This window comes from Helianthus annuus, chromosome 6 (assembly GCF_002127325.2).
Source record: "Helianthus annuus cultivar XRQ/B chromosome 6, HanXRQr2.0-SUNRISE, whole genome shotgun sequence".
Classification (NCBI taxonomy): domain Eukaryota; kingdom Viridiplantae; phylum Streptophyta; class Magnoliopsida; order Asterales; family Asteraceae; genus Helianthus; species Helianthus annuus.
The window spans coordinates 111,558,951-111,703,129 of NC_035438.2; positions in this window are offsets into that span (position 1 = coordinate 111,558,951).

Genomic DNA, 144,179 nt, shown 5'->3' on the forward strand with positions numbered 1-144,179 from the left:
CAGGTTTTTCACCAATTCCTGCCAATTCATAATTTAATGAAATCAGTATCGAAAACTCGGGAAAACCATAAACAAACCACTCAAAGTATAGGGAATTTAATACGTAAAATCTGTATAATTCTAAACACATCAGAGTCCTATGATGTGCTAAACAAAGCCATGAACATGTACAATGACACAAGTGAAGAGCAGGCAACAGCAATGAAGACACTTCAGGGAGCTTTCATGACAAAACAAAAAGTTGTGAACAACTATATTGAGAAGTGTGCTGCTCTTAAACAGAAACTGGAACTACAAAGAATTGAAACCGAAAGAGTTAATCGTTTGTTGAAAAGTTACTCATGTACTTCTTATGTTATTGACAGAATTTATCCAACTGTTGAAGGCGTGAAGGCATTTGAAGAGGATGAAGTAACTGAAGAAAAGAATGCTGGAAAAGTTTCTGAAGAAAAGACTCCTGAAAAGAAAAAGAATGACACTAAGAAAAAGGCTGACAAAAAGAATTCTGGTAAGAAACAAGGTGTCAGTTATAACAAGTGTCCACCTCCGCTGGAAAATGGATATTTGCCCAGAAATCCAAATTCTGAAAGAGTCCAAAAGGCTACAAACTTACAGTGGGAGTCTGAGTCTACATTCAATTTGCCAGAAAGTATTGATGTCATGTTTACATCGTCTGACACTGATCAACAATCTCAATTGATGAAGAAAGTGGTGGATCACGTGTTAGATAACGATGAAACAGAGGAGTCAAAGTCGGAGTCTAGTTCAAAGTCAAAGTCTGAGTCCAGCACTTCGGGTCAAAATGAAAAACAGGGCAAAAGAGTTTATGATAAAGAATTTATGTTATCAACATCTAATTTGGATGACGAATCGTTTAAAGTTGCATATACTTTGAATGATTCGGACAAATTATATTCAGATGAGGAATTTCTAATAAGAGGTGTTAAAACTGAAATGATCAAAAAGGTTTTCAAACTAGCAGAAATCAATATTTCTGAAATAAAAAATATAAATTTTACTGATAAACCTAAAAAATACACCTCAAGAGTTCAATAAAGATTAAACAAGAAAAAGGGTTTCAGTTATGGTTCTGGTTTTCAGAAGAAACCAAACCATAACGGTAATTTAAAAAAGAAAGGATTAGGTTTTACTCCAACAGAAAAACAGAAAAATGAAAAATATGTTCGAGATTTTAAATCAAAGATGACATTTGTTTCAGGTACATCAGCAGATGAAGAAGAAAAGAAAGAATTTTGGAGGCAGTCAAACAGAGAGTTCCTTGCAATGAAGCAAGAAGAAATGAAGACTGTTTATCAGAAGAAGGAAACTCGAACCTGTTTTAAGTGTGGAAAAAATGGTCATATTGCCATGAAGTGTTCACCGGAAATTCAAACCAAACAGGGAGTTTCTAAACTGAAAGAAAAAGTGATTGAGTTTGAACCACCAATTGATAGAACCAAACTATTCAAAAATTCAAAATTTGAAATTGGTGAATGTTCAAACAGGTTTTACAAGAAAAGAGCTAAATCTGACAACCAGAAATGGGTTGTTAAGAAGTCTGTTGATAGTTCTAGCGATGATTCTAATAGGTCAAAATCAGAGGAGCTATCTTCTGGCGATGAATCTGATTCCACAAAATCAGAGGAGCCACAGGTTGAGGAAAATGGTGAAAAATCAGTTCCGACTGTGGATGATGAAAAGTTTCCACCACTTCGGGCTGAAAATTTTAAGAAGAAAATTGGTAAAATTGAGATTTCATATCAATTTTATTCTGACAAAAAGGTTTTTGATGTTGAAAAGGCATTTAACCCTAAAGTTAAACACATTTTTGGTAAAATGATTGACCGAAAAGTCAAAGGGGTAAAAGAGTTCTATGAGAAGAAGATGGGAGGTAAGAAACCGAGTGTTGGTAGCTCGGTAACACCCAAGGCTGGTCAGGCTTGGGTGGATATATTCTTTGAATAGAAAAACCTGACTTGCCGGAGATCCCAAGTTTGTAATTGCGGATCAGGAATCGGCATCTTTCTTGATAAAAAAATTGAGTTTGTGAATGAATTTTAATGTTGACAAATTTTACAGGATGAGGACTTGCCGGAGATCCCAAGTTTGTAATTGCGGATCAGGAATCGGCATCTTTCTTGATAAAAAAAATTGAGTTTGTGAATGAATTTTAATGTTGACAAATTTTACAGGATGAGGACTTGCCGGAGTTCCCAGGTTGGTAAGAGTGGAACATGAATCGGTATCATTCTTAGTATTTGATTGTTTCTACGTACAAGTGGTACAGAGGTTGGTTCTTTTAACGCGATTAATCAAGGTCATTAATTTGAACTTGATGTAATCTTCATACAAGTGGTTGAAAAACAAGATGATGAACCCCAAACCTACAAGTGGTTTTAACAAAACTTATTTTCCGGAAAAACCATTTTGATTAAAACAAACTTAAGTGTTTTGAAATCTAAATGGGAAAATAGTTGTTGAAAGGGGGAGTTCGGATTGTTTATGCCGAGTGAATGGCGATTTGAAGCGATTCAATATCAGTTGTCAACTTTCTGTATAGTTTGTTTTCAATTTTTTTAAATGTGTTTGCATTTTAGGGGGAGTAGAAAATTTGAAAATCCAAAAACATTAGAAAATTTGAAAATCCAAAAACATTAGAAAATTTGAAAAAGCCAAAAACATGATAAAATCAAAAATGAGTTTTGTTGTGAAAAAGAGGAAATGATAGTACATCAGTGGACTATCACAACATGCTAAAGAAATGGAAAGTTAAAAATGTGATAAACAATCTCACTGCGGATATGCCAGTAGATTTTTGCACATTTAGTAGATTGTGACGAGATATTAACCTAAAAATTCAAACTTCCTTATATCGTGGGGAACAATTTCTTGGATATATGGGTAACCCCCGAAATCTTGTTTGAAAGGTCCCTCTTTCTGAGATACTAGGTCTTTATACTCAGTGATATCTGGGGTATTATCCCGGGACTTCTGCTGATTGGAAATTCTGACCTAGTCCCTGTATAATACTTTCTAAATTGCTTGAAATATAGCGTCGCCCCCAGCATAAAAAATGATGAAACATTGAAAAATGCTAATCATGTGCTGTTGAAGAAAAGATCCTCTAAAGGGGACACACTAAAAGTCGAACCGTCATCTCTCTGCTGAACGGAAGTTCTGACCTGAGCTCTCACGGTTTCGCACCTAACCCCTTACAGATATCATCTGTGGTATACTCACCTGTAAGACTGAATATTGGGATCAGGATACGGGAGTATATTCAAGTGGTGGGACACGCGAATAAGTTTAAGTGCTTAAAACATTAATCTCGTATCTCGAAACAGTTGAACTTTATGTGAAAATTTAAAGTGGACCAGTATACTGACAATCTAGGTGAATTGTTTAGAACTTAAAATGAAATGAAGCTTAACGGTGTTGGTGATTTGTCTCAGAAACACTGATATGGTTCTCTTACTAAAACTCACAAAAAGATTGTCTGTAAATATTTCTTTACTGCATTTCTTTATATTAAAAAATTCCAAAAAGATTTTAGTGTGTTTTAACATAAATTTTGAAAAATTCAAAAAGATTTTTGACAACTGGTGTTGGAGAGCTGATTTTCAAAATTCTAAGTGCTAAACATGATGACATTTTGTGAAAGAGTGTTTGAGTAAAAAGAGTTTAAGATCTTTATTACAAGTGGTCATCAGAAGTTTTAAAAATGATATTCATTCAAGAGTTTCATCAGATAGTAATCTGAAAATAGTGGCTTAGAGTTCAAATCTTTATATCATAAAACTTATGTTTGTGGTAGAGAATATGCAGGTTTGCCAGGTTAATCGATTCTGAGAAGCTTGTGATTAAAGAAAGCCAGGTTTCGATTCTAAGCAAATTTTGAGCCAGGAAATTATCTTGAACCTGTGAAAGCCAATCTGCGATCCTAGCTTGCTGAAAGGGGGAGTCTGTAAGAGCTAGGTTATGTTTTTGGAAACCTGTGATTCACGCAAGCTGCTGTTGAACTTAAGGAATCAAGAGATCTGATCAAGAGAAAAGAGAGTCAGGTTCTGATCATGAAATTGCTGATGCTGATGAATTTAGAGACTCAACATTCGAGGAGGAGAGTTATTATTCGAAGGGAGTTTTGTTGGTGATGATATAGAAGAGAGATTTGAGGATACTTACAGTGTCAAATACTTCAAAGAGAAGCCCAAAAGACTGATAAAGATTGAAGAAGTGAAGACTCGACACTGAAGGGTGAGTTTGTTGGTGCATCCGTCTGTCAACTTCGTCTTGTATCGAGTCTTGTATAGAGCTAGTTAGATCAGGGCACGTAAAACGAGAAAGAGGGAATTAGTAGTGATTCCGCTTGAAATGACAACAGGTCATGTTCAAGCGAAATCAGATAGTTTATAATTCAGCTCGAATGTAACATGTTAATTCCGCTTGAGTTTAATGTCCTGATTCCGCTTGAAATGAACATGCACATGTTCAAGCAGAATCTCCTACCTATATATAGGGCAGTTCAAGCGAAATCACAGTATCAGCTTTTCGGTTTTGCAACGAAGTGCTGCCGAAGTGTCGTCAGGCTGTAAAAGTCATTATTATCAAAAGAATGACAGTTTTAAGTGATATTCTTGCTGAATTGACCTTAGTTTGTCTGTTTCCGCCATTCAAACTGAGCAAAACTCTTCTGATCGACTCGTTCGGGTCTGAAAACGATCCTGCATACATTAGGCTTATCGTACGATACCTACGTGATCATCTCAGCCGTTCAATCTGGTGCGGATCTGATGCGAATTCAATCTTCGCATGTTATAAAAAGGCAAATGAAATCGCATGTGAAAAAATTGTCAGCATGGGGTAATGTGAAAAATGGCATGGGGTGTGTAGATGGACAAAATCGCATGTGGAAGATTGAATATCGCATGTGAAAAAATGGCTAGCATGGGGTAATGTGAAAAATGGCATGAGGTGTGTAGAATCGTATGTGGAAGATTGAACATCGCATGTGGAAAAATGGCTTACATGGGGTAATGTGAAAAATTGCATGGGGTGTGTAGAATCGCATGGGGAAGATTGAATATCGCATGTGAAAAAATGGTTAGCATGGGGTAATGTGAAAAATGGCATGGGGTGTGTAGAGGGACAAAATCACATGTGGAAGATTGAATTCGCACAGTTCGTAGAGTTCGCATGGAGGTATGAAATCGCATGGGAGATGAAGATCTGATGGATGGGTTATCGCATACATAATGTACGATAAGCCCTATTGTACATTAATTGGCCTCTATATATATATCTGTGTGTGTGTGTGTGTGAAAGATCCACTAAAAATGGGTTTTATCTAAGTATGCTAAGAAAGATTGTGATGATGACTTGTGACACTCCTTATAAGTAGAAAGGAAGATCATTTTGTTACTAAAACATTTTGGTCCTTATAAGTAGCAGTGTGAAGATGACATGTGGCACCTATTTTGTTTTCTCAAAAATACAACAAAAACAAAAAGAATATGGTACAAAAAATACTTGCACGAAAAATCCAGTAAAAAAAATATAGCACATAAAAATCTAGTACAAAACATATAGCATAAAAATGCAGAAAAGAAAACTAATACAAAAAATTCAGTAAAAAAATTATCACAAAAATGTAGTACAAAAATCTAGCACAAAAAATGTTATAAAAAATAGAAATATAACACATTTTTTGGGGTTTTTTCATGCTCATATTTTATATGGCAATAGGGTACTCAAATTAAAGATAAAAAGACGCTCAATTTAATGATGAATTTTTTTTTATAAAAAATAACGTCGTATAAAAAAACATCTAAAAAATGGGGGTCGATTATGCATGTGGGTGGAGAAAAAAAGTCAATAAATAAGATTTTCAAAACATACCCATACACACCTCTTTTTCCTACATTTTGTTATTAACCATTGATTTGAAAAATGAAAGATTAAGATTCTTTCTCATCCTAATTAGGCAAAATAAACTTTTTATATATAATTGTATAGGTTTGAATATTTTTTAACCGCAAATGTGAATCACCGACGGACCACTAGGTTCTCCTCGTGCCGCCAACGAAACCATCCAAATATCCATCTCCGGTAAACAATAGAAAAAGTAAAAATGAGGAATCACGCAAACACGTTACGACATTTTAACTCGAAAAAGTTAGACCGAAAAAGTAAAAAAAAAAATAGAAAAGGGAAACTAAGTCCGCTTTGAACTCGCGAGTTTTGACGGAGCCGTTAAACCGTAAAAAAAATAGTCGTAAAACGTTGAGCCACATGCGCACGTTGCAGCGTGTTAACTCGCAAAATTTAGAATGAATAATAAATTGAGAAATTTGTAAAATATGTAAAGTAAGGGATCAATGTTGAAAGTGAAAAAATGTTAAGATTAAAAAAAGAAAATGTTTATGATAAATATGTAAGTGATGAAAACTATGAGGTGAAAAGGGTAAATGATGAAAACTATTGTGATTAAAAAAAATAAAGAGTTAAAAGTAAAAGACAAAAATTTATGAATAAAAAAGAAAAGAAAAGTCAAACAGTCAAACAAAAATAAATAGTATTTATGAAAGGAGAGAACATGTTGCAAATTAATATACAATTAATATGAATTTCTACATTAAATCGAGATATCTTATGTTTTCAAGAACCCAAAATGATTATTTCCAGTGATAATTTTAATTTCTTTTATTAAATCTATAGATAGTTAATGCGTGTTTTAATTTCTTTAATTAAAGCTATAGATAGCTAATGAGTGTTTCCACAACATGAGACAAATAGACCAAACTAAAATTCCAATTAATGCTAGTATTAAATATATATACTTTTATAATTATATTAAGACTAGAACATTCAACCATTGAGACCATTTGGCGTGGAGGGGCATCAAAAGCGGGCGTTAAGCGTCACATGACAGCCACGTAAGCAAAAGGATGTAGTAAAAAAAAAAGCACGGGTTGGTGTTGGGCGTGAAAAGCGCATTACCTAGTGTTTAACAAAAACTAACTAATCACAAACCTTCTACCACAAACCACCAATCAACTCGAGCCACATCACCAACCAAATTGCCCCCTTACGCCGGCAAAGAATCCCCCCATAAACAACGCCGTGGAAAACACCAATCACCAAGGGATTACGTCATAAATTATATAAAAATGTATATAAAATATTGAGATCACTTAGCCCTTTGATGCTCCTTAAAATTTTTTATAAACTTGTAAGTAGAAGTTTCAATGTTGAATTTCATGAAAAATCATGAGTATTATTTTATATCTTTAAATTAGTAGGCAAAATAGAAAAGAAAAGTTAAATTACATATGTTCAAAAGTAACAGGTGGTAATTAGTTTTCATTGGGGAACATGATATATATCTGAACTTAATTGTAGTTTTTTCATAATTTTCCCAATGTAATGCATAATGGTTGTATTAATTTAATAACAAACACTTCATCTTCTTCAAATAAGTTGTCGCTGCAACTTTTAGTTCACCGTACTTTTCGTTTTCCGACACCGGAAAATATCGTTTTCTCTGACCGCTGTGAACCGCCTGCCCGACCGCCCGGCTACCGGCCCAACAACCGGCCCTTTGTTGAAACAACCCAAAACAGAGAACCGACCCGCTGCAGTCTTCGGTTCCCGGCCGGACCGGTCCGACAGGCTGGATAGTTTTAAAAATGTTGGTTTAAAGTAATTTTCCGTTTAAAGTAATTTTCAGCTAGTCAAATTTTACCCATAAAATTGTTGTGAGATGCATAAAAGTTGATTTTTATATCGCTAGAATGGAGAAGTGACAAACATATCATTACAAGAACAACCATACCCAGTAAATCCCACAAATAGCAAAGCTACTCATAGGGTCTAGGGAGGGTGGGATGTAGACAGACCTTACCTCTATCCCTAGGGATAGAGAGGCTGCTTCCACAAGAAACCATCGGCTCCAAAACGAACAACAAACCAACACATCAAGTCAAAGAATATAGAAAAATGAAGTCACCTATACCAAGAAAGAGATCCGAGTGACACAGTATAATATAAATCATGTATAATAGCATACAACATCATTTATATAACTTTATTAAAATGTGCTTTTTTGATAAATGACATGAACAAATCTCTTACTCCCAATTTCCTCTAAACATCCATGTTGGATCATTAATATCTGATTTAAATTCTCTAGACAAGTAATACCCGTCTTCTTTTAGAAGCCAATAAACATCTGCATGTCCACCAATTAAGCAATGGATAATCTCTCCTATACTTCGATCAAAAACATGAAAATGCGCGGATCGAGAATTGTCGATAAAATCTCCTACAAAAAGAGTATTATCGAAGATACTTTCACAAAAGCTGAATTTATACCCAAGATCAATGGTAATGTTATGATGTCCGAGATCATCGTCACCTGATCTCACATGAACATCGATTTGTGAATTAGGTATTCCGTTGTACATATAGACTGACCAGTGTCTAGACAAAAAACATTGGCTATGAGAAGGGGTTACGAGAAAGCAACTGAAATAGGTCAATGCAATGAAAAGCGAACACGATTTCATTATATAAAAAATACTCATTTTTTTGAAGCTCCAAACAAACGATGAGTAATTGTGTGTGTTCCTCTTGTATGAGTATACATATTTATACTATGTATTCTAACAATTAATTCGCTATGCATTTATAACAAGTTTTGAGCAAATATAAGCAATTTTACAATTTTTACATATATAATTGTCCTATAAGATTATGTAATCTACTATGCAATGAATAGAACAAATAGGATATGCTATATTTCATGAGTTATGTTTGGTTTTAGTAAAGCAAAATGGTTATTTCATGTGATAATATTATGTAATCTACTATGCAATAAATAGAACGAATATGATATGTTATATCTCATGAGTTATGTTCGGTTTTAGTAAAGCAAAATGGTATTTCATGTGATGATTTAACGTTACATTTAAGTTATATATAGTTGAGCATGTGTGTATATATAGGGGCATGTTTTTGTACAAGCTAATTCCGTGTGAAGTGGTTGGTAGACCACAAAAATCTCCACGTGTAATTTTAAGCCTGTGGTATAACCATCCATGTAATTACGTAGCCGGAGTACATATATCACGTAGTGTTACGTAATTACGTAAAGTTACATAGTCACGTAGTGTTATTGAATTACGCAATCATGCATTAATACATAATCAAGTAACGTTTTACATAATAGGTAGCGTTAAATTTGTTTTTGAATGTAATGCATATTATGTACTGGTACATATTCACGTAACGTTATACATGTTTATGAATATAGTGTATATTACGTAATGTTATGTAATCATGTATTCACATATTGGTAAGTATTCACGTATTATTACGTAATCACGTAGCTTGTATTTTTATTTTTTTTATTAAATAAAAAATTGTAGCAATAAGCTACTCAAATTAAGGAGAATACAATGCTCGATTTTATGGTGTATTATATGTATGTGTATATATATATATATATATACATATAGAGGACCGCTAAAATGAAAACCATCTCTAGTTGTAAGAACCATGAGAACTACTCAAAATTTACGGTACCCGTAAAAACAAACTTGTGGTGCTCAAAACTACACTCACGCCATTTTTTTTTGAATTTTTTTTACATATGTGTTTATAATACACACATCTACGTTTATGAAAAAAATTTGGTCCAACTCGTCCCGTACGGTGTAGTTCTCATGGTTCTTATAACTGAAGGTGGTTTTCATTTTAGCGGTCCCCTATATATATATATATATATATATATATATATATATATATATGTATGTATGTATGTATGTATGTATACTAACGTATGAAGAAGGTTGTGTGGTTTTGAAATTACATTAGGCATAAACAAATTACATAGCCGTAAACAAAATTATATGAGAAGGATCCACTAAAACGTGGATTTTGCCTAAGTAGTTTAAGAAGGATTGTGATAATGACATGTGGCACTCCTAATAAGTAGTAATAAAGGGCATTTTGGTCCCTATAAATAGGAGTGAAAATAACATGTGGCACCCCTTTTGTTTTTCTAAAAATACAACAAAAAATCTAGTACAAAAAAATTTAGCACAAAAAATCTAGCACTAAAAATCTAGTACAAAAAAATAGCACAAAAAAATCTAGTACAAAAAATATAGCACGAAAAAACTAAGCAAAAAATGTAGTATAAAAAAATCCAGCACAAAAAAACTGAGAAAAAAAAAATTTAAGACAAAAAAATTTAGCACAAAAATATAGTTCAAAAAATCCAGCACAAAAAATGTTATACAACATAAAAATACAACACATTTTAGTGGGTTTTTTTAGTATTCATATTTTATATAGCAATATGGTACTCAAATTAAAGATAAAAAGACGCTTGATTTTATGGTGAAATTTTTACGAAAAAATAATGTCGTATAAAAAAGTTATGAACGTCTAAAAAATGAGGGTGAAATATGCATGTGCCTTGCGTGTGGAGAGAGAATGTCCATAAATAGAATTTTCCCAAGATACCCTTGCACTCAGCCTTTCTTCTACACTTTCATCTTAACCATTGATTTGAAAAATGAATGGTTAAGATTACTTCTCATCCTACTTAGGCAAAATAAACTTTTTATTTAATCTTACCCCTATATATATATATGTGTGTGTGTGTGTGTATAGGGGACCGCTAAAATGAAAACCACCTCATGTTGTAAGAACCATGAGAATTTTTTGATCCGGGGCGAGTTGGACCAAATTTTTTTCATAAACGTAGATGCGTGTATTATAAACACATTTGTAAAAAAAAATTCAAAAAAAAAATGTTGTGAGTGTAGTTTTTAGCACCACAAGTTTGTTTTTACGGGTACGGTAAATTTTAAAATTTACGGTACCTGTAAACACAAACTTGTGGTGCTCAAAACTACACACACGACATTTTTTTTGATTTTTTTACAAATGTGTTTATAATACACGCATCTACGTTTATGAAAAATAATTTTGGTCCAACTCGCCCCGTACGGTTAATCATATTGAAACAATTTAGTACTAGTAGTTGTGAGCAATTTGTAACGTGACTCCCCGATATTTCCGCCGCGTGTTGTTCTATTATGCGATTAGGGTGTTACATGAGGTTTGCTTAAATACTAATCAAAATGGACCGAAGTCCCTATGGCCCAAACCGAATACCTACTAGACCCATAAATACTATATCGACCCGAATAGACATTAAACAAAACGTTACAAATCAACCCCTATACTATTGTAACCCTCTATGAATAAACCTTCAGGTTCCAACAATCTCCCCCTAGGTTTATGCATAGAGGTTCTTTCAACTTCAATTTCCTTCACCTGCTCCACTGCGCTCCAACTTGTCTTTGTACCCTTGGAATCCCTTTTTACTGATCTATAGAACACCGGCAACAGCCGACGACCAATCTTTAGCAATAGCTTCAAACTTCTCAGTAGCTCTAATTTGACTCCGAGCAAGTATCTCCAAATTCTCTTTGTCCAAATTCAGTAAATCAATTGGATCAGTCAAACGATAGGATTCTTCACCATCACAAACAATAACTGCTTGTCCTAACCGTTCATTATATGCCCAAAAATGCATAGTCTTCAGGGCACCATTGGGAATTTTCTTGACCAAAGGAATTGTTTTCTCTTTGTCAGTTGGTGGCCATGACACGATCTTCATTCGCTTGTTTGTGCGTGGATCTCGAACACCTTTAGCAGAAGAAACTATGGATTCAGCAGTATGCATCGAAGGAAATCCACGTGCAACTTCTCTCTGCAGTGTTTCAAAGAACAAATATCCACGCCCGCCAGGTTGATCATCCACATAAGGAGATCTTGAATGTAATTGTTCTTTTTAGAAGTCTAAGGCCCGTATGCAGTCCTATGCGTTGCATGCTTGAATAGTCGAAAACCTGAAACATATGCGAAAATAGTCAGCATAAAAATGCCGGCGAATACATAGGTTTTATTAGCCAAATAAATGGCAAAACATTTGGTATTAATCTTAATTGTGAAAATTCATGACAAAATAGATTTGTATATGGCAATATGATATTTACTAAGTCATTTTATGCGTTATATTGAAATCTCGATTTAACCATTGTAAAAAAAAACCTTGTTAATGTGTTATTAGGAATCCAATCGAGGATTAATAATAATTGTTTTGAAATAAATCAAAACTTATATAAGTATTATATAAATCAAATCAATGAGTTATGATAACACTTTAGATATCTTCCTAGGAATCTAACATATAAAAATATGGGAGATTCTACAAAGATTATGATAATCAAACATTGAAACAATTGTACACAAAATCCTAAAGTGATCCAGATAACGCTACAAGAATAATAAAATAAGAACACTTATATATAGGAAGTACCAGCGGCGTATCCACCATGTTCTTATTTTATTATACCCGTTTCGTTATTTAAGTCACAACTATCACATAACACATAAACCGACCAACTTGTACCGACTTGTGAACACGCATTAAAGCACACAAGGAATCCAATCAAGGACTCCAGTATCAGTACTTTAAACATCCTACAAGAATCAATCTATGAAGATAGATAGATGTGTTGGGATTGAACCCTACCAAAGGAACAGATAATTAAAGCCAAAACTGGATCAGCGCAGTGGATCCAGAATAAGCAGATGTTATGCATACAAGTCTCTCCCCTTGAAAGTGGTTTAAACATCTGCTGACCTCCTATCTACTGAACATACAAACTGCTGACTTACAACTGCTGATTAAGTCAAAGACTGATGAAGAACTAAAGCCCTGCTGCCCAATCTACTGCTTTGAGTCAAGCACTGCTGATCATGACAAGTACTGTTGGGTTCACAGCAGTGGAAGGATGCAGCAGTAGTTTTGTTTACTTTATGTAATGAATTGTAATATCAGTAGTTAGCATAGCAGAGGTTGTATAGATCAGAGGTTAGAGTTTGTTAGGAGGTTAGATGTCACTTTCATGGTGACGTCAGCTTAGATGCTTCAGTGGTTTGCTCGTGCCTATAAATAGAACAGTGCTCTGTACTGTTCTATTAGCTCTTTCACTATCTTCTTCCTGCACGAACAAATACTGTGAGCTCAGGCTGAGGGGGAGTTTGTTGCATACTTGCAAATTGTAATCGTTGTTTGAAAATAAATTCAATCATTCGGTTCAATGTTAAACTTGTATGTTAAAAGCATTTCTCCTATTTGATTGTGAAAAGTTTGCTTCCATCTAAATTCCGCTGCACAACTCATTCATCTTCATCTTTATTCAAACGTAAAACACAATCAAAACCAAACTCAGATCCTAACAATTGGTATCAGAGCTTGGACAGTCAAATTTGATTTAACAATCATTTTGATATAAATAGTTCAGCTCGCAATCGTTGATACTAATAGTTTGTTCGTTTCATTGAAAAACAGAGCAAGGTTTAATCACCATTAAAGTTGATTAATCAGTGCCTGTAAAACAACCATGATGACGTCACAATCACAAGATGATAAAAATAACATTGGCTCTCTTTTCAAACCACCCATGCTTAAATGTAATGAATACAACATCTGGGAAAGAAGGATGGGTCACATCCTTGCTCAACAGAATACTGGATGTTGGAGGTCTGTTGTTTTTGGTCCTCATGTTCCTATGGTGCCAAGTGCTAAGGATGCAAAGAAGTTCGTACCTAAACCAACTGAAAACTATACTGAAACTGACTTTCAAAAGTTCGAACTCGATGCCAAAGCATTTAGCATCATAGCATCTGCATTACCAAATGAAATCTATGCTGGGCTGTTACATTGTAACAGTGCCAAAGAATTATGGGATGCATTGAAGGAACAATTTGGGGGAACGAAAGAGGTTATTGAAAACAACAGGGAAATTCTGAATTAGCAGTATGAAACATTTTGTCACATCAAGGGTGAATCACTAACCCAACAATTTGAACGTTTTAGCTGTCTCATTAGTGAACTAAGGCTTGTTAAAGTTACATTTCCGAATGCAACTCAAAATAGCAGGTTTCTTAGATCACTACCTGAGAAATGGGGCACAATTGCTTTTGTCACTAGAAATTCAGCTGAGTTCAAAGATCTGACCCTGACCCAACTCCATGGTAGATTCCTGACCTATGAAAGGGAGTTAAACTAGAAAAGGAAGTTGCAAGAGTCTGGTAAAGTTGCTGATGACTATTCATTTGGCAGCACATCTCTTTTTGGTCAGGAAGAATCTGGTAGCAGAAGTAAGGATCAAAGTTATGATCATTTTATTGACATAACTGCTGGTAGAAATTTTAATAACTCTGATTCTCACTCAATGATTTGCAACACTTTGATCCCACTTATTTAGAAGAGATGAACATCTTGCATCAATTGGCTTTGCTTAGTGTTAGAACAAGCAAACTCTACAAAAGAACAAGGAGAAAATTCCCAGGACTTCATGGGAATTTGAGGGTGGGGTTGGATAAATCAAAACTGAAATGTTACAAGTGCAATAGGCTAGGTCATTTTGCTAGGGAATGCAGGAGTCAAACCACTGGTTCAATAATAACTCATCCCAGCTCAAACCCTAGACCACAACATCAAAGCACTGTGCAATATACCCAATATACCCCTGCAGCACATGTTAACACTACTCACTATGCTGCAACCCAAGTGCCTGTGCATTATGTTCAAACCACTGTTCCACAAATTCAGTATGTTCAAGCCCCTGTCCCTCAGGCACAGGTGCAACTTGCTGCACCCCAACAAGCTGCTCCAACAATTGTAGAAGCAGATTAACAAAGTTTCTTTACCCAAGGCTTTGTTGACTGGAGCAGCATGCCTGATAAGCTTGGTTATGAAAATTTTGCACTCTATGCTTCAAATGATAATTTTAATGATGAATTTTGTTTGATGGCATTAGAGTCAATACTAGAAGGGGTTGAAACTGAAGGTGAACAGCTAAGTGCTGAAACAATGGATGAAGTTGCTGAAGCAGTGGTTACTGCAGTTGCTGGTGAACTACTGCTGGGAGAAAATTCAGAAACCCTGATTGAACCACTGTCTGACCCCTGGTCCAAAGAAGACACAGAGAAAGAGGAAAAGAAGAAAGCTGGTGAGGAAGAAGTTAGAGCTGATGGAGAAGGTGATCATCAATGTGATTGTGCCATGATGGCTGCTGCCAAGGTATCACCTCAATTTCTTGAAAAACTGTGTTCAGACAAATGTATTATTGCATTTTCTAACATAAAGAGGTAAATGAAAACCTTAGGGATAAAGTCTTGTCTGATGAAGTCAAATTTGAAAAGTCATTAAAAGAACTTAGAAACAAATTGGCTGAAAAAGTTAAAGAGATAAGCAGTCTCAAAGTAGAGCAGAGCATAACCAAAACTCAACTCCAAACTATGGTAGAAAAATACCAAGTTTGCAAAAAGGAGTTGGAGTCCACCCATATCACCTGTGAAAGATGGGTGGAATCTTGTAAAGGGTATGAGGGTATGCTTGCAAAACAGCTTGAAAGCAATGTCAAGTTTGGTATAGGACATAGAAAATATGATGATCTTGTAAACACTGCTGAAAAAACAAGCTGGTTCAACTGAAATAATACCAACCAACAAGAATGGCCAAGAGGTTAAAATAACTGACAAACTTGGTAACAAAATAACTCTGGAAAGATCTGTGGGATCCTCAACTTTTGAGGAGATTGGGAAATATCAATTTAAACCCACATGGTCTGATGAGTGTGACATCCTGGAAAACTTCAAACCAATGGATTTCACAACCACTGATGGTGTAAAAGCTCCAAAAGCAAAGGTCATTCCTATCAAAGATATCTCAACAGAGGTTCAAAACTCTGTTGCTAAGGAATCTGAGAAAAGGAAGAAAAGAGAAAAGATTAAAAACCTGTTTTGTGATTTTTGTGAAAAGAGGAATCATCTAAAAAAAGACTGTTTTCATCTAAAAGCATATGATCTAAACAAAAAAAGTATCATTGTACCTGCTGAAAGCTGCACCATCTGTGGTAAAGATAACCACAAAACTCAAAAATGTGTGTATCTCAAGAACTTTGATATAAAAAAGAATGAGTACACTGCAAAAACATCTTGGAGTCCATCAACATCATCTGTCAAATTAACAAAGAAGCAACCACTGTTTGTGCCAGTCCAAACAGTTGTCACAAAACAACTGAACCAAACATCTGTTCAAAGAGATGTTCAAGTGACTGATTGTAGCAACTCTCACTAAAAGTCCTATTTATTATTTTAATTAGTCTAATTGGAAACCCAAATTGAGAAACCCAAGTGATTCTGCACAAACCCTGAAAGTTTTAGAGCAATCAGAATCAGGATCAGGGCCCCTAAAACTCAAGGGGGTATTTTCTATTGACGATTATCTACTTAATTCGTTGTCGAAATTGAATTTTAAGAAACTGTCGACTCAGCTAGGCTAGTGGGAAACGTGGCTACCCTATGAAAAATAGGTGTCCCTTACGGACCGTAAGGGATAAGGCTTACGGTCCGTAAGCCAGGGTAAAAATCGGGTATAAATAGAGGACATTGGCACTTGATTCTGGACACAAAAACGACGAAGGAATTCTTTATACACACTGAATTCTGTTCTGTTTACAACAATTAACACACACAATCACTAAGTGCTGCTACGATTCAGGGTATTAATTCGATCGCTATTATGATTCAACGTCCGATCGATTGAAACTATCCAACGATTGTTTAAGTGCTAATCAAATTGAGTTTATACTTTGTTATTCGTCGTGATTTCGACTTGAATATTTGAGTATTATCCAATTTCGGACTATGCTCTGTTATTCGTTATGAATCCACAGAATTATTAAGTATTGCACTTTGTTAATCGTTGTGAGGGTTTAATCTCGTGAATTGTCGTAAATGCTGTATTGGTTACTTACCTAAATTCGTGTGCGTTAGATTATTAGGCTTATCAGTAGGCTAATTCCTATACCCTTACAATCAATGAAGATAAGCAAACCGAGCAAAGCAAAAGCAAAGGTGAGTTCACAAGCTTTCTACAAGGCACGGCCATCCTCCAGAGGTAGGATGCCACTCCACTAATCTTCGCACACATGCCTGTAGGGCCGCGACACGATGCGATACGATACGATATGATATGATACGAATACTAACCTTCGCACACATGTCTGGGAGACCGCGATACGGGCTAGTAAGCCAGTGAACCAACCCTGAATTCACTCAACTTTGTTGTTGACTCGTTGTTACATGCCTTGCAGGTTGTTAGGTCCCTAGCTTAAGGAGCTTGCACCGGGAGGCGTGGTCGTTGTGGGAAAAACTTATATTAAACTTATGTTTTGCTTCCGCTGTAAACTCAAACTATGTTTTGACACCAATTGTATTGTGGTTGGATTTTATAAATAAGCTACATGCTTGTTCAATATGATTGGTGGCTATGATCCTGGGCATGTCACACCTCCAAGGCGGGGTGGGGTCTTGGAGGGGTGTGACAGAGTGGTATCAGAGCCATTGGTTATAGTGAACTTGGTTTTAAAAATGGGAAAAAGCTTTTTGATAAAACCGGACTATAACCTGTACAGTAATCCGCAACGATGCTTCGCTCCAAAGTGCAAGACTCAATACTTTACTGTGTTATTTATTTTAAGTGTTACGGCTAAGGTTAAGTCTTCCCTAAGTATTTCATGTATCCAACTTTAAGAAATATCTATCTGACGAATAGTTGGTAGTACCTCTTCAAGACATATAAGTGAATGAAAAATTTAAAGATTAGTTGAGAAACCACTTTATATAGAAGACAGAAAGATTAAGTTCTCGAGCATAAAAGATTAGTATTGGTCAAAGTCAAATAGGTTTGGAAGAAAGGACCGGAATATACTTAGGAACTCGAAGCAGAAATAAAGCGAAAGTATCCTAACTTATTCCAATAAATCTCGAGGACGAGATTTCTATAAGGAGGGGAGAATGTAGCAACTCTCACTAAAAGTCCTATTTATTATTTTAATTAGTCTAATTGGAAACCCAAATTGAGAAACCCAAGTGATTCTGCACAAACCCTGAAAGTTTTAGAGCAATGGGAATCAGGATAAGGGCCCCTAAAACTCAAGGGGGGTATTTTCTATTGACGATTATCTACTTAATTCGTTGTCGAAATTGAATTTTAAGAAACTGTCGACTCAGCTAGGCTAGTGGGAAACGTGGCTACCCTATGAAAAATAGGTGTCCCTTACGGACCGTAAGGGATAAGGCTTACGGTCCGTAAGCCAGGGTAAAAATCGGGTATAAATAGAGGACATTGGCACTTGATTCTGGACACAAAAACGACGAAGGAATTCTTTATACACACTGAATTCTGTTCTGTTTACTACAATTAACACACACAATCACTAAGTGTTGCTACGATTCAGGGTATTAATTCGATCGCTATTATGATTCAACGCCCGATCGATTGAAACTATCCAACGATTGTTTAAGTGCTGCTGAAATTGAGTTTATACTTTGTTATTCGTCGTGATTTCGACTTGAATATTTGAGTATTATCCAATTTCGGACTATGCTCTGTTATTCGTTATGAATCCGCTGAATTGTTAAGTATTGCACTTTGTTAATCGTTGTGAGGGTTTAATCTCGTGAGTTGTCGTAAATGTTGTATTGGTTACTTACCTAAATTCGTGTGCGTTAGATTATTAGGCTTATCAGTAGGCTAATTCACATACCCTTACAATCAATGAAGATAAGCAAACCGAGCAAAGCAAAAGCAAAGGTGAGTTCACAAGCTTTCTACAAGGCACGGCCATCCTCCAGAGGTAGGATGCCACTCCACTAATCTTCGCACACATGCCTGTTGGGCCGCGACACGATGCGATACGATACGATACGATATGATACGAATACTAACCTTCGCACACATGTCTGGGAGACCGCGATACGGGCTAGTAAGCCAGTGAACCAACCGTGAATTCACTCAACTTTGTTGTTGACTCGTTGTTACATGCCTTGCAGGTTGTTAGGTCCCTAGCTTAAGGAGCTTGCACTGGGAGGCGTGGTCGTTGTGGGAAAAACTTATATTAAACTTATGTTTTGCTTCCGCTGTAAACTCAAACTATGTTTTGACACCAATTGTATTGTGGTTGGATTTTATAAATAAACTACATGCTTGTTCAATATGATTGGTGGCTATGATCCTGGGCATGTCACGCCTCCAAGGCGGGGTGGGGTCTTGGAGGGGTGTGACACTGATGCAGCCCCTGCCAATCAATTTAAGAGAGGTAAGGGACAACCACTATACCAAAGGATCCCACATGTTTATGAGGCTTACAAAAGGCCCTCTAAACCAAGAGTGAACAGCCATCCTTTTGGTTATCAACAGGTGATTGGCTAAGACCCACAACAGTGGTTAGAGAAAAACATTCCCAAAAATGTTCAAACCCTTGAGCTAACCACTGTCCATGCATCTGCCACCATCCCAGACACTGTTGAGACCCCATCCAAAGCCTTATTGTCTTTGGAGACCTTAATGAAGTAATCCTCTTACTTCATGTGCAGGGAGCTTCTGCATGCTTAGATAGTCTTTGGTATGTAGATAGTGGAGGCTCCAGGCACATGACAGGATGTAAAGCCCTTCTTCAAGACTTCAAAATTCATGGAGGGGTGATATATCTTTCGGTAATAATAGTTAAGGGAAAGTTCTGGGGCCTGGTACAGTGAAATCTGGTAATGAAAAATTTGAAAATGTCAATCTTATAGACAATCTAAAATTCAACCTCCCGAGTGTTTCCCAAATGAGTGATGAGGGGTATGGATCATTCTTCACAAAGGCGTGTTGTAGGATTGTTGGACCAGAAATGGTTGAAAAGATTGAAGCAATAATCAAAAATGGTAAAACTAAACTTGTTGCTCACAGAAGTGGCAATGTTTATGTTGTTGATATGTCAAAAGAGTGTCCCAGAACTGATGCCTGCCTGTTCTCAGCTGCATTAAACAAAGAGACAGAACTATGGCACAGAAGATTGGGGCACACAAATCTTAAGACAATCACTGCCATTTCAGGTTGAAAAGCAGTTTGACCTTCCAGTGAAAATCTTCAGAAGTGATAATGGCACAGAGTTCAGGAACAAGGAGTTGGATGATTTATGTGTGTCAAAAGGAATTGTGAGGCAGTACAGCATTCCAAGGACACCAGAACAAAATGGGGTTGTTGAAAGAAAGAACAGAACTTTGATTGAGGCTGCCAGAACCATGCTTGCAGATTCAGGATTGCCATTAACTTTTTGGGCAGAGGCAGTAAACACTACTTGCTATGTTCAAAACAGAGTTTTAATCATCCCTAGGCATCAAAAGACTGCTTATGAACTGCTGTATAAAATAAAGCCATTAATCTCATATTTCAAAGTTTTTGGTTGCCCATGCTTCATTTTAAACTTAAAAGATTCTATCTCAAAGTTTGCATCCAAAATTGATTATGGATATCACCTGGGATACTCAACCACTGCTAAGGCCTACAAAGTGTTTAACACACGGACCAAAGCAGTGGAAGAGACTTTGAATGTAAAGTTCAATGAACTTTCATCAATGAAAATCCCAGCAAACCTTGCAGAATTGTTTGATCTTGAAAAGTTCACTTTTGAAAATACTACTGTCAAGACTAACAGTGCAGGTCCATCAGAGAATTCATCACCAGACTATGGGCATGAGATCATCACTCCTCAACAAAAGTTTGAAATAATGGGAAGAGCAGGAGATGTTCAAAACAGCTGTCAAAGCTCAACCACTGCTACCACAACAGTTGTTGACGAAAGTAGCCCCTTAACCACTGCTTCCACATCAACAAGCACTGTTGATAAAAGTCCTCAAACAGTGGATCAAAGTCAGCATGTGTCCACACCTTTACCCCCTATGCCACCACCTTTTGAAGCCACTACTAGGTCATCAAAGTCACCAACAGTGGTTGGCTCAGATGATACACATCTGCAGCCCTCACCACTCAATGCCATTGTTCCATACCAAGGAGAGCTCATCTTCTTGAAATCTCATCCACCAGATCAAATTATTGGCAACATCAATGAAGGGGTGCTTATAAGAAGTCAATCCCAAAACATTTATCTTTTTGCTGGTTTTCTATCACTCCATCAGCCAGTCAAGTACCAAGAGACACTCAAAGACAACAGCTGGGTAGAAGCCATGCAAGAGGAGCTCCAACAGTTTAGAAGACAATAAGTATGGGAGCTTGTTCCATTGCCAGAGGGTGTAAGTCCTATTGGCACAAAATGGGTCTTTAGAAATAAAACTGATGAAAGGGGTATTGTTGTCAAGAACAAAGCCAGACTTGTGGTTTAAGGTTTCAGACAAGAAGAGGGCATTGACTGTGATGAAAGTTTTGCCCCTGTTGCAAGACTTGAAGCAATCAGACTATTTCTGGCCTTTGCTGTCAACCACAACATCAAGGTGTACCAAATGGATATTAAATGTGCATTCCTGTATGGTAAGATTCAAGAAGATGTATATGTTTGTCAACCTCCAGGTTTTGAGGATCCATTTATCCAGATCATGTCTACAAGCTAAATAAAGCTTTGTATGGCCTGAAACAAGCACCAAGAGCCTGGTATGAAACTTTGTCCACCTTTCTACTCTCTATTGGGTTCACAAGAGGAAGAATAGATAAAACATTGTTTTTAAAAATGGAGATGAAAGGATTTGATGATTGTCCAAATTTATGTGGATGACATCATTTTTGGAAGCACATGTAATTAAATGTGTGAAGAGTTCAGGCAACTCATGACAGCTAAGTTTGAAATGAGTGCAATGGGTGAACTCCAGTGCTTTCTTGGTCTCTAAGTAAGGCAGCTGCAAAATGGCACTTTCATCCATCAAGGCAAATATGCCAAAGAACTTTTAAAGAAATTTGACATGGATGATTGTAAGCCATGCAGTACACCCATTGCAACCAATAAACTAGTCATGTCTGATGAAAAGGATGATTTGGTTTATCAGACCTTATATAGAAGCATGATTGGGTCTTTATTGTACCTAACTACATCTAGGCCAGATATCATGTTTGCAACATGTGTCTGTGCAAGATCCCAATCAGCCCCTAGAAAGTCAAACCTTATTGTTGTAAAAAGGATATTCAGATACCTAAAAGGTGCTCCCATACTTGGTATCTGGTATCCAGCTGATGGTAAAATTGAGCTTTCAGGTTTCTCAGATAGTGACTTTGCTGGATGTGACAAGACTAGGAAGTCCACTTCAGGAGGGTGCCAATTCCTAGGCAATTGCTTAGTGTATTGGCAAAGCAAAAAGCAAGCAGCTGTTTCCACATCCACTGCTGAGGCAGAATATATAGCTGCTGCAAGCTGTATAGCCCAATTGCTCTGGCTTCAAAATCAGTTGCTGGACGTTGGACAGCCAGGCAGCAGAAAATATCATCAAAAATCCAGTTTCTCATTCAACCACAAAACACATCGATATCAGACATCACTTTGTGAGGGATTGCTATGAAAAAGGTTTGATTTCTCTGCATCATGTTCCAACTAAGGATCAGCTGGCAGATGTGCTGACCAAAGCATTAGACACATCCACCTTTGAAAGCTTGATCTCTAGGATTGGCATGCTAAACATGGAATAACAGGCAAAATCCTGTTTTTCTATGAATAAAAGCATTAAAATGTTTTCAGAAAATAAAAAATCCATCCTTAAAAATAGCTAAAAATGAATTTTTCATTAAATCCTTAAATGTTTGCCATAACCACTGATGAGTTCAAAAGTCTGTTCTACTTCAAAAGTCTATCCAATGCTGAAAGTCATCCCCTGTTCCCATATTCCTTTGATAAGCACTGTTGTTCAAAATCAGTGTTGTATCCACTGATATGCTATCCACTGATAGTAAAATCATCCATTGTCTTCATTACCGTTGCAACCGATGTCTTCATCAGTAGTTTTCACAAAAGTACTATCCTTCGCTTCACCAAGGGATGGCACGTGGACAGTACATAGTGGTCAGACCTTTTGTAACCGCTGCCATGTCAGCATTCACTTTTTCTCCATAAAACCCCCTTTCAAAACCCCTAGCAGGGTTTTACTGTCGAATTGAATTCTTAAAAATTCTCTTCTCAAAGCAGTTTTCTTCACATTTCATCAAATTCCTTCACAAATTTCTTCGATCGTCTTCTCCAAAAGTGACTAAATCGAAGTCTTCTGCAAAATCCACCACAAAATCATCTTCCAAAGAGGCCTCTCAAAAGGACAAAACCACAGAAATTCCACACAAACCTTCTCATAATCTTCTGGGTCTTCTCACAAAACCCGGCACCACTGATGCTTTCGACTCCATCCTCAATATGATGACTGCTTCAAAGTACAAAACTTTGTTGACAGCAGATGCACCGATTTATTTGACGACCCAAAGAGAGTTTTGGAAAAATGCAACCCTTGACAAACAAGGTGAGACCGCCACTGCCATTAACTCTTCTTTAAAGGGAAGCTGTCAAAATTACACCACAATCCATCTCGGAAGTCTTTCAACTCAATGATCAGGAAGGTAAAAATTCTTTTCCCAAAAATGAGTTAAAAATTGACTTCATCTAAAGAGGGTATGCAGATACAATGATGAAAAGGGATACCTTGCAAAAAGGTTACTTCCCTCCTGCAACAAGGTTTTTATTCCATACCCTGCTAATGTGTGTTTCAAATAAAGCAACTTCTTTTAATGAAATACCATTAAAAATTCAAAATATGGGATATGCTATTCTTCAAGATGAAGACTTCAATTATTCTCAGGAAATTTTTAATGATTTAGTTAAAAATGTTGAAAATAAATCATTCTTACTGTTTCCAAGATTTCTCAGTTATTATTTTGAAAAGAAATTTAGAAAGGATGATATTTCTGAAATAAACCATGGTGAGTTTTTTCAAATGCACAGCTTAACTACAGAAACTTTTACCAGAATGTCAACACCTTGCAAAACACAAGCAGAGGTGCCTGAGCAGAATTTAGCAGCAAACACTGTTCCTCAGGTATCTGCTGCTGAGCCCAGTGCTCAAGGTAATCAAAGCAGCAGAACAACTATTTTGAAACCCACACCTACAATTCCCAAAAAGCCAAAACAAAAGAAAATTCAAAAACCACCCAAACCTACCAAAAAGGCAACTCTGGAGGATGAGATACCAGAGCAACTGCCAGTGACAGCACAAAAGTCACAAGAAACCGCTACTGCTACTTCCTCACAGCAGTTGGTAGAAATATCTCAACCCATGGCTGAAACTCCTCCTGCTTCTTCTCAAAAAGAACAGGTTGTATAAATAGGGACACCACATTATGATGCTCTGGAATCACTTGCTTCCATCATCCACAGCCCAATGCCCGGGGTAAATTCTCTTTCTACACCCAACCTCACATCCACAATTCCACCAAATACAAAGATTTTGTTGGATGCAATTGATTTGAATCAGGCATAAACCAGTCCTTCTCAATCACCTGTCCATGAGAATATGCCTCAAAAAACGACTGGGCCTAATGTATCAATCTTTGCTAACCCACCAACACAACCTGAGGAGGTTACACCCCTTGAGTTACAAGTAACTCTTGGTGGTAATCCAAGTGAAGCAGCCACTACAAGTGTTGAACCCACTGGTTTACACTTGGACACTGGTTACATCAATAAGACTTCCTTGGAGGCAATTCCTTCAATAGCACCTCTGACATCCACCAGTGAATTTGTTTTGACCACTGGCAACATCAAAAGGTTGTCAAGTGTTGAAGGAAGAAGACCCCAGTACCAAGAAAAAGGGGCATCAGTGGTTAATGTTTGGAGTATACTCCCTACCTCAACCACTGATAAAACCACTGTTAGTGGGAAATCAGATGATCCCACTAAATTGGGTGATGGTTTAAAGTACCAGGAATTGACGGCCAGAGTCGAAAAACTAGATGCTTCTGTTGCAGAAATCAAAGAAATGCTGCATCAGTTGTTGACAGTACAAAAGGTGCAATCCACTGTTGTTCCACCTCAAGCACCTGCTCCACCACAAGCACCTGCTACAAATGAGCTATGGAACCTCTTTCAACCTTTTCTCCAACAACAAAAACAAATGGCTGATCAACAACATGAGATACATGTACAAAAGCTGAGAAACACCATGGAGTCTAGGTTCAAGAACACACAAGCAGATATTAAGGCACTCAAGGCCCATATATTGAAAACCACTGGCACTGCTCCTCCAACTATCCTATTTATTAATCAACTGCCCCCAGATAATGCCAAAAAGGGGGAGAAAATTCAGGAGTGGAAAAAGAAGGGTATAGATGATGAGTTGTATGTTTAACCAGAAAAGGATGCTATGACCAGAAACATTCCCTTGCCAGATGGTAGTAAAAAGGTTGATGTTACCCAAAATGCATTTGATGAAGCTATAGCAAGTGTAAAAAAGGGACAGAGCGGCAAAGGATATGTCAAGGTGGAATGAGGAGAAAAGAGCTTACATGGAGCTGAATGCGCAGGGTTGTTCTGGGCTAAAGGATATTCAAAATCCTATGCCAAAAAGAAATCCTACTAGATAAGTAAGGGAACCCAAGTCCACACCATCCAGACTCTCAAAGCATACTCCAAAACCACCGTCCAAAAGCCCCGAACATCAAACCTCCACCCAAACAGTTGTTGTAACTCCTGCTGTATTAACATCTGCTGGTACTCCAGTTGTTTCAACATCTGCTATCACTTCAACACACACCACTTCAACACACACCACTAACACTGCCTTACCACCACCACCATCACCACCAAAAACAACATCACCACCATCTCCTCCTGCCAAAAAGCAGAAGACATCAGATGTTACAACATCTGTTGTAATGACAACAGTGGTTGAAACACCAGTTGTTTCAACAACTGTTAGTCAATCACAAACCACTGCCACTCAAATCATCACCAATGATCCACCCAAAACATCATCAGTCTCTCCTCAACCAAAAAGGGAAGGTTAATCTTGAAAGATGATGACATCTTACCACCACCAACATCCTCAAAACCTCTATCACTTGTCACGATTCCAAAACCCATTCTTCTCTCTTCAGCTCAAATCCAAAAGCCATTACCTCCTGCAGGTATTCAATTACCTTTGGAACTCATAGCAGTTAGAGAAGAAATCAAATCTTTCTATTATGAGGATGACCCTGCTAAAAGGAGTTTGCCATCAGTTGAAGGATATCCCAGGCCTAACAATATTGATGAATATTTGGAAATCAAGGCTAAGCAAGCAGAGGATATCTCAAAAAGAAATACACAAGGGAAATCTGATAGAGAAATTCAGCAGAACTATCAATACTTGCTTACACAAGTCAGATCCCTAGAGCAATTTGCAAAAAAATGTGTGTCAACAAATCTTAGAGAGAGCAGATGAAACTCTAAGAAAAGACTACATTGAAAGCATCTTGGCTACCAAGAAGTACAAGGGAGAGAAATGTGTACAAAGAATGGACCATTCCGGAGCTTGAAAGTGAGGCAGCCAGGATTCAAGAAATGATCAAGAATAAGTGTAGGACCGGTTTTGACTCCGAAATGATTGCGAAACGAACGTATAACATGCGGAATCCGTACACGAACGCGATCTAAACACACATGACGTAATATAATCGTGATTCTAATATAAAATCTGATATTGTACAGCACCTTGAATCACAATGACAACACTTTCTCTCTCTAGATTCTCTCTCTAACCTCTAAGCTTCAAAGTTCCAAATGGCAAAAGTTTTTTAAACTAAACATAACCTCCCTATTTATAGGCCTTGACTTTTAATGAGATTTATCATTATTACAATTATGCCACCTTGCCTATTTGTCTAGCTATTACTAATATAACGACTCATTTTTCTGTTTCTTGCTACGGCTCGGATTGACGAAGGCTATAGACATAAATGCACTAACAGACTCCCCCTTGGATATTGTCGCAGTCAATCTCGTAGCGTCTTCTCTTTCTCTCTCTCTTTGAGTCTTCTTGAAGCTTTAACACACGTTTTTTTATCAACGTAGACTCTCTTTTGTTTGAACAGAATCCCCGTGGATCTGTCTTCAGCTTCCGTTTCTCCTTTCTGTATAAACTCTTTTCTTCATCAGGCTCCCCCTTTCGTCAAGCTTCCGTGCTTTGGGATCGACACCTTGCTTTTCATATACAAGCTCTTCTGGGATAGTTACATGGCTTCTTAAATCCACGCTTCCTTTTGCGTTGAGCTCGTCTTCAGACTCCCCCTTAGACTCGGCTTTCAGGATCGTAGTCTGGTATAACATCTGCAACACTCAAGCATTTATAAGTAACAACACTTTGAACATTCAATTTTCTAGAAATCGTAATCTGGCACTATTCAACTCTCTAAATCACTCCCCCTATCAACAATCTTTACAGATTTGGCAGTGTTAAAGAATCCAACTCCCTTACAGTTAATCTTCCAAGTCCAAACTAATGACCTTGGAGATATCACAAACTGTTTTTGAAATTTTTGATTTTAATTCAAGAATCAAATTAATGAACTTGTTTTATTTTCAGAAACACAATCAGCTTACTTAGATTTTGAAACTCAGCATTTCAGACATCGGTTTTATCGAAAATAAAGTAGAAATCAAAATCTTTTTGTATTTTCTGAAAATATAAAGCAGTAAAGAAATATATACAAATATATTTACAGACAATATTTTTGTTTGAGTATGCGTCAGAAGATCATATCAGTTTTTGACAATTCACAAGTACCGTTGAGCTTAATTACACATTAAGAATTAAACAATTCACTTGGATTGTCGATATACTGATCCACTTAAATTTTCATACAAATTTCAACTGATTCAGGATACGAATTAGATGTTTTAAGAACTTAAACTCATTTATATGTCCCACCTCTTGAATATACTCCCGTATCCAGATCCCAATATTCAGTCTTACAGGTGAGTATACCACAGATGATATCTGTAAGCGGTTAGATGCGAGGGCCGTGAGAGCTCAGGTCGATACTTCCGTATACGCAGAGAGATGACGGCTTCGACTTTTCGGTGTATCCCCTTTAGAGGATCTTTTTTTACAACAGCACACGATTAGCATTTTGCAATGTTTCATCGTTTTTTATGCTGAGGGCGATGCTATGTTTCAAGCAATGCGGAAAGTATTATTCGGGGACTAGGTCAGTACTTCCATACAACAGAAGTCCCGGAATAATATCCCAGATATCACTGAGTATAAAGACCTAGTATCTCAGAATATGGGACCTTTCAAACAAGATTTCAGGGGTTACCTATATATCCAAGTAGTGTTCCCCACGAAATAAGCAAGTGTTTGAATTTAGGTTTATATCCCGAAAAAATTTACTAAAAGTATAAAAACCTATCGACATATCATCAGTGAGATTGTTTAACACTATATAATCATTATATTTCTTTAGCATACTGTAACTGTCTACTGATGTACTATCATTTCCTCTTTTTACACAAAACTCAAATTTTTGAATTTTATCATGTTTTTGGCTTTTTCAAATTTTCTAATGTTTTTGTATTTTCTGACAATTTTTCTCCCCCTAAAATGCAAAACCATTAAAGGAAATTTGACAACACGATGCTGATAGCCTTGTCTCGCCATCCATTTTCAGCTAACTATGCACTGAAATTTATTAAAAGCAGTAATTACCCCCATGATTTACAACACATTGATTTTTGACAGTTTGAAAACCGTTTTTCAATCTGATGAATGTAAGCATGTTTGTTCAGCCGTGAGGGTTTCGGCGTATTCAATCAACACATATTCTTGAAATTTTCTGTTTTTGACAAAAATTAAAAACAAACATATTTTTTGTTTTTAATTTTTCAAATTTTTAGGGTTTTGAAAATATTGTTTAGTTATGTACAGAAAAACAAACAAACTCACTGTTTCAACCAACACAGTGTGATAACTCGAGTCTTCATGGTCTTTACCCGACGCTTTACTTATTACTATTCTGTTTATACAATCTGCTTGTGTTATCTGTTGGTGTTGCAATATGTGAAGTATTGGTTAAGAGATGTGACAACTGGTAATTTCCAGCCTTCTCTATGTACGAAACTCCTTTTTCACTTTACATGTCATATGGTAACTTATGAATGCGCTACACGTTTGATTAAATATTGTATGTGTGTGCTCGTAAACTCTATGGGAACCGTTAACTGCTTTATGTGTTATTTAGTAGTATAGAAACTTGTAATAACTTAGCTGGGCCACGAACCTACTTGTCATACACACTTCTTGGCATGGTGGTCTATCTCGGCCCACACATGATCATTATGGGCCCGAATCAAATCTCCACCCCCAACCCGTGATCTATACGCATACATATGAGTTTATTGTGTTACGTATTATGTGGAAAACAACTCACAAACCCTAATATACTCTCCTCCCTCCCCTTGGATCGGCGCCATTCATTCTCTTCACAGTTATCTTCTCTCTCGAAACTAGTTTCCCTCGTGGTCTGCAACAATCATCTTTCGGTTAGTGCACTTATATTGTTGTTAATCTTGGTTGATTACTTCCGGCTATGTGCTAAGTATGGTTGTTTATGCATGATTATGTTAGGGGCTGATTTGCGTGTTAAAGGGGTGCGTTAATTGTTATATCTCTTGCTTAGTATAATGGAGCTAAAACTCGGTTAAAAAGGATAACTAGACTAACGTGATTGTTATGACTTGTAAAACCTGGTAGACTTGATAGTCATATGTTACTTAGAGGATTCATTGGGTTGTTGAACATGAAACTGATGTGGGTTTGGATTCGATCAGGCAGTAGTTGTATGAGAGCATATGTGAGGATTGCAATATATGAATTGTTGTTGGTGGTCGTTTTAACCTAACGAAACTAGGGCTGTATTGGTGTGTTATTTATATAAATTCATGTTGGATAAACATTAAAGGATTGAGTGGGAGGAGTGTGGGTTATTATTAAATATTGGACCGAGAATGCCCTCACACACAATTAATTTACACACTTTGACAAACCTAGATTAGTGTGTTGCCATAAATTGATAAGTGTTGCACATGATGATAATAATTAGTATATTAGTGTGTTGCCATAAATCTTGTGCACATGATGATAATAATTGAGGTCTGCTATCAATGTTTTTGATAATTACGATGTGTAGAAATTCGTGAATGACGATTAGTGTGATGTGATGATATGAACCTGAAAACATTTAGGATATTAAATGATGAAATTGGGTTGTCTTCGAGTGGAATGGGCCTGATAGGTCAGCCATGTTGGTTGGGTTCATAGTGGGTTGGGTTGTAAGTTCATTAGGCTACTACAAGTTTAAATAATAAGTTAGGAATGACATTGGGTTATGTTATAAGTTGAATATGGGCCGCACATTTATATGGAACATACAATGTTTGTAGACTGTTATGTTATATGATTGACTGTAAAGACTCGTGTGGATATCGATACGTGAATTTCTTATAAGTTACTTGTTTAATGTGTGTATTAAATACATGATTATGTGATAATATGTGTTTGGTTGTTATTGCTTGAGAAATACGTGTAACTAGATACGTGAATTGTGAATTCATGAAACTGACTGTCTCTGGTAACCACAATAGGGTTTGATTGATCCACTATTAAACAAGCATTTAGCCTAACCGAGCAAACCGAAGGTGAGTTCACACAGCCAAGGCATGGATTCCCAGGGTGGGAATGGGTTGGATTATTTATTTGTGTTTACCTAGCACATGGAACTTAGTTATATGGTCCTCGGGTGAGGAAGAGTAATGATAAGATACGGCTAGACTAGTATACCCATTTGAACTGATCTTCGCATACACGCCAGGGGTTGGCCGTGATATTATGACAAATCATTCGCACACATGCCTTGGGAAGGCCGCGAACTATACATACTAAAACTTCGCACACATGCCAGGGTGGCCAGCGATACAAATATACCTAGTCTAGAATACTCGGGAAACTTTTCCCTAGTCATCGCACACATGCCTAGAGGGCCGCGATATGAACTAATACGATACATGACTTAACGAACGAACAAAAGGCTTACTTTCCTATTACTATTACTGAACTGTTTACTGTGAACTCGCTCAACTAGTTGTTGACTCTCTGCTGCATGCCTTGCAGGACCTTAGGTACTTATGGAGCTTGCACAGGGAGGAGCAGGTCGTTGTGGGCAAAGATTCGTGAATGCCGTGTTGAACGTTTAAACACTTGAACATTACTTTGGGTTTTCATATTATGCTTCTGCTACTTAATTTACGTTTTGTTGAACATCAATCATGTCGTGATGAATTACATTAACTACTTTTAATATTAAATGCTATGTTCGATATGATTGGTGGCTTGATCCTGGTCAGTCACGCCTCCAAGCGGTGATACTCCGCATGTGGATTTTGGGGGTGTGACACACAGAGTCCAGCAGCCTCTGCTTCCTCTTCATGTGCCAGGCTGCTCCAACTTTCAATCTCACAATCTTCAGTATTCTTGAGCACCTACACATTCAACTAATTGAATTACTTGAACAATTTAGCCCAGGTCTGTTGGACCTTAGGCATTTCAACACAATAATTTTCATTCAATGCTGGAAATTCATTGTCATTTTTCACAAAAACTTTCTCAATTTTAACTTCAAGTTTCTCATCTTTTACCAAATCAACATGTTTCTTAACACTCCATGTATGACCTTTCGATGTACCACGTTTGTAAAAATGTGAATCTTTTTGAACACTATGGTTTTGAACAACAACTTTTGGTTTCCAAAACTCTTGGGGTTTTGTCATATCAACTGATGTTTTCCATCTTTGTGTTGTTCTGAATCTGGGTGTGTGAGAATTCAAGGTCTGTCTTGAATCAAACATGTTCGGGTTTGATTTCCAATTTTGATTCAAAGCAAACTTGTTTGTGTTGTACCTCCAAGTTTGTTTTGAATCAAATCTGGTTGACCGTTGTCTCACATTCTCAGATTTTTGTTTCTCAGAATCAATCTTCTTGTTGTCAACATCCACAGGTTTTAGATTTGGACACTTTCGTGCAAGATGTCCTTTTTGATCACATTTGAAACATGTTCTCATGGACACATCTTTGACCTGTGGTTCTTGCTTTTTCTTTTTAGCAACGAACTCATCATTAGACTGTCTCATTTTGAGTTCTTTTTCTTCAGCTAAACTGTTTCCTTGAACAAAACTCATTTTAGCCTGATAATTTGGCGTCTCATTTTTGTTTCGATTCTGTTTCTTCTTATAACCCAACCCAGCCTTCATGTTTTTCTTTTTGAAACCAGGTTTGTTATATGAACCTTTACGACTCTTACCAACAAACTTTGAAATCTCAGATTTCTCAATCTCAACCATTTTGAAAACTTTGTCAACCTTTTCTGAAATCACATTTTGAATCAGGAATACAACATCTAAGAATAATTTGTCCGATCCAATCATGGTATCAACCAATCCCTTTGAATCATCATTCAAATTTTTCTCGGATTTTATGTTTTTCAGATATGCATCATGAAGATTTCCTTCATCTTCATCCTGTGATTCAGATTTACCTGTAACAATCGACTCTTCTTTCAACACACTTTCAACGACTTTACCTACCACCTCTGAATCATGAGAATCATCAGATTTGGAATAGGTTATGTCAATGTTGTCTAGCAATTGGTCTACCATGTTGAAAGCTTTTTCGACCTTTTCCTCATCATAAAATGCAAACTTTTCCGGTGGTGGAACTTGATGAAACTCTGAGCCAATGCCTTTCTTGTTTTGCTCAGACTCACCATCTCCCGGTTTTATATTGAAAATTCGTTCAAGCACATATGACGACACGTGGTAACTTTTTAACTTGTTGTTATCCTGTTCTAAATCAGCAATCTGTCGCTTTAACTTAGCAACATCCTCAATATAGGAATTAACAACATCTTGTTTTATAGCATACATTCATTTAAGCTCTTTAGTTGTTTCAGAAAGATAATTCATTCTTGATTGAGCATATTTCATTTCCTCTTTCACTTTCTCATATGACTCTTTTGTAATATGATATGCTAATTTCATAGAGTCATATTTCTTTTTCATCTCTTGACAAGCAATTTCTTTTTGAGAACACTCTTCTGTCATATTAGAAACATTTTCTTTCAAAACTTCATTTTCTTTCTCTAATTTGTTACATTTTTCTAAAAGTTTTTCATCATTTTCTTTAAAAACCTTTTCTTTTTCTAACATCTCTTTGCATTTTTCTTTGAAAATGTTTTCAATTTTTGTGAATTCAAGATTTCTTATTCTGAATTGCTCATCTTTTTCAGTACAAGCTCTGCACGGTTCCATGCATTTCTTGCACTGTTCAATTGATTTTAAGACTTCAGACTCAGAATTTACCTCAGTGATTAGCACTTTGGTGTTTTCAGCTTTTGCTTGCATTTAATCAGCATCATCTTTCTTTTCTACAATACTGACTTCCTCACCAGCATTACCAACAACCAAATTCTCATTCTTTTCTTCTTTTTCTTCTTTCTTCACCTCTATTTCAGTCTGCTGTTCTTCAGTCACAGCTTCTTTCACAACTTCGACATTAACAACTTCTGTTTCAACCTCTTCAGTAACCTTCTTCAGATTGTTCACCATCTCTTCAACACTTTTCTTCATTCTCTCTTCATCCCTTTTTCTTAGACACGATAACATAGCATATCATATCTGATCTCTCTTTTTCAAGCCTCTTAGCATATGTTTCATCTTTCATCACATGTCTATAGTATTCGGCTCTCAACGGGACAACGAGAAGAACATCATCAAAGATTATGTCTTTCATTGGAACAACCGGTTGACCTTCTCTGTTGTAGTAACATTCTCTCTTCTTATCCCATCTTCTATTGCTAAGAACACTTTCATACTCTTCCTGCATGTCATCCAATCTGTTGTAGACCACATTTCTTTCTCTGTAAGTCTTCTCACTCAAGATCTCTTCTCGAGTTCTCTCTTTAATTTCAGCCATGATGTTTTCTTGAATCACCTTGAATCAAGAAACAAACAAACACTTATCAGTTTAAACACTTATCAAACAACTAACTCAAAATAATACTCGAACTGGTGAATATTCTTGTGCGGACAGAAGGTTGACAGATTGTGCAGACTGAATGTTGACAAATTGTACGGACTGCTATGACCCGGATCAAAATCAAACGACCTTTTTCCAATGACCTGGCTAAACACACGATCTTGAACGAGTTTGAATTCAAACGGACTGAATCACCTCTTGTGAACTGTTATGCTTTGAACTTGATTTAAAAAAACTTTGAACTTGGGCTGAGAATGTATCAAATGGGCTGTTGATAATTGAGTCTATTACCTTTTACACATGATGTATTAAATGGGCCGAAAATGTGCTTTTATGAATATGATTTTCTTGGATCACAAAGTCCACTCAACTGACAAATACCACTTCTAATTGATATATCATGCACATGTAATTGTCAGAAGAAAATTGAAGTGATTTAACCCTGCAATTATCACTTGAAATAGCCTTTTTCAAACAAAATTAATGGCCGACAAATGGTTGTTATGAAAATGTGATTGGGCCGCAAACTTTAACGATTACATCTAGCATGCAGCCGACAATTTTATCAATTTTATCCTTAGTGGGTCGGTGCCTATGTATGATTGGGCCGTAACTGTGACTAAGTCTGATTGGGCCGAAAATACCACTAAACCAACCCTTTAATTCTCATTGGACCTCAGGTGTTTTATTTGACCTTTACTTAATTCTGATGATTTAAATCTCTTCACTTGACAAACACAACTTTAATGAGTTGATGGCCGACAATTTTATTAATTCTGATGATTTAATTGGACCTCATACATCAACACGCAGGTAATTTCAATTCAAATGTCCGATAACAATCAATTAATATGTATCACATGCAGCTATTAAATGAGTTTACAATATCGATGTGGGTGACCAACAATCAACACAATATTATTGGACCGAAGAACCGAAACCACAGTGATGACAAAAAAACGAAACTCTATTGGTCCATACGAGCGGAACCACTGAACTGACTAATAAGCGGACCTAATGAGTGGAACTACGAATTGTCACAATGAGCGGACCTCTTAATGTCCCTATGAGCGGACCTCAACTTTGGCACAATGAGCGGACCTTTAGAGCGAACCTCAAAGTTTAGAATGTCCAAATAAGCGAACCTATATTGTTCGTAAAAGCGAACCTGCAATTTTGACAGCGAAATCGAAATGAAAATCTTAGATTTCTCCTAAACGGTTAGGAATTTGGATCTGAAACTTGGTAGGGTTATGGATCAGGTGTTTACGCACAACATATCAAAAAATCAGACGATTTGGATCGTAAAAACCCGTTCAATTTGACAAAAATCAGTTAAAAACGTGAAAAATATGAAAAAGATGAAGAAATAGATGAAATCCGGATCTGAAATCGATGAAATCACGAGCGTAAATGTGTGTTGGATTAGTGCAATCGAGCTCCTGCTCTGATACCACTTGTAGGACCGATTTTGACTCCGAAACGACTGCGAAACGAACGTATAACGTGCGGAATCCGTACACGAACGCGATCTAAACACACATGACGTAATATAATCGTGATTCTAATATAAAATCTGATATTGTAAAGCACCTTGAATCACAATGACAACAGTTTTTCTCTCTAGATTCTCTCTCTAACCTCTAAGCTTCAAAGTTCCAAATGGCAAAACTTTTTTAAACTAAACATAACCTCCGTATTTATAGGCCTTGACTTTTAATGAGATTTCTCATTATTACAATTATGCCATCTTGCCTATTTGTCTAGCTATTACTAATATAACGACTCATTTTTCTGTTTCTTGCTACGGCTCGGATTGACGAAGGCTATAGACATAAATGCACTAACAATAAGGTCAAGCATACTCCTCCTGAAAAATTCAAAAAGAATATTGCTGACAAAGCTTTAGAGTTGAAGAGAATGAAAAAGGAGCTGGCATCAGCCGACTATGTGACAACCCGGATTTTTCAGGTCTTTCCTTGACGCGTTGCTTGTTGCACAACCATTTGTTGAATGTGTTATTAAATTGTGTTATTATTTTTTGTTGATGCGATTATTGAGTTAATTGTACGTACTAAGTTGGTGTGGGCCCATGTGAGATGATGATTCCCTCCTATCCTATTGCCGCCCCATAAAAGTCCACCTTCCCAAGAAGTTGCTAGCCCAGTTCGATTATTGATAGCAATGTCGGCGCACTATGTTTGGTTATTTCCCAAGTCTACATAATGTATCATCATGCCTTATATTGTTGACTTGTGAGCACGTGCCCCCAACTCCTTGCCTGCATGTTGATGATAATTGATGATGTCATCAAACCTCAAAGTTCACGTGACCTTTGATGAGGTTGTGATGATGATTATCATGTGAATTGAAAGCCTTTGTATTTGTCGGCTGCAAACCTCGTAAACAAACCCAACCGGCCAAAGCCCAATCCTCATGCTATGCGCATACATGAGGGTAGGTGCTAGTATTTTGTGATTTTTGGGAAACCCTAAACACCCCTTTTTCCTCCTTAGATCGTGCGGCAGGAGACCCCCCCCCCCCCCCAGCAAAGCCCTTCTCTTCTCGACTATAAACAAATCCGTTTACATCTAACTTCTGGTAAGAACATTACCACTAATCGATCCTGTACATGGCAACACTCATATTTGTTTGATGATTTTCATGAATGTTATTTTTATTATAATGAATCGGTAATAGTTAGAAAGCATGTTAGACACTATTTAATTTAGATCGTGAAAGTGACAATCTGATTGATATTTGTTAGTGCGGGACTAATTGTAATTCAACATGATTTTGGTGGTTGATAGAATGATGATCTGTTGTTCATGCTCGATGTGAAGTAGATGAAATATATGTATACTTGTTCCATGATCTGTACACGAATCTTAGTAATACATGTATACTATTATTGTTTTTTAGTTTGCATGTAATATATGTGAAAAGCCTTGAGAGTGCAGCCAAAGTGATAAGGATCACTTCATAAATTGTCGGCCATATTGTTCATATGTGATATCAAAGGAGAATTGAATCTGATTGGGCTATTGAAAAAAATCATTCTTTCATTAATTGTATAGCATGTGATCTACAGACAATTGAAGTATCATGTGAATCTTTTTAATATTGAAAGAATGGAAAATGTTTTTGAATGTTTTCTATTGGACCTATCATAATAGAATAATGCATGATTGGTGTTGGCCACTTGTTGATTGTCTTGATCATGTATATGTTTGTGTATGTCCGAAGCATGACTAATGTACATAACAATTGGCAAGCTGATGAATTCTATTAGTATGTGTGATGTTAAGTGATGATTAGATTTGGTATGATTTAGGAAACACATCTGATGATTTGATCTAGTGGGACATGGGGCGGTGGTTGGTAAAACTGATGTGCTTATTATACGGCAATGGTTAACGAATCGCACACATTTAGTTGGGCCTTACACGCTAACCGGGCTGCCTGAATAATTAGATGTATGTTGATATGATCGGGCCGCATGATCTGTTTTATTCGGACTGTATGTTTGACTAGTGGACCGTTTGTTTTGGGCCGCCCACTATTATGTGTGCCGTAGTGGATTGCCAAGTTGTTGTTTTGTATGCATTTCATAAGAAATAGCTGGTGACCCAAATGAATATTTTATATTATTATATTGTGAGATGATATCATGATTTACAATCTATGGAATATGTGGAGTGTTTGGTTGATATATTAACTAGTAATGTTAGTTGCACCGGTTGGTTTGAGTGTTAGGGAGTGGGTCACTGGTTAGTCATAATTGGTATGAATATGTGAACAATAAGTGAATATATGTAATACGTTGGGCTGTGAACTTGTATGTAGTATGGTTAGATGATATCGAGTATCATAAGGTTTCACATCGTTATGACTTTGGGCCAAGGGTATGATTTTGGACTATTAAGTGTTTATTTGAACAACTGATTCTTGATGTGTTATTGATTATGGTCTGATTAGGTGTCATGTGTATGTGATGACGAGTTATGTGATGATGTATGTAGTGTACATTACGTGCTATGTGAAATGGGGTGTACGTAAAACTAATTGATTATGGTAATCATACTAGGCTACGATTGAGTGATTAATTACGAACAAGAAACTTATCAAACCGAGCAAACCAAGGTAAGTTCACACTTTCCACAAGGCATGGGATTCCCAAGGGTTGGGAATGGGTAAAGGATTTAAACTGAAACTGCGTGATCTCCTGGTTTGGGACACGTACACACCCTCTTAATTTAAGGGTGACAACACGTGATAAGAATACAATCGGAACCTGCGTAATCTCCTGGTTTGGGGATTACGTACACACCCTCTTCATTGAAGGGTGACAACACAGATACTAGACCAAAACTCTCTATCATGAAGTCCCTTCTTTTTATATCGACTTAATCGCCGGGCCAATGGTGAGCGGGTCATTAGTTAGATAGTGTTATTTAGGTTTGACAAGCCTCACACTGTGCCGCAGAGGATGGGCGTGAACTAATGGATCTAGGCACTAGTCAATGATGATAGACATTGACGTCAGGGCACCAACTTATTTTAGTCAGCGATATGGTAACGGTCTAGTGGTTCACATGGGGAAGCCCCCACTGATTATGGATAGGGACGAAATTCCAAACCAACGGGGGGATAATGTGACACCCCAGGAAAAACAGGAAACCATGCAACCTAACTAGCTTCCTCAGTAACTAGGTGCTAAATTTCGGGACGAAATTTCTTTCAAGTTGGGGATGATGTGACAACCCGGATTTTTCAGGTCTTTCCTTGACGCGTTGCTTGTTGCACAACCATTTGTTGAATGTGTTATTAAATTGTGTTATTATTGTTTGTTGATGCGATTATTGAGTAAATTGCACGTACTAAGTTGGTGTGGGCCCATGTGAGATGATGATTCCCTGCTATCCTATTGCCGCCCCACAAAAGTCCACCTTCCCAAGAAGTGGCTAGCCCAGTCCGATTATTGATAGCAATGTAGTATGGTTAGATGATATCGAGTATCATAAGGTTTCACATCGTTATGACTTTGGGCCAAGGGTATGATTTTGGACTATTAAGTGTTTATTTGAACAACTGATTCGTGATGTGTTATTGATTATGGTCTGATTAGGTGTCATGTGTATGTGATGACGAGTTATGTGATGATGTATGTAGTGTACATTGCGTGCTATGTGAAATGGGGTGTACGTAAAACTAATTGATTATGGTAAACATACTAGGCTACGATTGACTGATTAATTGCGAACAAGAAACTTCTCAAACCGAGCAAACCAAGGTGAGTTCACACTTTCTGTGACACCCCGTTGAAACACTCTCACACATACTAGCTTGTCAGTGGCTGCCTTAACTTTCGGGACGAAAGTTCTTAAAACTTGGGGATAATGTGACACTCTAGGTTTTCCCGAGCGACCTTCTTGTCTTAGCATTTGGTGTACTTATATTATGAAATGAAAGTTCGTGAATTATCTTGACGAGTTATGTGATCCTTGTATTAAGTATGTGAACTATATATATATATATATGTATGTGTATAATAGTGAACCGAGACCACGAACCCTTCTCGAGACCACTCTCGGTCTCGAGTAAACAGTAAACGGTTGGGCCGGTTGGGCCGCAACCTCCCTTAGCCCACTCGAAACCCACTTAGGGTGCACCACCTTATACATATACCCAAAAACCCTCACACTCTCCTCTACACTCTCTCTCACTTCATCCTCACTCCCTCTCACTCTAGAAAACCTTACACCCTAACAATCAAGCATCACCTCTCCTCTCCTTTCTCTCGGATTCAACCGGCAACAACAAGGAATCTCGGTCAAGCTCATCATCACCCGGATACTTCATTTTCTCACCATCTTCCTTTACTCGGTTCCTTTTCATCAACCGGTTAGTGTTAATGTGTGTTAAGAGTTTTGGTGTGTTAATGAATAAGAAACATGTCTAGTCTAGAGGTCTTTTGTATGATGTTTGTTTGATTGGTGAGTTTGATATGGTGTGTGAACTATTCTATGATGATGTTTGCTAAGGTGTTCAAAATGACAAAAGAATGATAGTTTAAAGAGTGTTTATGACCATCCGGATTATGTTCAATGTTATAAAACAAATGTTTCTTTTGTTTCTTGCAAGATGATCTTGATATCTAAGTGATTTTGTTCATAGAATGCATGGTTATGTAGGAGGAACATGTTTGTTAAAAGAGAAACCCTAAAAATGAACTAGATGAACATGTGAAGAATATGTGTTGAATGTGTTTGAATGTTGTTACAAATATTTGAAAAACTTGTTGTTTGATCCATTTTGGTTAAGTGTTAGACAAGGGAACATAGTTGTGAAACCTTATTAGATAGTACTTAATGGCATGAAATCAGAATTCTGTTGCATAGTACAATTCGGGCAGATGCATCAGAATCAACAGGTAAACGACTCGAGACCAACGGTTGCGACTCGAGACCATGGAGCTACAACTCGAGACCGCAACGGTTGCGACTCGAGACCTGGGCCAAGCAACTTCAAAACGGACTTCAGGGACTCGAGACCATCAAGGTCCCGACTCGAGACCACATCGTGACAACTCGAGACGGGACTCGAGACCTCCGAAGTTGCGAGTCATGCCTGCACCACTCGAGACCAACCATTACAAGTCGAGACCTCCTGGTTGCGACTCGAGACCGCATGTTCTCGAGTCGAGACCACCTTGTCTCGACTGGGCTGCTCACTTTAGTTATTGGGCCACAACGTGATTTTTTTGGGTTGCCTGTTTAACTGAACTATGTGTTAGTTGTTACTGTTGACTGATCCAATAGTAGAGCAGGCCCAATAACTCAACATGTAATTGTGTGTATGCATGTTATGTGTTAGATTCTGTGTAAAATATACGTGACATTCTCTGTACCCAAACCTGACCTATACCGGTAACCATGTTAGGACGTGGTGACCTGCGTGTTTGACAAGTAACCTAATCTGCCGAGCAACCCAAGGTGAGTTCACACACTAAAAGCATGCGTCTCAGGGTGGGACATGGACAACTGCCAACTTTGGGAAAAATACTTTTGAACTATTATTCCCGGGGGAAATCCGAATGGGTATTTACTATCTCCGGGGGAGATACGTTTGGATATTATTTATAAATCACAACTAGCCAAGCTAAACGAAACTCTATCACCTTAAGTCCCTGCTTACAGTACCGATTAATCGCCGGGGGCGAACGGGTTATTAGTTGATAGCGCTATTAGGTTTGACAACCTCACACCGTGACCGGGGGAGATCGGGCGTGAACTAGTAGACCTTGCATCTTGGTCAATGACGATAGACATTGACTCGGGGCACAACAACTTTCCGTCAACAGTTTCGGTATCTACAGTTTAGTGAGCTTACAGATGGGGTAGCTCCCCTCAACGTGATTATAAATGCTTTATCTAAACAACTTACGTTTTCGGAAACTAAAACTTGACACCACGTGGACTCGCCAACATTATGTTGATACCCTACTGCATGCTTTGCAGGTACCCAGTGATTCAGGAGCTTGCAGCTTGCGGGTGTGTAGTGGTCGTCTAACCCGTGTATTGGGTTTTAACAAACTTGAACTAAGAACTTTGTTTTAATCCATTTTGTCTATGCTTCCGCTACTTATCTGAACTATTATTTAAACTTAAAACTTTTGAACTTTGACTGTGATATTCGCTAACCTTGTGGTTGGTGAGTATTACTTATGTTATTTATTATATTACTCAGTATAATTGGTGGCTGGATCCTGGTCAGTCACGCCTCCAAGCGGTGGTGTTCCGCATGTGGATTTTGGGGGTGTGACAGATTGGTATCAGAGCCATTGATTATTGTCACACCCCCAAAATCCACCTGCGGAGTATCACCGCTTGGGAGCGTGACTGACCAGGATCAAGCCACCAATCATATTGAACATGTAATTAATACCAAAAATAATAAATGTAAACCAATCATTCAATACGATAGGTGTTCAAACATAATCATAGTTTCAAAGTATAGCGGAAGCATAAGTACGAAAACCCAAATGTGTAACATAAGTTCAATAAGTTTCAAAACATAATCCATGCTCCACAACGACCCGCTCCTCCCTGTGCAAGCTCCATAAGTATCTAACGACCTGCAAGGCATGTAACAGAGGATCAACAACTAGTTGAGCGAGTTCACAGTTAACAGTTCAGTAATAGTACAGTGTGAGTAGTAGTATGTTCGTTCGTTAAGACATGTATCATATTTCCATCGCGGCCTCCCAGGCAGGTGTGCGAAGATATTAGGGGATGTTCCTCCCAAGTGTTCTAGACTAGGTTTATTTGTATCGCGGCCTACCAGGCAGGTGTGCGAAGGTTAGTAAGTTCAGTTCGCGGCCTTCCAAAGGCAGGTGTGCGAAGTCAGTCATAATATCGCGGCCAACCCTTGGCAGGTGTGCGAAGATCAGTTCAGAAGGTGTTACTAGTCTAGTTGGTTCGTAATCGTTAGGTTCTACCATCTGAGTATACACAATAATCCATCAAATCCCATTCCCACCCGGGAACCCATGCCTTGGCTGTGTGAACTCACCTTGGGTTTGCTCGGTATGGTAAGTAAGTGCTCACAGTTAATCAATCACGTCCTAAAAACGCACGTATGCACAATCAGTTTACATCCAAATTGTTCACGTATAGGTATAATCACCGAAGTACTAGCATGTATTCACTATCATAAAAATCATGCACATCACTTAAAATAACAGCAGTTATATGTCTCAGTTAATATTTAACAGGTTTAAACTGAGTTACTGGGCAGGTTATACATTTGGCGAAACACACTTTTTGGCGAAACATACTTTTTGGCGAAACATACTTTTTGGCGAAACACAATCTGTTTCGCCAACTACCCTTGGCGAAATAAAAATCCAGTTTCGACAACCGGTGATTCGTCGGTGTACATTTTGTCTCGTCAAAATCATCACAACAACAATATTACTTCTAAACATAATAATTCGGTTAGCACTTTATAGTGGGCCGCTAAAGTCATCCAATGACCACCCTTGGGCCGCCCAACCCCACCATGACTTCATGCACTACCGAAATTTGACTTGTAACCTAGGGACTTTATTAGCCGCCCTTTTCATGTGCACTGTTCCATAACATTCACATGTGTTGACTTTTGATGTGAACAATTATATAAGATGCCACTATTCTTTGATTGGACCATCATTCAACCTAGCCGCTAATTCATCCAATATTCCATAAGATCACATGCAATATTCCATATAATCATGTGCAATTCAAACCATGTTAGCCGACAAGTGTAAATCACCTCAAGAGATTATTGGACCATTTTGTTTAGTGGGTTTGAAAATTATACAACATAAACATATTATTAAACTTGCCTATGCACATGCTTTGAAACCAAAAATAGCCGCCCAACAACACGATTGGACCGATTCTAAACATGTCAGCCGACAACTCCATTATTTAACCCTCATCCATTTGTTTTATAATTCACAAAATCTTTTATGATGATGACAACTAGTGTTATATGAAATAATGTGATTGGAGCTTATAAGGTTTGCAATGAACTCATTGGACCAACACTATGCACTAGTTCACCACCATATCAGGTCTTATTCCCCCACATAGCATACAATTCATACAAAAATCATATTATTTATAAATTACGGCCGACATAAGTGGGTTGATCCCACGCTGCTATAATCAAATCAACTATTTACATACACACATGCAATGATTTGCTAAAGTATCGAATAGAAAATAAACAACAACGCAAACTAACCACGATGGAAGGATCACCAGGTGGATCAGAAGAAAACTTTGGTTATTGCAATTGCCGTCGCGCAGAGGTAATAGGGTTCTAGGGTTTTAAAGTTTGGTAACCGTTCCCTAATCACATATATATTTTTACGCATACAAGTTTGGGCCGTATTGGGCTTTGGCGAATTTGGGCTCTCGGCGAAACACTTATGTTTCGTCGAGTGGGTTGGATGGCAAATAACAATTCTGTTTCGTCTAGTTTGTTTGATAATATATTACATCTCGATTCGTGATTTAAGTGTTCTATAATAATTCTAATATTATATTTTACAAAGCAAGTAATCACATATATGCACAACCGACAATACATTTCATTACCACACCACGCGTACAATTACAAGTCAACCAAGTCAAACGACTAATCAGTCAAAGTAAACGGTCAAAGTCAACGTGCATTTAAAGCCGAAAGGTCGAGTTGTCACATTATCCCCAACTTAAAAGAAATTTCGTCCCGAAATTTGGTACGTACTTACTGAGGAAGATAGATAGGTTGCATCGTTAACTGGTTTTCCTGGGGTGTCACATCCTCCCCCCGTTGATCTGGAATTTCGTCCCGAAATTCCGTGGTAGTAGCTTCAGCCTCAGCAGTGGTTGTATTGGTTCCGAATAACTGGGGGTACTTTTCTTTCATTTGGTCTTCGCGTTCCCAGGTGTACTCTGGGCCACGTCGGGAGTTCCAACGAACTCGAACAAGAGGGATTCTCTTGTGTTTGAGGACCTTAACATCCCGGTCCGTGATTTCAACTGGTTCCTCGACGAACTGCAACCGCTCGTTGATAGTGAGTTCCTTAAAAGGAATGATAAGGGTCTCATCTGATAGGCACTTCTTCAGATTCGACACGTGGAATACGTTGTGAACTGCACCGAGTTCAGCTGGTAGGTTCAGTCTGTAGGCTACTGGGCCTATTCTTTTAGTGATTTCGAACGGTCCAACATACCGTGGATTGAGTTTGCCTCGTTTACCAAATCGAACCACACCCTTCCAGGGTGAGACTTTAAGTAAAACCCGGTCCCCGACCTGAAATTCCAACGGTTTCTTACGCTTATCCGCGTATGTTTTCTGACGGTCGCGTGCTGCCGCCATGCGTTGTCGTATTTGTGCAATCTTTTCTGTGGCGTCCACTACAATATCTGGACCCGTAATCTGACTATCCCCCACCTCTGCCCAACAGAGAGGTGACCGGCATTTACGTCCGTACAATGCCTCGAATGGAGCGGCTTGTATGCTGGTGTGATAACTGTTATTATACGAAAACTCCACCAAAGGGAGATGTTTTCCCAGCCATTGCCGAAATCGATAACACATGCCGGAAGCATGTCTTCAAGAGTCTGGATCGTTCGCTCAGACTGCCCATCCGTCTGAGGATGGTACGCTGTGCTCATGTCTAAACGTGAGCCAAAAGATTCGTGCATCGCTTGCCATAGCTCTGACGTGAATCGTGCATCCCGATCCGAAATGATGGAAATGGGCACCCCGTGCCTCGAAACAACTTCTTTAAGATAGATGTCTGCGAGAGTGGAGAATTTATTCGTTTCCTTTATAGCCAGGAAGTGTGCAGACTTGGTGAGTCGATCCACGATCACCCATATCGTATCGTTCCCACGCTGAGATCTAGGTAAGCCCGTAACGAAATCCATGGAAATTTCTTCCCATTTCCACTGTGGTATCCTGGGTTGCTGAAGTAGACCCGCTGGTTTCTGATATTCAACCTTGACTCTGGCACAGGTCAAGCACTTACCAACATAAGTGGCGATGTGGGCCTTCATGCTAGGCCACCAATAAGTAGTTCTGATGTCGTGGTACATTTTGTCCGACCCTGGATGTACCGAGTAGCGAGACTTGTGTGCTTCGTCCATCACAAGCTCTCGTAAACCGCCATAAAGTGGGACCCAAATACGCCCCGATATCTTCCTTTTGTTCCATTCGTTGCCTTGAACCGCGTAAGGCTTCAGCCATGACGTTTTCGGGTTTCAATGCTTCTATCTGAGCAGCTCGTATCTGTGCAGGAAGACTGGACTGAATAGTAAGCTGTAGCGCTCGCACGCGCTTTGGTAGAGTGTCTTTCCGACTGAGGGCGTCAGCCACAACATTGGCCTTGCCTGGATGATACTTGATGGCGCATTCGTAGTCGTTCAGTAGTTCAACCCATCTCCGTTGACGCATGTTCAAATCCTTTTGCTTAAGAATATGCTCGAGACTCCTGTGATCGGTGTAAATCGTGCATCTGGTACCGTACAGGTAGTGTCGCCATATCTTAAGCGCGAAAACAACAGCTCCCAGCTCTAAATCGTGCGTCGTGTAGTTCCGTTCATGAATCTTGAGTTGCCGCGAAGCGTAGGCAATAAATTTATCCCGTTGCATCAATACACAACCAAGCCCCTGTATCGATGCGTCACAATAAACTACGAAGTCATCTGTGCCCTCCGGCAATGAGAGAATAGGTGCACTGCAAAGCCTATCCTTTAGGTATTGAAAAGCGGTCTCTTGTGAATCTCCCCAACGGTAGGTGACACCTTTCTGTGTCAGCATAGTAAGCGGCTGAGCAATCTTTGGAAAGTCTTTAATAAACCGTCTGTAGTAACCCGCCAAACCCAAGAATTGGCGTATTCCCGTTGGTGTATGCGGTGCAGGCCAGTTCCTGATCGAATCTACCTTGGATGGATTGACATGAATCCCCTCCCTGTTCACCACATGGCCTAGGAAGTGGACTTCACGAAGCCAGAAGTCACATTTTGAAAACTTTGCGTACAGTTGCTCCTTTCGAAGAAGTTCCAAGATAAGACGTAAGTGCTGCTCGTGCTCCTCCTGACTCTTGGAGTAGATCAGGATGTCGTCGATAAAGACAATTACAAACTTGTCTAGATAGGGTTTGCACACCCTGTTCATAAGGTCCATAAATACGGCAGGTGCGTTCAATAATATCAAACCATCCATCATATCAACATAAAGTATAGTAGTTAAAATAATTCATAAAACCCAATACGATTGATGTTCAAACCAAACTTTGTTTGAATAGCGAAAACATAATAATGAAAACCCCAAAATAAGTTATAAGTTCAAATATCGTTCATTGCGTCTCCTCGTCCTAGCACGAAAGCTCGACCTCTCGCCTCGTTGCCATTGTTGTTGTTTCCCCCGTTGTTGTTGTTGTTCCCGTTGCCCTGGTTATTGTTGTGGTTCTGATTCTGGTTCAACTGAGGGCAATCGCGTTTGTAATGACCTTCTGCCCCACACTGGAAACATCCCCGGTTTCCACGCTGTGGTTGCTGCTGCTGGTTCTGTGGAGCTGGCGGTGGGAGTTGCTGGTTCTGATTTGCTGGCCGAGAGCTTCTACAATCCTTAGCCTCATGACCCATCTTGAGGCATCTTTGACAACGTTCCCTGCGACATCTTCCGCTGTGGTGTCTGTTGCACTTATTACACAGTGGGTGAATTCCCCGATATCCACCCTGCCCCTGACTGCCAGATGATTGCTGACTCGAACTCTGGTAATCATTTGTCTTGCGCTGCTGAGACTGAACAGAAACCGATCCCTTGCTGGAATCCCCCTCCCATTTCCTCTTGTTGTCACTGGGAGTAGCAGAAGTGGTGACAGCAGCAGTGGTAGCCTTGACACGTTTTGGCAGCCTGTTCTGATCCACTGCCTGATCTGTAATACGATGAGCAAGGCGCTGAATAGCCTGGATATTATCAAGGTTAGCCGATGTAACATGGCTCTGGATCTCTGGCGCCAAACCCTTGAGATACAACTCAATACATTTCACTGGAGGGTCCACCATAGTTGGACACAGAATGGCCAGTTCATTTGACCGCTTTGTATAGGCTTCAATCTCTGACCCAACCATTTTCAAGTGATACAGTTCATCTTCCGGCTTGTGAATGTCTTCACGAGTGCAGTATTCCCTTTTGATCAATTCTTTGAAGTCATTCCAAGGGGTGGCGTTAGCAGCTGCCAACCCTAGGATCTGTACTTGCGCGTTCCACCAAGTCAACGCGATTCCTTCCAAAGTGCCAGTGGCGTACTTGACCCTGCGAGCCTCAGGGCATTCACACATTTCGAACACAGATTCTAGCTTCTCAAACCAATGGAGGAGTCCCACTGCCCCCTCGGTGCCACTGAATGAGCTTGGACGACAGTCCATGAAGTTCTTGAAAGTGCAGACAGGCTGCTGCGCGTGTTGACCTATTGTGTACGAATAGGACAAAGTTAAATACGAGAGTTAATCTAGGATCTAAAGATCCTAGTGTGTGTCTATACTGCAGGGTATACTACCTGCTTGAGCAGCTGCAAGTGCCGCAGCAACTTGAGCTTGAACGAGAGCCTCTAGCTGGGCTTGAGTCATGTTAATTCGTCCGGCCATTGATCTTCACATCAAAGGCAACATAAGTGAGAAAGGTTCGCGAATAGTGCGATGACAGAAGAGTGTAAGCATGTAAGTGTTCTCAAGCAATAACAAGTAGTGAGCAAAGTAATGTAAGCATACTACGAGCAAAGTTCTATGCAGTTCTAGCAAGCAGGTAATAAACATAAACCTTATTACCTAGGATGTCGAGTCTTGCACGTGGAGCGAAGCGTCGTTGTGGATCGTTGAGAGCACTGTTCTGGTTATAGTCTGGTTTTAATAAAAACGTTTTCCCATATTAAAACCAAGTTCTCTATAACCAATGGCTCTGATACCAATCTGTCACACCCCCAAAATCCACCTGCGGAGTATCACCGCTTGGGAGCGTGACTGACCAGGATCAAGCCACCAATCATATTGAACATGTAATTAATACCAAAAATAATAAATGTAAACCAATCATTCAATACGATAGGTGTTCAAACATAATCATAGTTTCAAAGTATAGCGGAAGCATAAGTACGAAAACCCAAATGTGTAACATAAGTTCAATAAGTTTCAAAACATAATCCATGCTCCATAACGACCCGCTCCTCCCTGTGCAAGCTCCATAAGTATCTAACGACCTGCAAGGCATGTAACAGAGGATCAACAACTAGTTGAGCGAGTTCACAGTTAACAGTTCAGTAATAGTACAGTGTGAGTAGTAGTATGTTCGTTCGTTAAGACATGTATCATATTTCCATCGCGGCCTCCCAGGCAGGTGTGCGAAGATATTAGGGGATGTTCCTCCCAAGTGTTCTAGACTAGGTTTATTTGTATCGCGGCCTACCAGGCAGGTGTGCGAAGGTTAGTAAGTTCAGTTCGCGGCCTTCCAAAGGCAGGTGTGCGAAGTCAGTCATAATATCGCGGCCAACCCTTGGCAGGTGTGCGAAGATCAGTTCAGAAGGTGTTACTAGTCTAGTTGGTTCGTAATCGTTAGGTTCTACCATCTGAGTATACACAATAATCCATCAAATCCCATTCCCACCCGGGAACCCATGCCTTGGCTGTGTGAACTCACCTTGGGTTTGCTCGGTATGGTAAGTAAGTGCTCACAGTTAATCAATCACGTCCTAAAAACGCACGTATGCACAATCAGTTTACATCCAAATTGTTCACGTATAGGTATAATCACCGAAGTACTAGCATGTATTCACTATCATAAAAATCATGCACATCACTTAACATAACAGCAGTTATATGTCTCAGTTAATATTTAACAGGTTTAAACTGAGTTACTGGGCAGGTTATACATTTGGCGAAACACACTTTTTGGCGAAACATACTTTTTGGCGAAACATACTTTTTGGCGAAACACAATCTGTTTCGCCAACTACCCTTGGCGAAATAAAAATCCAGTTTCGACAACCGGTGATTCGTCGGTGTACATTTTGTCTCGTCAAAATCATCACAACAACAATATTACTTCTAAACATAATAATTCGGTTAGCACTTTATAGTGGGCCGCTAAAGTCATCCAATGACCACCCTTGGGCCGCCCAACCCCACCATGACTTCATGCACTACCGAAATTTGACCTTGTAACCTAGGGACTTTATTAGCCGCCCTTTTCATGTGCACTGTTCCATAACATTCACATGTGTTGACTTTTGATGTGAACAATTATATAAGATGCCACTATTCTTTGATTGGACCATCATTCAACCTAGCCGCTAATTCATCCAATATTCCATAAGATCACATGCAATATTCCATATAATCATGTGCAATTCAAACCATGTTAGCCGACAAGTGTAAATCACCTCAAGAGATTATTGGACCATTTTGTTTAGTGGGTTTGAAAATTATACAACATAAACATATTATTAAACTTGCCTATGCACATGCTTTGAAACCAAAAATAGCCGCCCAACAACACGATTGGACCGATTCTAAACATGTCAGCCGACAACTCCATTATTTAACCCTCATCCATTTGTTTTATAATTCACAAAATCTTTTATGATGATGACAACTAGTGTTATATGAAATAATGTGATTGGAGCTTATAAGGTTTGCAATGAACTCATTGGACCAACACTATGCACTAGTTCACCACCATATCAGGTCTTATTCCCCCACATAGCATACAATTCATACAAAAATCATATTATTTATAAATTACGGCCGACATAAGTGGGTTGATCCCACGCTGCTATAATCAAATCAACTATTTACATACACACATGCAATGATTTGCTAAAGTATCGAATAGAAAATAAACAACAACGCAAACTAACCACGATGGAAGGATCACCAGGTGGATCAGAAGAAAACTTTGGTTATTGCAATTGCCGTCGCGCAGAGGTAATAGGGTTCTAGGGTTTTAAAGTTTGGTAACCGTTCCCTAATCACATATATATTTTTACGCATACAAGTTTGGGCCGTATTGGGCTTTGGCGAATTTGGGCTCTCGACGAAACACTTATGTTTCGTCGAGTGGGTTGGATGGCAAATAACAATTCTGTTTCGTCTAGTTTGTTTGATAATATATTACATCTCGATTCGTGATTTAAGTGTTCTATAATAATTCTAATATTATATTTTACAAAGCAAGTAATCACATATATGCACAACCGACAATACGTTTCATTACCACACCACGCGTACAATTACAAGTCAACCAAGTCAAACGACTAATCAGTCAAAGTAAACGGTCAAAGTCAACGTGCATTTAAAGCCGAAAGGTCGAGTTGTCACAATTATAGTGAACTTGGTTTTAAAAAGGAGAAATCTTTTGAGAAAACCAGACTATAACCCGTGACTCGTGACAACACTACACTCCAAGTGCAAGACTCAACACATTAGACCTCATAGCTCGGACTAGTGTTTACTTGCTTGCTTGCTTTATGTTTTCTGTTTTGCTATACGTACTAGTGTGCCTAGTTAGATAGATACACCTTCCTCTTCTATCTCATTCTCGCTACATTACGACATCACACTCATGCTATGTTTTCTGATTATGAAGACAATGAGTGGACGTGGAAGAGGAAACATTAACATGACTCAGGCTCAATTCACAAACCTGCTTAACACGGTGGCTGCAGCTTTCGCAGCTCACCCTGGAGGTAAACACGTTATCTTAGGATGCTTAGATCCTACCACCGCATCGTCTTTCACCCCTAAACCTATTTGCTTCGCTTCTCATGACAGGTCAGCATGCACCTGCGCAATCACACGTGTGTACTTTCAAAACCTTCATGGATTGCAAGCCTCTCCCTTTCAATGGCACTGAAAGTGCCATAGGTCTCCTACACTGGATTGAGAAAGTCGAAGCCGTCTTTGCTGTCTGTGAGTGTCCCCCTGCGAATTGGGTGAAGTTTGCTACTAGTACGCTTGAAGGAAACGCGCTTTCCTGGTGGAAGGCGCAAATTCAGACGTTTGGTTGGGAAACTGCTAATGCTACTGCGTGTGAGGATTTCAAGGACATGATTAAGGAAGAATATTGTCACAGGGATGACATCCACAAGCTCGAAAACGAGTACTTTGAGCTCAAGATGGTTGGATCAGAGATCGAGGCATACAGCAAACAGTCCAACGACTATGCTGCTCTTTGCCCAAACATGTCTCGACCCATGTACCGAAGAATCGAATTGTACATCAAGGGTTTGGCCCCAGAAATTCGAAGCCATGTGACTGCAGCCAACCTCAATACCATTCAGCCGGTCGTTCGTCTTGCTCACAAACTCACTGATCAGGCTGTGGAACAGGGCAAGCTGCCCAAAAGGATCAGTGCTACTGCTGGAACCCCTAGTGACAACAAGCGTAAGTGGGAAGGAAATCAAAGCAAGGATGCTAGCCCCACTCAGGCCCCAACCCAGCAAAGGAAAACTGACAACAACAAGGGCCCTCAACAAAAGGGTGGCTATCGCGGGAACCACCCCAAGTGCAACAAGTGCAATCGACATCACAGTGGGCCTTGTGGGAAAAGTCAGTGTCAGCGATGTAACAAGATGGGGCATGAGGCCAAGGACTGTAGGAGTCCACGTCCCGCGGGGCAGAACCAGCAGCAGCAGCATCATAGGAACGTCAAGGGTTGTTTCCAGTGTGGAGCTGAGGGGCACTTTAAGAAGAATTGCCCTGAACTGAACCAGAACCGCAACAACAATCAGGGAGCTGGAAACAACAATCAAAACAACAATGCTGGGAATGGTGCAACGGGAAGGGCTTTTGTGATTGGAGCTGGAGAAGCGAGGAATAACCCCAACGTCGTGGCGGGTAAGTTCCTACTCGATGATCAATATGTTTCTGTATTATTTGATTCTAGAGCCGATGCTAGTTATGTGTCCCTACGTATTAGTAAGAAGCTTAAGCACCCGCCTTCGTTATTAAGTTCTAAACATATCGTCGAGCTAGCTAATGGTAGAAACATCGAGGCCCCACATATTATCAACGACTGTAAACTAGTACTGTCTGGTCAGACCTATAGCATCGATCTTTTCCTTATTGCTCTTGGAAGTTTCGACGTCGTTATCGGCATGGATTGGTTATCCAAACATCGCGCGGAAATCCTCTGTCAAGAGAAAATGGTTCGCATTCCCCGCTGTTCTAGCAAACCCCTCATCGTGCAAGGTGACAAAGGCGGAGAAGTCACAGGCATCATCTCGTTCTTGAAAGCCCAGAAATGTTTACGAAAGGGGCACACCGCTATCTTGGCACTTGTCGCCAACACACAGGAAAAGGAAAAGAGGATTGAAGATTTTCCAGTAGTACGCGACTACCCCGAGGTGTTCCCTGAAGAACTACCTGGACTCCCTCCCCACCGTCAGGTCGAATTCCAAATCGAGCTAGCTCCCGGAGCAGCGCCTATAGCTCGTGCGCCTTATCGACTAGCCCCCGCGGAACTAAAGGAACTCTCTACGCAACTGCAGGAACTATTGGATAAAGGATTTATCCGTCCTAGTTCGTCGCCCTGGGGAGCACAGTGCTCTTTGTTAAGAAGAAGGATGGCACATTCCGAATGTGCATCGACTATCGTGAGCTGAACAAAGTTACCATCAAGAATCGCTACCCTCTCCCGCGTATCGACGATCTATTCGATCAGTTGCAGGGATCGAGCTACTACTCTAAGATCGACCTACGATCGGGCTATCATCAGCTAAGAGTCCGTAATGAAGACATCTCCAAAACTGCATTCAGAACTCGTTATGGTCATTACGAATTCCTTGTCATGCCCTTTGGAATGACTAACGCGCCTGCGGTTTTTATGGATCTCATGAACCTAGTGTGCAAGCCTTACCTCGACAAATTCGTGATTGTGTTTATCGAAGACATCCTGATCTACTCGAAAAGTCAAGAAGAGCATGAACAGCACCTACGCCTTATCCTCGGACTCCTTCGCAAGGAGCAACTGTACGCCAAGTTCTCGAAATGCGACTTCTGGCTTCGAGAAGTCCATTTCCTTGGGCACGTGGTCAATAAGGACGGGATTCACGTCGACCCAGCTAAGATCGACTCTATAAAGAATTGGCCTACGCCCAAAACTCCGACCGAAGTTCGCCAATTCTTGGGATTGGCAGGATACTATCGTAGATTTATCAAAGGATTCTCGAAGATTGCCCAGCCTCTCACGGCTCTCACTCAGAAGGGTATTGCTTACAGATGGAATAAAGCTCAGGAATCTGCGTTTCAGGAGCTAAAGGATAACCTCTGTAGTGCTCCTATTCTCTCGTTACCTGAAGGTACCGACGACTTTGTGGTTTACTGCGATGCGTCTATTCACGGGCTCGGTTGCGTGTTAATGCAACGTGAGAAAGTTATTGCCTACGCCTCTCGACAGCTTAAGACTCACGAAAGGAACTACACTACGCACGACTTGGAACTGGGAGCAGTGGTTTTTGCTCTTAAGATATGGAGACATTACCTGTACGGTACCAAGTGCACTATTTACACCGATCACATGAGTCTCGAGCATATCTTCAAGCAAAAGGAATTAAACATGCGACAACGTCGATGGGTCGAACTCCTAAATGATTATGAATGCGCAATCAAGTACCATCCGGGCAAGGCCAATGTCGTGGCAGACGCCCTCAGACGAAAAGACACTACGCCCAAGCGCATGCGAGCACTACAACTTACCATCCAGTCTAACCTCCCTGCTCAGATTCGAAATGCTCAGGTTGAAGCACTGAAACCAGAAAACATCAGGGCTGAGTCCCTGCGAGGATCGAGGCAATGATTAGAACAAAAAGAAGATGGCGCCTACTACGTGACAGGGCGCATTTGGGTTCCACTCTACGGAGATCTACATGAACTTGTAATGAACGAAGCCCATATGTCCCGTTACTCGGTACATCCTGGTTCGGATAAGATGTACCACGACTTAAGAACCACCTATTGGTGGCCTGGCATGAAAGCCCACATAGCAACATATGTCAGCAAATGTTTGACCTGCGCGAGAGTCAAGACTGAGTATCAGAAACCAGCGAGCCTACTCCAACAACCAGAAATCCCGAAATGGAAATGGGAACAAATTTCCATGGATTCGTCACTGGCCTACCTAGATCCCAACGCGGTAATGATACTATTTGGGTAATAGTAGATCGATTGACCAAGTCCGCACACTTTTTGGCCATTAAGGAAACAGACAAGTTTTCTACCTTGGCGGAGGTTGACTTAAAGGAAGTGGTTTCGAGGCACTGGGTGCCAACTTCCATTATTTCCGACTGAGACGCTCGTTTTACTTCGGAGTTGTAGCAAGCTATGCACAAATCCTTTGGCTCACGTTTGGACATGAGCACCGCTTATCACCCACAAACGGATGGGCAGTCTGAACGCACCATCCAAACCCTGGAAGACATGCTTAGAGCATGTGTGATCGATTTTGGCAAGAATTGGGAGAAGCATCTACCGCTAGTGGAGTTCTCCTATAATAACAGCTACCACACCAGCATTCAGGCAGCACCCTTCGAGGCATTGTACGGTCGTAAATGCCGATCACCTCTTTGCTGGGCGGAAGTTGGTGACAGCCAGGTCACAGGCCCAGAACTGGTGGTAGACACGACAGAGAAGATTGCCCAGATCAGACAACGCATGGCGGCAGCTCGTGACCGTCAGAAAAGCTACGCTGATAAGCGTAGAAAACCGCTAGAATTCCAGGTCGGGGACCGGGTTCTACTTAAAGTCTCACCCTGGAAGGGTGTGGTTCGTTTTGGTAAACGGGGCAAGCTAAATCCGCGATATGTTGGACCATTCGAAATTACCAAGAAAATCGGTAAGGTTGCGTATAGATTGAATCTGCCTGAAGAGCTGAATGCGGTGCACAATGTTTTTCACGTGTCTAATCTGAAGAAGTGTTTATCAGATGAAACACTCATAATCCCCTTCAAGGAACTCACTATTGACGAACAGCTACACTTTACCGAGGAACCGATTGAGATCACGGATCGCGAGATCAAAACCCTCAAACGTAGCCAGATACCTCTCGTGCGAGTTCGTTGGAACTCGCGACGTGGCCCAGAGTTTACCTGGGAGCGGGAAGACCAGATGAAGTGCAAGTATCCCCAGTTGTTCCCAAACGAAACCCCCAGCACTGAAGCTACAACCGAATTTCGGGAGGAAATTCCAAACTAACGGGGGGATGATGTGACACCCCGTTGAAACACTCTCACACGTACTAGCTTGTCAGTGGCTGCCTTAACTTTCGGGACGAAAGTTCTTAAAACTTGGGGATAATGTGACACTCTAGGTTTTCCCGAGCAACCTTCTTGTATTAGCCTTTGGTGTACTTATATTATTAAATGAAAGTTCGTGAATTATCTTGACGAGTTATGTGATGCTTGTATTAAGTATGTGAACTATATATATATATATGTATGTGTGTAATAGTGAACCGAGACCACGAACCCGACTTGAGACCACTCTCGGTCTCGAGTAAACAGTAAACGGTTGGGCCGGTTGGGCCGCAACCTCCCTTAGCCCACTCGAAACCCATTTAGGGTGCACCACCTTATACATATACCCGAAAACCCTCACACTCTCCTCTACACTCTCTCTCACTTCATCCTCACTCCCTCTCTCTCTAGAAAACCTTAAACCCTAACAATCAAGCATCACCTCTCCTCTCCTTTCTCTCGGATTCAACCGGAAACAACAAGGAATCTCGGTCAAGCTCATCATCATCACCCGGATACTTCATTTTCTCACCATCTTCCTTTACTCGGTGCCTTTTCATCAACCGGTTAGTGTTAATGTGTGTTAAGAGTTTTGGTGTGTTAATGAATAAGAAACATGTCTAGTCTAGAGGTCTTTTGTATGATGTTTGTTTGATTGGTGAGTTTGATATGGTGTGTGAACTATTCTATGATGATGTTTGCTAAGATGTTCAAAATGACAAAAGAATGATAGTTTAAAGAGTGTTTATGACCATCCGGATTATGTTCAATGTTATAAAACAAACGTTTCTTTTGTTTCTTGCAAGATGATCTTGATATCTAAGTGATTTTGTTCATAGAATGCATGGTTATGTATGAGGAACATGTTTGTTAATAGAGAAACCCTAAAAATGAACTAGATGAACATGTGAAGAATATGTGTTGAATGTGTTTGAATGTTGTTACAAATATTTGAAAAACTTGTTGTTTGATCCATTTTGGTTAAGTGTTAGACAAGGGAACATGTTTGTGAAACCTTATTGGACAGTACTTAATGGCATGAAATCAGAATTCTGTTGCATAGTACAATTCGGGCAGATGCATCAGAATTAGCAGGTAAACGACTCGAGACCAACGGTTGCGACTCGAGACCATGGAGCTACAACTCGAGACCGCAACGGTTGCGACTCGAGACCTGGGCCAAGCAACTTCAAAACGGACTTCACGTTTGGATATTATTTATAAATCACAACTAGCCAAGCTAAACGAAACTCTATCACCTTAAGTCCCTGCTTACAGTACCGATTAATCGCCGGGGCGAACGGGTTATTAGTTGATAGCGCTATTAGGTTTGACAACCTCACACCGTGACCGGGGGAGATCGGGCGTGAACTAGTAGACCTTGCATCTTGGTCAATGACGATAGACATTGACTCGGGGCACAACAACTTTCCGTCAACAGTTTCGGTATCTACAGTTTAGTAAGCTTACAGATGGGGTAGCTCCCCTCAACGTGATTATAAATGCTTTATCTAAACAACTTACGTTTTCGAAAACTAAAACTTGACACCACGTGGACTCGCCAACATTATGTTGATACCCTACTGCATGCTTTGCAGGTACCCAGTGATTCAGGAGCTTGCAGCTTGCGGGTGTGTAGTGGTCGTCTAACCCGTGTATTGGGTTTTAACAAACTTGAACTAAGAACTTTGTTTTAATCCATTTTGTCTATGCTTCCGCTACTTATCTGAACTATTATTTAAACTTAGAACTTTTGAACTTTGACTATGATATGCGCTAACCTTGTGGTTGGTGAGTATTACTTATGTTATTTATTATATTACTCAGTATAATTGGTGGTTGGATCCTGGTCAGTCACGCCTCCAAGCGGTAGTGTTCCGCATGTGGATTTTGGGGGTGTGACACTTTCCACGAGGCATGGGATTCCCAAGGGTTGGGAATGGGTAAAGGATTTAAACTGAAACTGCGTGATCTCCTGGTTTGGGACATGTACACACCCTCTTAATTGAAGGGTGACAACACGTGATAAGAATACAATCGGAACCTGCGTAATCTCCTGGTTTGGGGATTACGTACACACCCTCTTTATTGAAGGGTGACAACACAGATACTAGACCAAAACTCTCTATCATGAAGTCCCTCCTTTTTATATCGACTTAATCGCCGGGCCAATGGCGAGCGGGTCATTAGTTAGATAGCGCTATTTAGGTTTGACAAGCCTCACACCATGCCGCAGAGGACGGGGGTGAACTAATGGATCTGGGCACTAGTCAACGATGATAGACATTGACGTCAGGGCACCAACTTATTTTAGTCAGTGGTCGATATGATAACGGTCTAGTGGTTCACATGGGGAAGCCCCCACTGATTATGGATATGGATTGGGAAACAAAGATACCGGTTAACTCGTGATTTCCGAAACAACTTATGGTTTTCAAAACAAACTAGTAAAACTAAACAAGCCACTTGTGAACTCGCTCAACTTTGTTGTTGACTCGTTGTTACATGCCTTGCAGGCTCTTAGGTGCATATTGTGGGAACTTGCTGTCTGGGAAGCTGGAGTGGTCATGGGTCAAGATACATGGAATCGCAACACAAGATTAAGGGTTTTTACATGTGGTTTATAAACACTTAACGAACGAATTACACTTCCGCTATATACTGTGAATTATTTGTAACGTTGTAACATTTAATGTTAATAAATGAAAGTTTTATTTAAATATATCTATGAGTTCAATATGATTGGTGGCTAGATCCTGGTACGTCACATGCCTCGCGGGGGTTTCCGCATGTGGTATTTTGGGGGTGTGACAGATTGGTATCAGAGCCATTGGTTATAGTGAACTTGGTTTTATAAAGGGGAAAAACGTTTTTATAAAACCAGACTATAACCGAACAGTTCTGAAAACGTAAGTATAACCATGACACTCAGCTCCAGATTGCAAGGTTCGTCTTTATTACTTATTGCATACATTGTTGGTGCACTAAGTGTGTGGCCATAGATAGAAATCTAACTGTACATGTAAAGTCTAGTGTCTTGAGTCTATAAAATACCGGACAGAGGTTTCGCTAAGTTTCACTAGGTGTCATTAGGAAATGTCAGGTCAGTTACGGTACGGCACGATACGAAGGGAGCGGATCTGAACAAGAATGATGTCATTATTCTTAATGATGACATCATTCATATGACATCATCAAACAAGAAATGCAATATCATATGGATTTTACGTAACAACATGTGTGCATGGGACTGATTTCGCTTCAAATTGGAAAGTGACATTCAAACGAAATCAGTCAATGGTTATTCCGCTTGAAACAGAATTAAGCTGACTTTAAATAGAGGAGAAAACTCATTACAAGCGGAATCAGATAAGAGGATAGCAATCAGAGAACACACATCAGCCTTCATGTTCATCAGATCTTCATCAAGAACACTCCGATTACGTCACGTTGATCAAATTTTGAGTGTGTAGTGTGTAGATCGAGTCGAAACTCTGTTCGGTTTTCGTCGTTACGTAATAAAACGTTGTTTAATTACCTCTTCGCGCACGATTACGGTTCGATTTAACGGATTCCGCACGTTAAATCGAATCCACCGCAGATCTAGTGATCGTTTACGATCCGATCCTGTCAGAGCTACGGATGCTCTGTATGTAATCGTTGATCGAATCGGACGAGTTTCGGTGCATTTTGGTGTGTCGTTAGAATATTTTGAACTGTTTCGGATCTATTCGTTAATTCATAGTTGTATTTTGAACTGATTTGATGTGTATGGATTGATAGTTGATTTGTTTCGATGAATTCTGGTTGAAGTGTTAAACATTTCGAACTGATTCAGTGTGTTAAAATCAAAATTCAAAGTTTTTCGGAAAGTTTATACAAACTGTTCTTATTCAGTTTGAAACGAGTTTATACGAACTGTTGTTATTCCGTAGCAACACACTGTTTTGGCAATTTTCGTTTGAAAATGCAATAAAGTTCGAACTGTTTACATTGATTCGATTATGTTTCGATGAAATCGAATTGATTTTGATTGATATTCGGTTTGTTTTTGAATCAAATTTGAACTGTTTTCAGTGAAATCGAATGAGTTTCCATTGATTTTTTAACATGTTTAGGACTGATTTGAATGAGCTTCGGTGATTTTCGATCAATCTCGGTTAATTTTCGTTGAATTTCGGTCACCTCAGGTGTGTTTTGATTGACTGTTGATGTGTTTATTTCAGATCTGAATCTGATTTCGACCAGATTTGAGTTGAAATTGCAGGTTGTTTTGTTTTAAAATCACTTTAGATCTGAGTTTGAATCATTAGGATGAATATGAGATTTTTAGATCTGAAATGTAGAAGTAATCAGTAGTGGTGTTGTTGCGATTGCTGGTTATTGTTCTGATTCGGTTGAAATTGATTGAAATCTGCATTGTTGTTATTCGAACAATAATCAAACTTTGAAGGTACGTATTGTTGTTTGTCAAGAAGAAAGGATTAAAGTGTGCATGTGAATACATCACGTGATTACATATAATTAGTGATATTAAATCTGCTTGGCACATTCAAGAGATTAAAATGAATTGAAAGATCACGTGAATTCGTTTTTTGGTCCAATTAGAAATGGTGTGATATCATTCTGAATTGGCCTCATCATATTTTGATTGATATACATCTCGGTCCATTTGATTGGTTTAAAGAGACGGCCCAATGAGAATTTAGGAGGAATAAAATTGCCGGCCCAAAATTACATGTGATCTAATCAAAAGTCATCGGCCCAATCATATATTTTTGATATTTGAAATTGTCGTCAACATTTTAGGTGATATATCGAGATATCGAGAAGCTCTTGGCCCAATCAAATTGTTTCGGTTCATGTGACTTTATAAATAATCGGTCCAATTGAATTGTGATTTAGTGCATGTAAAGTTGAAATTAATACATGTTGCCGGCCACTTAATACGTTTGTTGTTATCAAGAATTTGCTACATGTGATCATTAAATGATTGTCGGCTAGTGGATGGTGTCAATTTATTGGACATTTAGAAATTAATTGATTCAGTTGTTGATTGAAGGTGATCAAGTCATTTTTGTCGTGTAGTATTATTAATCAACTGGTGGGTTCTATTCATTGAAAGTTGACCTCCTTGACTCACCCGATCGGGTCACAATCGAGTTATAGAATCTTGTTTTGTTCAAGTTTAAAGTGCAACAAATCGAGTGGCAATTCGAACAAGTTGCCATCCGATTCTAATCAGTTCTATTTGTCTGTGTTTCAGGTGTTTGTCAAGCATCGGATACTCGCCCAAGTTTTGTAAATTTCTAAAACGAAACATGGATTTTGAAGATGTTTTTGCGTATTGTTATTACGAATCTCTGCAATCCTATCCTCAAGAAACAAAAGAAAAACCAGTTTTAAAAGAAAAGGATTCAAAAGTTGTTTCAGAAAAAGCTCCGGTTTTTTATCACTCGTCTAATGAAGAGAGTGACAACGATGAAGAGGAAATCCGGAGACTTGAATATTTTAAACAACAACTTTCACCTGAAAATCATAATGGGAAGTTATTTTTTGCAGGTAAAATTGAAAAGATAAAAGAAAAACAAGCTGCAAAAAGGAAGAATCAAAATGCAGTAACTGTTAAAGAAGAGGTCAAAGCTGAGAAAGATAAAAAAACAGCAACAGCTGTAGGACAAATCAAACTTGGTGTGAAAAAGCAAGTTGAACAAATTCCAGCTGTCAAGATTGAGAAAGAAGAAGTTGCTGTAAAGATGTCTGGGATGTGCTCAGAATGTGAAAATCTGAAGCAGACAATGTCAAACTCTTAAAAGAGATGGAGAGTTTGACATTGGAAAACAAAACTTTGAAAGAAAAAGAAAAAGATTTTCAAGATAAAATAACATTTTTGTAAAATGAAAAATTGAAGATTGAAAAAGATTTTGAAAAGATTAAAATTGAAAATAAAGATGTTTCTTGGATAAAATTGGAGAATAAAGTTTTAAAAGAAAAAGAAACTGAATTCCAAGAGCAAATAAAGATTTTAGAAAATGAAAAATCTGTTTTTGATAAAAATAAAATTGAAAATGAAAGTGCAATTACTTCTCAGCTTGAAAAAATCTATTAGCTTGAAAATGAAGCTAAGAGTGCAAGAAATAAAATTGCTGAGTTTGAGAAGAAATTGAAAGGTTTTGTGACCTCTTCAGCAATGATTGATCAACTCTGTCCAAAACCGATCAATGCTATTCCAATAAGTGACAACGTCACAAATTTTGACAAAGTCAAAATTGAAGATTGTGATGAGAAAACTGATGATGAAAATGAGAAAAATGAGAAAAAGAAAATATTTTTGAAATTAAAAGAAAAATTTCAAGAAACTGTTCTGCAATCAACTGAAAAGGGTGAATGCTCTACGCAAAAACCTTTGAAGAAGAAAGTAGAACAAAAACAAAATGTTAAAAATTCGAAAAATTTTCAAAACAACAATAAAAGGTCATCAGTTCAGTCATCCAATCATTATAAAAAACCACAAAAATTTGAAAATCAAAACTCTCAAAAAGTTGGTAATAAGTGGTGCAGGTTTGACCACAGTGCTCAAACGTCAAATCAAGCTTATAGGAGAAGTCATGAGTACTACAAATCAAATCAGTGTTATGATTTGAGTGTTTGGATTGATGGTGAAGATTGGTACGATAACAGGGTGTGTTACAACTGTGGTTTTCAAGGACACGTTGCTGTTAACTGCCAAAGACATAGATTTGAGACAAGAAGATGCTATGAATGCCAAATCAAAGGTCACATTGCCAAAAATTGCCCAATGAGATCAAAGGGAAGATCGAGAGCTGAATTTCATGGAACGGTGAAAAAATCAGTCAAGGTCGAAGAAAAGCCCAAAAAACAGAAGGTGAAAGAACAGAAAGTGAAGCTTTCACAAGGGCAGAAAGACCGACTGAGAAAGAAAAGGAAGAAAGCATGAGAGTATCTCGAAAGGATTTTGTCCTCAGATACAACAAGAAAATCAGAGAAGAGTTCTGATAAATCGTCTTGCTCTCCAAAGAATGACAAATCAAGAAAAACGAATTCATCAGATGCAAATCTGAGGACAGAATGGAGTGTGAAGAAAGGAAAAGTTCCTGGCAATGATCTTGACTCATCAAAGTCAAAGGAGCCATGTTCTGGCGATGATTCTGATTCGTCAAAATCAGAGGAGCCAGAAGTTAAGATCAAAAGTAAAAATTCAGTTCTGCCAATGGATGACACAAACTTTCCACCATTGTGAACTGAAAATTTTAAACAAAAAGTTGGTAAAGTGAAAATTTCGAATCAATTCTATTCTGAAAAGAAAGAATTCGATGTCGAAAAGGCTTTTAATAACAAAGTGAAAAATATTTTTGGAAAAATGGTTGAGGGTAAGGTAAAAGGGGTTAAAGAATTTTATGAATCAAAAAGAAATGATCAAACCCCAAGTGAAATTGAAAAGGTCACACCCAAGGCTAGTCAAGCTTGGGTGCCTGCATTCTTTGCTTAAAATCCTAACTTGCCGGAACTCCCAAGTTGGTAATTGGGGAGTAGGAATCGGCATCTTTCTTGAGAAATTCACAGGTTGGTAACAGTGATATTTCGACTTACAAGTGGTTAATCAAGGACATTAAGTTGTACTTGATTTAACTATCTTACAAGTGGTATGATTATTGGAAATTGTTTTTGTGATAAACCTACAAATGGTTGAAAACAATGTGATGATAAAACCCCATGTTTGTGAAACGACACATAAAACTAATGTTCCGGAAAAACCATTTTGATTAAAACAAACTTAAGTGTTTTGAAATCATAATGGGAAAATAGTTTGTTGTCAGGGGGAGTTCTGATTGTTTAAGCCAAGTGGATGGCGAATTGAGGCAACTCTCATCAGTTTGTCACTTTTTTTGTACAGTTTATTGCATGTATTTTCAAATTTTCCCGAAAAATCAAAATTGAAACACATTTTGATTTTAGGGGGGAAAATTAAAAAAATTAGAAAATTTGAAAATTAAAAAACATTGAAAATTCAAAAATGAGTTTTTGTTGTGAAAAAGAGGAAATGATAGTACATCAGTGGACTATCACAGCACGCTAAAGAATTGGAAAATAAAATGTGATAAACGGTCTCACTAAATATGTGACGATAGGCTCAGCTAGACTAGTAGATTTGCGATAACGATAAAAACATAAATAAGAAAGCCTAGTTCTAGTGGGAAACATGGTTGAAAGCATAGTACTTAGTTTTGTCCTTCGTGATTGTGTACCTACTCAGTAATCGCTGAATGCAAAGAGCATAAAAACTGGTTAAGTTTGTGAACTTTCAAAATTTTGCTGAAAATCACTGTGATTGTGCATTTCATTTTGCAAAAGATTTAGACTTGTTTGATTTCTTTATTTTGTTTAAGCATTGGACATCCTCTGCGTATACGTGAGTATCGACCTGGATGTTATTGCCTAAACATTCTGCTTTATTTTCTTTGGTGTTTCGTTTAAGCTTTGGATCACCTCTGCGTATACGGGAGTATCGACTTGGTGGTTAAAGCCTAAACAATTTCAACTTATTTTTATTTTCTTATTTTGTTTAACATTGGACTTTATCTGCGTATACGGAAGTATCGACCTGATTGTTAATGTTTAAACATTCTGCGTTATTTTCGCACATATCACAGTTGATGAAAGTTTAAAGGCATTACTTGAGTTAGTGTATTGCATGATGAGGGGATATGCTGAGATCGTGGGGTCCATAAGAATTTAGTGCAAAATTAATATACCTTAAACGTATCGGTAAGCATTTCGAAAGTTTTTAGATTGAGTTTAAGTGGACAAATATATCGTCAATCAACGTGAATCGTTTAGAACTTAAAATGATTAAAGCTTAACGGTGCTAGTGATTTGTCTCATGAACTGATATGATCTTCTTACGCAAACTCACAAAAATATTATCTGTAAATATTTCTTTACTGCTTTTCATTAAAGACAAAAATCCAAAAAGATTGTGTTTTAGCATAAAATTTTGAAAAATAAAAAAGATTTTACTTTATCTTATTTTCGACAACTGATGTTGAAGAGTTGATTTTCAAAATTCCGAGTGCTAAATATGATGAACCACATTGGGTTGGGGAGTTTGTTTAAATGAGAAATGTTTTTGAGAATGATTGCATGTTTAGTTAATCAAGGTCATTAATTTGAACTTGATGTAACTATTAATGTTTGGTGAATGAATGCTCTCTATCAGTAAGTTTTTCAAAGAGATATAAATAAAAACTTATGTTTTGGGTAGAGAATGTGCAGGAAGCTAAATGAAAGGGGGAGCAAGATTAAACGTCAAATCTTAGAATTTCGGGGCATCATTCAAGGGGGAGATTGTGGTTTCCCTTGAAGATGTTATCCAAGGCAGTTCAAGACTAAACATCACAGATTTCTAGCTATGTCCAAGGGGGAGATTGTTGGTGCACTAAGTTTGTGGCCATAGATAGAAATCTAACTGTACATGTAAAGTCTAGTGTCTTGAGTCTGTAAAATACCGGACAGAGGTTTCGCTAGGTTTCACTAGGTGTCATTAGGAAATGTCAGGTCAGTATACGGTACAGCACGATACGAAGGGAGCGGATCTGAACAAGAATGATGTCATCATTCTTAATGATGACATCATTCATATGACATCATCAAACAAGAAATGCAATATCATATGGATTTTACGTAACAACATGTGTGCATGGGACTGATTTCGCTTCAAATTGGAAAGTGACATTCAAACGAAATCAGTCAATGGTTATTCCGCTTGAGACAGAATTAAGCTGACTATAAATAGAGGAGAAAACTCATTACAAGCGGAATCAGATAAGAGGATAGCAATCAGAGAACACACATCAGCCTTCATGTTCATCAGATCTTCATCAAGAACACTCCGATTACGTCACGTTGATCAAATTTTGAGTGTGTAGTGTGTAGATCGAGTCGAAACTCTGTCCGGTTGTCGTCGTTACGTAATAAAACGTTGTTTAATTACATCTTCGCGCACGATTACGGTTCGATTTAACGGATTCCGCACGTTAAATCAAATCCACTGCAGATCTAGTGATCATTTACGATCCGATCCTGTACTCACATACATTACGTGACTAGTACACATTTGTTTAGGACGAAACATACGAACACACACTCGTCACTATAGCATGATGGCATGGATTGCTTGCTCACCTTATGACGCGTTGATAGTATGCCATAGTCCTTGGGTTTTTGTGATCTTATTACCCTGACGACCTCCGTTTGACATCTAAGTTTGAGGAACCATTTGACATGAGTTGGGAGGAGCTGAGATGAGCATGCAAATCACAAGATTATTATGGGTGCACACATAATAATAATGTGGGGTGCATGCGAGTCCCAGTGAGCCTTAACAAGTGAAAAAAGGGGTTCCGTTCTGTTATTTGATCAATGTGAAACATAACAAACCTACAGGGGTCATAGCAGTGATTGTCCCCTACTCGAACATGAACCTTTCATTCATCTCTAGGTCCCTTTGAATCTCGACGCTATCGAGTATTACCTGAACACCCATCTGAACACTTAGCGAACCGCATAGAATGTTAGGTGCTTATACGAACATCCCTGATTTGGATGATGCAATGACAATGGTTGGTCTATATCTTTTTCACCTTTCTTCGTTTGCTAGAACTTAACGTATTGACGCCTTGGAGCCCCAAGTGCGATCACTTCGGCAATACTCTCGTAACAGACTGTGTACTACTCAAACAACTTGCAACATCGATGTACAAGAGGATGAGCGTAGTACTTCACCGACCCCAGTACTTTGACGACCCTGATTACCGGCAACGAGCACCAGCAAATTGGCTTCAATCGAATCCTTAACCCTAGTCAGCGACTCATGGGAGTCAACTCTTACGAATCAATTGGGGCATAAGCAATGACAATCGACTATAATGTGGAATGTGTAACTACCAGCGCAATGAGTAGCGCTTTAGGACGTGACTCAGAATGTGAAAAGATGGACTTTAATGGTGAAGAATCGTAGGGCTTCGTTTCGAGCAATGACATTGGGAGCAGCAGTCACAGCGACAACAAGGTATTCGTAACCCTAGCCTACAGTATGGAAATAAAGGTGCCTACAACAAGGATTGTCCGTGGTTAAGTTAAGAAGACAACAACCAAGGAAAGGACGGTCGTACTGGAAATCCTCGCAACGAGTACAACCACACGGGAAATGATGCTCATGGAGGGGCATTTAGGATTAGCGTGGGCGACGCCAGGATTGTAATAACAAGGTGGCATACACGTTCTTGGGAACGAATCACTTCGTCTCTATTTTCTATAACCCTGATGCTTCTTGAAACCCAACCTGTTGTGGAATCGGCTGATGACAAGACAATGGAAACCTCATATGATCGTTGGGATGCAAACTCGACCTTGTAGGACAGGTGTTCGACATCGACCTTTCTTCTGTTGTTCTTGATAGATGTACCCTGTGAGGAGACGATTCTACGTATCCCTCTCCTTGGAGGATTGTTATTTGTACTAACGCGTCAGAGTGGCGCAACGGTTAGCGTTATTTCAGCAATGAGAGCCAGGAGTGTCTACGGAGGGATTACCCCGCTATGTTAGCAACTGTTATAGAAGTTAGGTTAGGAAAAAGAGGATCGAGGATCCACCAGTTGTTCGTGATTACCCTCTATGTGCTACCCGAGGAACTTCCAGAATCATCCCTACAACTGTTAGGTAGGAACTCAGTTTGACCTCGCGCCGGAGGCAGTTCTAACTACTCGTACTCTTTACCGTTTTGCACTAGGAAGGATGCAGGAGCTGTTTAACCAACTACAGGAACTGTCGGACAGAAGTTTTCGCATTAAGGAGCCCTCGCTATACCCATGAAGAGAAGCCTTTTTGTATGTGTACTAATTATCGAGAACTCAACAAGGTGACAGTCAAGAACCGTTCGCTTCGACCATGTAGTAACACCCTGTTAACCAGTTGCGAGGAACAAGCTTCCATTCGAGGATTGGCTAGTGAACGAACTATCATCATATGGAACTCCAAGAGGAGAATGCTCTTAGAACAACATGTCGAACGCAATGCAACCATCTCAACTTTGTACACTATGATCATTGAGTTGATCAACACCAGTAGCTTCAGGGATCACATGAATCGACCGTATTTGTTGACGACGTTCTGAATTATGACCAGGAGAAAGGAACACCATGGGTGGCATATGCATCCTAACTCAGCGCTTCAGTGGGAGGAGCCATTACGTTCGAAGACTTGTTAAATGTCACATCTAGATTCGAGAGATGCATTTTGATCATGTAGCCAACAGAGTGGGAATACACGTGGATCTCGTTGAGATACATTTTGTTAGAAACTGATCGACACTAAAGATTTCTTCGGGGATGCAGCCATTCCTTGGTTTCGCTAGATACTATCGCAGATTCATCACGGGATTTTCGAAGATCGCACTGGTTAAATCTCTTCAGCACAGCAGGGTGCTGTGTTCATGAAAGACGAAACAGGAGGATGTTTAGTCAGCTATCGAATTCCAACTTTGCAACGCACCGAGCATCGTCTTTGCCTGAGGGTGTGAGTGATTTAGTGGTATACCATGATGGTCCGAATCAGAGTCCCAGTTACACACCGACGCAACACGAGGGAGTGGTGACTTACGTGATGGAGTTACAAAGTGGAAGTACACGACACACAACTGGAAGTGAAAACCGTGGCCTTGGGATTTTAGATGGAGGCATCACTTGAACGGTACCAGATGCGTTATTTAGACCGACGCAAGGGCCTCCCATGTACCTTGGCTTTGACAGAACTAAATCAGTAATGGCATCATTGGAGGGAACTTTAGGATGATTACAACTATGAAACTTGAACGTGCACGAGCCTTGCAGCTCTCTATCAACCCTAATTTACCTGATCCGACTCGCCCTACTCAAACTGGAGAACTGAAGGAAGAGGATTTTCAAGTTAAACTCGATTGGGGCAAGGAGAAGCAACCTAGGTAGGTCAGACGATATTCGCTACCTCATGGAACAAGGGTGGATCACATTATACAGTAACTGTAGGAAATGTATGTTGAGTAAAGCACCGGCCTCGATATTTTAGTTGTCTGGATTTTGAGGAGAGACATCAGGATTTATAACCTTGTATTGGTAATCGGGCATGAAGGCCTACCTAGTTAGGCATATGAATGATGGATTGACTTGTGGGAAAGTCAAGGTGAAGTATCAGCAACCAGCAATACCCGCATGGAAATGAGAACGGACTGCCATGGAATTGGTCGGTAGTCTACTTACAACTCGAAACAGAAACCGTATCACCTGGATGATCGTTGATTGTCTCACGTAGCTAGTACACTTTCTAGCCATCAAGGAAACGGATAAGTTTTCTACACTTTCAGTCAGCTACCTGAAAAACTCAGTGGCGTTCACAACGTATTCCATGTGTCAAATCTGAAGAAGTGTCTGTCAGATGAAACCCTCATAGTTCCTTTTAAGGAGCTCGCCATCGACGATCAGTGGCGATTTAATAAGGAGCTAGTGGAAATCTTGGATCGGGAGGTCAAGATTCTCAAACGCACCAGGATATCTATTGTTCGAGTTCGTTGGAACACCCGTCGTGGCCCAGAGTTTACCTGGGAACGAGAAGACCAAATGAAACACAAATATCCCCAGTTGTTCGAGAACAATGAAACCACTACTGAGGCTGAAGCTACTGCGGAATTTCGGGACGAAATTCCAAACCAACGAAGGGATGATGTGACACCCCAGGAAAAACAGGAAACCATGCAACCTAACTAGCTTCCTCAGTAACTAGGTGCTAAATTTCGGGACAAAATTTCTTTCAAGTTGGGGATGATGTGACAACCCGGATTTTTCAGGTCTTTCCCTGACGCATTGGTTGTTGCATAACCATTTGTTGAATGTGTTATTAAATTGTGTTATTATTGTTTGTTGATGCGATTATTGAGTAAATTGCACGTACTAAGTTGGTGTGGGCCCATGTGAGATGATGATTCCCTCCTATCCTATTGCCGCCCCACAAAAGTCCACCTTTCCAAGAAGTTGCTAGCCCAGTCCGATTATTGATAGCAATATCGGCCCACTTTGTTTGGTTATTTCCCAAGTTTACGTAATGTATCATTATGCCTTATATTGTTGACTTCTGAGCACGTGCCCCCAACTCCTTGCCTGCATGTTGATGATAATTGATGATGTCATCAAACCTTAAAGTTCACGTGACCTTTGATGAGGTTGTGATGATGATTATCTTGTGAATTGAAAGCCTTTGTATTTGTCGGCTGCAAACCTCGCAAACAAAGCCAACCGGCCCAAAGCCTAACCCTCATGCTATGCGCATACATGAGGGTAGGTTGTAGTATTTTGTGATTTTTGGGAAACCCTAAACACCCTTTTTCCTCCTTAGATCGTGCGGCAGGAGACCCCCCCCCCCCCCGCGAAGCCCATCTCGTCTCGGCTATAAACAATCCCGTTTACATCTCACTTCTGGTAAGAACATTACCACTAATCGATCGTGTACATGGCAACACTCATATTTGTTTGATGATTTTCATGAATGTTATTTTTATTATAATGAATCAGTAATAGTTAGAAAGCATGTTAGACACTATTTAATTTAGATCGTGAAAGTGACAATCTGATTGATATTTGTTAGTACGGGACTAATTGTAATTCAACATGATTTTGGTGGTTGATAGAATGATGATCTGTTGTTCATGCTCGATGTGAAGTAGATGAAATATATGTATACTTGTTCCATGATCTCTACACGAATCTTAGTAATACTTGTATACTATTATTGTTGTTTAGTTTGCATGTAATATATGTGAAAAGCCTTGAGAGTGCAGCCAAAGTGATAAGGATCACTTCATAAATTGTCGGCCATATTGTTCATATGTGATATCAAAGGAGAATTGAATCTGATTGGGCCATTGAAAATAATCATTCTTTCATTAACTGTATACCATGTGATCTACTGACAATTGAAGTAGCATGTGAATCCTTTTAATATTGAAAGAATGGAAAATGTTTTTGAATGTTTTCTATTGGACCTATCATAATAGAATAATGCATGATTGGTGTTGGCCACTTGTTGATTGTCTTGATCATGTATATGTTTTTGTATGTCCGAAGCATGACTAATGTACATAACAATTGGCAAGCTGTTGAATTCTATTAGTATGTGTGATGTTAAGTGATGATTAGAGATGGTATGATTTAGGAAACACATCTGATGATTTGATCTAGTGGGACATGGGGCGGTGGGTGGTAAAACTGATGTGCTTATTATACGGAAATGGTTAATGAACCGCACACACATTTAGTTGGGCCTTACAAGCTAACCGGGCTGCCTGAATAATTAGATGTATGTTGATATGATCAGGCCGCATGATCTGTTTTATTCGGACTGTATGTTTGACTAGTGGACCGTTTGTTTTGGGCCGCCCACTATTATGTGTGCCGTAGTGGATTGCCAAGTTGTTGTTTTGTATGCATGTCATAAGAAATAGCTGGTGACCCAAATGAATATTTTATATTATTATATTGTGAGATGATATCATGATTTACAGTCTATGGAATATGTGGAGTGTTTGGTTGATATATTAACTGGTAATGTTTGTTGCACCGGTTGGTTTGAGTGTTAGGGAGTGGGTCACTGGTTAGTCATAATTGGTATGAATATGTGAACAATAAGTGAATATATGTAATACGTTGGGCTGTGAACTTGTATGTAGTATGGTTAGATGATATCGAGTATCATAAGGTTTCACATCGTTATGACTTTGGGCCAAGGGTATGATTTTGGACTATTAAGTGTTTATTTGAACAACGGATTCATGATGTGTTATTGATTATGGTCTGATTAGGTGTCATGTGTATGTGATGACGAGTTATGTGATGATGTATGTAGTGTACATTGCGTGCTATGTGAAATGGGGTGTACGTAAAACTAATTGATTACGGTAATCATACTAGGCTACGATTGACTGATTAATTGCGAACAAGAAACTTATCAAACCGAGCAAACCAAGGTGAGTTCACACTTTCCACAAGGTATGGGATTCCCAAGGGTTGGGAATGGGTAAAGGATTTAAACTGAAACTACATGATCTCCTGGTTTGGGACACGTACACACCCTCTTAATTGAAGGGTGACAACACGTGATAAGAATACAATCGGAACCTGCGTAATCTCCTGGTTTGGGGATTACGTACACACCCTCTTTATTGAAGGGTGACAACACAGATACTAGACCAAAACTCTCTATCATGAAGTCCCTCCTTTTTATATCGACTTAATCGCCGGGCCAATGGTGAACGGGTCATTAGTTAGATAGTGCTATTTAGGTTTGACAAGCCTCACACTGTGCCGCAGAGGACGGGCGTGAACTAATGGATCTGGGCACTAGTCTATGATGATAGACATTGACGTCAGGGCACCAACTTATTTTAGTCAGCGATATGGCAACGGTCTAGTGGTTCACATGGGGAAGCCCCCACTGATTATGGATAGGGATGAAATTCCAAACCAACGGGGGGATAATGTGACACCCCAGGAAAAACAGGAAACCATGCAACCTAACTAGCTTCCTCAGTAACTAGGTGCTAAATTTCGGGACGGAATTTCTTTCAAGTTGGGGATGATGTGACAACCCGTATTTTTCAGGTCTTTCCTTGACGCATTGCTTGTTGCACAACCATTTGTTGAATGTGTTATTAAATTGTGTTATTATTGTTTGTTGATGCGATTATTGAGTAAATTGCACGTACTAAGTTGGTGTGGGCCCATGTGAGATGATGATTCCCTGCTATTCTATTGCCGCCCCACAAAAGTCCACCTTCCCAAGAAGTGGCTAGCCCAGTCCGATTATTGATAGCAATGTAGTATGGTTAGATGATATCGAGTATCATAAGGTCTCACATCGTTATGACTTTGGGCCACGGGTATGATTTTGGACTATTAAGTGTTCATTTGAACAACTGATTCGTGATGTGTTATTGATTATGGTCTGATTAGGTGTCATGTGTATGTGATGACGAGTTATGTAATGATGTATGTAGTGTACATTGCGTGCTATGTGAAATGGGGTGTACGTAAAACTAATTGATTATGGTAATCATACTAGGCTATGATTGACTGATTAATTGCGAACGAGAAACTTATCAAACCGAGCAAACCAAGGTGAGTTCACACTTTCCACAAGGTATGGGATTCCCAAGGGTTGGGAATGGGTAAAGGATTTAAACTGAAATTACATGATCTCCTGGTTTGGGACACGTACACACCCTCTTAATTGAAGGGTGACAACACGTGATAAGAATACAATCGGAACCTGCGTAATCTCCTGGTTTGGGGATTACGTACACACCCTCTTTATTGAAGGGTGACAACACAGATACTAGACCAAAACTCTCTATCATGAAGTCCCTCCTTTTTATATCGACTTAATCGCCGGGCCAATGGCGAGCGGGTCATTAGTTAGATAGCGCTATTTAGGTTTGACAAGCCTCACACCGTGCCGCAGAGGACGGGCGTGAACTAATGGATCTGGGCACTAGTCAATGATGATCGACATTGACGTCAGGGCACCAACTTATTTTAGTCAGTGGTCGATATGGTAACGGTCTAGTGGTTCACATGGGGATGCCCCCACTGATTATGGATATGGATTGGGAAACAAAGATACCGGTTAACTCGTGATATACGAAACAACTTATGGCTTTCAAAACAAACTAGTAAAACTAAAAAAACCACCTGTGAACTCGCTCAACTTTGTTGTTGACTCGTTGTTACATGCCTTGTAGGCCCCTAGGTGCATATTGTGGGAACTTGCTGTCTGGGAAGCTGGAGTGGTCATGGGTCAAGATACACGGAATCGCAACACAAGATTAATGGTTTTTACATGTGGTTTATAAACAATTAACGAACGAATTATGCTTCTGCTATATACTGTGAATTATTTGTAACGTTGTAACACTTAATGTTAATAAATGAAAGTTTTATTTAAATATACCCATGAGTTCAATATGATTGGTGGCTAGATCCTGTTACGTCACACGCCTCGCGGGGGTTTCCGCATGTGGTATTTTGGGGGTGTGACAGACTATGGGTCAAAGAATTCTGTGTCAAAGTGGGGAGAAGACAGGGTCAGGGCCGCCTACAAAAGGTTGGAGGAACTTAGAAAGAAGGATCCAAATGTTCCACAGAAATCTGACTATTCCAAAGCAGAGGTCTCAACAAGACCACCAAAGCTGCAAGTCAAAAGAACCACTACTTCAGCTGGTGCTACCATCTACAAAAGAAGGAATCAAAACCAGTTGGGTGCTGAAACAATCCAAGATCTAATGGCTGGTGATGACCTTGTAAAAGAGGGCATTAAGATAATGATTAAAGAAGATCTTGAATTGGAACAATCTGCAGGTACTGCTCAGACAGTCATGAATAGGCATGCATCACCAAACACTTCATCCAATAAAAATCTCCCTAGAAACTCACCAGACTCAAAAGTACTAAAGTGGAAAACTGACAAACAGACCCACGTACTGACATTGATCAATTCTAGTGGAGAAGTGAAGAAAATATCAAGGGAACAAGCTCTTGGCCTGAGTCTTGAAGATTTGCAGGATCTCCTTGATCTTCCACTTAGCAGGGATGATGATGAAACAGATGCCTTAGCTTTTGAACTTCAACTCAAAGGGCAAATAAGGGAACTGTTGATGAGGCAATAAAGATCTTCCAATAATGAAGAGTTTTGGCATTATCTGTTCTAGGGGGAGATTGTTGGGATTGAACCCTACCAAAGGAACAGATAATTAAAGCCAAAACTGGATCAGAGCAGTGGATCCAGAATAAGCAGATGTTATGCATACAAGTCTCTCCCCTTGAAAGTGTTTTCAACATATGTTGACCTCCTATCTACTAAACATACAAACTGCTGACCTACAACTGCTGATCAATTCAAAGACTGATGAAGAACTAAAGCCCTGCTGCCCAATCTACTGCCTTGAGTCAAGCACTGCTGATCATGACAAGTACTGCTGGGTTCACAACAGTGGAAGGATGCAGCAGTAGTTTTGTTTACTTTATGTAATGAATTGTAATATCAGTAGTTAGCACAGCAGAGGTTGTATAGATCAGAGGTTAGAGTTTGTTAGGAGGTTAGATGTCACTTTCATGGTGACGTCAGCTTAGATGCTTCAGTGGTTTGCTCATGCCTATAAATAGAACAGTGCTCTGTACTGTTCTATTAGCTCTTTCACTATCTTCTTCCTGCACGAACAAATACTGTGAGCTCATGCTGAGGGGGAGTTTGTTGCATACTTGCAAATTGTAATCGTTGTTTGAAAATAAATTTAATCATTCGGTTCAATGTTAAACTTGTATGTTAAAAGCATTTCTCCTGTTTGATTGTGAAAAGTTTGCTTCCATCTAAATTCCGCTGCACAACTCATTCATCTTCATCTTTATTCAAACGTAAAACACAATCAAAACCAAACTTAGATCCTAACAAGATGTTATAAGGATTCGGGTTCTGTCATATTGTCTAACCTAACACGCATTAAAGCACTCAATAACTCCAATAAAGGATTCTAATTTCAGTACTTTAAACATCCCATATACGTCTAACTATGAAAATAGATAGATACTATAGGGATTCTGGGTTCTCATAACATAACATGCATTAAAGTACATAATGAATTCCAAACAAGGGCTTCAATATTAGTACTCTAAACATCCTACAAGAATCAACCTATAAAGATAGATAGATACTATAAGGACTTTGGGTTCTGTCATATTGAGTCAAAACAATCCTAAATCCTAATGGTGATTCGGGATAACGCCACGAAAGGTAATATAATAAGCACACTTATATATAGGAAGTACCAGCGGCGTATCCACCATGTGCTTATTGTATTATCTAGTTTCGTTATCTAAATCACCAACAATCTACACAAAAACCAACCAACTGTCGAGTTTGTAAAGCACTTCTTAAAAACCTTACTATGAAGTTAGGAAGATCTAAGACTGTACTTCGAATATCCTTTATGAATCTAACTATGAAGATAGGTAGATCACTTAAGGATAAAACATTGAGTTTGCATAATCGGAAATAAACACATAAAAGCACTTAGTGATCACACATATGCCATACATTTTGAAAACAGATCGATTACACATATGAATCACCCCAAAACATTTGAAAACAGTAAAAGAAGGGAACTATGTACTCGCCTGGGGTTGCGTATAGTCCCGGTTCAAAGGGTATAACAAAGCTCAAAAGACCAAGAGTTCAAGTGTTGAAGCGATTCCTAGGGTAATAAATACCATGTTAGGGAATCGACACCCAAATCGGAAGATCCGGTAGAATAAGGTCTTGTAAACCAAATGAGTGTTGGAACTCAAGTGATATGGTTTAACAAAGCCTACATTCTAAAACGAAACCTATCCTAAGTGCTTACGACCCATTACGACGCGTTAAGGTAGCTTATGCCACTTTAACGTGTTGTTCGCACGAAATCGCGTTCGAGATGACTAACTAGTCCTATGACAAGTATTATATGCCTTAACATATCTAATATTATTTCCAAATCAGGTTAGATGTTAAAAATTATGTTATACATGCTTTAAATGAATTTTGGCGTAAAAAGGGCATTTTGGTCATTTACCTAAGGCATATAAACTACCTATCATACAACTACTTAAACGAAGTGACCATAAGGTAAAACCTTGGAAGGTTATTCCCTATTCAACTATGGTCACCTAATGTGTTTGGTCGGATCCTAATGATCGACCAAACGGGTCGGGTTTGTATGTCTACGCAATTGATTAGATCGCTTACCTTACGACTCTACACAAGCACTAAACCTAAAGTGACGAGCTAAACATGTTAGAACATGTTTAACAAGGTTTGAAAATAGGTTTGGTAACAAAACAAACGGTTTTGATACCTAAAAGTAGTTTGGTTACAAAATGCGCAAGAATACGCATTTTGGCCGAAACTACGACTCGTCACTATGCCTAGATAACGTGGTAATCAGTAGGTATAGTCACAAGGGACAATAACGATCGTGATTACGCTCACGTTACAAAGTTCAAACGAACTTCATGTTGATCATAAACTGGTCAAGGCAGAAAGTCAAACAAAGTTTGACTTTCACGCTAAAACGCGTAAAAGAACGAAAGAGGACTTACAAAAGGTCCAAGAATGGAAATCTAGATCTAACTTGCTCAGGTATGAGGTGCTAAGCCCCAACTTAGAGCAAATAGATCAGATTGTGTGAAGATTGCAAGGAACCATGGTGGGTATTTATAGGAAATGGACCACTGTTAGGATCATTCTTCGCGAATCGTGCCTTAATCTGGACTGTCCAAGTGGGCACAAGGTTTTGTAATACTAGGGATACTAAAAACCATCAAAAATGTGCCCATAGAATGCAAGAAACCATGTCCAAAAGCCTGAATACCAGCTGTTGTTTCAGAAAACAGTTTTGTTGATCTGGGGAGTTCAGGCGGCCCGCGTAAGATGAGGCTTAATCTTACGCGGCCCGTGTGGGCTAACTATCCCGAAATGACAAAATGGTCCCTGAACTTGTTAAACTCATTTTTTTTATTTGCACTTTTAGCCCCGTTAACCCCATTTCAAGGCTCTAAAATGAAGTTAAAGTATAGGGAACTTGAAATGTGCTCAAAAATATCTCGAATGTCGGTTCGTTTGGCTGTACGATCGCGTTGTTCGGTTAATTACGACGAAACACGAACGAATGCGAAAAACTATCCAAATTACGCGACGAATGGAATCTTATCATGCTAATCACTAAAATAAATTATTTTAATGATTACATAAATTTTTGGAAGTCCGGATATATTCAGAACGTAAGATATGCGCGAAAAGGCAAACTTATGCACTTTTTGACGCCTTTAGTCCCTATTGATCAAGAAAGTTTCTTTTTGCGCACCAAACACCTCAAAGCCTATTTCTAAGCTATACAAAGGATACTTAGGGCATATTTAACTTATGATCAAGTTCTGAATGTGCAATACTATGTGAATCAGTAGACTTTCGCAGTTTGACGCAAATAAAGTTTATTTCTAAGCTATACAAAGAAAGTTTATTTTTGCGCACCAAACACCCTGAGTGTGAATAAACTTGTTTTTGACACACCAAAGCCTTCAAAACTTATTTCTAAGTTATATAAAAGTTATTTAAGGTATGTTAAGCCTTTGTCACTATTCCGGAGTGTTTGCGGCATTAAACTGAGTACGTTTACGCATCAGTTCGCGTTTAACTTTCCAGAAAGCGATTTAAAGCTTGAAAATGAACTAGAATCAAAATGTGAAATTGTAAAGCCAAAATAAACAAATTTTTGAGGTCAAAACATATTTTTTCTTTGATAAAAGATAGTGTCATACATTGTGTGTGTTTACGGAGCACATGTGTCACACCTCAAACACTTGTTTGAGGTTGATCAGTTTGTGCGATACCAAGGGCCCGTGGAGTCTTGTATCAGTCAAGTTCATCTTTGAATGCAAGTCTCTAGTTTGTTATTGATTTATATTGTTTTTGTTTATTAATTCATTCTTGAATCAACTTGTGTTTGGATTCCGCATACTCACAAGTCGTGTTTGATATCATTGAAAGATCCTATCGGGTTTTACAAGAATAAAATCTCATGGGGGCAACTCTCAAGACTTTATCTATCTAGTTTAGGATCGTAATTTTTACTTCTCCTTGTATTTTTCTTTTTATTTAGATGAAATGAAAGTATCTTTTGATGGTGATAACAATAAATGTGTGCAAAAGAAGATGAAAAAGCCAAAGGGACATTGAAGAATGGAACCCATGCACGTAAACCAAAGCCTCTCACTGCATAAATTGTGAATCAGAGTCTGCAGCAGGGGGTCGTGCCCACCAGGCACGCACCCGTGCCCAAATGTCTGATGTTAAAATCTTTCTGCAGAGAAGATGGCATGGGCCATGCCCACCCAGCATACCCCCGTGTCCACCATACTATAAGTTTTTTGTTTCATTATGTTACTGATACTTTGGCCACGGGGCTGATGTGCACAAAATGCAACATATAAATTGGAGTTAATTACATAGTTAGTCCCTGTGGTTTGCACAAAGTAACATACTTAGGTACTAATAGTTTAAAATCACATTCTAGGGTATTAACTTTTCATTCTATAACGTTTGGAGGTATTAACGTTATTTGAAGGTTTAAAATCAAATTTTATTAGTAACTAAGTATGTTATTTTGTGCAAACCACAAGGACTAACTATGTTAATTCCCTAGAAGTTAATACCTTCAAACGTTACAAAATGAAAAGTTAATACCCTAGAAGGTGATTTTCAACTATTAGTACCTAAGTATGTTATTTTGTGCAAACCATAGGGACTAACTATGTAACTAACTCTATAAATTGCATCAAATGTGGCATAAAACTAACCCTTTTTTAGTACTAATGTTGGAAAAAGTGTGTTTTTGTCTTCCTTTTGTATTTTCAGGATTAAATGAGCTCAATTGAACAAAAGAAGCAAAAAGGCAGCTAAATCTAACATAAATACAAGAAAAGGAACAAACGTGGCATGCCCGACCCCCCGACAGCATCTTCCCAAGCAAGAACAAGAGAACATAAGGCTGAATACGTGTAGGATCGTTGTTGGACCCAAACGAGTCAATCAAAAGAGTTGTTAATCCGGATCAAAGGCGGAATCAATGAAACGGACGCTCAATGTAACTATAATGCCTCTTATATTGATTTAACACTGATTACAACCTGAGAACAATTTGGCAGCACTTCGTTACAAATTCCAGATCTCGTGCCAAATGAAACAGTCAAGTGCATTATATATACTAGTGAGATTCCGCTTGAAATGGCATGGAGCACTTTCAAGCGGAATCAGAAGTTTCTGATTTCGCTTGAAATGACTCCTTGCACTTTCAAGCGGAATCACCTCTTTAACCACTAAAATCTGATTCTCGAACCTCGTGCAGAGATTATCCCATTCTATCCTATTACATGATACAAGACGAAGTCAATAGACGTAATGCACTAATAGACTCCCCCTCGGATATTGACGAAGTCTTCAGTGTCTAGTCTCTATCATGACACCTCTTCAGTCTTGATCATTCTACCTTCTCATTCAGATTGTAACATTGTATGCATCCTTCAATCTTTCTTCTCTTGATCAACTTCACTCTTTGATTGTTATACCAGGATCTCATCACTGGCTCTATCTTTAACAGCATCTTCATGAGGCTACCCCTTTCGTCAAGCTTCCGTGCTTTTAGGGATCGACACCTTGCTTTCCATCTACAAGCTTCCGCTAGCTTCAAGCTTGTCTTCAGACTCCCCCTTAAACTCTGCTCTCGGGATCGTAATCTGGACTATTTGCAAACACTCATACACTAATAAGTAACAACATTTTAAACTTCCAGGAATCGTAACCTGGCAATTCAATCTCCTCAAAATCACTCCTCATGAAATTTGGCAGTTTCATCGAATCGTATCGGAAACTAGCTCTGTAACTATATAAGCAACCAAATCCCCCACAGTTAATCATCCAAGTCCATCTTAATGACCTTGGAGATATCACAAACTGTTTTTGATTTTTAATATTTAATTCAAGTTTCAAATTAATGAACTTGTTTTATTTTCAGAAACACAATCAGCTTACTTAGATTTTGAACTCAGCATCTCAGATATCGGTTGTCGAAAATAAAGCATAAATCAAAATCTTTTTGTATTTTCTGAAAATATAAAGCAGTAAAGAAATATGTACAAACGTATTTACAGAAAATATTTTTGTTTGAGTATACGTCAGAGGATCATATCAGTTTATGACACGTCACAAGTACCGTTGAGCTTAGTTACACATTAAGAATTAAACAATTCACTTAGATTGTCGATATACTGATCCACTTAATTTTTCACACAAATTTCAACTGATTCAGGATATGAATTAGATGTTTTAAGGACTTAAACTCATTCATGTGTCCCACCTCTTGAATATACTCCCGTATCCAGAATCCCAATATTCAGTCTTACAGGTGAGTATACCACAGATGATATCTGTAAGGGGTTAAATGCGAGGGCCGTGAGAGCTCAGGTCGATACTTCCGTATACGTAGAGAGATGACGGCTTCGTCTTTTCGGTGTGTCCACTTTAGAGGATCTTTTTGTTTCAACAGCACACGATTATCATTTTGCAATGTTTCATCGTTTTTTTATGCTGAGGGAGGTGCTATGTTTCAAGCAATGCAGAAAGTATTATCCGGGGACTAGGTCAGAACTTCCATTCAGCAGAAATCCCGGAATAATACCCCAGATATCACTAAGCATAAAGACCTAGTATTTCAGAAAGAGGGACCTTTCAAACGAGATTTCAGGGGTTACCTATATATCCAAGTAGTGTTCCACACGAAATAAGTAAGTTTGAATTTATGTTTATATCCCGAAAAAGTTTACTAAATGTATAAAAACCTATCGGCATATCATCAGTGAGACTGTTTAACGCTATTTAATCATTACAATTCTTCAGCATACTGTAACTGTCTACTGATATTCTATCATTTCCTCTTTTTACACAAAAAACTCAATTTTCAAATTTTATCATGTTTTTGGCTTTTTCAAATTTTCTAATGTTTTTGGATTTTCTGACAATTTTCTCCCCCTAAAATGCAAAATCATTAAAAGAAAATTTTACAACACGATACTGATAGCTTTGTCTCGCCATCCATTTCTGCTTCTTGTGCTCTGTGTTGCAAAAAATCTAACATAAAGTACCCCCATGATTTACAACCCATTGATTTTCGACAGTTTGAAAATCGTTTTTCAGTCTTGTGAAAGTAATCATGTTTGTTCAGCCGTGAGGGTTTCGCCTTATTCAATCAACACACATTTTTTTATGTATGTATAGACAAAAACAAATAAACTCCATGTTTAACCAAACCAGGGTCCAGCAACCTCTTCCTCCTCTCCATGTGCCAGGCTGCTCCAGTTATCAATCTCACAGTCTGTTGTTCTGTTGAGCACCTGCACATTCAAATTACTCAATTACTTGAACAATTTAGCCCAGGTCTGTTGGACCTTAGGCATTTCAACACAATAATTTTCATTCAATGCTGGAAACTCTTTGTCATCATTCACAATGACCATATCACTTTTGACTTCAACTTTTTCATCTTTAACCGAAATCACTTGTTTCTTAACAAACCATGTTTGACCTTTCGATGTTCCCCTTTTGTAAAAATGTGTCTCTTTTTGAATTTTTTGATTTTGAACAACATTTTTTGGTTTCCAAAACTCTTGAGGTTTTGTCATATCAACAGATGTTTTCCAACTTTGTATTGTTCTCAATTTGGGTGTGTGAACATTCCATGTCAGTCTTGACTCAAACCTATTCGGGTTTGATTTCCAAGTTTGATTCGAAGCAAACTTGTTTGTGTTGTATCTCCAAGTTTGTTTGGAATCAAATCTGGTAGACTTTTGTTTCACATCCTCAGATTTTTGTTTCTCAACATTAACAGGCTTTTGATTTGGACACTTTCGTGCAATATGTCCAATTTGATCACATTTAAAGCACACTTTCTTTGAAACATCCTTAGCCTGTTGTTGTTTCTTTTTCTTAGCATCAAACTCTTCAATGGACTGTTGTCCAAATTTGAGTTTTTCCTCTTCTTTCAAACTTTTTCCTTGAACAAAATTCACTTTTTGTTGCAAATTCGATTTTTCATTTTGCTTTCGATTCTGTTTCTTTTTATAACCCAACCCAGCCTTCATGTTTTTCTACTTGAAACCAGGTTTGTTATAAAAAGTTTTGTGACCTTTACCAGCAAACTTTGAAATCTCAGATTTGTCAATCTCAACCATTTTGAAAACTTTATCAACCTTTTCTGAAATCACATTCTGAATCGGGACTACAACATCTAAGAATAATTTGTCCGATCCAATCATGGTATAAACCAATCCCTTTGAATCATCATTCAAACTTTTCTCGGATTTTGTGTTTTTCAGATATCCATCATGAAGATTTCCTTCATCTTCATCCTGTGATTCAGACTTACATTTTGTAGACTCATCTTTCAAAACGCTATCTACAACCCTACTTACCACCTCTGAATCATCAGCTTCATCAAATTTGGTGTAAGTCACATCGATACTTTCAGGTAATTGGTCAACTATGTTAAGACCTTTTGACACCTTTTCCTCATGTTGGTGCATGTCACACCCCGGCCGCGTATAACGTGCAACCGCGGCGAATACGTCGGGGAGTATTGGGACAGAATTAAATTGTTTCATAACCATTGCATACAAAGTTGTATTTTTATTTATAAATAAGAGTGTTATATTGTTTTAAACAGGAAAACAAAGAGTTCAGTCAAAATTAAACTAGTCTATCTTCATTTTTATTCTCTAAGGCACAGGTCCGCCCTAGTGTCCCCAATGTCATCCTACACGATAGCTCCTGAAAACACATGTCAAAGTAGGTACGTCAGCATAAAAATGGCTGTGAGATACAGAGGTTTTGTGAAAATGGGATTCATGACTTGAGTTTAAAGAAATGTTTAATAACAGTCAGTCATGAACCTTGTAATTTGTCTTGCTTTGTAAACCTTTTGAAAAACGATAATATCAGATGATATGTATAGATAAGTGTAAGGTTAAACGAGTAACCAAGTAAAATGAGTTGAATAAGATAAGTTGTTTGTAAAAATAATGTCTTGTGAAGAGTATGTTATTTGTGTAAAATGTAATGTGTCTAAACTGAAATGACTTAGATAACGCTACGATATGTAATATTATACAAGCATTTATATATAGGAAGTACCAGCGGCGTATCCACCATGTTTGTATCATATTACATACACCACGTTACTCCAACCATTTACCCAAACCAACCACCATGTAAATTGTTCATGTATAAATCAATTGTCAAGTGTTATTGTGTAAACCATATCGAAATGTCTATGTTCAATGTAAACCACCAAGTATGTATATCAATGTCAAAATGTTTATGTTTAATGTAGATCATGTAATGTGTACCCAAAATGTATCTTGTATGGTAAGTGAGATGTATCAACTAAACCATATGTAAAATGCACAAAACAAGGTGTTGAAGTAAAACATGGTTTAAATCAACGTTATGTTTTGTGGAACAATGCATGCTCTACTGATATAAACATTTATGCGGTATTGTGAAAATGCATACATTCAAGCCTTGAGACTGTGGCGATAAACCCTTAAACAAATTAATGGTTTATCTAGGTTATGTATGTCGAATTCGGTCATTCCTTCCAATCCAAACAAACCCAGGATTTCAGGAACGGGAGTTGTCAATTCCTATGGTACCACTACCTACTAACGAACGGCGTAGCTAATGTTAATGAATGTATTGTTCCATGTTAAACAAACCAAATGTCATACCAAAATGAAGGCATGTGATGTAAACAATTGTACTCAGTATGCACACAATGGGCATAAATAGCATGAAATGTAATGTGAACCAATGTACTAAGTACGCACACAATAGGCATACATAGCATGAAATGTAATGTAAAGCAATGTACTAAGTACGCACACAATGGGCATACATAGCATGAAATGTAATGTAAAACAATGTACTAAGTACACACACAATGGGCATACATAGTATGAAATGTAATGTAGAACAATGTACTAAGTACGTACACAATGGGCATACATAGCATGAAATGTAATGAAATCATGTACTATAATGTACTAACGAACATAGCAGGTATATGATGTGAAAACATGGAAAGCATGAAAGTAACAAGTAGGCACATGTGTTTCACCCCAAAACAGTTTGGAAAACAGTAAAAGAGGGGTTCAATGTACTCACATTAATTCCTCAAAAACATGCAAAAGATGGGGTTCTATGTACTCACCTGAGATTGTTTTGAATTCCTTGTGTAATAATCACACAATGCTAGAGATCACGGGATATCAAACGGCACCTAATAGGTAGCTATATTAATATACCGGACCAAAATCGGAAGGATCGGATAGTATGCGGGTTCGTAAACCAAACGAGTATGAGACTCGTGTAATATGGTTTAACAAAGCCTACATACTAAAATGAAACCTAACCTAAGTGCTTGCGACCCATTACGACCCGTTTAGGTAGCTTATGCTACCTTAACGCATCGTTCGCGTAGAACGCGTTTGGAACGCCTAACATCGTGACCACAAGGTATAACCTCGGAAGGTTATAGCTATGGTCACCTAATGTGTTTGGTCGGATCCTAATGATCGACCAAATAGGTCAGGTTCGAAAGTATAAGCGATGGTTTAGATCGCTTACCTTATGACCCTAAATAAGCACTAAACAAAAAGTGACAAGCTAAGCATGTTAGGACATGCTTAACTAAGTTTAGAAAATAGGTTTGGCATCAAAACAAACGGCTTTGATGCTCACGAGTAGTTTGGTTACAAAATACGCAAGAATGCGCATTTTGGCTGAAACTACGACTCGTCACTGAGCCTAGATAACGTGGTAATCAGTAGGTATTGTCACTACGGACTATAACCATCGTGATCACGCTCACGTTATGAAGTTCTAATGAACTTCGTGTTGACCATAGGCTGGTCAACGCAGAAAGTCAAACAAAACGTTGACTTTCGGACTCGAAAAGCGAATAAAGAACGAAAGAACACTTACGAAGGGTCCCCGAATGCTAATCTAGATCAAAATGGCTCAGGTATGAAACAAAGGTTCCAACTTAGAGCTTTTGATCAGATTTTTGTGGGTTTTAACCAAAGGGGGGGGGGATATTTATAGGAAAAGTAAAGCCGTTAGGATCGTTTCTTGAATATCGTGCCACGATCTTAAGCATACACTTGTCAAGATGTTGTGGTGGCTTAATGTGACCCTTAGCTCTACAGATTGTGAAAGGGCATTGTCCTTTAGGATGTTTGAAAGGCCAATCTTAGCAAGAAAACAAAGTTTCTGTTACTGAAGGGGCCATGCGGCCCGCATCAGGATCAGACAAAACTCAGGCGGGCCGCCTGTGTGACAACCCTCACTAAATCAGGTATCCGTACGGTTTAATTAATAATTAATTACTGCTTAATTACCGTGCTTGCTTGAAATTTGCTGATGAACTGCTACTTGATCTCTGATACTTGTACATATCTGCATCATACTTTAATTACCGTCACTACATTATTTACACGCTGAACCTTAGTGACAAACATGATGCACAAAAGCACAGTAGCACTATGAACGGATAACCTATTGAACATGCTGATAAGCCAGCATCAGGCAGATATTGCCTCTAAGGCCTGTATGAGCCAGAAATATTTCACTACACCCATAGTGAGTGTAGGGATACAAGGGTTGTAGAACTGCGTCTCTAGGAATAAGACACAATGACAGGATGTGCCTAGGACGTACACTAAGCACAAAACTCAGCACCTTAATTAACAATTCAGCTTCTAGCTAGCTAATAAAGTGCCAAAACATGAGAAAAATATTACTAGACACTTTCCAAAGTGTCGGGAATAAGTTGTGTCACTAAAAAGGGTATTAACGACACTTAAAAGCTTTGTTAAGCGCTTTAACGGATTACTATCCAACCGAACAACCGGACTACACCCGGAACATGAAAATATTGCCATTAACATTATCTGTCTTTTTCTGAGCCAGTTAGGGTCCCTGAATACCCTAACACCCGCCATAAAGCACAACGCACAACTAACCGGGTTAATACTTAACTAACCTAAACTAACCTAACTAGTAACCAACTAAATGGTTAGAAATGAACCAAGAACCCCCCCCCCCCCTCTTCGCCGATTTCGGTCACATTGTGACCACAACTTGTACCATTTTCATTATTTTATTTCCTTTGTCCCATATCAAAGAGACAAGAGAACCTTTGGATCTTAACTAAATATTTGTCTATATGAATAATGGATTACACATATGATTATTTACATTCACAACTCAACACAAAACACACACCTCTCTCTCCCTCAAGGCTTTCGGGCGAACATCCCCTATCCATCCATCATATTTTTCGGTTTTGATCATCCCATTCCAAGATCACACAAGTGTCAAGGATCACATATAAGGAGTCTTGGTGCACTCGGAGCTTAAAGGACCTCACTCTCTTGCTTTTATCCACCCTTTTCGCATCTAGATTCTTCCCTAGCCTCGAGCTAGTGGTATGTTGCTTAAATCACCTTCTTGAATTATCTTAAAGTGGTTAAAACGATTTGTAATGGTTAACACTAGTAATCTTACAAGATGATACATTAAAGTTTACTAAAAATGCTTGTAATGATGGATAAAAGCTTATATGTTGTGTAAATGTTGTAGTAATTGATTTGTGTGGTTATTTGGACCCGATCTATGTTGTGGTAGCTCGGATCATCATTTAACCCGGGTTGGTCATGATCATGGATCATGACATAAGGTTGTTATGAATGAAACAAGGGTTAAAGGGTGAAACTCTACCACACACGAATCATGAACTTGTGTAAAAGCGTTTTTACTTGTGAAATAGTGTTTAAAACTAGCAGATCTACGTATCTACAAGCGGTATTTTCAAAGAACCAAGTATCAAAGAAATCATGTTTTTCTAAAAACGGATCTTACGTTAACTAGAATGATTTTTAGAACACACAAGTGTGTAAGCACTTGTGTAGCACAAAAGTTTCGACAAAATAACAATTTTTGTAAAAGATGACGAGAAGTTGTGAAGACGGAATTTATTTAAAAGCAAGGTTTTTACAAAACCGGACAAATTTATATAAAGATCCGCTAAAAGTAATGAGATTTACTTCGTATTTTTGAGTAAATCACAAGTTCATGAAATCTTTGCGATTTACATATTTATTAACTAGTTGGATGTGTTGGGCATTGTTTTGATTGAATAAAGAAATGGTTGATTTGATTTATAAAAGAAAATGATACGCTTGAAAGCGTGGCCACCTCCAGTTACAGAGGAAACTCTGGCGAAATTTTTCCAAAACCTAACACTTAGAATTATTTTCACTATAAGTGTTAGAAATACTTTTCGGTATGTTTTCAAAATATAAGTTTCGCCACAACTTTATTTACAAACTATCGGGGGTGGGATTTCACAAAATTAAACGTGATAAATATATATTTAGTAAATATATTTTTCACAACGTCACTTGTCAATTATTTTGTGAAGTGTATAAATATTATTTTTAGGGTAAAAATAATATTATCGAATGATAACGAATCCAAAATAATACAAATGCTTTCACAATAAACATATAAGTTACACCGGTAATTATTATTACCACTCGATCGTTAAAACGTAACTTACGCATTTTACGGAAATATTTATGAACGCGTATTTTTGTTAAAGTATTATTTTGGGAAAATTATGTGAAACAAAAATATAATATTTTTTTTGAGAAAAATATTTATATTTTGGAGTTAGAAATAAATATATATTAAGTGAGACTTAATAATATATTACGAACACACATGTATTAAATCCCCCATCCTTGGGAAGGAAAATAATTACCAAGTATGCGCAGAATGTAAACACGAAATAGTTGTCTAACTATTTCCCAAAACTTAAACCATAAAGTTAAGGCACGGCTGTCCGTCTAATAGAGTTAGCACATGTAGGTCGTTGCACAGCTGCTTGACTTGGAGACATACTTGGTAGAGACGCACCGCTGTGAGTTCATGTCCCGCTTTTCTCTTAACTGTTTTCAGTTTTCTAAACTGCGGGGGTGAAATACATGTTACTTTGATTTCAAATACTTTATACATGGTATGGTTAGCGTAAGGAGGGTTACTATTTAGATCATGTGAATGGGTAGGCGGAAACTTGAGGTCATTAATCCTCAGGGTAGGACCGAGGGGCAGGAGCGATAGATCTATTTGGGTGTAGCGAGCCCAGTCCCAGGCCCAGCATAACGGACCTCGGGATGACTTTGTACCCGGCGCATAAATCTGCTAGGTTTGAGCCTTCCTACTTGCATTTCACACATATCAATGGCCTTGCAAACCATTGGTGATCTCTTTTTTTTCCTTATTTGCTACATACCAGGATTTTTATACAAATAAAGGTTTATTTGCTCACTTACACATGAACTCGCTCAACATTGTTGTTGATTTTTCAACTTACATGTATTTCAGGGAATTAAAGGATCTGGCACGGTTTGGCACGTTTTCCCGCTGCACTAGTACGAGGTCATCTGGGTTTAGGGAATGTGACTCTTTCCTGGACAAGTCACAGTCCCTAAACCATGTTTGTGTTATGTTGATGTTTGTGTTTGTTGAACAATGTTTATGTTTTAGGGTGTGTTCCCGTTGATACAATGTTATTGTACTTGGTTTTTAACTAAATTAAATGGATGATCTTGCATGATTTTATTTCATATAGCTTGTTATGGTTAAGCTATGGTATTAAGAAGTCACACCAAATTAACCACGCTTCCGCAAAGCCAGGGTGTGACAGCTTGGTATCAGAGCTCTGATCTTAGCGAACTAGGATTCCTTCTCGAGTCTAGACTATGATCACTAGGGCTCTCACAAAAACATTTTTACTGCATACCACTTAAGTCCAGATCCAAAATGTTTTTACAAACAAATGTTGAGCACATTTTATTTATTTATTTTTAGGCTCAGTCTTGGAGGCTGAGGCTCGGTCTTGGAGACCGAGGCTCGATCTAGGAGATCGAGGTAGATGGCTAGTAAGACTAGGAAGAGTAGGCTCAGTCTTGGAGGCTGAGGCTCGGTCTTGGAGGCCGAGGCTCGATCTAAGAGATCGAGGTAGAGGGCTAGTGAGACTAGGGAGAATAGGCTCAGTCTTGGAGGCTGAGGCTCAGTCTTGGAGGCCGAGGCTCGATCTAAGAGGTCGAGGTGGATGATAGAGCAGTCTTAGAGGCTGGGAGGAATTTGGCTAGTGGGACTAGGAGTGTCAGTCTAGGAGACTGGGAGGCTAGTGGGACTAGGAAAATTATGTGATTTCTTACTTGGTGAATAATGTGCTTACCTGATTATATGACTGATTATTTGTGCATATTTGTGTTTATGTTACAGACATCACGAGTCGCCAGTGCCATGCGACATGTTTGTGCGTATGTGACTCAGAGACCACAGGACCCAGACCTATAGTATCAGATGACCTAGCATCTTCAGAGCACGAGGTGCACACGTTGGACGTTTCTAGCACGGATGAGGACGACTTCCAGCCCTTCGCGCTACCTGACGAGGCTGATGAGCTCGCCGATGGCCCTCTTGTTGAGTACCTACCGTTAGTGGAGATCCCTGCACCCATACCCTTAGCTGTTTACCCTGCCTACGATTTACTTCTTGACGCCGAGGCTGACGACGATATTGATCTGTTTGACGATGATCTCCTAGAGGATGATGAGGAGGGCGAGGCCTTCATAGCCGACGGAGGACTTTTACTTCTAGCAGATGCTCCAGCTGCGGAGTCACCTGCACACTCACCTACTCCAGACTCCTTCGAGTCTATGGCCTCCGCACCTTCCCACACTCTGAGCGCACAGCACTTTTCACATGGTTCAGATCCTGACCAGGCATCCTCTGTTGCCCCTATTCCTAGCTTTGCTTTCGACCATGATGATGTGGAGGATTCTGATCCTATTTTTCCCCCAGGGTTCGACCCGGATCAGGATATAGAGTTTATACCTATGGATCAGCCTATGGAGGATCCAGTCGACCCAGCTGACCCAGTGGATCCCATCGACCCTGAGTTTGACTTTGAGATGGCTTTTGATGATCCTGAGCCTGCCATCGCCCCTGAGCAGGCAGCCGCTCTAGACCCTTTGCTCGAGCATGACCCCATTCATGTTGGCATGCCTATTGAGCCTGTGTTTGCTGACCCACCTGTAGATGATCACCCTGTGGATACTCCGTTGTTGGAGGGCGATCATGTCATTGCTGCTGATCATGTTGATCACCCACTTATTGCTGAGGCACCCGTTCACCCTCTTGTTGCTCCCCCACCTGTTCCCGTTCCACTAGAGCCCGGGCATGCACTATTCGCGACCCACTTGGATCCACGAGATGAGTACGCACAGCACGGGGGGATTCCTGCTGATGATGAGGTTCCACCTATTCCCCCTCATACCACTAATACTCGTCACGTTGGTACCTCCTTTTCATTCCCTTAGTTTACACCTCCAGCGCGACCTGGAGAGGGTTCCTCGGCCCATCCCTTTGGGCATGTGCCGACATCTGTTCCCTTTATGCCTCAGTTTCCACCTGTTTTACCCCCTGTTTCTCCATTTCATGTGGCACCTTTTGATCCAGCCAGGGAGCTGTTTCTCTGGTCGTCACCACCTGTCATGCCACCGACCGACCCCTACCATCCCTTCCATGTGGGGCACACTATTGAGGACGTTTTGATGTCTTTTGTTTTTCAGCACGAGGCACACACACAGCGCATTCAGGAGCTCGAGAGAGCTCAGCCGCCGCCGTGTCAGTGCCAGGGTCAGACCCACACCCCTTTGCAGCCCTCTCGACCTTAACCACCAGATTATGCTGCACGTCTCTTTGCATTAGAGCATCAGGTTGCCTCTTTCTTGCGTACCCAGAGAGCCATGGAGGAGGACTGGCTCCAGTTGCGTCGTTTGTTTTACACTCACTTTCCCCCTCCTCCACCGCCATCCGTATAGAGCTCATCAGTACCGTTTGGGTAAACGTTGGTGAGAAGACGACGATTGCTTTTGATTGCACAACATTTTTGGAGACTACTTTCTGAGTATGACTTTTGTTGATTTTGTACATGGGATGTATTGACACTAATTTGATATAGTTTTTGGACAGGGGTGATGTAGCCCTGAGTCGATTGATGTTGTATGACACTGTGATGTACTTGTACACTTACTATGTGGTCTCGATATATGGCAATCGCAGTATTCTCATCATATTTGATGCTTGATTGATTATTTATGTTTTTTTTTGACATGGGGTGTTGTGTGAATGATATTTGTGACAAGAGATGATATGTGAATGATATATTGATAACATGAGATGTTATGTACTATTACTATTATTATGTGCGTGCGCTTTACTACGGCCTGACCGACGTAAACCCATCTTTTAGAAGATGCCGCCGAGACGTCAAGAACCGCAAATGCCTACCAATCAGGCAGAACTCCAGCAAATCATTGCTGCTGCCATCGCACAATACGCCGCCTCTCAAGGAGGGATTAGTGGAAGCAACTCAGGCAACACTGGCAACAACAACAACCCACCTCATGGTAATACTAAGTCATTTAGACATACCATGACCTAATTGGATATCTGTGGCAAAGATGCTAATGCCGTTCACATGTTATACTTTACGTGCAGGGTGCACCTATAAGCAGTTTCTGGACTGCAAGCCAGTCAACTTTGATGGCACAGGAGGTGCTGTCGCCTTTGTTCGTTGGGCTGAGAAAACTGAATCTGTTCTTCGCATGAGCAAATGCGCACTAGATCAGCAAGTCACCTATATCTCTGGGCTATTCTTGGATGGAGCCCTATCTTGGTGGAATTTGCAAGTACAGACACTTGGTGAAGCTGCTGCCTACGCGCTGACCTGGACCGAACTGAAGGAACTCATGCGCAAAAAGTACTATTCCCGTGCTGAAATCCAAAGATTGGAAACAGAGTTCTGGCATTTAAAGATGGAAGGTCCAAAGATCGCAGAATACGTTCAGAGGTTTCATGACTTATCGCATGTGGTACCCTACATGGTCACTCCAGAGTTCAAAAGGATTGAATGTTTTATTTGGGGATTAGCTCCTCAAATCATAAGCATGGTGACCTCCTCCAAGCCTGCGACTATTACTGAGGCGATTGATTTGAGCGTGGCTCTCACAGAGGAAGCTATTCGCCTGAACAAGTTTGATGAAGCTGAGCCTAAGAAGAAAGAGACTCATGTGGAGTCATCAGGAGGTAACAAGCGGAAGTTTTCGAACTTCAAGCAAGGCACTAGCGGTGTGGTTAAGAAAGGGGAATCAAGCACGCCAGCTCAGGTTACAGCTAGTAGTGGGAAGAAAGGAAAAGGATACATGGGCACCCAGCCCAAGTGTAATACCTGCCAGCGCCACCATTCTGGCCGTTGTGGTTTGAAAGTTTGTGAAGCTTGTGGAAAGACTGGCCACTTGAAGGATTCTTGTTGGGCCATAGCTGGCCAGAGAGGCCAGGGAGGATTCGGAAACAGAAACACCAACCGGGGCGGAAATGGAAATCGCCCACAAGGGAACAATGGAGGTGATGGAAGTCGAGTTAACAATGCTAATCAAGCGGGCGCTGTGAATCGTAATCAGAGGAATAATCAAGCTGGTGGAAATGGGCAGAGATCTGGATGCTTCAACTGTGGTGATCTTGGGCATTACAAGAGGAACTGCCCAGAGTTGAACCAAGCCCGTGGAAGAGTGTTTAATATTGAAGCAAGGGAAGCGTGCCAGGATCCCAATGTTGTCACTGGTACGTTCCCTGTAAACCAACGCTATGCATCCGTTTTATTTGATACTGGCGCCGATTATAGCTTCGTATCATTAGAGTTTAAGAATCAGTAAATTAGATGTTCTGTACTCGATCGAATTGGCTAATGGAAAGCTGGTAGAAGCCAATGAAGTTATCAGAGGATGTGTGATCGAATTGGGAGAGCGTGAGTTTGCTCTGGATCTACTACCAGTCCAGTTGGGAAGCTTCGACGTGGTAGTAGGAATGGATTGGTTATCAGGCAACAAGGCTGAGATAGTTTGTCACGAAAAGGTAGTTCGTATCCCAACTGATGATGGTGAGACCATTGTGGTTCACGGAGAGAAGCGTGATACGCCGTTAAGGATTATCAGCTGCCTCAAAGCGCGAAAATGTTTACAGAAGGGATGTGCTGCCTTTCTGGCACACATTGTGGATAAGAAAGCTGAAGAACCGAAGATCGAAGACATCCCTGTCGTGAGGGAATATCCAGAAGTCTTCCCAGAGGACTTGCCTGGATTGCCGCCTCAGAGGTAAGTAGAGTTTCGCATCGACTTAGTTCCAGGCGCCGCACCTGTGGCTAAGGCACCCTATAGACTTGCTCCGTCTGAGATGCAAGAACTGTCGACACAACTTCAGGAGTTGTTAGACAAGGGATTTATCCGAACAAGCTTCTCGCCTTGGGGAGCTCCAGTTTTGTTTGTCAAGAAGAAGGACGGTAGTTTCCGTATGTGCATTGATGATCTGAACAAGCTGACGATCAAGAATAGATACACTCTGCCAAGGATTGATGATCTGTTTGACCAACTGCAAGGCTCAAGCTTTTATTCAAAGATCGATCTTCGATCTGGATACCATCAGCTAAGGATACAAGAGGAGAGTATCCCGAAGACAGCCTTCAGAACTCGATATGGACACTACGAGTTTCTAGTCATGCCGTTTGGGTTAACAAACGCACTTGCAGTGTTCATGGATTTGATGAATAGAGTTTGCAAGCCGTATTTGGATAAGTTCGTGATAGTATTCATCGATGATATCTTGATTTATTCAAAGACGAAGGCTGAGCATGAACATCATTTAAGGGCCATTTTGGAGTTGCTGAAGAAGGAACAGCTGTATGCCAAGTTCTCTAAGTGCGAGTTTTGGCTACGAGAAGTCCAGTTCCTTGGACACATGGTGAATGGAGATGGAATTCATGTTGATCCCACCAAGATCGAAGCGATTAAGAATTGGGAAACGCCAAAGACGCCAACCGAGATTCGACAATTCTTAGGTTTGGCTGGCTATTATCGGAGATTCATTGAGAATTTTTCAAAGATCGCTCAACCATTGACGCTCCTCACGCAAAAAAGATAAGAAGTTTGATTGGGGAATCAAACAGGAAGAAGCGTTCCAGATATTGAAAGATAAGCTCTGCAATGCGCCAATCTTAGCACTACCGGAAGGTACGGAAGATTTTGTGGTATACTGCGACGCTTCGCGTCAAGGATTGGGTTGCGTGTTGATGCAACGCCAAAAGGTTATTGCTTACGCGTCACGCCAGCTGAAGGTACATGAAAAGAACTATACCACACATGATTTGGAACTTGGCGCAGTGGTTTTTGCTTTAAAGATCTGGAGACACTACCTTTATGGTACGAAGTGTACAATTTTCACAGATCACAAGAGTCTACAACATATATTCAACGAGAAGGAGTTGAATATGAGACAAAGACGATGGGTAGAGTTGTTGAACGACTACGACTGCAAGATAAAGTATCATCCAGGGAAGGTGAATGTGGTCGCTGATGCCCTAAGTCGAAAGGAGAGGATCAAGCCCATAAGGGTTAGGGCTTTGGAGATGATTATTCAGATCGATCTTTCCTTGCGCATTCGTGCAGCGCAGAAAGAGGCTCTCAAGGAAAGAAACCTTGAAGAAGAATATCTCCGTGGGATGGAGATATGTTTTGAGAAAAGGATTTGGGTTCCTTTGTTTGGAGGTTTAAGGAAGGTTATTTTCGATGAAGCTCACAAGTCGCGGTACTCTATCCACGCTGGAGCGGATAAGATGTACCAAGATCTTAAGGATTACTACTGGTGGCCTAGGATGAAAGGCGATGTTGCTGTTTATGTGAGCAAGTGTTTAACATGCGCTAAAGTGAAAGCGGAATACCAGAAGCCTTCAGGACTTCTGCAACAACCAGAGATTCCCAAGTGGAAATGGGAACAAATCTCCATGGATTTTATTACAAAGTTGCCAAGAACGCCAAAAGGCCATGACACTATTTGGGTAATAGTGGACCGATTAACGAAGTCAGCGCACTTCTTACCTATCAGAGAGAAGGATAATACGAGCAAGTTGGCCGAAATTTACATGAGAGAAATTGTTACACGCCATGGAGTACCTCTCTCGATCATCTCTGATAGAGACGAAAGGTTCGTATCAAGGATTTGGCAATCCTTCCAAGAAGCTTTTGGCTCGCAATTGAATATGAGCACCGCGTTTCACCCGCAGACCGACGGGCAAAGCGAACGGACGATACAGACCTTGGAAGACATGCTGAGAGCATGTGTGATGGATTTGGGCGGTAGCTGGGATAAGCATTTGCCTTTGGTCGAATTTTCATACAACAACAACTACCACACAAGTATTGGTGCCGCGCCATTCGAAGCTCTATATGGCCGCAGGTGCAGATCACCGCTTTGTTGGTCTGACGCAGGTGATAGACAGTTGGTTGGTCCTGATGTGGTCCAGGAAACCACAGATAAGATTGCACAGATCCGAGATCGCATCAGTGCGGCTCGTGACCGTCAGAAAGCTTACGCGGATCGAAAAAGGAAACCTCTGGAATTTGAGGTAGGAGATATGGTTTTGTTGAAGGTATCACCCTGGAAGGGTGTGGCACGCTTCGGGAAGCGTGGGAAGTTGAATCCGCGGTATATTGGCCCGTTCAAAATCTTGGAAAGAATTGGGTTGGTAGCATACAAGCTGGACTTACCTGCTGAACTGAATGGTGTTCACGATACGTTCCACGTATCAAATTTAAGGAAGAGTCCAACGCAAGATACCGTTGTCATTCCTACCGACGAAATTCATGTTGACGACACGCTCCACTTCGTTGAAGAACCCGTTGAGGTTACGGATTGGAAAGTGAACAAGACCCGCCGGAGCAGTGTCAAGCTCGTCAAGGTTCGTTGGAATGCCAGACATGGTCCTGAATACACCTGGGAACGTGAGGACCGGATGAAAGAGAAATACCCCCACTTATTTCCCAAGAACCCTGCGACTAGAAGCAGAACCTAAAATTCCGGGACGAAATTTTTGTAACGGGGGGAGAATGTGACAACCCTCACTAAATCAGGTATCCGTACGATTTAATTAATAATTAATTACTGCTTAATTACTGTGCTTGCTTGAAATTTGCTGATGAACTGCTACTTGATCTCTGATACTTGTACATATCTGCATCATACTTTAATTACCGTCACTACATTATTTACACGCTGAACCTTAGTGACAAACATGATGCACAAAAGCACAGTAGCACTATGAACGGATAACCTATTGAACATGCTGATAAGCCAGCATCAGGCAGATATTGCCTCTAAGGCCTGTATGAGCCAGAAATATTTCACTACACGCATAGTGAGTGTAGGGATACAAGGGTTGTAGAACTGCGTCTCTAGGAATAAGATACAATGACAGGATGTGCCTAGGACGTACACTAAGCACAAAACTCAGCACCTTAATTAACAATTCAGCTTCTAGCTAGCTAATAAAGTGCCAAAACATGAGAAAAATATTACTAGACACTTTCCAAAGTGTCGGGAATAAGTTGTGTCACTAAAAAGGGTATTAACGACACTTAAAAGCTTTGTTAAGCGATTTAACGGATTACTATCTAACCGAACAACCGGACTACACCCGGAACATGAAAATATTTCCATTAACATTATTTGTCTTTTTCTGAGCCAGTTAGGGTCCCTGAATACCCTAACACCTGCCATAAAGCACAACGCACAACTAACCGGGTTAATACTTAACTAACCTAAACTAACCTAACTAGTAACCAACTAAATGGTTAGAAATGAACCAAGAAACCCCCCCCCCTCTTGGCCGATTTCGGTCACATTGTGACCACAACTTGTACCATTTTCATTATTTTATTTCCTTTGTCCCATATCAAAGAGACAAGATAACCTTTGGATCTTAACTAAATATTTGTCCATAAGAACAATGGATTACACATATGATTATTTACATTCACAACTCAACACAAAACACACACCTCTCTCTCCCTCAAGGCTTTCGGCCGAACATCCCCTATCCATCCATCATATTTTTCGGTTTTGATCATCCCATTCCAAGATCACACAAGTGTCAAGGATCACGTATAAGGAGTCTTGGTGCACTCGGAGCTTAAAGGACCTCACTTTCTTGCTTTTATCCACCCTTTTCGCATCTAGATTATTCCCTAGCCTCGAGCTAGTGGTATGTTGCTTAAATCACCTTCTTGAACTATCTTAAAGTGGTTAAAACGATTTGTAATGGTTAACACTAGTAATCTTACAAGATGATACATTAAAGTTTACTAAAAATGCTTGTAATGATGGATAAAAGCTTATATGTTGTGTAAATGTTGTAGTAATTGGTTTGTGTGGTTATTTGGACCCGATCTATGTTGTGGTAGCTCGGATCATCATTTAACCCGGGTTGGTCATGATCATGGATCATGACATAAGGTTGTTATGAATGAAACAAGGGTTAAAGGGTGAAACTCTACCACACACGAATCATGAACTTGTGTAAAAGCGTTTTTACTTGTGAAATAGTGTTTAAAACTAGCAGATCTACGTATCTACAAGCGGTATTTTCAAAGAACCAAGTATCAAAGAAATCATGTTTTTCTAAAAACGGATCTTACGTTAACTAGAATGATTTTTAGAACGCACAAGTGTGTAAGCACTTGTGTAGCACAAAAGTTTCGACAAAATAACAATTTTTGTAAAAGATGACGAGAAGTTGTGAAGACGGAATTTATTTAAAAGCAAGGTTTATACGAAACCGGACTAATTTATATAAAGATCTGCTAAAAGTAATGAGATTTACATCGTATTTTTGAGTAAATCACAAGTTCATGAAATCTTTGCGATTTACATATTTATTAACTAGTTGGATGTGTTGGGCATTGTTTTGATTGAATAAAGAAATGGTTGATTTGATTTATAAAAGAAAATGATACGCTTGAAAGCGTGACCACCTCCAGTTACAGAGGAAACTCTAGCGAAATTTTTCCAAAAACCTAACACTTAGAATTATTTTCACTATAAGTGTTAGAAATACTTTTCGGCATGTTTTCAAAATATAAGTTTTGCCACGACTTTATTTACAAAATATCGGGGGTGGGATTTCACAAAATTAAACGTGATAAATATATATTTAGTAAACATATTTTTCACAACGTCACTTGTCAATTATTTTGTGAAGTGTATAAATATTATTTTTAGGGTAAAAATAATATTATCGAATGATAACGAATCCAAAATAATACAAACACTTTCACAATAAACATATAAGTTACACCGGTAATTATTATTACCACTCGATCGTTAAAACGTAACTTACGCATTTTACGGAAATATTTATGAACGCGTATTTTTGTTAAAGTATTATTTTGGGAAAATTATGTGAAACAAAAATATAATATTTTTTTTGAGAAAAGTATTTATATTTTGGAGTTAGAAATAAATATATATTAAGTGAGACTTAATAATATATTACGAACACACATGTATTAAATCCCCCATCCTTGGGAAGGAAAATAATTACCAAGTATGCGCAGAATGTAAACAGGAAATAGTTGTCTAACTATTTCCCAAAACATAAACCATAAACTTAAGGCACGGCCGTCCGTCTAATAGAGTTAGCACATGTAGGTCGTTGCACAGCTGCTTGACTTGGAGACATACTTGTTAGAGATGCACCGCTGTGAGTTCATGTCCCCCTTTTCTCTTAACTGTTTTCAGTTTTCTAAACTGCGGGGGTGAAATACATGTTACTTCGATTTCGAATACTTTATACATGGTATGGTTAGCGTAAGGAGGGTTACTATTTAGATCATGTGAATGGCTAGGCGGAAACTTGAGGTCATTAATCCTCAGGGTAGGACCGAGGGGCAGGAGCGATAGATATATTTGGGTGTAGCGAGCCCAGTCCCAGGCCCAACATAACGGACCTCGGGATGACTTTGTACCCGGCGCATAAATCTGCTAGGTTTGAGCCTTCCTACTTGCATTTCACACATATCATTGGCCTTGCAAACCATTGGTGATCTCTTTTTTTTTCCTTATTTGCTACATACCAGGATTTTTATACAAACAAAGGTTTATTTGCTCACTTACACATGAACTCGCTCAACATTATTGTTGATTTTTGAACTTACATGTATTTCAGGGAATTAAAGGATCTGGCACGGTATGGCACGTTTTCCCGCTGCACTAGTACGAGGTCATCCGGGTTTAGGGAATGTGACTCTTTCCTGGACAAGTCACAGTCCTTAAACCATGTTTGTGTTATGTTGATGTTTGTGTTTGTTGAACAATGTTTATGTTTTAGGGTGTGTTCCCGTTGATACAATGTTATTGTACTTGGTTTTTAACTAAATTAAATGGATGATCTTGCATGATTTTATTTCATATAGCTTGTTATGGTTAAGCTATGGTATTAAGAAGTCAAACCAAATTAACCACGCTTCCGCAAAGCCAGGGTTTGACAGCCTGGCTATGTCTGATCTGCACAAAGTTTCAGAAATGGCAGTTTTGGTCCCTGTTGCATGTTTAAGCCATTTCCGACACTTCTAAGGCCCGTAATGTGACAACTCGAAATTTAGAACCTTTCGTTGTAACTTACTTGTACGTTATGTGACTAGTTAAAATGATAACGTGAACCTTTTTATGTGATAAGTGCTTTGTTATGTGTGCATTTGTATATATATATGTGTGTACGTGTTTTATGTGAACCAAGAACCCGATACCCGACACGAAACAACAAAGAACCCGACTCGAGACCATGAGGTCTCGAGTGACTAGTAATCGGTTTTGGGCCTTGGGCCGAGAACCTTTGGCCGGTTGGGCCTTTGGGCCGTGAACCCCCACTCGAAACCCACTAAGGGTGCACACTCTTGGAACTTGACTATATATACCATACCTTAGTTAGTTTTTGCCATTTGTTGAACATTAGAACACACACACACACACACACTTCCATCTTCTCTCCCACTAGAACTCTAGCACACAAACACATTTCCAAGACTCTCGGATCCACTCAGTTGACACAAGAAACTCTCGGATTTGGACTTGGATCGGCTCACACACACACCCGGTTGGAAGCTTTTCACACACCCTCGAAACCCATAACCGGTTAGTGTTCTTGATGTTTTGTTGAATGTTAGTGTGTTCATGTTATGTTTGTATGAGATTATGTGACAATATGTTAAGTTGTTGAGTTATACATAGAAATCGGTTCATGAATGTTCTTGTTAGGTGTTGAAATTTGCATAAATGCTTGATGTTGAAAATGGGTTCATTGTATGTTAAAAAGGGTGAATGATGATATTGGTTGCACTTGGATTAGATCCGAAAAGTTTGGGTGTTTATACTATGAAAGTCGGCTAATGAATATGTTTGTCAAGTAGGATGCTTGCTAGTAAAATTGTATCTTGATAGTTGTTCATGATTTTGGGTGAATAAGTGGTTAATATGTTATGAACTTGTTGAATATATGTTTGAATATGTGAAGAACACTTTGAATGATAGTTAAGAATGTGAAAACCCTTGTGATTTTGATCCATCTTTGACTAGTAACCTGATTAGGAAAACTGTTAGTGGAATGCTATTGGTAGTTTCCTGATTTGGGCCTGATTATATTGTACTAATGGGACTGATACACCTGCATCAACACGTGAACATGAAAACGACAGCTTACCGACTCGCAATCACCCGTTGCGACTCGCAACCACAGCGTGATGACTCGAGACCACGCGGTTGCGACTCGCAACCATATCAGGACAAGCCGAAACCACAGGTTACGAGTCCGGTTGCGACTCGAGACCTTAACATGATGAACCGAGACTACGGTTGCGACACCGGTTGCGACTCGCAACCATCCATGATCAGCACACAGCATGACTCGAGACCATGCTTGCGAGTCCGGTTGCGACTCGGGACCACACTTTTGGGCCTTAGTTAATGGGCCAGACTGATGGGCTTCTGTGTTAACTGCTTTTACGTGTTTGGGCCTAAGTAGATGGGCTGAACTTGTGAACCTTATGTGCTACTGTTGATACTGTGAACTGTTAAACGTGCTTGCCAAACGTGCTGAACAATTGTGCACTACTTGGTTCGAATCTGATTATACGTGATATCCGTGTTAGGACGTTATTGACTACTTGCGACTTGATTGACTTTCTGTGATTAACTGCCGAGCAAACCGAGGTGAGTTCACACCCTTTACAAAGCATGGGATTCCCTGGGTTGGGAACGGGATTCAGGAACGTGGGTTCCTCGTCTACCATTGGGTAGGACGTCAGTGGTTCAGGAATGTGAATCCTCGTCCGGATGGACGGTTAAGCGTACTAGACTAAAACTCTATCACGAAGTCCCTCCTTTTTGTATCGACTAATCGCCGGGCCAATGGCGAGCGGGTCATTAGTTAGATAGCGCTATTTAGGTCTGACAAGCCTCACACCGTGCCGCAGAGGACGGGCGTGAACTAATGGATCTGTGGCACGTCAATGATAATAGACATTGATGTTTTCAGGGCACATAAACATGACTACAGTCAGCAATCGATACGGTAACGAGTCTAGTATACACATGGGGTAGCCCCCACGGCTGGAGAGCCAGATGATGTACATGGGGTAGCCCCCACGGCAGAAATGCCTGATAACTACATGGGGTAGCCCCCACGGCCGGAGTGCCGGAGTAACTGGGAATGAACTGGTCACGTTTTTAAAATATGGGGTAACCCCCACGGCAGGATGCCAGATAAAGTAAACTGTTTTCGAAACAACTAAAACGAACGCCCACCCGTGAACTCACTCAACAAGTTGTTGACTCGTTACTACATGCTTTGCAGGACCCTAGGTACTCAACTGGAGCTTGCATGGAGGAGGATCGTTGTGGGACAGGGATTGCTACAAGATTATGTTTAACTTGAAATTTTTGGAACTTATGTTATAACTTTAAACTTATGCTTCCGCTTGCAACTTAAACTTATTTGTTTTTGAACACCAATCGTGATGGTTAAACTTTTATAACTACTTATATGCTTGTTCAGTATGATTGGTGGCTGGATCCTGGTCAGTCACGCCTCCAAGCGGTAGTACTCCGCAGGTGGGATTTTGGGGGTGTGACAGATTGGTATCAGAGCCATTGGTTATAGTGAACTTGGTTTTAATAAAGAAGAAACGTTTTTGTTAAAACCAGACTATAACCGGAACAGTGCTCAACGGTCCACAACGACACTTCGCTCCACATGCAAGGCTCGACGTTCTAGGTAATATGATGTATGTATATTGCCTACTTGTTAGTTACGTAGTACATTGCTCATGGTATGCTTGATTAGTATAACTACTGTTGTTTGAACGCGTGCGTGCTTACTCTGTCCTACTATCGTGCTTTCGCGAACCTCTCTCACACGTATTGCTTTTATTATGAAGAAACATGTCTGGACGCGTTAACATGACACAAGCCCAGTTGACGGCTTTGATCAACGAGCGAGTTGCCGCAGCGCTCGCAGCTGCACACGCAGGAGGTATATCCTGCAGTCCGAAATTGTTCCAGGATCATTTGGATCCTACTCTCGTGAACCAACCTTTGTGTTAAACTCTGTCTTTTCTTTCACCTACCTTAGGTCAGTATGCTCAGGCACCGGTGTGCACTTTTAAGACCTTTATGGACTGTCGACCCACGACTTTTAGCGGCACTGAAGGAGCAGTAGGTCTCCTACACTGGTTTGAGAAACTGGAGTCTGTGTTCGAAATGTGTGAATGCCCTGAGGCGCGCAGGGTAAAGTATGCTACTGGTACTCTCGAGGGTTTGGCTCTCACGTGGTGGAATGCTCAAGTGCAGATGTTAGGGTTGGTTGCTGCCAACGCCACCCCATGGGAAAACTTCAAGGAAATGATCAGGGAGGAATACTGCAGTCGTGACGACATTCACAAACTGGAAGATGAGTTCTACAATCTTAAGATGTCGGGGTCGGAGATTGAGGCATACACTAAGAGATCGCATGAGCTTGCCTTGTTGTGTCCTACTATGGTGGATCCTCCCTACAAGCGAATTGAACTCTATCTCAAGGGCTTGGTGCCAGAGATCCAAAGTCATGTGACTTCAGCGAGGTTGACTACTATCCAGCAGGTTGTACAGTTGGCTCACCGTCTCACTGACCAAGCGGTGGAGCAGAACAAGTTACCGAAGCGTATAGGTGCTGCAACTACTTCTGGTGCTTCTAGTGGGGATAAACGGAAATGGGATGGAACTTCAAGCAGGGGTTCAACTTCAGTACAAACTCAGTCTCAGCAGAGAAAGACGGATGATCACAAGAGCCCCGGTCAGCAGTCATCTAGTGGTCAAAGTCATGGTGGATACAAGGGGAGTCACCCCAAGTGCAATCGTTGTAGCCTACACCACAGTGGGCCATGCACCAGGGGCAACTGTCATCGGTGCAACAAGCCTGGTCATGTTGCAAAGGATTGCAGGAGCGCATATCCCGTCAACCAGAATCGTCAGCAACCCCAGCAAAATCAGCGACAGCAGCAGGGTAACAACAAAGGGTGCTTTCAGTGTGGAGCTGAAGGTCATTTCAAGAAGGATTGTCCCCAACTGAACCAGAACAACAACAATCAGGGGAATGGTAATAATGGGAACAACAACAATGGTGCTAGGGGACGAGTGTTCGTGATTGGTCAAGGTGAAGCAAGGAATGATCCCAACGTGGTGACGGGTAAGTTCCTTCTCGACGACTTTTATGTTACAGTCTTATTTGATTCGGGTGCCGATACTAGCTATGTGTCACTAGAAGTTAGTAAGATGCTTAAGCGTATTCCTACACCCCTGAGCGACAAGCACACCGTAGAGCTAGCTAATGGTAAGGGCTTGGAAGCCTCACACGTAGTCAAGGGTTGCCAGCTTATTCTCGCTAACCAGACTTTCTCTATCGATCTTATTCCTATTGTCTTGGGTAGTTTCGACGTTGTCATTGGGATGGATTGGCTATCCCAACACCGAGCAGAGATTCTTTGCAACGAGAAGATCGTTCGTATTCCTGGTTTAGGTAGTGAACCTCTCATGATTCGTGGCGACAAGAGAAGTGCTGTTGAGAACATCATCTCTCTTCTTAAAGCCCAGAAATGCTTACGAAAGGGCCACACTGCGATTTTGGCTTTAGTTACTGATACCACAGAGAAGGAGAAGAAGCTAGAGGATTTTCCGGTTGTACGCGACTATCCTGAGGTATTCCCTGAGGAATTACCTGGTCTTCCGCCCCATCGTCAAGTCGAGTTTCAGATTGATCTAGCTCCTGGAGCCGCGCCTGTAGCCCGTGCACCTTATCGTTTAGCGCCATCAGAGTTGGAAGAACTCTCCACGCAACTACAAGAACTCTTGGATAAGGGTTTTATTCGTCCTAGCTCATCGCCTTGGGGAGCTCCAGTACTTTTTGTGAAGAAGAAGGATGGTACCTTCAGAATGTGTATCGACTATCGCGAACTCAACAAGGTGACTGTGAAGAATCGTTATCCTCTACCGCGTATTGACGACTTGTTCGACCAGTTGCAGGGGTCGAGCTACTATTCGAAGATCGATTTGAGATCGGGATATCACCAGCTGAGAGTTCGAGAAGAGGATGTCTCTAAGACGGCCTTTAGGACTCGATATGGACACTATGAGTTTCTAGTCATGCCGTTTGGGCTGACGAACGCACCGGCAGTTTTTATGGATTTGATGAATCGAGTGTGCAAACCGTATCTGGACAAGTTTGTCATAGTCTTTATCGACGACATCCTGATCTATTCTAAGAGCAAAGAAGAGCACGAACAGCATCTACAACTTATTTTGGAACTCCTCCGGAAGGAACAGCTTTACGCAAAGTTCTCGAAGTGCGACTTCTGGCTTCGTGAAGTCCATTTCCTAGGGCATGTGGTGAACAAGGATGGGATTCATGTTGATCCATCCAAAGTGGAATCTATTAAGAACTGGCCTGCGCCTCGTACACCAAAGGAGATTCGCCAATTCTTGGGATTGGCAGGTTACTACCGGAGATTCATTAAGGATTTTTCTAAAATCGCGCAGCCTCTCACTTTGTTAACGCAGAAAGGCGTTGTTTATCATTGGGGAAATGCACAAGAGTTAGCTTTTCAACATCTAAAGGATAGACTTTGTAGTGCACCTATCCTTTCACTGCCAGAGGGCACAGAAGATTTTGTGGTTTACTGCGATGCATCAATTCAAGGTCTTGGTTGTGTATTGATGCAACGAGATAAAGTCATAGCCTACGCCTCACGACAACTCAAAGTTCACGAGAAGAACTACACGACACATGATTTAGAGCTGGGAGCTGTTGTTTTCGCACTTAAACTATGGCGACATTACCTGTACGGAACCAAGTGCGCCATCTACACCGACCACAGAAGTTTAGAACACATATTCAAGCAGAAGGAACTGAATATGCGGCAGCGACGATGGGTCGAGCTGCTGAATGATTACGAGTGCTCTATCAGGTATCACCCGGGCAAGGCCAATGTAGTGGCGGACGCCCTCAGCCGGAAGGACACTACGCCTAAGCGTGTAAGAGCTCTACAACTCACGATCCATTCTAGTCTACCTTCGCAAATACGAGCTGCTCAGATAGAAGCACTGAAACCAGAAAACATTAGAGCTGAAGCTCTACGCGGGTCAAGGCAACGTTTAGAACAGAAGGAAGATGGTGCTTATTATGTAACAGGACGCATTTGGGTCCCACTCTATGGCGACTTACGAGAACTTGTGATGGATGAAGCGCACAAATCTCGCTACTCGGTACACCCTGGTTCGGACAAAATGTACCACGATATTAAAACAACGTATTGGTGGCCTAGCATGAAGGCCCACATAGCAACTTATGTCAGCAAGTGTTTGACTTGTGCACGAGTCAAGACGGAATATCAGAAACCTTCAGGCCTACTTCAGCAACCAGAGATACCACAATGGAAATGGGAGCAAATTTCCATGGATTTCGTTACTGGCTTACCTAGATCACAGCGCGGAAACGATACTATCTGGGTGATCGTGGATCGACTCACGAAATCCGCACACTTTCTGGCAATCAAGGAAACAGATAAATTCTCCACTCTAGCGGAAATATACCTCAAGGAAGTTGTTTCGAGGCACGGGGTGCCCACTTCTATCATCTCTGATCGAGATGCACGTTTTACTTCGGAACTGTGGCAGGCAATGCACAAGTCTTTTGGCTCACGTCTTGATATGAGCACAGCGTATCACCCACAGACGGACGGGCAGTCCGAGCGAACTATTCAGACTTTAGAAGACATGCTTCGCGCTTGTGTAATCGACTTTGGCAACAGCTGGGAAAGGCATCTGCCACTCGTGGAATTTTCGTATAATAACAGCTACCACACCAGCATTAAAGCTGCTCCGTTTGAGGCATTGTACGGACGTAAATGCCGGTCACCCCTCTGTTGGGCAGAGGTGGGGGATAGTCAGATCACTGGTCCAGAACATGTGGTAGATACTACTGAGCGGATTGCTCAAATACGACAACGCATGGCGGCCGCTCGTGACCGTCAGAAGGCATACGCCGATAAGGGCAGGAAACCGCTTGAGCTCCAGGTTGGGGAGCGGGTATTACTCAAAGTTTCACCCTGGAAGGGTGTGGTTCGTTTTGGTAAACGCGGCAAACTCAACCCACGATATGTTGGACCTTTCGAAATTCTTGAGAAAATAGGCAAGGTGGCCTACAGACTGAAATTACCAGCAGAACTCGGGGCAGTTCACAACGTTTTCCATGTGTCAAATCTGAAGAAATGTCTGTCAGATGAGACGCACGTAGTTCCTCTGAAGGAACTTACGATCGACGAACAGTTGAAATTCGTCGAAGAACCTGTCGAGATCACGGACCGGGATGTTAAGGTCCTCAAAAGCACTAGAATACCTCTTGTTCGAGTTCGTTGGAACTCACGTCGCGGCCCAGAGTTTACCTGGGAGCGCGAAGATCGGATGAAACAAAAGTATCCCCAACTGTTTGAGAACAGTACAAACGCTACTGAGGCTGAAGCTACGGAATTTCGGGACGAAATTCCAGATCAACGGGGGGTGGATGTGACACCCCAGGAAAACCGGGAAAACCTTGCAACCTAACTAGCTTCCTCAGTGAGTGCTATCAAATTTCGGGACGAAATTTCTTTCAACTTGGGGATGATGTGACAACTCGAAATTTAGAACCTTTCGTTGTAACTTACTTGTACGTTATGTGACTAGTTAAAATGATAACGTGAACCTTTTTATGTGATAAGTGCTTTGTTATGTGTGCATTTGTATATATATATGTGTGTACGTGTTTTATGTGAACCAAGAACCCGATACCCGACACGAAACAACAAAGAACCCGACTCGAGACCATGAGGTCTCGAGTGACTAGTAATCGGTTTTGGGCCTTGGGCCGAGAACCTTTGGCCGGTTGGGCCTTTGGGCCGTGAACCCCCACTCGAAACCCACTAAGGGTGCACACTCTTGGAACTTGACTATATATACCATACCTTAGTTAGTTTTTGCCATTTGTTGAACATTAGAACACACACACACACACACTTCCATCTTCTCTCCCACTAGAACTCTAGCACACAAACACATTTCCAAGACTCTCGGATCCACTCGGTTGACACAAGAAACTCTCGGATTTGGACTTGGATCGGCTCACACACACACCCGGTTGGAAGCTTTTCACACACCCTCGAAACCCATAACCGGTTAGTGTTCTTGATGTTTTGTTGAATGTTAGTGTGTTCATGTTATGTTTGTATGAGATTATGTGACAATATGTTAAGTTGTTGAGTTATACATAGAAATCGGTTCATGAATGTTCTTGTTAGGTGTTGAAATTTGCATAAATGCTTGATGTTGAAAATGGGTTCATTGTATGTTAAAAAGGGTGAATGATGATATTGGTTGCACTTGGATTAGATCCGAAAAGTTTGGGTGTTTATACTATGAAAGTCGGCTAATGAATATGTTTGTCAAGTAGGATGCTTGCTAGTAAAATTGTATCTTGATAGTTGTTCATGATTTTGGGTGAATAAGTGGTTAATATGTTATGAACTTGTTGAATATATGTTTGAATATGTGAAGAACACTTTGAATGATAGTTAAGAATGTGAAAACCCTTGTGATTTTGATCCATCTTTGACTAGTAACCTGATTAGGAAAACTGTTAGTGGAATGCTATTGGTAGTTTCCTGATTTGGGCCTGATTATATTGTACTAATGGGACTGATACACCTGCATCAACACGTGAACATGAAAACGACAGCTTACCGACTCGCAATCACCCGTTGCGACTCGCAACCACAGCGTGATGACTCGAGACCACGCGGTTGCGACTCGCAACCATATCAGGACAAGCCGAAACCACAGGTTACGAGTCCGGTTGCGACTCGAGACCTTAACATGATGAACCGAGACTACGGTTGCGACACCGGTTGCGACTCGCAACCATCCATGATCAGCACACAGCATGACTCGAGACCATGCTTGCGAGTCCGGTTGCGACTCGGGACCACACTTTTGGGCCTTAGTTAATGGGCCAGACTGATGGGCTTCTGTGTTAACTGCTTTTACGTGTTTGGGCCTAAGTAGATGGGCTGAACTTGTGAACCTTATGTGCTACTGTTGATACTGTGAACTGTTAAACGTGCTTGCCAAACGTGCTGAACAATTGTGCACTACTTGGTTCGAATCTGATTATACGTGATATCCGTGTTAGGACGTTATTGACTACTTGCGACTTGATTGACTTTCTGTGATTAACTGCCGAGCAAACCGAGGTGAGTTCACACCCTTTACAAAGCATGGGATTCCCTGGGTTGGGAACGGGATTCAGGAACGTGGGTTCCTCGTCTACCATTGGGTAGGACGTCAGTGGTTCAGGAATGTGAATCCTCGTCCGGATGGACGGTTAAGCGTACTAGACTAAAACTCTATCACGAAGTCCCTCCTTTTTGTATCGACTAATCGCCGGGCCAATGGCGAGCGGGTCATTAGTTAGATAGCGCTATTTAGGTCTGACAAGCCTCACACCGTGCCGCAGAGGACGGGCGTGAACTAATGGATCTGTGGCACGTCAATGATGATAGACATTGATGTTTTCAGGGCACATAAACATGACTACAGTCAGCAATCGATACGGTAACGAGTCTAGTATACACATGGGGTAGCCCCCACGGCTGGAGAGCCAGATGATGTACATGGGGTAGCCCCCACGGCAGAAATGCCTGATAACTACATGGGGTAGCCCCCACGGCCGGAGTGCCGGAGTAACTGGGAATGAACTGGTCACGTTTTTAAAATATGGGGTAACCCCCACGGCAGGATGCCAGATAAAGTAAACTGTTTTCGAAACAACTAAAACGAACGCCCACCCGTGAACTCACTCAACAAGTTGTTGACTCGTTACTACATGCTTTGCAGGACCCTAGGTACTCAACTGGAGCTTGCATGGAGGAGGATCGTTGTGGGACAGGGATTGCTACAAGATTATGTTTAACTTGAAATTTTTGGAACTTATGTTATAACTTTAAACTTATGCTTCCGCTTGCAACTTAAACTTATTTGTTTTTGAACACCAATCGTGATGGTTAAACTTTTATAACTACTTATATGCTTGTTCAGTATGATTGGTGGCTGGATCCTGGTCAGTCACGCCTCCAAGCGGTAGTACTCCGCAGGTGGGATTTTGGGGGTGTGACACGTAAAGCCAACTTCAAGGCCTTAAAATGATGCCTAAACATTGTGGACATGAAACACGCTCAAAAATGTGTCGGATGTTGGTTCGTTTGGCCGTACGATCGCGATGTTCGGTTAATTACGACGGAATGCGCATAAGCGCGAAAAATGATCCAAATGACGCGATGAATGGATTTTTCTCATGCCAAACACTAAGGCATAATATTATAATGCTTACATAAATTTTTGGATGTCCGGATGTATTCAGAACGTAAGTTATGCGCGAAAGTGCAAACTTGTGCACTTTTTGACACTTTTAGTTCCTGAATGATCCAAAAGTTTGTTTTAGCATACCAAACCCCTCAAAGCCTATTTCTAAGCTATGTAAAGGATATTTATTGTATGTTTAACTTATGGACATGTTCCGGAATGTTCGTTACAGTTCAAATTGGCATACTTTTGCAGTTTGTCAAGTTTAGTCCCTGTAAGCGAATTAACTTGTTTTTGCCATACCAAAGCCTTCAAAACTTATTTCTAAGTTATGTAAAGGTTATTTAAGGTATGTTGAGTATATGTTGATGTTCCAGAGTATTTGTCGCATTAAACTAAGTACGTTTACGCACCAGTTTGCGTATAATTCTCCAGAAAGCGATGTAGAGTTTGAAATTGAACAAAAGTCAAAACATGAAAAATGTAAAACACAACCAAACAAACATTGGGATAAAATAACATTGTTTTATTGATAACTGAACTGTTCACAATGATTACAAGCACAAATGTTACAGTCTCCCCTACTTGTGGAAATTTCGTCCCGAAATTTATTTAGAGGAAACTCGTGGAAAAAGATGCGGATACTTTGCCTTCATTTGATCTTCGCGTTCCCAAGTAAACTCGGGTCCATGTTTAGATTCCCATCGAACCTTGACCAAAGGAATGCGCTTGCGTTTAAGCCACTTGACTTCACGTTCCATGATTTCCACCGGTTTCTCAATAAATTTCAGTGTTTTATCAACACGAATTTCGTCAAGCGGTATGTGGAGGTTCTCATCAGCTAAATACCTCTTGAGATTGGACACGTGGAAGGTTGGATGAAAATTTCCAAGTTCAGGAGGTAAGTCAAGTCTGTAGGCTACCTTACCGATTCTTTCGACGATCTTGAATGGTCCAACGTATCTAGGTGCAAGTTTTCCTTTCTTTCCGAATCTGATCACACCTTTCCAAGGTGAGACTTTAAGTAATACACGATCACCGACTTAAAAATCCAAGGGCTTGCATTTTAGGTCCGCGTAACTCTTTTGACGGCTTCTAGCTGTCTGAAGGTTGTCACGAACTTTCTTAACCTTATCTGTTGTCTCTAAAATGAGGGCAGGTCCAGTAAGTTGAGCCTCACCAATCTCATTCTAGTAGACTGGTGAACGACATTTTCGACCATAGAGAGCCTCGAAAGGAGCCATGTTGATGCTGGAGTGATAACTGTTGTTGTAGGAGAATTCAATCAACGGAAGATGTGAATCCCAACTACCACCAAAATCGATCACACAAGCTCTAAGCATATCCTCCAATGTCTGGATTGTTCTTTCAGATTGACCATCCGTTTGCGGATGATAAGCTGTGCTCAGATTAAGTTGGGACCCCATAGCAGATTGCATGGTTCTCCAAAAATGAGAAGTGAAACGAGCATCTCTGTCAGAAATGATGTTCAAAGGAACACCATATCGAGCTACAATTTCATCTATGTAGATTTGAGCAAGTTTGTCACCCGAAAAATCCTCACGGATTGGCAAGAAATGCGCTGATTTGGTAAGACGATCGACGACTACCCAAATGGCATCGTGACCTTTCTTTGTGCGTGGGAGTTTAGTAATGAGATCCATAGTAATGTTTTCCCATTTCCAAACTGGGATCTCCGGTTGCTCCAATAATCCGGAAGGACGCTGATGTTCAGCCTTAACCTTAAGACAAGTAAGGCATTTGGATACGTATAAGGCAATGTCTTTCTTCATACCAGGCCACCAATACTGAATACAAAGATCCTTATACATCTTATCTGAGCCAGGATGAATATAATAACGAGACTTATGGGCTTCATCCATAAGCAAGGTACGAAGATTATCTTGGCTTGGGACCCACAAGCGGTCCATGAAGTAATATGATCCATTGTCCTTCAGTTCAAGAGCAGGAGTTATGTGATAAGGAAATTCCTTATCCATCAAACCTTGTGAAACACAAGACTGTTGAGCCTGAGAAATACGTGCCTGGATATCGGTTTGCGCTTGAATAACAGATTGGACACGGACGCAATGAAGCTTAGTACGTTCCTTGCGACTGAAAGCATCGGCTACGACATTCGCCTTACCAGGATGGTAGCGAATTTTGCAGTCATAGTCATTTAGAAGTTCAACCCAACGTCGTTGCCTCATGTTGAGCTCTTTCTGATTGAAGATATGCTGAAGACTTTTGTGGTCCGTGAAAACCACACATTTTATACCGTACAAATAGTGTCTCCAGATCTTAAGAGCGAAGACGACTGCACCCAACTCAAGATCATGAGTGGTGTAGTTCTTCTCATGTATCTTCAACTGCCTTGATGCGTATGCTATGACTTTGTTTCTTTGCATCAGGACGCAACCAAGACCTAATTTAGATGCGTCGCAATAAACGACGAAATCATCATTGCCCTCAGGCAATGTTAGGACAGGCGCGTCGCAAAGCTTTTGTTTCAAAGTCAGAAACGCTTCCTCTTGTTTAACTCCCCAATCAAATGGCTTGCTCTTCTGAGTTAGAGCAGTTAGGGGAACTGCAATCTTTGAGAAGTTCTCAATGAAGCGGCGGTAATAACCCGCTAGACCAAGAAAAGAACGAACTTCAGTAGGAGTAGTAGGTGTATCCCAATCCTTAATCGCACTGATCTTGGAGGGATCTACATGAATACCTTGTTCATTGACGATATGCCCTAAAAGTTGAACTTCTTTAAGCCATAATTCACACTTGGAGAATTTGGCGAAAAGTTGCTCTTTCTTTAGGAGTTCCAAAGTAAGACGAAGATGTTGCTCATGATCAGCTCGCATCTTAGAATATATTAAAATGTCATCAATGAAAACGATGATGAACTTATCCAAATAAGGCTTGCAGACCCTATTCATCAAGTCCATGAAAACAGCAGGAGCATTAGTCAAACCGAATGGCATGACTGTGAACTCATAATGCCCATAACGAGTACGGAACGCTGTCTTGGAAATATCTTCTTCATGCACACGAAGTTGATGATATCCAAATCGAAGATCAATCTTTGAAAAATAAGAAGCGCTTTGCAATTGATCAAAGAGATCATCAATGCGAGGTAGGGGATATCGATTCTTGATGGTAAGCTTGTTAAGCTCACGATAATCGATACACATCCTAAAAGATCCATCCTTTTTCTTGACAAAAAGAACGGGAGCACCCCAAGGTGAAAAGCTAGGATGGATAAAACCTTTGTCGGAGAGTTCTTGTAGCTGCTTAGACAACTCTTGCATCTCAGATGGTGCAAGATGATATGGAGCTCTGGCAATGGGATTTGCACCAGGCATGAGATCAATACGGAACTCGACTTGGCGTGCTGGAGGTAGGCCAGGTAACTCTTCAGGAAAAACTTCAGAATAATCCCGAATGACAGGAATATCTGAAATAGGCTTACCCTTGCCTTTATCTGCTGTAACATGTGCTAAGAAAGCCACATAGTTCTTCCGTAGATACTTCCGTGCTTTAAAACAAGACATGAGTTTGAGACCACCGGCAGGCTTCTCACCACGAACCTGTGGGATCTCTCCTATCGACAGCGGCACACGAACAATCTTCTCAGAACAAATTATCTCGGCGCGATGCTTAGATAAACAATCCATACCCACAATAACGTCGAAGCTTCCAAGTCGCATAGGCGTGAGGTCAATAGGAAAAAGATGATTGTTAAGGTTCAACTGGCAGTTGCGGAGAACAGAATCAAGAACAATGGGTTCACCGCTGGCAACCTCTACTGTCAAAGGTTTACCTAGTTCCGTTCTAGACAAGCGAAGCATTGGCTCAAAAGACAATGACACACAACTCTTGTCGGCACCCGAATCAAAAAGAACAGATGCAGGATGATTATTAATAAAGAACGTACCGTTCACCACTTCATTGTCTGCCTGTGCCTCTTGAGCATTCATGTTGAAGACTCGCCCTCGAGCCTGAGCCTGATTCTGGTTTGCATTCTGGTTCTGGTTGGCTAGCCTTGGGCACCGGTTTCTGTAGTGGGTCAGATCCCCACAGTTATAACAAGCACCTGGTAGGTAGTTTGGTCGTGTAGCCTGACCCTGTTGCTGAGCTGGAGGTTGAGCAACTTGTTGAGCAGGGTTCTGAACTGCGCGATTTTGAGCAAACCGACAAACATCGGCAAGATGACCTGAACTCCCACAGTTAGTATAGAAACGGCACTGATGTTGCTGCTGATGGTGACTGTTGCATCTATTGCACAAAGGTGCACTTCCTGAATAGGGCTTCTTTGCTGGAGGCTGTGCGGGTTGGTTGGGAGCTGCCTGGTTAGCTTGGGCAGTGACCGCAAAGTTTTGGGAAGCCTTACGCTTCCTTGACCCCCTTGAGGAACCAGAATCCTTTCCCTTCTTGTTTTGACCTTTCTTGCTATCCTCCTTGTCAGACGACTGTTTCTTTCCCTTGTCACCCTTCCTGTGTAATTTATTCTTTCGAATCTGCGACTCAGTCAGTGTCGCTGATAACTCGATTGCCTGACGGAGTGTGGTAGGGTTGCTACCAGTAATAATGTCTTGTACTGAGTCAGGCAGGCCGTCGATGTACCTTTCGATAGCCTTGTCGAGTGGGGCGACCATAGTCGGGCAAAGCAGACTCAACTCCTCAAACTTATCAGTATATGCCCTGTGCTCGCCACTATCTTGTTTCAAATCATCAAACTCCTTCTCCAACGCTCGTTGTTCATGACGAGGACAAAACTCCCTCATCATAAGAGCTCTGAGTTCAGCCCACGTCTGTGCTAGAGCAACGTCTGCACCACGGTCTCTCATTACCCCATTCCACCATGTAAGAGCCCTTTTCTGAAACACGCTCGAAGAAAACTCGACCTTGCGATTATCCGGACACTGCACGTGGCGAAAAGTATTCTCGATGCTCTCGAACCATTGAAGAAGCCCAGTTGCTCCCTCAGAACCACTAAACTTGAGTGGTTTAGCCGAGTTAAAGTTCTTGAAATTGCATGTACCATTGTTGTTGTTGTTGGCCTGGTTCCATTAAGCAAAGAGATTTGGGAATTGAGCAGCCATCTGCTGCGCAATAATTTCTGCCAGCTCGGCAGTTACTATCTGGTGTTCGCGTCGAGGAGGCATTCTAAAAGAGGAAAACATGAAAGGAAACGAGTGAGATGATTGGATGAAGAGAATGAGATGAAACAGAATCAGCAAAAGCAAAGATGGTGGTTCTGCATCGCAAAGCAAACAAGCGACATGAAACGTCTAGTAAAAGTAAGTGGGTCAAAAATAATGTATCGCGAAGACATGTTCGCCTATAAGTGAACACTCACCCCAAGAGTTCCCAGGTAAGAGTGACTGGTCCGATTATGTGGATTTGTACGAACACTCTAGCCTTAGACAGAAAACTCAGGGTACGGGCATTCACTCTTCCAGTTCACACGTGTTCACACTATTAAAACCCGAAAACCTTGACGAGATTTTGAAAATTCAAAGGGGTTCAAAACCTTATAACAGAGGGTCCAAAACCTAGTAATCAATCATCCTAGAACAGATGATTAATTTTCAAAGCGGATTCGGAACCGAAGTTCCCGTTGTGGTTATCACCTAAGGATAGGTGAAGTGCATGTTTTAAAATCTAAACACAAGATAACTTGTGTTGGGATCCTAGAAAGTTATAGTCTAGGTCAAAGCATTACTAATAACCTAATTCCCTATAACCATTTGTAGGTCCCCTTGATGTTATGGATCTTCACAGAATCGTCTTTCCAATCAAGAGTGCGGAATCCTCTTGATCAGAATTAGCAGAAAACGTGTAGTAACTGAAACAGCAATTCACTTTCAAACTGGTCTTTATTGATTATCAATCTAAACGAATTACAATCAATCAAGACCACAAATTCGTCCAAACCCTAGAGCCTTCACGAATTCTCTCACACAAACTGTTTTGGCTAATTAACTGATTAACTGATCAACCTCAACCCTAAAGCCTAACCTTGTTTATATAACACAAGGTTTACTATTTGGGCTAGGGTTTGCAACATGGGCAAGCCCAATTCGTTTCCCCTTGACCCAAATGGGTTTAGTTTAGCCCAAACTCTATAATCTCACTATTACAAAGCTAAACCCGCTAACCGTTTATCGTTTAACTAATTACAAGATATCCAAAGACCAAATCTAAGCTGTTGTCACAAACATGCACCAACAAACTCCCCCTTGACAATAGCTTCATAAAAACTTTGTCTTCAGTCTTTTGTCTTCGGTCTTCTTGCAATCTTCAAGTAATCTTGCACTGTCTTTGGTCTTTGGATAGCTTCAGCTTCAATAGCTTCTGTCAGCAACAGACTGTCAGCAACAGACTCCCCCTAAGCTGATGCATCCAATCACCAAATCTTCAACACGTTAGCACTTGAGTAAACTCCAGTTTAGCATTTGCACAGCAATCTTCAAACTCTTCAATCTTGTCTGCAATATAGAAAGGAGGTTCTACCATGCATCCAATCAAACTCTCATCTTCACACTTCACAGCAACTTCTCAGGAACACACTGCTTCAATCTGTATACTATAAAACAAACATCTCGAGAAACCATAAGAATTTTTCAACAAAGTTAAATAAATTATTATTGTTCAAGAGATAGTTAAACTGTATAACAGATTAAGCCTTTTCAATCTATCACCAACACGCAAAACTTTTCATTCAACACACAAGAACCTGCATGATTTAAAAATTTTGAACTCACTTTCTAACACCGTCTCCCCCTATCAGTAACAATTCCTCCAAGAATAACAGTTTTCCGTACGTTAAGAATTTTAAACAGAAAAAGACACTATTTTTGGATTTTTATATTTTTCTGAAAGCAAGTAAATAACAAAAACAATAAACACTCTATTTTTGTGAGAATCACTGGTAAGAAGATCATATCAGCACAATCAAACTGTTTCACACAATCATATAATTCTTTATTTAATTTTTCGTGAAAAGCAGTTCAAGACGATTACCAGTATGTTTGTCCACTTAAACAAAATGCATGAACATTTCAAGTACCATTACCGTATGATACGTTAAGGTAATTTTAATTCTGATATACTAGTGTGTCCCACTTCAGGATATACCCCCACGATCAAGGTATGCACAAAGATTCATCGTAGTAGGTGAGTATACTGAGGTCATCCTTTAAGATATCCTGACTGTGTCTAGGTCTGCATTTAAACTGTTTTATCATGTTTTGATTTCGTAACAATGAACACCCAAATAAATACTAATCAAATCCTGGAAATATAAACAGCACACTCTATCATGCAAGTATCTTCCCTACCACATATTTCACAAGTCCAATCCAGATTTCTAAAATCTTAACTGGGAGTAGGTTGAGAAGAGAACAGAATAGATCTTTAGTAGAGATGGTATAATATACAGATCAAATGAGATTTTCTCAGTTTGATATAGGTTTCTTGGGTTTCTTTTGGGCACTTGAGGGCCTCTTTCGGGTGTATTAGATCTATAGTGCGACAACGTACAGCTAGGTCAGCATGTATCTGGATGCAGCAGAAGCTGTCGTTGCCTAGCACCTCTAGGTCAGCATATATCTGGATGCAGCAGAGGAGGTACACGACTTTTTTTCAGATAAGATTTCAGAATCAGATCAAAATTGTGTGTATCGGGAAATATACAGACATTCAAATAGAAATGAGCTAATTCCAAGTGACTATCTTTTCTGGGGTCATGTACAATTTAGTTCTAACAGACAGACAGCCAAGATATCCCTAGTTGAAACAACAGTATAAAGACCCAAAACTTCAGATTTTGGCAATCTATCAACGCAAGAATTAAGGTCATTAAACCATACACCACTGATGTGTTCCCTACTCATATTCAGTTCATTTAAGTTTATATCACATTGGTAAGTTGATTATTTCATGCTTTTTGCCTACTGGTACATCATATAATGAAGCTGCTATCACACTTAAGCAATTTAGGTTCAAGTTCAGTGTGACAGTCTAACTTGCTGATGTACTATCATTTCTCCTTTTCACACAGTGATAACTCATTTTTGATTTTCTAATTTTTTTTATGTTTTGGATTTTTCAATTTTTTTGTGTTTTTGATTTTTAAGAAAAGCAGTAAACTATTTACAAAATTCTTATGAAAAACCAGTTATTCAGGATTCCTCATCCCGTTGAGTTCGACTAAATGTTCAAAGCGAGCCCTGTCAAATGCTTTAGTATAAAGATCTGCCAGGTTATCCTCTGTGTCGACTCGATGTAATTCAATTAGTCTCTTTTCAGCACAATCCCGTATAAAATGATGACGTATTTCAATATGTTTTGTGCGACTGTGGTTCACGGGATTATTAGTTATTGAAATAGTGGCATTATTGTCTATCATAATAGGAGTACGAGTGAAATCCAAACCGTAATCGCGCATTTGCTATTGTATCCAGAGAACCTGAGAGCAGCAGCTTCTAGCAACAATATATTCAGCTTCACACGTAGATGTAGACACATAAGATTGCTTCTTGCATTGCCAAGATACAATCCTGCCTCCTAAGAACTGACAACCACCTGTTGTAGACTTTCTATTCGACTTACAGCCTCCAAAGTCTGAGTCAGTGTAAGCAACAAACGTCAGATCACTATCAGCTGGATACCACAACCCAAGTTTAGGTTTCCCCTTCAAGTAACGAAGAATCCGCTTCACTGCTTTCATGTGTGACTCTTTAGGATTCGCCTGATATCTGGCACACAAGCATACGGCAAACATGATGTCAGGTCTTGAAGCAGTCAAGTACATCAGAGAACCAATCATTGCCCTGTATTGAGTAGGATCAACGTCTTCAGTACTTTCATGATCTGGGCCAAGATTGTGATTTTCACATATGGGTGTGTTGGAGGTAGTGCAATCATTCATTTTGAACCGACTCAAAATGTCATACACATACTTTGTTTGATGAATAAACATCCCATCCGCCTTCTGTTCAACTTGTAATCCCAGAAAGTAAGACAGCTCACCCATGGCACTCATTTCGAACTTGCTCTTCATCACCTGCTCGAACTCTTTACACATGCTTTTATCAGATGACCCAAAGATGATGTCATCCACGTACACCTGTACCAGCAGAAAATCTTCCTTCTTCCTCTTGATGAACAGTGTACTGTCAATCTGACCTCTTTCAAAACCATTCTTTATCAGATGTGTAGACAGTGTCTCGTACCAAGCCCTGGGAGCTTGATGTAACCCATACAAAGCCTTATCAAGTTTGTACACTCGATCTGGATAATCTGGATCAACGAACCCATCTGGTTGTGAGACATACACCACTTCTTGGACTTTCCCGTAAAGAAACGCACTCTTCACGTCTAGTTGGTAAACTTTGAAGCCCTTGAAAGTTGCGAAAGCCAGAAACAAACGAATTGCCTCCAACCTTGCCACTGGTGCAAACACTTCATTATAATCTATCCCTTCTTGCTGATTGAAACCTTTGACCACCAATCGAGCCTTGTTTCGCGTGACTATACCTCTTTCATCTTTCTTGCACCTAAATACCCATTTAGTGCCAATCTCTCTTTCACCTTTAGGAAGATCAACCAACTCCCAAACTTTCAACTTAGCAAACTGGGCCAATTCCTCTTGCATAGCTTCAACCCATGAATTGTCTTTAAGAGCCATATGAATGTTCTTCGGCTCCTCTTGGGAAATAAAGCAACTGTACAAGCACTCGTTCACAATCCCAGTCTTCTCAATCGACACAAATAAACCAGTATTCGCTGCTATGCTTCTTCTCGTCTGAACACCTGCAGTAGGATCTCCAAGTATCATGTCAACTGGATGATCCCTATTTGCTCGTGTAGTTGCTACAGCATCGACTACTAGATTGTCACCAAGGTTTGATCCAACCTCCCCCTGAATATTCTGATTTGCAAACGGATTAATGAAATCCTCCCCCTGATTGGGTTCGGGTTCACCATCACTTGAATCAGTATCAGCAGCATCTTGGGAAGTTTCCGGAGCATCTATCATATCAACATTTGATCTAGGCATGAACTCGCCTTCATCATCTCCATTTATCACTGTTTGAATCAGCTGAGACTCATCTGCATTGGAAAACTCAGGAATATTAAATGACTTAAATACACTTTCATAATCATATAATATAGCTGGTCCACTCGTTGACTGTTGAGGTTTGTAAGAAGTAATTTCAACATTAAACACAACCTCAATTTTACCAGTTTTTAGATTAAAAACCCTTTTATTCGGTGCGCCAGGTACGTAACCTAGAAAGTAGCCCTCGTCAGCCACCTCACCGAATTTTTGTTTATCTTTATTTCGCACAATGGTGCAGGGTAATCCAAATGGTTCAAAGCCTTCTAAGTTTGGTTTCTTGTTAAACATTAATTCATGACAAGTTTTATTAAAACGTTTAACAGTCAAAACTTTGTTTAGGACGTAGCAAGCTGTATTCACAGCTTCTCCCCAGAAAAGAACTGGTAGCTTAGAATCTGAAGGCCTCGTCCTAGCGGCTTCAATCAACGTCCTGTTTTTCCTCTCAGCAACTCCATTCTGTTGAGGCGTATAAGGAGTAGAATATTGATGTTCAATTCCCTTGCGAAGACAATAGAGATCCAGAATACGATTCTTGAATTCCGTGCCATTATCACTCCTTATCCTCTTGATCTTTGCATCATGGACGTTTTCCAATTTTGTAAAAAGATCTATCAACATCTCTGCTGTCTCATCTTTTGTACCTAAAAAGAAAACCCATGAATAACGTGAGTAATCATCAGTGACAACTAAACAATAGTACTTTCCACCTATGCTCCTCACGTTCACTGGACCGAATAAATCCATGTGAAGTAATTCGTAAGGGGCATCCATGGAATTTACTGTTTTTGATTTATGAGGTTTCTTGTGTTGTTTTCCCTTTTGACATGGAAGACATTTGTCTTCCACTTGAAACCTCCGCAATGGAACCCCTTTCACTAGCTCATTTTTAACAAGGTAATTCATTTTGCGATAGTGAATATGGGCCATGCGTCTGTGCCACAACATCGATTCAGCTTCAGATGCTTTTGATAGTAAACACGCCACCACTGCAGTTGGATCCTTAGCACCCATGTCCATGACATAAGTGTCATTTCTCCTTGGCGCTCGCATCACTATCCAATCGTCCGGTATCTCCAAACCTGGTTTCAACACTAATGCTTCAGTCTTGGTAAAATGGACCGAGTGACCCTTGTCGCAGACTTGTGACACGCTCATAAGATTGTGTTTAAGCTGCTCCACATAGTTCACTTTGTCCAGCGTGATCTTCCCATTGGTCACCTTTCCTCGTCCAGTAATTCTACCACCTTTCGCACCCGCAAAATTTACTTGTCCTCCATCATATTCTTCAAACTCAGTCAACAATCTCGCATCCCCCGTCATGTGCCTAGAGCAGCCACTATCAACATACCACAAGTTGATAATCCTCCTTAGCAGCTCCTGCACACACCAACCAAGAAATTAGTTAGATTGGGGGACCCAAGCCTTAATGGTCTTGGGTCGTCCAAATTCACCAACCACTGGAACATCCATCCAATATCCATTACTCCTAACTGGAGTCTTGGATCTCAGACCAGTTGGAATTTGATTTTGATTTCCACTAGGTCTTTGGTCCTGAGGGTTCCTATGTGTGTTTGGACTATTTGACCTTTGAAAATTATGATTTTGATTCCAAGAAGCATTATTATTATAATTTCTAAAGCCATTGTTATAAAAATTTCGACCACCATTATTTTGGTATCGATTTTGATATTGACCTTGACTTCTGAAATTATTTGTATTTTGGTTGTTCATTCTTGGTGAACTGCTTCTAGGTCTCTCAAATCTGCCTGGTGGAGATCTAGGCTGAAATCTAGGTTGATTTCTTTGAAAACGAGGAACTTGTGGAGTTCCTTTTTCAGCCTTATCCACACCAACAGCAACTGTCTCTGGTTGCTTAGGAGCAGATTTCTTTGGAGAGTTGGACTCTCTCTCCTGCTTATCACCATTCTTCTCTGGTGACTTCTCTCTCTTCCTCTCATCCACCTGTGCTTCATTCCTTTTGTTAGGACAGCAGCTAGCTACATGTCCTTTGGTGTGACATTTGAAGCACGACATCTTTTTCGAAGACTTCTTATCGGAAGCCTTTGAACTAGATTCAGGCTTTGATGATGATGCTTTAGAAGAATCTGGTTCAGTTTGCTTAATTTCAGAATTTTCTTTGTTTTTATTTTTAGCAAACTCTACGTTCGATTCATTTTCAATAACAGCTGTCTCATTTTTCATGTCACTTCCTTGAACAAAATTTATCTTTTTAGCAAAAGTCGAATTTTTATTCTTAGGTTGTGAAGTGTTCTTTTTCAAAACTGGTTTGCTGTTATTATCCTTCTTAGCATCACCTCTCTCAGACTCATCACCTCGACTTGCTGTGGAACTACTTGGTGCTGTTGACATAAACTTTGTTAGCTCATCTTAATCAGGTAGGAAGGAATAATCATGACTAAGAGGAGGTGGGACTTCATTATAGCCTTGGAATCCCACACTAGTCTTGTCATTACTCTTCTTTAACCCACCCATCATATGTTTCATAACAAAAGTAGAATCCCTGAATTGACACAATTTCTTTTCAAGTTCAACAATTCTGAGTTGAGCATCTGACAACTCTTTGTTTTTATCAGAAATCTCTTTTGTTTTCTCAGCCATCATGTCATGAGCTATGTCTATGACTTGAAGTTTTTCATTTAATTTGCAGGTTACAGCTTCAATTTCACTTTCATAACCTTTTATTTTCTTCAAGTATGACGTTTCATTTCTTTTAGCAAAAAAGTTTGATTCTTTAATGTTAGACATCTCGCTTACCAAACTTTTGTTTTGTGCAGACAACCTGTCAACCTCACCATGTAGTTCACGACATTTTAAACACACAGAATTAGACTTTACCTCTCCTGTTTGTTTGTCAAGGTTGGCCATTAGAGCTGCAAGCTGAGCTTCCAATTGTTTATACTTAGCATCCTTTTCCTCAGCTTCTTTTTCATATTCAGACTTTTGTTTTTCATCTTCAGCACCTGTTGTCTGATCAACCTTCTTTTCTTCAGCTCTATTCTCTACCTTCACCTCAGCATCCACCTTCACTTCTGCATCATCTACTTTAGCTTCACCATCATCGATTGGAGTAATCTCTGCCATGAATGCTTGAGTGACATTCCCATCATTTTCTAAATGAATGCTCCAATCATATGAACCCTCTCTTGCAGTAGAGATCAATGCCTTTGAGCTAGAGTTGTTTGATGCATTCCTGTTGTTTGAACTCTGGCTCGAATTATCTTGCTTTTGTTTCTGACATTCCCTAGCAAAGTGCCCATAACTTTGACAATTAAAGCACCTCACTTTGGTCTTGTCGAAACCAACACTCCTTCCCACAAACTTTCTTCCTGTTCTGTTCATGAACCTTTTCACACGCCTAGAAATCATGGCCATTTGCCATTGCAAATCCATCTCTTCAAGATCATCAGGGTCAATCTGATCATAGTCTTCATCTAAAGTAGCAGGATCAGAAATCTTTCCCTGAATATAGTTTTCATAGGAAGCAACAAACGAAGCAAGTAGAGCCAGATGCTCTTCAGCAGACTTCACACTCATTGGCATTGACTTAGCAGTAGTACTCAGCTTAGAAGCTGATGTTTTCTTAACTCCTGATGATCCTCCTGAAGCAGCAACAAAACACACATCACCATCCTGATTCACCATAACCTGCTCATTCTCACATGATAAAAACGCAGTAGCAGAGTCGCTAGAAGCGTTGTGAGATGAAGAAGATGTAAGCCCATTGTAAACAGCCGGATCTTGAACCTGATCATATCCAGTATCTTTCTTCTTCATGCTGAGCTCATAAGCTCTCAACTTTCCTACTACCTCTTCAAGCTCTTTTGTTTCATAATCAGCTTCACCCTTGATCATTAGAGTGTAGATATCCCACTTAGTAGGCAAAGCATCTAGCAGCTTGTCATTCTTCTCTACTTCAGAATAGCAATCGATCTCATAATTGTCCATTTCTGACATCAGATGGTAGTAACGAGTGATGACGTCTTCAAGTGACTCATGCTTCATGTACTTGAAAACAGCGAACTGCTTCTTCAGTAGATCAACCTTGTTCTTCTTGACATCAGCATTTCCAGCGTATCTTTTCTCCAAAGCATCCCACATATCCTTTGAGTTAGTGTACTTCTTGAAGGTATGTTTGATGCTATCAGGTAACGACATTTTGATTGCAGCCAAGGCTCTCTTTTCAGCCTCATACATCTTTTTATCGTTATCTTGCATGTTCACATATTCAGTTCTACGTGGTCTGCCCTCAAAGTCATGTGTAGGATTCACGTACCCATCTTCGATGCATATCCACATGCGCGTATCCTGATATTCAATGAAGGACTGAAAACGATCCTTCCATGTCAGATAGTTTTCCACCTTCATCATCTTAGGTGGTTTGTTGGTAGTACCAACCTCATGCTCCATCTTCAACAACTCGTTCAAAGTAGACATGTTTGACATTTTAACGTTAACAGACTGAGAAAATCGTACAAAAGTCGTCCGAAAACAGTGGTTACCAAATTACACCGTTAGAATCGTCTCGAAAAGACGAATCCAATGATATATAATGTCAAAAACCGAATTCGGGATTTTTTTTGTCCTAAAAATCACACGAGTTCAACGGTGCAAACGGTTCTGTCAAACGAGCTACGAATCAATTTCTATTTGCAAAACACTGAAAATTTTCCGACGCTTGCCAACTGAAATTCCACCTCTTAATTTTGCTGCTAAATTCGCTGGTTAAATGATAATTTCGCTGGTAAACTGGTAAGTTCGCTAGGTTATGCTGTTAAATTTGCTGGGTCACTTAAATTTGCTGGTAATTATGCTAGTCTATTTCGCTGTCAAGTTCACAAATTCGCTGGTCGACTTCGCTATTACGACGACCAGTAAATTCGACGAAAACCGTGATAATTTCGCTGTGGAAAATAACACGGTTACCAAAGTCGCCTTTGGATTTAACTTCGCCGGTAATTTTGCTGGTTAAATTCGCAGATCAGTCAATTTCGCCAGTCAGTCAATTTCGCCAGTAACTAAGGAAACTCAATCTGATCGAAATTTTTGATGATTTTCTGATTTTCCTAACAACTTTCTGCAAAATCAAAACAAGCAAATTATCAGTGATTTTCGAAAATCAACAAGAAACAGAACGAAGAACGCGAAGAACACGAAGAACAATCTTCGAATCTTCAAGTGTTTCCAGCCAAAAACCTTCAAACAATCAACCAAAAACAGTCCTGCAAACCCTAAAACCTGCAAAACAGCAATCAGACAAACCAGAATATCAAAACAGCCAACAAAATTCGAAAATCAAAATTAAACACACAAAGATTTTTGAAATTTTAAAAACCCTAATTATCAGGTTTCAAAAATTTCGAAATTTTACTCCCTGTTTCTGCAGCAAACAATTCTGAACCGAGCAATCAAGAGCCTAACGCTCTGATACCAATTGTAGGTCCCCTTGATGTTATGGATCTTCACAGAATCGTCTTTCCAATCAAGAGTGCGGAATCCTCTTGATCAGAATTAGCAGAAAACATGTAGTAACTGAAACAGCAATTCACTTTCAAACTGGTCTTTATTGATTATCAATCTAAACGAATTACAATCAATCAAGACCACAAATTCGTCCAAACCCTAGAGCCTTCACGAATTCTCTCACACAAACTGTTTTGGCTAATTAACTGATTAACTGATCAACCTCAACCCTAAAGCCTAACCTTGTTTATATAACACAAGGTTTACTATTTGGGCTAGGGTTTGCAACATGGGCAAGCCCAATTTGTTTCCCCTTGACCCAAATGGGTTTAGTTTAGCCCAAACTCTATAATCTCACTATTACAAAGCTAAACCCGCTAACCGTTTATCGTTTAACTAATTACAAGATATCCAAAGACCAAATCTAAGCTGTTGTCACAAACATGCACCAACACCATTGGCTCTGATACCAACTCTTCTGTCACACCCCGGCCGCGTATAACGTGCAACCACGGCGGAAACGCCGGGGAGTGTTGGGACATAATTAAATTGTTTCATAACCATGGCATACAAAGTTGTATTTTTATTTATAAATAAGAGTGTTATATTGTCTTAAACAGTAAAAAAAGAGTTCAGTCAAAATTAAACTAGTCTATCTTCATTTTTATTCTCTAAGGCACAGGTCCGCCCTAGTGTCCCCAATGTCATCCTACACGATAGCTCCTGAAAACACATGTGAAAGTAGGTACGTCAGCATAAAATTGGCTGTGAGATACATAGGTTTTGTGAAAATGGGATTCATGACTTGAGTTTAAAGAAATGTTTAATAACAGTCAGTCATGAACCTTGTAATTTGTCTTGCTTTGTAAACCTTTTGAAAAACGATAATATCAGATGATATGTATTGTCACACCCCGACCACGTAGAACATACAAAACGTGGCGGAAACGTCGGGGAGTGTTGTAACAGAATCAATTGTTTCAAATCCATGGCAAATGAAGTTTCGTTTTATAAATCATACATGAAAGTTTACATTGTCTAAACAAGAATCAAAGTGTACATAACATAAATTAACTAGTTCTTGTCTCGTTTTAAGTCACTAAGGCACAGGTCCGCCTAAGTATGTCTTGATAAGTCCTATGCATCATCTTCTGAAAACACATGTGAAAACAGGTACGTCAGCATAAAAATGCCTGTGAGATACATTGGTTTTGTGAAAACGGAATTCATGACTTGAGTTTGAGAAAATGTTTAGTCATGAACCTCGTATTTTGCTTTGTCTTGTAAATCATTTGAAAAACGGTAAGATCAAATGATATGTATAAATAAGAGAACAATGCATGGTTAACTGAATAACCATGTAAAAAAAAAGAGTTTGTATAAGATTTGTTGTTTGTAAATCAATGTCTTGTGAAAAGCGTGTTATTTGTATAAAATGTTCTATGTTTCAAATTGAAATGATTCAAATAACGCTACGATATGTAATACCATACAAACACTTATATATAGGAAGTACCAGCGGCGTATCCACCATGCTTGTATCATATTACACATGCCTCGTTACTTAAATCACTTACTCAAACCAAACCATCAAGATGAAATGTTTAACAACGGTAGAAATGTTCATGTATAGTCAAATGTCTATTGTCAAATGTAATCCATGTCAACGGATGCAACTGGTTTACACGGTTCAATGATTACAGACGGTTCATGAAATCAAAGGGGTAAGACGGTTCACATAGTCAAATGGTTACAACGGTTCAAAATGTAGTGTAATGTGTTCATATGCTGGATGAGCATATGCAACAGAAATGCAATGTGAAACAATGTACTACGTATGCACACAATGGGCGTACGTAGCATGAAATGTATTGTAGAGTACAACGGTTCAAAATGTAGTATACTATGTTCATATGCTGGATGAGCATATGCAACAGATATGCAATGTGAAACAATGTACTACGTATGCACACAATGGGCGTACGTAGCATGAAATGTGATGTAAAGCAATGTACTAAGTACGCACACACTGGGCATACATAGCATAAACACAATGAAATCATGTACTATATATGTACTATCGAACATAGCAGTATATGATGTGAAAACCGGAAAGCATGAAAGTAGCAAGTAGGCACATGTGTTTCACCCCAAAACAGTTTGGAAAACAGTAAAAGAGGGGTTCAATGTACTCACCTGAGATTGCTTTGGAGTTCTTGTATAATAACCAGATAATGCTAAAGATCACGGGATATCAAACGGCACCTAATAGGTAGCTATGTTAATATACCGGACCAAATCGGAAGGATCGGATAGTACGCGGGTTCGTAAACCAAACGAGTATGGAGACTCGTGTAATATGGTTTAACAAAGCCTACATACTAAAATGACACTTAACCTAAGTGCTTACGGTCCATCACGACCCGTTTAGGTAGCTTATGCTACCCTAACGCGTCGTTCGCGTAGAACGCGTCTGGAACGCCTAACATCGTGACCACAAGGTATAACCTCGGAAGGTCATAGCTATGGTCACCTAATGTGTTTGGTCGGGTCCTAATGACCGACCAAATGGGTCGGGTTCGAAAGGATAAGCGATGGTTTAGATCGCTTACCTTACGACCCTATATAAGCACTAAACTAAAAGTGACGAGCTAAGCATGTTAGAACATGCTTAACTAAGTTTAGAAAACAGGTTTGACATCAAAACAAACGGCTTTGATGCTCACGAGTAGTTTGGTTACAAAATATGCAAGGATGCACATTTTGGCCGAAACTACGACCCGTCACTTAGCCTAGTTAACGTGGTGATCAGTAGGTATAGTCACTACGGACTATAACCATCGTGATCACGCTCACGTTATGAAGTTCCATGAACTTCGCATCGACCATAAGCTGGTCAATGCAGAAAGTCAGCAAAACGTTGAATTTCGGACTCGAAAAGCGATAAAAGAGCGAAAGAAGACTTACGGAAGGTCCCCGAGTGTTAATCTAGATCAAATAGCTCAGGTATGAAACAATGGTTCCAACTTAGAGCCTTAAGATCAGATTGTGTGGGTTTTTGGAACAAAGGGGGGGTATTTATAGGAAAAGTGGAACCGTTAGGATCGTTTATCGAATATCGTGCCGCGATCTCGAGCGTACACTTGTCAAAATATTGTGGTAAGTCAGATATTGGCTCTTGGCTCCTGATTGGGTGAAAGGGCATTGCCCCTTGATCGAACGAAAGGCCAAACTGCATTAAATGCAATATATTTTCTGTCTGACAGTCTCACGCGCCCCGCGTAAGGATTTGGGCAATCTTTACACGGGCCGCCTGAAGTCCTCTGATCTGCACCACTTGCAGAATTTACACTTTTGGTCCCTGTTGCGTATTTAAGCCATTTTCAGCCCTTCCAAGGCCTGTAAAGCCAACTTTAAGGCCCTAAAATGATGTCTAAACATTGTGGACATGAAACATGCCCAAAAATATGTCGGATGTTGGTTCGTTTGGTCGTACGAACGCGATGTTCGCTTAATTACGACGGAATGCGCATAAGCGCGAAAAACGATCCAAATGACGTGACGAACGGATTTTTCTCATGCCAAACACTAAGGCATAATATAAGGATGCTTACATAAATTTTTGGATGTCCGGATGTATTCAGAACGTAAGTTATGCGCGAAAGTGCAAACTTTGACACTTTTAGTCCCTGAATGATCCAAAAGTTTGTTTTAGCATGCCAAACACCTCAAAGCCTATTTCTAAGCTATGTAAAGGATATTTAAGGTATGTTTAACTTATGGACATCTTTCGGAATGTTCGTTACAGTTCAAATTGGCATACTTTTGCAGTTTGTCAAGTTTAGTCCCTGTAAGCGAATTAACTTGTTTTTGCTATACCAAAGCCTTCAAAACTTATTTCTAAGTTATGTAAAGGTTATTTAAGGTATGTTGAGTATATGTTGATGTTCCGGAGTATTTTTCGCATTAAACTGAGTACGTTTACGCACCAGTTTGCGTATAATTCTCCAGAAAGCGATATAAAGTTTGAAATTGAACAAGAATTGATATGTGCAAAAGATACACATATTTGTACAAGATCCCAAGTATGAAATACAATATTTCATTGGCTTGGTATTTGTTTGATGGTCGCAGTGACACAGGTGTCACAGTCTCCCCTACTTTAGGAAATTTCGTCCCGAAATTTATTCATAGGAGTCTATTTGTGACTTTGCCAAATACCCACCAGCGATATGCAAGGAAATATCCTGTCATTTCCTTAACGGTCATTCTTCAGAAACGAAAATGAACAGACGGAGTCATTTTCCTCAACGAGTATTCTTTAGAAATGGAAATGAAGGATTACACAACGGATATTCATTTCCCCAACGGATAAATCATCATAAACGAAAATGAACTAACAGAGTCATTTTCAACGGTTGCTTCATCAGAGTTGGAAATGAAGGATTTCACAACGGATATTCATTTCCCTAACGGATAAATCATCAGAAACGAAAATGAACTAACGGAGTCATTTTCAACGGTTGCTTCATCAGAGTTGGAAATGAAGGATTACACAACGGATATTCAGCTCCTCAACGGATAAATCTTCAGAAACGAAAATGAACTAAATGGAATCATTTTCAACGGTTGTTTCATCAGAGTTGGAAATGAAGGATTACACAACGGATATTCATTCCCTCAACGGATAAATCTTCAGAAACGAAAATGAACTAAACGGAATCATTTTCAACGGTTGCTTCATCAGAGTTGGAAATGAAGGATTACACAACGGATATTCATTCCCTCAACGGATAAATCTTCAGAAACGAAAATGAACTAAACGGAATCATTTTCAACGGTCGTTTCATCGAAGTTGGAAATGAATAGGGTTAACTCTAGACACATGACAGAACTTGCTGTGATTTCTGTGCACTAAATTCCATAATTATGTATGCATCCATAATTACGTAATCCCTTGCACAGTCCGCACAGTTTGTTTTGTAATGTTTTGGGGAAGGATATCAAACTTGTGACGAGGGTGACTAGACTTCCACCGGTTCCTTTTAATTAGATCGACAGGGGATCTTCTTAGTTAGGCCACCAAAGAGTCCTTTCAGCTATATCATCACATGATATCCTTATCCAGATTTTTGGATGAATCTGTTTAACTAGACCACTCAAGGGTCTAATTATGAAGTAGTACTTTATAATCCGAGGGACTTAACTATAACAAAGAAGTCCATTGAGGATTTTAAGTATACCCCTGGGTATCCTACGATGAATCTCTTGTACAAGGATATGTAAGATTCTACGAGGATTTGGATAGCATAATTTGGATCACACAATAACACATAAGGGAACACATAAGCACGAAGTCACATACTTGTTTAGCTTGATCATAATTTGTTATTAACTTGTTATTGATTGAATACGGATATGGAAACCAATCGACGGGTCTCAATGTTCACTGGGATCTATCTGAGAAGATAGAAAGATCTCCCAAAATTTGATTTTTGATTACAAGGAATCACCATATTCGAATTAAGGTATACAACAATTAAAGACTTACAGGAAGTCCTTAGGTACCCTATTAAGGATTTATAGTGGTACTTTGGGTATTCGTCTTGTGTTGTAACCTGCGCTTTGTACTTCGTTTCCTTAGAATAAACGGGTACTTAGGAATTTTGTAGAAGACGCAAGCGATTATAGAATGGGAGAATTTTGGGGGTAGTTTGTTCTTTAAGGAATACGGTCCCTTGATTGTCGGTATTGTAAGGGATATGTCGTTTATACATGCAACCACAGAAATAAATTGCAATGCAAATAAAAGATTTATTTATAAACAACGATAACAACGGTTTCTTGGACCTTAACAACAAAAGAAAATAATACATAAGACGTGATTATTTCTAAACGATGTTGTCTTCTAGTCAGTCAGATGCTTATCCCTGTGCTGGATTTGCATTAGCAAGCTTTGGGCAATTTCTTCGGAAATGACCCATCTCGCCACAGTTGAAACAAGAGCCTGGTAGAGAACGACCTTGAGCAGGATTGTTGCCAGCTTGGTTTGGCGCAGCTACAGCTGGGCAGACTCTTGCTGTGTGGCCTATAAGTCCACAAGTTTGGCATTTGCGGCATTATACATTGGCGTGATGATGGAGGCTACATTGGTTGCACAAGGGTGCAGTTCCATTGTATGGTTTTCTAGCAGGGGGTTGAGCTGGTTGGTTGGGGACGGCTTGACCATTGTGAGCGACCATGGCGAAGTTCTGAGAAGCCTTTCGCTTCTTTGACTCCATAGGAGATTCAGTCTGTTCATCCATGGTCTTTGATTCCTCGATTGGTTTCTTGTCACCCTTTCGAAAAAGTTTATGCTTTCTGATTTGCGATTCAGTCAAGGTTGCAGATAGCTCAACGGCCTGACGGAGTGTGGTAGGGTTGCTACCAGTGACAATGTCTTGTACCGAGTCAGGCAGGCCGTCGATGTACCTTTCGATAGCCTTGTCGAGTGGGGCGACCATAGTCGGGCAAAGTAGACTCAACTCCTCAAACCTATCAGTATATGCCCTGTGTTCGCCACTATCTTGTTTCAAATCATCAAACTCCTTCTCCAACGCTCGTTGTTCATGACGAGGACAAAACTCTCTCATCATAAGAGCTCTCAGTTCAGCCCATGTTTGTGCTAGAGCAACATCTGCACCACGGTCTCTCATTACCCCGTTCCACCATGTAAGAGCCCTCTTCTGAAACACACTCGAAGAAAACTCGACCTTGCGATTTTCCGGACACTGCACGTGGCGAAAGGTATTCTCGATGCTCTCGAACCATTGGAGTAGCCCAGTTGCTCCCTCAGAACCACTAAACTTGAGTGGTTTAGCCGAGTTAAAGTTCTTGAAATTACATGTACCATTGTTGTTGTTGTTGGCTTGGTTCCATTGAGCAAAAAGATTTGGGAATTGAGCAGCCATCTGCTGCGCAATAATTTCTGCCAGCTCGGCAGTTGCTATCTGGTGTTCGCGTCGAGGAGGCATTCTAAAAGAGGAAAACATGAAAGGAAACAAATAAAATGGTATTGGGTAAGAATAGGATGTTACAATCACTGACCATAATCACGGTTGATGGTCACTTGTTTGAATCATGAAGCAAACAAACAACACCAAGGCTGAATCAAAGCAAATAGATCCTCATAGTGTATCGCGAAGACATGCTCGCCTATAAGTGGACACTCACCCCAAGAGTTCCCAGGTAAGAGTGACTGGTCCGATTATGTGGATATGTACGAACACTCTAACCTTAGACAGAAAACCCAGGGTACAGGCATTCACTCTTCCAGTTCGCACGTGTTCACACTAGTTAGGACCCAAATCTTTGACGGGAGTTTTGAAAATTCAAAGGGGTTCAAAACCTTATAACAGAGGGTTCAAAACCTAGTAATCAATCATCCTAGAACAGATGATTAGTTTTCAAGGCGGTTTTGTTTATGTTCTTGTTGTGGTCGTCGCCTAAGGATAGGTGACAGTATTGTTTTATGACTTAAACGCAAGTGAACTCGCGTTAGGGTCCTAGGAAGGTTATAGACTAGGTCAAAGCATTACTAATAACCTAATTCCCTATAACCATTGGCTCTGATACCATCTTTTCTGTCACACCCCGACCACGTAGAACATACAAAACGTGGCGGAAACGTCGGGGATGTTGTAACAGAATCAATTGTTTCAAATCCATGGCAAATGAAGTTTCGTTTTATAAATCATACATGAAAGTTTACATTGTCTAAACAAGAATCAAAGTGTACATAACATAAATTAACTAGTTCTTGTCTCGTTTTAAGTCACTAAGGCACAGGTCCGCCTAAGTATGTCTTGATAAGTCCTATGCATCATCTCCTGAAAACACATGTGAAAACAGGTACGTCAGCATAAAAATGCCTGTGAGATACATTGGTTTTGTGAAAACGGAATTCATGACTTGAGTTTGAGAAAATGTTTAGTCATGAACCTCGTATTTTGCTTTGTCTTGTAAATCATTTGAAAAACGGTAAGATCAAATGATATGTATAAATAAGAGAACAATGCATGGTTAACTGAATAACCATGTAAAAAAAAAGAGTTTGTATAAGATTTGTTGTTTGTAAATCAATGTCTTGTGAAAAGCGTGTTATTTGTATAAAATGTTCTATGTTTCAAATTGAAATGATTCAAATAACGCTACGATATGTAATACCATACAAACACTTATATATAGGAAGTACCAGCGGCGTATCCACCATGCTTATATCATATTACACATGCCTCGTTACTTAAATCACTTACTCAAACCAAACCATCAAGATGAAATGTTTAACAACGGTAGAAATGTTCATGTATAGTCAAATGTCTATTGTCAAATGTAATCCATGTCAACGGATGCAACTGGTTTACACGGTTCAATGATTACAGACGGTTCATGAAATCAAAGGGGTAAGACGGTTCACATAGTCAAATGGTTACGACGGTTCAAAATGTAGTGTAATGTGTTCATATGCTGGATGAGCATATGCACCAGAAATGCAATGTGAAACAATGTACTACGTATGCACACAATGGGCGTACGTAGCATGAAATGTATTGTAGAGTACAACGGTTCAAAATATAGTATACTGTGTTCATATGCTGGATGAGCATATGCAACAGATATGCAATGTGAAACAATGTACTACGTATGCACACAATGGGCGTACGTAGCATGAAATGTGATGTAAAGCAATGTACTAAGTACGCACACACTGGGCATACATAGCATAAACACAATGAAATCATGTACTATATATGTACTATCGAACATAGCAGTATATGATGTGAAAACCGGAAAGCATGAAAGTAGCAAGTAGGCACATGTGTTTCACCCCAAAACAGTTTGGAAAACAGTAAAAGAGGGGTTCAATGTACTCACCTGAGATTGCTTTGGAGTTCTTGTATAATAACCAGATAATGCTAAAGATCACGGGATATCAAACGGCACCTAATAGGTAGCTATGTTAATATACCGGACCAAATCGGAAGGATCGGATAGTACGCGGGTTCGTAAACCAAACGAGTATGGAGACTCGTGTAATATGGTTTAACAAAGCCTACATACTAAAATGAAACTTAACCTAAGTGCTTACGTTCCATCACGACCCGTTTAGGTAGCTTATGCTACCTAACGCGTCGTTCGCGTAGAACGCGTCTGGAACGCCTAACATCGTGACCACAAGGTATAACCTCGGAAGGTCATAGCTATGGTCACCTAATGTGTTTGGTCGGGTCCTAATGACCGACCAAATGGGTCGGGTTCGAAAGGATAAGCGATGGTTTAGATCGCTTACCTTACGACCCTATATAAGCACTAAACTAAAAGTGACGAGCTAAGCATGTTAGAACATGCTTAACTAAGTTTAGAAAACAGGTTTGACATCAAAACAAACGGCTTTGATGCTCACGAGTAGTTTGGTTACAAAATATGCAAGGATGCACATTTTGGCCGAAACTACGACCCGTCACTTAGCCTTGTTAACGTGGTGATCAGTAGGTATAGTCACTACGGACTATAACCATCGTGATCACGCTCACGTTATGAAGTTCCATGAACTTCGCATCGACCATAAGCTGGTCAATGCAGAAAGTCAGCAAAACGTTGAATTTCGGACTCGAAAAGCGATAAAAGAGCGAAAGAAGACTTACGGAAGGTCCCCGAGTGTTAATCTAGATCAAATAGCTCAGGTATGAAACAATGGTTCCAACTTAGAGCCTTAAGACCAGATTGTGTGGGTTTTTGGAACAAAGGGGGGGTATTTATAGGAAAAGTGGAACCGTTAGGATCGTTTATCGAATATCGTGCCGCGATCTCGAGCGTACACTTGTCAAAATATTGTGGTAAGTCAGATATTGGCTCTTGGCTCCTGATTGGGTGAAAGGGCATTGCCCCTTGATCGAACGAAAGGCCAAACTGCATTAAATGCAATATATTTTCTGTCTGACAGTCTCACGCGCCCCGCGTAAGGATTTGGGCAATCTTTACACGGGCCGCCTGAAGTCCTCTGATCTGCACCACTTGCAGAATTTACACTTTTGGTCCCTGTTGCGTATTTAAGCCATTTTCAGCCCTTCCAAGGCCTGTAAAGCCAACTTTAAGGCCCTAAAATGATTTCTAAACATTGTGGACATGAAACATGCCCAAAAATATGTCGGATGTTGGTTCGTTTGGTCGTACGAACGCGATGTTCGCTTAATTACGACGGAATGCGCATAAGCGCGAAAAACGATCCAAATGACGTGACGAACGGATTTTTCTCATGCCAAACACTAAGGCATAATATAAGGATGCTTACATAAATTTTTGGATGTCCGGATGTATTCAGAACGTAAGTTATGCGCGAAAGTGCAAACTTGTGCACTTTTTGACACTTTTAGTCCCTGAATGATCCAAAAGTTTGTTTTAGCATGCCAAACACCTCAAAGCCTATTTCTAAGCTATGTAAAGGATATTTAAGGTATGTTTAACTTATGGACATGTTCCGGAATGTTCGTTACAGTTCAAATTGGCATACTTTTGCAGTTTGTCAAGTTTAGTCCCTGTAAGCGAATTAACTTGTTTTTGCTATACCAAAGCCTTCAAAACTTATTTCTAAGTTATGTAAAGGTTATTTAAGGTATGTTGAGTATATGTTGATGTTCCGGAGTATTTGTCGCATTAAACTGAGTACGTTTACGCACCAGTTTGCGTATAATTCTCTAGAAAGCGATATAAAGTTTGAAATTGAACAAGAATTGACATGTGCAAAAGATACACATATTTGTACAAGATCCCAATTATGAAATACAATATTTCATTGGCTTGGTATTTGTTTGATGGTCGCGGTGACACAGGTGTCACATGTATAGATAAGTGTAAGGTTAAACGAGTAACCAAGTAAAATGAGTTGAATAAGATAAGTTGTTTGTAAAAATAATGTCTTGTGAAGAGTATGTTATTTGTGTAAAATGTAATGTGTCTAAAATGTTTATGTTTAATGTAGATCATGTAATGTGTACCCAAAATGTATCTTGTATGGTAAGTGAGATGTATCAACTAAACCATATGTAAAATGCACAAAACAAGGTGTTGAAGTAAAACATGGTTTAAATCAACGTTATGTTTTGTGGAACAATGCATGCTCTACTGATATAAAAATTTATGCGGTATTGTGAAAATGCATACATTCAAGCCTTGAGACTGTGGCGATAAACCCTTAAACAAATTAATGGTTTATCTAGGTTATGTATATCGAATTCGGTCATTCCTTCCAATAAAAAAAAACCCAGGATTTCAGGAACGGGAGTTGTCAATTCTTATGGTACCACTACCTACTAACGAACGGCGTAGCTAATGTTAATGAATGTATTGTTCCATGTTAAACAAACCAAATGTCATACCAAAATGAAGGCATGTGATATAAACAATTGTACTAAGTATGCACACAATGGGCATAAATAGCATGAAATGTAATGTGAACCAATGTACTAAGTACGCACACAATGGGCATACATAGCATGAAATGTAATGTAAAGCAATGTACTAAGTACGCACACAATGGGCATACATAGCATGAAATGTAATGTAAAACAATGTACTAAGTACGCACACAATGGGCATACATAGTATGAAATGTAATGTAGAACAATGTACTAAGTACGCACACAATGGGCATACATAGCATGAAATGTAATGAAATCATGTACTATAATGTACTAACAAACATAGCAGGTATATGATGTGAAAACATGGAAAGCATGAAAGTAACAAGTAGGCACATGTGTTTCACCCCAAAACAGTTTGAAAAACAGTAAAAGAGGGGTTCAATGTACTCACATTGATTCCTCGAAAACATGTAAAAGATGGGGTTCTATGTACTCACCTGAGATTGTTTTAAATTCCTTGTCTAATAATCACACAATGCTAGAGATCACGGGATATCAAGCGGCACCTAATAGGTAGCTATATTAATATACCGGACCAAAATCGGAAGGATCGGATAGTATGCGGGTTCGTAAACCAAACGAGTATGGAGACTCGTGTAATATGGTTTAACAAAGCCTACATACTAAAATGAAACCTAACCTAAGTGCTTGCGACCCATTACGACCCGTTTAGGTAGCTTATGCACCTTAACGCGTCGTTCGCGTAGAACGCGTTTGGAACGCCTAACATCGTGACAACAAGGTATAACCTCGGAAGGTTATAGCTATGGTCACCTAATGTGTTTGGTCGGATCCTAATGATCGACCAAATGGGTCGGGTTCGAAAGTATAAGCGATGGTTTAGATCGCTTACCTTACGACCCTAAATAAGCATAAAATAAAAGTGACGAGCTAAGCATGTTAGGACATGCTTAACTAAGTTTAGAAAACAGGTTTGGCATCAAAACAAACGGCTTTGATGCTCACGAGTAGTTTGGTTACAAAATACGCAAGAATGCGCATTTTGGCCGAAACTACGACTCGTCACTAAGCCTAGATAACGTGGTAATCAGTAGGTATAGTCACTACGGACTATAACCATCGTGATCACGCTCACGTTATGAAGTTCTAATGAACTTCGTGTTGACCATAGGCTGGTCAACGTAGAAAGCCAAACAAAACGTTGACTTTCAGACTCGAAAAGCGAATAAAGAACGAAAGAACACTTACGAAGGGTCCCCGAATGCTAATCTAGATCAAAATGGCTCAGGTATGAAACAAAGGTTCCAACTTAGAGCTTTTGATCAGATTTTTGTGGGTTTTAACCAAAAGGGGGGGGGTATTTATAGGAAAAATAAAGCCGTTAGGATCGTTTCTTGAATATCGTGCCACGATCTTAAGCGTACCTTTGTCAAGATGTTGTGGTGGCTTAATGTGACCCTTAGCTCTACAGATTGTGAAAGGGCATTGCCCTTTGGGATGTTTGAAAGGCCAATCTTAGCAAGAAAAAAAAGTTTCTGTTACTGAAGGGGCCATGCGGCCCGCATCAGGATCAGACAAAACTCAGGCGGGCCGCCTGGCTATGTCTGATCTGCACAAAGTTTCAGAAATGGCAGTTTTGGTCCCTGTTGCATGTTTAAGCCATTTCCGACACTTCTAAGGCCCGTAAAGCCAACTTCAAGGCCCTAAAATGATGCCTAAACATTGTGGACATGAAACATGCTCAAAAATGTGTCGGATGTTTGGTTCGTTTGGCCGTACGATCGCGATGTTCGGTTAATTACGACGGAATGCGCATAAGCGCGAAAAATGATCCAAATGACGCGACGAATGGATTTTTCTCATGCCAAACACTAAGGCATAATATTATAATGCTTACATAAATTTTTGGATGTCCGGATGTATTCAGAACGTAAGTTATGCGCGAAAGTGCAAACTTGTGCACTTTTTGACACTTTTAGTCCCTGAATGATCCAAAAGTTTATTTTAGCATACCAAACCCCTCAAAGCCTATTTCTAAGCTATGTAAAGGATATTTATGGTACGTTTGACTTATGGACATGTTCCGGAATGTTCGTTACAGTTCAAATCGGCATACTTTTTCAGTTTGTCAAGTTTAGTCCCTGTAAGCGAATTAACTTGTTTTTGCCATACCAAAGCCTTCAAAACTTATTTCTAAGTTATGTAAAGGTTATTTAAGGTATGTTGAGTATATGTTGATGTTCCGGAGTATTTGTCGCATTAAACTGAGTACGTTTACGCACCAGTTTGCGTATAATTCTTCAGAAAGCGATGTAGAGTTTGAAATTGAACAAAAGTCAAAACATGAAAAATGTAAAACACAACCAAACAAACATTGGGATAAAATAACATTGTTTTATTGATTACTGAACTATTCACAATGGTTACAAGCACAAATGTTACAGTGCAGTTGTCTGTCGACTACATCTTCGTTCGAGTCTTAGATTAGGATTATTTGTACAAGGCACTAAAATCAAGAAAACATGCTATAGTGTTGATTTCGCTCATAATGACACTTTGTCATTATAAGCGAAATCACATGATAATCTTGATTTCGCTTATAGAGTCGGTAAGTCTGATTTCGCTTTTATGTTCAATGTCTGATTTCGCTCTTGTGGACTCTGTGTCTATGAGCGAAATCCCAAGCCTATAAATTGGCATTTATGAGCGAAATCATATAGTTAGTTGGTCAAGGTCTTGTATGTGACGGCGAAGCCCTGCCGAATCGTCTCCAGTGCTTGTATATTGTCATCAGATCAATAAAAGAGACAATTCATAGTGAAATCAAGCTAAACAAAGACTGAATCAATGAATTCTGCCTCTGATTAAGTCTGAGCACTCTTCTGATCGACTCGTTAGGTCGTTTCACGGTCCTACAAGTGGTATCAGAGCTCAGGAGGAAGAGTTCTTACCGTTTAGCTCGTTTTCGCTGGAATATTCTGATTTCTACTCCTTCTTTCTTCAACAGAATGAGATTTACTGGTCAAAACCTGTTCAAAATTTCTCAGACTGTAGATAATTGGACATAGATAAATCCCTGAAAGTTTGAGACCTAAATTCAAAGTAAAAATGGACTAAAATTGAACCCGAGTTGATTTCGCTTATACGGACATTCTGTAATTTCGCTCATAGTTCACATCTGATTTCGCTCTTGGTGTCCTGATTTCGCTCAAGTTATAGGTTAATTTCGCTCCTGTGACACAATTGATAGAGATTTCGCTCCAAGGTACATTGGGATTTCGCTCCAAGGTGTCTGTTCATTCTAATTTCGCTCAAAATGACAGTGGTGATTTCGCTCTTGGGAACATAGTTGAGGTTTCGCTCAAAATTCGAGCTTGATTTTGCTCATTTGGTCATTATCTGATTTCGCTCCACTGAGCAATTGCTGATTTCGCTCAAAAGGACTTTCTGATTTTGCTTGAGTGGTTACCATCTGATTTCGCTCAAGGGACAATAGTCGTTTTGTGAAGAAATTTGTCAGAATTATATAAAAGATGGCATTAATGTTTGACGAAAAGGAGAATGAGTTTATTGGAAGATTGAATAATTATGGATGGTATAGAACGAGCACATATGAACAAGATGATAAGAAGATTTGGATGCTTAGACTTGACAATTTTGCATGTGAACAGAATGAAACAATGAAAGAAATGGAAAGAAGATTTGAGTGCTTAATAGACAAACTAAAAAGGTTTGACATAAAATTGACAGATGCTGAAAAGGTATCAAAGTTTGCAGATGCTTTACCTGCCGAATGGGATGATGTTTTAAAAGAATTCAAGCAAAAACCTAAATTTTCAAAATTAAATCCATTTGATTTCATCAATAAACTTCAAAAACACAGTTATGAAAATTCTGACAAGAAGAAAAAATTGATGAATAAAATCAAAGAGAATCTAGATGAATTGAATTTGGGAAATCTAGGAAAAATCAATTTGGATGTAATTACTGAGATTGATAAAAGAATTTGTATGTGTTTTGCTGCAAAACAAAACATGAAATATGATTTTAAGAGAGGATGTTACATTGATGAAAATTTAAAACCTCTTGATTTTGTTAAAATCGTTTGTGTAGGAACATACAAGACAGAATCAAAGGAAATGACAAAGAATGAAGAATCTGTGAAGAATGAACTTTCAAGTTCTGCATCAGTATGTTTTAAATGTGATAACTTTAAGACGGAAAATGACAAACTCGTGAAAGATGCGGAATGCTTGACTTTGGAAGTCAAAAAGCTGAATGATAAGAAGCAAGCTGATGATGAACAGATTCTTCTTTTGAAGGGAAATTGTGTAAAGCTGAAATCTGAAAATGACAAACTGTTAAGTAACTTGAACAGTTTGACATTGGAAAACCAGAAGTTGAAAGAAAATGCAAAAAATTTTGAAGACAAACTGAAAGCTTTTGAAATAGAAAAATTAAAAGCTGAGAAAGAATTTCAAAGTCAAATAAAAATTCTTGAAGATGGGAGAAATGTTTTTAGTCAAAATAACATTGAAAAGCAAAAAATGATAAATTCTCATCTTCAGACGATTATTCGACTTGAAAAGGAAGCTGATTGTGCTCGAAAGAAAATTGAGTTTTTGAAAGAGAAAGAAAAAGAGGATGAAAGCAAAAAGAAATCTTCAGAAAATGAAGATTTCTGGATAAGGCTTGAGAACAAGAACTTGAAAGCAAATGAAACAAAATTTCAAGAACAGATAAAAGTTTTAGAAAATGAAAAATTTGTTCTTGAAAACATGAAGAATGAGAATAAAGAATTAATCAAGTCTCATCTTGAAAGAATATCTCAGCTTGAAAACGAAGCTGAGAATTCAAGAAACAAGATTGATGAACTTGAGAAAAAATTGAAAGGTTTTGTGACCTCATTAGATTCTTTGAATACCCCTGTCCAAAACCGATCAATTCTGTTCCAATAAGTGACGATGTCACAAATTTTGACACGGTCAAAACTGAAGATTGTGATGAGAAATTTGATGATAAAAACGAAAAAATTGAAAAACAAAATTTGTTTTTGAAATTAAAAGAAAACTTTCAGAAAACTGTTTTGCAATCAACTGAAACAGGTGAATGTTCAACACAGAAACCTGTTAAGAAGATTGTAGAACAAAAACAAAAAGGTAAAAGTTTGAAAAATGTTAAAAAAGAGAATAACAGCTCATCAGATCGATCATCCAATCAAAAACAAAATTTACAAATAGTAAAAAATGAAAACTCAAAATTTGTTGGCAATAAGTGGTGCAGGTCGGACCACAGTGCTCAAAAGCCAAATCCAGCAAACATGAGGAAGGTATATCACCAAGCCAAACAGTGCTATGATCTGAGCATCTGGTGTGAAAGTGGTGATTGGTATGATAACAGAGTGTGTTACCAATGCGGTTATCAAGGACACATTGCTGTTAACTGCCAAGGTTGGAGTTATGAGACGAGAAGATGCTTTAACTGCAACATCAAAGGTCATATTGCCAGAGATTTCCCAAGGAGATCGAATGTCAGATTGAGGGCTAATTCTCAAAAGTTGGCAAAGATTCCAGTCAGTGTCAAGCCCCATGAACAGAAGGTTGAAAAACCTAAAGTTCAAGAACAGACAATTCAAGAAAAGAAAGTTAAACTTTCACAGGGGTAAAAAGACATACTGAGAAAGAAGAGGAAGAAGGCGAGAGTATTTGTAGAAGATTTTGCCCTCGGGTTCATCTGTTGGTAAAAATAAGAGTTCTGATGAATCAACTCCCTCGATTGCAAAGTCAAGCAAGATGAATTCATCAGACACAAATCTGAGGACGAAAGAAGAAAAGAATAAGAAGAAAATGGTCGGCGATGAATCTGACGTGTCAAAGTCAGACAAGCCATGTGCAGGCAATGATTCTGGCTCGTCAAAGCCAGAGGAGCCTGGTGTTGAGGTAAAAAAAGAGAATTCGGGTTTAACAATGGATGATGCAAATTTTCCACCATTGTTGAACAAGAATTCAAAATCACCCAAGGATCGTCAGGCTTGGGTGAATCTGTTCAAATAGAAAAGCCTGACTTGCCGGAACTCCCAGGTTGGTAATTGGGGAGTAGGAATCAGCATCTTTCTTGAGAAATTCACAGGTTGGTAACTGTGATATTTCGACCTACAAGTGGTTAATCAAGGACATTAAGTTGTACTTGATTTTCTACAAGTGGTGTTTGAGATTTAAAACTGAAATTGTAAAATCCATCATGTGTGTGAAGAAAACAATGTGATGAAGTGACCCCGAATCTACAAATGATTGGTAAAACAAACTAATTTTTCCAGAAAAACCATTTTGATTAAAACAAACTTAAGTGTTTTGAAATCATAATGGGAAAATAGTTTGTTGTGAGGGGGAGTTCTGATTGTTTATGCCAGGTAGATGGAGAATTGAAGTGATTCTCATCAAGTTGTCAAGTTTGTACAGTTTGTTTCAAATTTTCCCAGAAAATCAAAATTGAAACATATTTTGATTTTAGGGGGAGTAAAAATTTAAAAAAAAAAATTAGAAAATTTGAAAAATGTCAAAAACATAAAAAAGTTAAAAATGAGTTTTGCTGAAACAAGAGGAAATGATAGAAAATCAGTGGA